Source organism: Eschrichtius robustus, chromosome 10 (assembly GCF_028021215.1).
Source record: "Eschrichtius robustus isolate mEscRob2 chromosome 10, mEscRob2.pri, whole genome shotgun sequence".
Taxonomy (NCBI): domain Eukaryota; kingdom Metazoa; phylum Chordata; class Mammalia; order Artiodactyla; family Eschrichtiidae; genus Eschrichtius; species Eschrichtius robustus.
This window is the reverse complement of record NC_090833.1, coordinates 89,449,050-89,593,228: the sequence shown is the minus strand read 5'-3', so window position 1 is coordinate 89,593,228 and position 144,179 is coordinate 89,449,050. Positions and strand designations below refer to the sequence as shown.

The following is a 144,179-nucleotide window of genomic DNA, read 5'->3' as shown; positions in this document are numbered from 1 at the left end:
GTTGGAATGCAAGCCGTCTTTCTCCTTGAGATACGGTGACTCCCGGTATGAGGTCCTCGAAGGACTTCAAAGCAGAGAGTTTTACTCAGTATAGCTCAGAATCGGGTCATGAGGCAGACTTCCATGGTTTGCTGGCCTTGCTAGAACCGTGTTCCTGAGGCTGATGGTGAGGTGAGGAAATCTAGCTTTCCCAAGAAAGAGTGCAGTTTGTTATCTTTCACTCGGCCTAAAAAGGGGCACACTGACGGGCCTACGGGTCTGAGTGTGGCCCAGCAAGCCCAGGGGAGTCCTGGGGTACTCAGAGTTCTTGTACGCAAATGGGTACTGATATGAGCGGGCCTGGAGTCCTGAGAAGATTAGTACCTTTAAACTAATGCAGAACTGCGACTAAGGCCTCAAGGAAAATGCTGCACAACTACCCTTCTGGAGGGCATATCAGAGCCCTAGGTCGAGGGTAGGGCGCACATTGCGATTCCCATTAGCTCTAGTGCAGGGCAGGATATGCTCCCCACCAGGGCCTGGAAGCACCCTCTTTCTTTCGAGAAAACTCATTTTCTTCCAGAGGCATGCCTGGAGTGAGGACAATTCCGACAACCACAGTGTTTTTCAGGTAGCTTCAAGGCCGCATGAATGGAGCTTTCAAGACGGGAAAACAAGGCTTGTCTCCTAAGGCCGCCTTTTCCAGGCTGACAGGCAGAAGAAGCATCTGTGGTTTCTAACAAGTCAAAAGAGACCTAGCTCCTCACTGGGTCCTTGGAGAATCCACTTTTCTATGCAGGGTGTTCTGCGTGTAGCGAACTGCCTCAATGAAAGAATTCCCTAGGGGTCCTGGGCTCCTGGGCATCTTCCAAAAGCCTGCGGCGTTACACCAGAAAGTGTGCTCTAGTTGCACTTGGACCACAAGCCGACTTTCTCCTAGAGGTTGGTTGACTTCAGCTAGGAGCTGGTAGAAGGAATTGTAAGCAAAGTGTTTTCCTCAGTACAGCTGTGACTACTGTAAGCAGGCAGACTTGCATGGCATGCTGCACCTACTACAACCGTGTTCCTGAGGCTGTTGGTGAGCTGAGGAAATCGAGCTCCCCCGAGGGCGCGTGCATCATGCTGCCCTTCACTCGGCACACACACGGGTATTCCGTAGGGTCTACGTGTCTGAATGTTGATCTTCAACTCAGGGGAGCCTGGGGGTACTCAGTGTCCTTGTACGGAAACGGGTGCAGATGCAAGGAAGCAGGAGTCCTGAGAAGATTAGTACCGTTAAACTAATGCAGAATTGCAACTAAGGCCTCATGGAAGCTGCGCACTCCTACCCTGCTGCATGGCATATCAGGGCCCTCCTTCGAAGCTAGGCCTCACTTTGAGATTCCCTTTAGCTATACTACAGGACAGGATGAACTCTGACTAAGAAACTGGGATACCCTGTTTCTTCGTAAAACCATTTTTTCCCTCTCACAGCCATGCCTGCCGTGAGTATATGTCTGACAACCACAGTGTTTTTAAGGGAGCTTCAAGGCGCATAAGAGGAGCTTTCAAGGTGGGAAAACAAGGCCAGTCCCATCAGGCAACATCTCCAGGGTGACACGCAGTGTAAGTGTCTGTGGATTCTGGCAGGTCAACAGAGACCTAGCTACCTCCCTGGCTGTTCCCTGATTCAACATATCTACACAGGGTGCTCTGGTTTAACGAACTGCCTAGACGAAAGAGTGCCCTTGGTTTCCTGGAGCCCTTTGCCTCTACCAAAAGCCTGAAGTGTTCCACAGAAAACTGTTGTGAAGTGGAAGTTGCAATGCAAGCTGCCTTTCTCCTTGAGATACGGTGACTTCAGGTATGAGGTCCTAGAAGGACTTGTAAGCAGAGAGTTTTTCTCAGTACCGCTCAGACTAGGGCAACGAGGACGAATTCCATGGTATGCTGGACTTTCTCCTACCGTGTTCATGAAACCTTTCGATAGTTGGGGATATCTAGCTCCCCCAAGGAAGAGTGCAGCGTGTTACCCTTCACTAGGTCTAGCCAGTGGCACCCTGACGGGCCTACCGGCCTGACTGTGGCCCAGCAAGCCCAGGGAAACCTTGGAGTACTCAGTGTCCTTATATGGAAACGAGTGCTCCGTGAAGGGGCTATTAGTCCTGAAAAGCTTACTAGCGTGCAACTAAAGCAGAAGAGTGACTAAGGCCTCATGGAAGCTGTTGCACGCCTAGCCCGCTGCATGGCATATCAGGGTCCTCCTTCGAAGCGAGGGCTCACTTTGAGTTTCCCTTTAGCTATAAAACAGGACAGGATGAGCTCTGACTCAGAAACTGAAATACCCTGTCTCGTCCTCAAACCTCTTTTTCCCTCACGGAAATGCCTGCAATGAGTATAAGCCTGACAACAACAGTGTTTTAAAGGGGGCTTCAAGGCATATAAGAGGAGCTTTCAAGGTGGGACAACAAGGCTAGCCCCATCAGGTCCTGTTTCCACATTGACACGCAGCATAAGTATCTGTGGTTTCTAAGAGGTCAAAAGAGACCTAGCTACCTACTTGGCTCTTCCCAGAATCCATTTTTCTGCACAGAGTGTTGTACGTGTAGTGAAGTGCCTAGACATTAGACTGCCCTAGGTCTCTAAGAGCCCTGTGCATGTCCCAAAGCCTGAAGTGTTACACAGACCACTGTGCTTTAGTGGAAGTTGGAATGCAAGCCGTCTTTCTCCTTGAGATACGGTGACTTCAGTTATGAGGTCCTCGAAGGACTTCAAAGCAGAGAGTTTTACTCAGTACAGCTCAGAATCGGGTGAGGAGGCAGACTTCCATGGTTTGCTGGCCTCGCTAGAGCCGTCTTCCTGAGGCTGATGGTGAGCTGAGGAAATCTAGCTTTCCCAAGAAAGAGTGCAGTTTGTTATCTTTCACTCGGCCTAAAAAGGGGCACACTGACGGGCCTACGGGTCTGAGTGTGGCCCAGCAAGCCCAGGGGAGTCCTGGGGTACTCAGAGTTCTTGTACGCAAATGGGTACTGCCATGAGTGGGCCTGGAGTCCTGAGAAGATTTGTACCTTTAAACTAATGCAGAACTGCGACTAAGGCCTCAAGGAAAATGCTGCACAACTACCCTTCTGGAGGGCAAATCAGAGCCTTAATTCGAGGGTAGGGCGCACGTTGAGATTCCTCTTAGCTCTAGTGCAGGGCAGGATATGCTCCCCACCAGGGCCTGGAAGCACCCTCTTTCTTTCGAGAAAACTCATTTTCTTCCAGAGCCATGCCTGGAGTGAGGACAAGTCCGACAACCACAGTGTTTTTCAGGTAGCTTGAAGGCCGCATGAATGGATCTTTCAAGACGGGAAAGCAAGGCTTGTCTCCTAAGGCCGCCATTTCCAGGCTGACAGGCAGAAGAAGCATCTGTGGTTTCTAACAGGTCAAAAGAGAACTAACTCCTCACTGGGTCCTTGGAGAATCAACTTTTCTATGCAGGGTGTTCTGCGTGTAGCAAACTGCCTCAATGAAAGAATTCCCTAGGTGTCCTGGGCTCCTGGGCATCTTCCAAAAGACTGCGGTGTTACACCAGAAAGTGTGCTCTAATTGCAGTTGGACCACAAGCCAACTTTCTCCTAGAGGTTGGTTGACTTCAGCTAGGAGCTGGTAGAAGGAATTGTAAGCAAAGTGTTTTTCTCAGTACAGCTGGGACTACTGTAAGCAGGCAGACTTGCATGGCATGCTGCACCTACTACAACCGTGTTCCTGAGGCTGTTGGTGAGCTGAGGAAATCTACCTCCCCCGAGGAAGCGTGCAACATGCTTCCCTTCATTCAGGAAACAAACGGGTAGTCTGAAAGGTCTACGTGCCTGAATGATTCTCAGCAAGTCAGGGCATCCTGGGGTTACTCATTGTCCTTGTATGGAAATGGATGCTGCCGTGAGAATTCTAGGCATCCTGAAAAGCTTACTACAGTTCAACTAAAGCAGAAGAGCAATTAAGGCCTCATGGAAGCTGCTGCACACCTACCCTGCTCCCTGGCATACCAGAGCCCTCCTTCGAAGCTAGGGCTCACTTTGAGTTTTCCTTTAGCTAAAGGACAGGACAGGATGAGCTCCAGTCCAGAAACTGGAATACCCTGTTTCTTCGTGAAAGCTTTTTTTTCCTCTCACAGCCATGCCTGCAGTGAGTATAAGCCCGACAACCACAGCGTTTTTCAGGTAGCTTCAAGGTCCATAAAAGGAGCTTTCCAAATGGGAAAACAAGGTTAGTCCCATTAGGCCCCATGTCCAGGTTTACACGCAGCAGAAGTATCTGTGGTTTCCAACAGGTCAAAAGAGATCTCGCTACCTACTTGGCTCTTCCCTGAATCAACTTTTCTGCATAGGGTGTTGTATTTGTAGCGAACTGCCTAGATGAAACACTGCCCTAGGTCTCCTAGGGCCCTGTGCATGTACCAAAAGCCTGAAGTGTTACACAGAACACTGAGTTTTAGTGGAAGTTGGAATGCAAGCCGTCTCTCTCCTTTAGATACGGTGACTTAAGGTATGAGGTCCTCGAAGGATTTCTGCACAGAAAGGTTTTCTCAGTACAGCTCAGACTAGATCAATGAGGCACACTTCCATGGTATGCTCTACTTGCTAGGACCGTGTTCCTGAAGCTCTTGGTGAGCTGAGGAAATCTAGCTTTCCCAAGGAATAGTGCAGTGTGTTGTCTTTCCCTCAGACTACACAGGGCTACTCCGAAGGCCCTACAGGACTGAGTGTGGCCCAGCAAGTCCAGGGGACCCTGGGTACTCAGAGTTGTTGTACGGAAACGGGTGCTGCCACAAGGGGCCTAGGATCCTCAGAAGCTTACTACCGTTTAATGGAGAACTGTGACTAAGGCCTCATGGAACGTGCTGCATGCCTACCTTTCTGGATCGCAAATCAGGGCCTTACGTCGAGGCTAGAGCTCACGTTGAGTTTCCCCTTAGCTGTAGAGCAGGGCAGGATGATCTCCCACCCCAGAACTGGAAGCACCCTGTTTCTTTCGAGAAAACTCATTTTCTTCTCACAGCCATGCCTGCAGTGAGTAGAGGTCTGGCAACCACAGCGTTTTTCAGGTAGCTTCAAGGCCGCGTGAATAGAGATTTCAAAATGGTAAAAGAAGGCTTGCCGCTTTAGAACCCATATCCACGTTGATGCACAGCCTATGTACGTGTGGTTTCTAACAAGTGAAGGGCACACAAACTACCCACTGGGCCCTTCAGTGAATGATCTTTTCTATGAAGTGTGTTCTGCGTGTAGCAAACTGCCTCTATGAAGGAATGCCCTAGGTCAGCCTCGGGGACTGTGCATCTTCCAAAATCCGGCAGTTACACGAAAGACTGTGCTTTTGTTGAAGTTGGAACGCAAGCTGAATTTCTCCTTGAGGTAGGGTGACTTCAGGTATGAGGTCCAGGAGGAATGCTAAGCAGAGGGTTTTTCTCAGTACAGCTCAGACTAGGGCATTAGGCAGAAGTCCATGGCATGCTGGATTGGCTAGAACCATGTTCCGGAAGCTGCTGGAGAGCTGAGGAAATCTCGCTCTCTGAAGGAAGTGTACAAGGTGCTGCCCTTCCTTCGGCATACACAGGGGTACTCCGAAGGACCCACGGGGCTGTATGTTGCTCAGGAAGCTCAGGGGGGCCTGGGACTACTCAGTGTTCTTGTACGGAAATGTGTGCTGACACGAGGAGCCTAGGAGTCTTGAAGAGCTTAGTAGTGTTAAACTAAAGCAGAACAGTGACTACTGTCTCATGGAAACTGCTGCACACCTATCATTCTGCATGCAGTTCAGGGCCTTATTTCGAGGCTGCTCCTCAGTTGAGTTTCCCTTTTGCTATAGGGCAGGGAGGATGAGCTCCCAACCAGGAACTGGAAGCACTGTGTTTCTTTCTTGAAAACTCTTTTTCTTCTCAGAGCCATGCCTGCAGGGACTAGAAGCACAGCAACAACAGTGTTTTTTAAGTTCTTTCCGGCCGCAAGAATGGAGCTTTCAAAATGGGAAAACCAGGCTTTTCGCTATAGACCCCATGTCTAGATTGACACTCAGCCTAAATATGTGTGGTTTCTAACAAGTAAAAGAGACACAAGCTACCCACTGTGCCCTAAACTGAATCAACTTTTTTAAGCAGGGAGTTCTGCGAGTAGCGAACTGCCTCAATGAAGGAATGCCCTCGGTTGGCCGAGGGGCCTGTGCATCTTCCAAAATCTGGCAGTGTTACATGAAGAACTGTTCTTTAGCTGAAGTTGCAATGCAAGCTGAATTTCCCCTTGAGGTATGGTGACTTCATGTATGAGGTCCGAGGAAGAATGCGAAGCAGAGATATTTTCTCAGTACACCTCAGACTAGAGCAATGAGGCAGAAGTCCATGGCATGCTGGATTGGCTAAAACCGTGTTCCAGAAGCTTTTGGAGAGCTGAGGATATCTAGCTCTCTGAAGGAAGAGTGCAGTGTGCTGCCCATCACTCAGCATTCACAGTGGTACTCGAGGGACCTACAGGGCTAGATGTTGCTCAAGAGGCTCAGCGGAACCTGGGGGTACTTAGTGTTGTTTTAGGGAAACGGGTGCAGATGCGAGGAGCCTAGGAGTCCTGAAAAGCTTACTACTGTTAAACTACAGCAGAAGAGGGACTACAGCCTCATGGAAGCTGCTGCACGCCTACCCTGCTGCATGCAATTCAGGGCCTTACATCGAGGCTAGGGTTCACGTGGAGTTTCGCTTTAGCTATTGAGCAGGGCAGGATCAGCTCCCTACTCAGGAACTGGAAGTACCCTGTTTCTTTTGAGAAAATTCTTTTTCTTCTCAGAGCCATGCCTGCAGTGACTGGAAGCCCAGCAACAACAGTGTTTTTCAGGGAGTTTCAAGGCCGCATGAATGGAGCTTTCAACTTGGGAAAACAAGGCGTGTCTCATCAGGCCCCCATTTCCAGGTTGACACGCAGCATAAGTACCTGTGGTTTCTAACAAGTCAATAGAGAAAGACCTATTCACTGGGCCCTCCAGGAAGCATCCTTTCTAAGCAGGGTGTTCTCTGTATAGTCAACTGCCAAAATGATAGAATTCCCTAGGTCGGCCTAGGGGCCTCTGCATCTTCCAGAAAACTGCAGTTTTACACGAAGAAGTGTGCTTTAGTTGCAGTTCGAAAGCAAGCCGACTTTCTCCTTCAGGTAGTGTAAGTTCAGCTACGAGGTCGTAAAAGTAATGTATTCAGAGCGTTTTTCTCAATGTAGCTCAGACTTGGCCAATGTGGCAGACTTCCATGACATGCTGGATTGGCTAGAAGCATGTTCCAGAAGCTGTTGGAAAGCTGACGAAGTGTAGCTCTCCCAAGGAAGTGTGCAAGGTGCTGCCCATCTATCGGCATACACAGGGGTACTCCGAAGGGCCTATAGGGCTGGATGTTGCTCAGGAGGCCCAGGTTGGGCCTGGGACTACTCAGTGTTCTTGTACGGAAACGCGTGCTGACGCGAGGGGCTTAGGAGTCCTTAAAAGCTTACTACTGTTAAAGTAAAGCAAAAAACGACTACTGCCTCATGGAAACGCTGCACGCCTACCATTCTGGTTGCAATCCAGGGCCTTACTTCGAGCCTACGGCTCAGTTGAGTGTCCCCTTAGCTATACAGCATCAAGGAGGAGCTCCCAACCAGGAACGGGAAGCACCCTGTTTCATTCGGGAAAACTATTTTTCTTCCCAGAGCCATGTCAGCAGGGAGTAGAAGCCTGGCAACAACAGTGTTTTTCAGGTAGCTTCGAGGCCGCATGAATGGAGCTTTCAAGATGGGAAAACAAGGCTTGTCTCATCGGGCCCTCATTTCCAGGTTGACATGCAGAAGAAGTATCTGTGGTTTCTAACAAGTCAAAAGAGACCTAGCTACTCATTGGGTCCTTCCTGAATGAAATTTCCTATGCAGGGTGTTCTGCGTGTAGCGAACTGCCTAAACGAACAAATGCACCTGGTGTCGTAGGTTTATGTGCATCTTCCAAAAGCCTGCAGCATTACACCAAAAACTGTGCTTTAGTTGCACTTGGATTGCAAGCCGAGTTTCTCCTTGAGCTAGGGTGACTTCAGGTATGAGGTGCTAGAATGAATTATAAGCAAAGAGTTTTTCTCAGTACAGCTCAGACTAGGGCAATGAGGCAGACTCCCATGGCATGCTGCACCTGCTACAACCGTGTTCCTGAGGCTGTCGGTGAGCTGAGAAAATCTAGCTCTCCTGAGGAAGTGTGCAACATTCTGCCCTTCACTCAGCACACACACGGGTTCTCCGAAGTGTCTAGGTGTCTGAATGCAGCTCAGCAACTCAGGGGAGCCTGGGGGTACTCAGTGTTCTTGTATGGAAACGGATCCTGATGCAAGGGGTCTAGTAGTCCTGAAAAGCCTACTACCATTCAACTAAACAGAACAGCGACTAAGGCCTCATGGAAGCTGCTGCACGTCTACCCTGCTACTTGGCATACCAGGGCCCTACTTCGAAGCTAGGGCTCACTTTGAGTTTCCCTTTAGCTATAGAACAGGACAGGATGAGCTCCCACCCAGAAAGTGGAATACCCTGTTTCTTCGTGAAAAGTTATTTCCTCTCACAGCCATGCCTGCAGTGAGTATAAGCCTGTCAACAACAGTGTTTTCAGGTAGCTTCAAGGCATATAAAAGGAGCTTTCAAGACGGGAAACCAAGGCTTGTCTCATCAGGCCCCCATTTCCAGGTAGACACGCAGCAGAAGTGTCTGTGGTTTCTAACAAGACAAAAGAGGCCTAGCTACCTACTTGGCTCTTCCCTGAATCAACTTTTCTACACAGGGTGTTCTGCATGTAGCGAACTCCCTAGACGAAAGAATGCCCTAGATGGCCTCGGTTCCTGTGCATCTTCCAAAAGTCTGAAGTGTTACACAGAAAACTATGCTTTAGTGGAAGTTGGAACGCAAGCCAACTTTCTCCTTGAGGTACGGTGACTTCAGGTATGAGGTCCTAGAAGGAATTGTAAGCAGAGAGTTTTTCTCAGTACAGCTCTGACTAGGGCAATGAGGCAGACTTCAATGGCATTCTGGACTGGCTAGAACCGTGTTCCAGAAGCTGTTTGAGAGCTCAGGAAATCTAGCTCTCCCAAGGAAGAGTGCAGTGTGTTGCCCTTTACTCGGCATACACAAGGGTACCCTGAAGGGCCTACAACGCTAAATGTTGCTCAGCAGGCCCAAGGGAGCCTGGGGGTACTCAGTGTTCTTGTACAGAAACAGGTGTTGACGAGAGGGCCCTGGAATCCTGAAGACCTTACTTCCGTTAAACTAATGCAGAACTGAGACTAAGGCCTCATGGAAACTGGTGCACGCCTACTCTTCTGGATGGCAAATCAGGGCATTACGTCTAGGCTATGGCTCATGTTGAGTTTCTCCTTAGCTATAGAGAAGGGCAGGATGCGCTCCCACCCAGGAACTGGAAGCACCCTGTTTCATTCTAGAGAACTCATTTTCTTCTCAGAGCCATGCCTGCCGTGAGTATATGTCCTGCAACAACAGGGTTTTCCAGGTAGCTTAATGCCCGCATGAATGGAGTTTTCAGAATGGGAAAACAAGGTTTGTCCCATCAGGCCCCCATTTCCAGGTTGACATGAAGGATAAGTATCTGTGGTTTCTAACAACTCGAAAGAGACCTAGTTATCCACTGGGCCCTTCCCAGAATTAACTTTTCTATGCAGGGTGTTCTGTGTGTAGCGAACTGCCTAAACGAAGAATTCCATAGGTCAGCCTAGGGCCTGTGCATCTTCCAAAAGCCTGCAAAGTCACAGGAAGAACTGTGATTTAGTTGAAGTTGGATGCAAGCTGACTTTCTCCTTAGGATGGGTGATTTCAGGTATGAGGTCGTAGAAAGAATTCTAAGCAGAGTGTTTTTCTCAGTACAGCTCAAACGAGGGCCATGAGGCAGAGTCCAATGGCATGCTGGACTGGTTAAAACCATGTTCCAGAAGCTGTTGGAGAGCTGAGGAAATCTAGATCTGCCAAGGAAGAGAGCAGTGTGTTGCCCATCTCTCAGCATACACAGGGGTATTCGAAGGACCTATGGGGCTAGATGTTGCTCAGCAGGCCCAGGGGAACCTGGGGGTACTCAGTGTTCTTGTTCAGAAACGGGTGCTGATGGGAGTGGCCTAGGAGTTCTGAAAAGCTTACTACCTTAAACCTAAAGCAGAACAGCGACTAAGGCCTCATGGAAGCTGCTTCATACCTACCTTTCTGCATGGCAAATCCGGGCCTTACTTCGAGGCTAGTGTTCACGTTGAGCTTCCCTTTAGCTATAGAGCAGGGCAGGATGAGCTCCCACCCAGGAACTGGAAGCACCCTGTTTCATTCGAGAAAACTCATTTTCTTCTCAGAGCCATGTCTGCAGTGACCGGACACCCGGCAAAAACTGTTTTTCAGGTGGCTTCAAGGCTGCATGAATGGAGCTTTCAAAATGGGAAAACAAGGCTTGTCCAATGAGGCCCCCATTTCCAGGTTGACACGCAGTATAGGTACCTGTGGTTTCTAACAAGTCAAAAGCGACACAAGCTCCCCACTCGGCCCTTCTCTGAATCAACTTTTCTACGCAGGGTGTTCTGCGTGTAGACAACTCCCTAAACGAAGCAATGCCCTAGGTCACCCTAGGGGCCTGTGGGTCTTCCAAATGCCTGCAGTGTTACACGAAGAACTGTGCTTTAGTTGAAGTTGGAACGGAAGCCGAACTTCCCTTGAAGTAGGGTGACTTCAGGTATGAGGTCCTAGAAGGAATGCTAACCAGAGTGTTTTTCTCACTACAGCTCAGACAAGGGCAATGGAGCAGACTTCCATGGCATGCTGGAGAGGTTAGAACCATGATCCAGAAGCTTTTGGAGAGCTGAGGAGATCTAGCTCTCCCAATGAAAAGTGCAGTGTGTTGCCCTACACTCGGCATACACAGCGGAACTCCAAAGGGCCTACGGGGTTGGATGTTGCTCAGCAGGCCCAGAGGAGCCTGGGGGTACTCAGTGTTCTTGTACGGAAACGGGTGCTGATGCGAGGGGCCTAGGAGTCCTGAAAAGTTTACTACCGTTAAACTAAAGCAGAACTGCGACTAAGGCCTATGGAATCTGCTGCATGCCTACCCGTCTGCATGAAATTCAGGGCCTTACATCGAGGCTAGTGCTCATGTTAAGTTTCCCTTTAGCTATAGAGCAGGGCAGGATGAGCTCACCCCCAGGAACTGGAAGCACCCTGTTTCTTTCAAGAAAACTCATTTTCTTTTCAGAGCCATGCCTGCAGTGAGTAGAAGCCTGGCAACAACAGTGTTTTTCAGGTAGCTTTAAGGCCACATGAATGGAACTTTCAAAATGGGAAAACAAGGCTTGTCCCATCAGGCCCGCAATTCCAGGTTGACATGCAGCACAAATAACTGTGGCTTCTAACAAGTCAAAAGAGACACAATCTACCCATTGGGTCCTTCCCTGAATCAACTTTTCTACACAGGGTGTTCTGCGTGTAGCGAACTGCCTAAACGAAGGAATGCCCTAGGTCAACCTAGGGGCCTATGCATCTTCCAAAAGCCTGCAGTGTTGTATGAAGAACTGTGCTTTAGTTGTATTTGGAATGCAAGCCATCTTTCTCCTTGAGGTAGGGTGACTTCAGGTATGAGGTCTTAAAAGGAATTCTAAGCAGAGTGTTTTTCTCACTACAGCTCAGACTAGGGCAATGAGGCAGATTTCCATGGCATTCTGGACTGGCTAGAACCGTATTCCGGAAGCTGTTGGAGACCTGAGGATAGACAGAGGAAATCTATCTCTCCCAAGGAATAGCGCAGTGTGTTGCCCTTCACTCGGCATACAGAGTGGTACTCTGAAGGGCCTACGGGGCTGGATCTTGCTCAGCAGGCCCAGAGGAGCCGGGGACTCAGTGTTCTTGTATGGAAACGGGTGCTGATCCATGGGGCCTAGGAGTCCTGAAAGGCTTACTACCTTTAAACTAAAGCAGAACAGCGACTAAGGCCTCATGGAAACTGCTGACTGCCTACCCTTCTGGATGGCAAATGAGGGCCTTACTTCGAGGCCAGTGCCCACATTGAGTTTCCCTTTAGCTATAGAGCAGGGCAGGAGAGCTCCCACCCAGAACAGGAAGCACCATGTTTCTTTCGAGAAAACTAATTTTTTCTACTCAGGAAATTGCTGCACACCAAACTAGGCAGATGGGAAATACTGAATCTTAACACTGAGGCTCGAGTTCACAATCGTTTGCCCATTAGCTGAAGGGTACTGTGGGATGAGCTCCTAGCAAGGAATTGAGATCATGCTCTTTATTCGCAGAAAAGTCACTTTTCTTCGCAGAGGCATTCCGGCAGTGAATAGAGGTTGGGCAAGATCAACGTTTTTCAGGCAGCTTTCAGTCCACAACTGCCTAGCTTTCCAAACCGGAAAATACCAGTTTTCCTGGCTGTACTCTAGTTCAGCTTGGATTACACAGCGTTATCTAGACGTCATTTCCGACTAGCTAAAAGAGACCCATGGGACACAATACGCCCTTCAATGAAGAAATATCTGGACGCAGGGAGTTCTACCTGTCCTACTTGGATACCTGTCTTAATGCCCTAGGTTGGCCTAGGTGACTTTGAACCTTCCCAATGCCTCGCAGTGTTACTGATCAATCTGTACTTTTTTCAGGCTGGACCTAAAGTCTAGTTTGCACCTGAGTGAGATGTACGGCAGGTAAGAGTTCGCGGAATGAAACGTAGGCACAGTGTGTTTTTCAGCGACGCTCCGATGTACTCACTGTGGCAGACGTGAATGGAACGAAAGACTGGCTAGAACTGTGTTCCAGAGGCTCTTGTAATGCTCTGGAACTCTAGCTCTCCCACAAAGAAAGCACATCACGACCCATTCATCTGCATATCAGGAGTTGTTCCCAAAGGTCTGTTTCGCTTGATGTTGCTCAGAAGCCACAGAAGTGACTTAACTGTACTCAGGGTTCTTCCCCAGAAATTCGGGAATACGCGAGTGTCCTGAGTCTTTAGAGGCATGCTGGAGTTCAAGCTGTCCTTTGCCTAAGGTGTCACGGAAACTGCCACACGCCTCTCTTTGTTGATGGGGAAAAAAAGCACCTGACCTGGAGGCTAGAGGTCACGGTTAGTTAGCCCATTTGCTAAAAAGTGTGTGGCATGAGCTCTTACCAAGGAATTGCAAGCACCGGGTTTCTTTGGAGCACACTCACTTTTCCTCCCAGAGGCTTCATGCAGTGAATACCAGATGGGCACCATGAGGGTTTATGAGGCAGCTTTGAGGCCACAGCTAATATCAAATCATTATGTTGTACACTTGAATCTAATATAATGGTACATGTCAATTACATTTTGATTTAAAAAAAGGCATGGCATTGTAACTTAAAAACGTCTCACGAAGACACTCTTTCAGAAAACAGAAAAAAAGGGAACATTCTCTATTTTTTTTCATTAGGGAAGCAAAGTTTTTTTCCAAAACCTAACAAGTACATCCAAAAAAAGAAAAACTAAAGGTATTCTTTATGAAGGTAATAAAGATTATAGAAGATATAATAGGAAAATATTTTCATGACCTTGGAGTATAGAAAGATATTTATTTATGACAGAAAAATGTAGATGTCCACTATCAACACTTTTATTAGACATTGTACTGGAGATGTAGCTTATTCAAGGTGAGAAAATGAAGCTATCATTATTAAGAAACAGCATTATCTTGTATGCAGGAAATCCAAAAGATGTATAGATAAATAATTTGAAAGAGTTTCAAAATGTTTGGTAAGGGGCTACACATGTCAATATACAAAAATTAATCTAGGGGGCGCTGGGCAAGATGGCGGAAGAGTAAGAGGCGGAGATCACCTTCCTTCCCACAGATACATTAGAAATACATCTATACGTGGAACTGCTCCTACAGAACACCCACTGAACGCTGGCAGAAGACGTCAGACCTCCCAAAAAGCAAGAAACTCCCCACGTACTTGGGTAGGGCAAAAGAAAAAAAATAACAGAGACAAAAGAAGAGGGACTGGACCTGCACCAGTGGGAGGGAGCTGTGAAGGAGGAAAGGTATCCACACACTAGGAAGCCCCTTCACAGGCGGAGACTGTGGGGGGCAGAGGGGGTAAGCTTCGGAGCCACAGAGGAGAGCGCAGCCACAGGGGTGCGGAGGGCAAAGCGGAGAGATTCCCGCAAAGAGGCTCAGCGCTGAGCAGCACTCACCAGCCCGAGAGGCTTGTCTGCTCACCCGCCGGGGAGGGTGGGGGCTGGGAGCTGAGGCTCGGGCTTCGGTCGCGTCGGATCGCAGGGAGAGGACTGGGGTTAGCTGCGTGAACACAGCCTGAAGGGGGCTAGTGCGCCACAGCTAGCCAGAAGGGAGTCCGGGAAAAAGTCTGCAGCTGCTGAAGAGGCAAGAGACTTTTTCTTGCCTCTTTGTTTCGCGGTGCGCAAGGAGAGGGGATTCAGAGCACCGCCTAAACGAGCCCCAGATACGGGCACGAGCCGCAGCTATCAGTGCGGACCCCAGAGACGGGCATGAGACGCTAAGGCTGCTGCTGCCGCCACCAAGAAGCCTGTGTGCGAGCACAGGTCACTATCCACACCGCCCCTACCGGGAGCCTGTGCAGCCTGCCACGGCCAGGCTCCCGTGATCCAGGGACAACTTCCCTGGGAGAACGCATGGCACGCCTCAGGCTGCTGCAATGTCACGCCGGCCTCTGCCGCTGCAGGATCGCCCTGCATCCATACCCTTCCCTCCCCCCGGCCTGAGTGAGCCAGAGCCCCCGAAGCAGCTGCTCCTTTAACCCCATCCTGTCTGAGCGAAGAACAGACGCCCTCAGGCGACCAACACGCAGAGGCGGGTCCAAATCCAAAGCTGAACCCGGGAGCTGTACAAACAAAGAAGAGAAAGGGAAATTTCTCCCAGCAGCCTCAGAAGCAGCAGATTAAAGCTCCACAAACAACTTGATGTACCTGCATCTGTTGAATACCTGAATAGACAACGAATCATCCCAAATTCAGGAGGTGGACTTTGGGAGCAGGATATATTAATTTTTCCACTTTTCATTTTTTTTGTGAGTGTATATGTGTATGCTTCTGGGTGAGATTTTGTCTGTATAGCTTTGCTTTCACCATTTGTCCTAGTGTTCGGTTGGTCCGTTTTGTTTGTTTGTTTGTTTTTTTACTTAAAAAATTTTTTTCTTAATAAATTTTTTCTTAATAATTTTTTCCTTATTTTTTATTTTAAAAAATTAAAATTTTTTTCTTAATGTTTTCCTTAATAATTTTTTCTTATTTTTATTATAAAAAATTAATAAATTTATTTCAAAAAAATTAAAAAAAATTTTTTTTCTTAATTTTTTTCCTAATAATTTTTTCCCTTATTTTTTATTATAATAGCTTTATTTTATTTTATTTTATCCTCTTTCTTTCTTTCTTTCTTTCTTTCTTTCTTTCTTTCTTTTCTTTCTTTCTTTCTTTCTTTCTTTCTTTCTATTTTTTCTCCCTTTTATTCTGAGCCGTGTGGATGAAAGGCTCTTGGTGCTCCAGCCAGGCATCAGGGCTGTGCCTCTGAGGTGGGAGAGTCAACTTCAGGACACTGGTCCACAAGAGACCTCCCAGCTCCACGTAATACCAAATGGTGAAAATCTCTCAGAGATCTCCATCTCAACATCAAGATCCAGCTTCACTCAACGACCAGCAAGCTACAGTGCTGGACACCCTATGCCTAACAACTAGCAAGACAGGAACACAGCCCCATCCATTAGCAGAGAGACTGCCTAAAATCATAATAAGGCCACAGACACCCCAAAACACACCACCAGATGTGGACGTGTCCACCAGAAAGACAAGATCCAACCTCGTCCACCAGAACACAGGCACTAGTCCCCTCCACCAGGAAGCCTACACAACCCACTGAACCAACCTTAGCCACTGGGGACAGATACCAAAACCAACAGGAACTACGAACCTGCAGCCTGCGAAAAGGAGACCCCAAACACAGTAAGATAAGCAAAATGAGAACACAGAAAAACACACAGCAGATGAAGGAGCAGGGTCAAAACACACCAGACCTAACAAATGAAGAGGCTATCTAAAAAAGAATTCAGAATAATGATAGTAAAGATGATACAAAATCTTGGAAATAGAATAGACAAAATGCAAGAAACATTTAACAAGGAACTAGAAGAACTAAAGAGGAATGAAGCAACGATGAAAAACACAATAAATGAAATTAAAAATACTCTAGAAGGGATCAATAGCAGAATAACTGAGGCAGAAGAACGGGTAAGTGACCTGGAAGATAAAATAGTGGAAATAACTACTGCAGAGCAGAATAAAGAAAAAAGAATGAAAAGAACTGAGGACAGTCTCAGAGCTCTGGGACAACATTAAATGCACCAACATTCGATTTATAGGGATCCCAGAAGAAGAAGAGAAAAAGAAAGGGATTGAGAAAATATTTGAAGAGATTATAGTTGAAAAATTCCCTAATATGGGAAAGGAAATAGTTAATCAAGTCCTGGAAGCACAGAGTGTCCCATATTGGATAAATCCAAGGAGAAAAACGCCAAGACACATATTAATCAAACTATCAAAAATTAAATATAAAGAAAACATATTAAAAGAAGCAAGAGAAAAACAACAAATAACACACAAGGGAATCCCCATAAGGTTAACAGCTGATCTTTCAGCTGAAACTCTGCAGGCCAAAAGGGAGTGGCAGGATATACTTAAAGTGATGAAGGAGAAAAACCTACAACCAAGATTACTCTACCCAGCAAGGATCTCCTTCAGATTTGATGGAGAAATTAAAACCTTTACAGACAAGCAAAACCTGAGAGAGTTCAGCACCACCAAACCAGCTTTGCAACAAATGCTAAAGGAACTTCTTTAGGCAAGAAACACAAGAGAAGGAAAACACCTATGATAACAAACCCAAAACATTTAAGAAAATGGGAATAGGAACACACATATCGATAATTACCTTAAATGTAAATGGATTAAATGCTCCCACCAAAAGGCACAGACTGGCTGAATGGATACAAAAACAAGACCCATATATATGCTGTCTACAAGAGACCCACTTCAGACCTAGGGACACATACAAACTGAAAGTGAGGGTATGGAAAAAGATATTCCATGCAGATGGAAATCAAAAGAAAGCTGGAGTAGCAATTCTCATATCAGACAAAATAGACTTTAAAATAAAGACTATTACAAGAGACAAAGAAGGACACTATAGAATGATCAAGGGATCGATCCAAGAAGAAGGTATAACAATTGTAAATATTTATGCACCCAACATAGGAGCACCTCAATACATAAGGCAAATACTAACAGCCATAAAAGGGAAAATAGACAGTAACACAATCATATTAGGGGACTTTAACACCTCACTTTCACCAAAGGACAGATCATCCAAAATGAAAATAAATAAGGAAACACAAGCTTTAAATGATACATTAAACAAGATGGACGTAATTGATATTTATAGGACATTCCAGCCAAAAACAACAGAATACACATTTTTCTCAAGTGCTCATGGAACATTCTCCAGGATAGATCATATCTTGGGTCACAAATCAAGCCTTGGTAAATTAAAGAAAATTGAAATCGTATCAAGTATCTTTTCCAACCACAACGTTATGAGACTAGATATCAATTACAGGAAAAGATCTGTAAAAAATACAAACACCTGGAGGCTACAAAATACACTACTTAATAATGAAGTGATCACTGAAGAAATCAAAGGGGAAATCAAAAAATACCTAGAAACAAATGACAATGGAGACACGACGACCCAAAACCTATGGGATTCAGCAAAAGCAGTTCTAAGAGGGAAGTTTATAGCAATACAAGCCTACATCAAGAAACAGGAAACATCTCGAATAAACAACGTAACCTTGCACCTAAAGCAATTAGAGAAAGAAGAACAAAAAACCCCAAAGCTAGCAGAAGGAAAGAAATCATAAAGATCAGATCAGAAATAAATGAAAAATAAATGAAGGAGACGATAGCAAAGATCAATAAAACTAAAAGCTGGTTCTTTGAGAAGATAAACAAAATTGATAAACCATTAGCCAGACTCATCAAGAGAAAAAGGGAGAAGACTCAAATCAATAGAATTAGAAATGAAAAGGGAGAAGTAACCACTGACACTGCAGAAATACAAACGATCATGAGAGATTACTACAATCAACTCTATGCCAATAAAATGGACAACCTGGAAGAAATGGACAAATTCTTAGAAATGCACAACCTGCCGAGACTGAACCAGGAAGAAATAGAAAATATGAACAGACCAATCACAAGCACTGAAATTGAAACTGTGATTAAAAATCTTCCAACAAACAAAAGCCCAGGACCAGACGGCTTCACAGGCGAATTCTATCAAACATTTAGAGAAGAGCTAACACCTATCCTTCTCAAACTCTTCCAAAATATTGCAGAGGGAGGAACACTCCCCAACTCATTCTACGAGGCCCCCATCACCCTGATACCAAAACCAGAGAAAGATGTCACAAAGAAAGAAAACTACAGGCCAATATCACTGATGAACATAGATGCAAAAATCCTCAACAAAATACTAGCAAACAGAATCCAACAGCACATTAAAAGGATCATACACCATGATCAAGTGGGGTTTATCCCAGGAATGCAAGGATTCTTCAATATATGCAAATCAATCAATGTGATACACCATATTAACAAATTGAAGGAGAAAAACCATATGATCATCTCAATAGATGCAGAGAAAGCTTTCGACAAAATTCAACACCCATTTATGATAAAAGCCCTGCAGAAAGTAGGCATAGAGGGAACTTTCCTCAATATAATAAAGGCCATATATGACAAACCCACAGCCAACATTGTCCTCAATGGTGAAAAACTGAAACCATTTCCACTAAGATCAGGAACAAGACAAGGTTGCCCACTCTCACCACTATTATTCAACATAGTTTTGGAAGTGTTAGCCACAGCAATCAGAGAAGAAAAAGAAATCAAAGGAATCCAAATCGGAAAAGAAGAAGTAAAGCTGTCACTGTTTGCAGATGACATGATACTATACATAGAGAATCCTAAAGATGCTACCAGAAAACTACTAGACCTAATCAATGAATTTGGTAAAGTAGCAGGATACAAAATTAATGCACAGAAATCTCTTGCATTCCTATACACTAATGATGAAAAATCTGAAAGTGAAATTAAGAAAACACTCCTGTTTACCATTGCAACAAAAAAAATAAAATATCTAGGAATAAACCTACCTAAGGAGACAAAAGACCTGTGTGCAGAAAATTATAAGACACTGATGAAAGAAATTAAAGATGATACCAACAGATGGAGAGATATACCATGTTCTTGGATTGGAAGAATAAACATTGTGAAAATGACTATACTACCCAAAGCAATCTACAGATTCAGTGCAATCCCTATCAAACTACCAATGGCATTTTTCACAGAACTAGAACAAAAAATTTCACAATTTCTATGGAAACACAAAAGACCCCGAATAGCCAAAGCAATCTTGAGAACGAAAAATGGAGCTGGAGGAATCAGGCTCCCTGACTTCAGACTATATTACAAAGCTACAGTAATCAAGACAGTTTGGTACTGGCACAAAAACAGAAACATAGATCAATGGAACAGGATAGAAAGCCCAGAGATAAACCCACGCACATATGGTCACCTTATCTTTGATAAAGGAGGCAAGCATATACAGTGGAGAAAAGACAGCCTCTTCAATAAGTGGTGCTGGGAAAACTGGACAGGTACATGTAAAAGTATGAAATTAGAACACTCCCTAACACCATACACAAAAATAAACTCAAAATGGATTAAAGACCTAAATGTAAGGCCAGACACTATCAAACTCTTAGAGGAAAACCTAGGCAGAACACTCTATGACATAAATCACAGCAAGATCCTTTTTGACCCAACTCCTAGAGAAATGGAAATAAAAACACAAATAAACAAATGGGACCTAATGAAACTTAAAAGCTTTTGCACAGCAAAGGAAACCATTAACAAGACCAAAAGACAACCCTCAGAATGGGAGAAAATATTTGCAAATGAAGCAACTGACAAAGGATTAATCTCCAAGATTTACAAGCAGCTCATGCAGCTCAGTAACAAAAAAACAAACAACCCAATCCAAAAATGGGCAGAGGACCTGAATGGACGTTTCTCCAAGGGAGACATGCGGATTGCCGGCGGACACATGGAGGAATGCTCGGCATCATTGATCATTGGAGAGATGCCGATCGAAGCTACGGTGGGATGTCATCTCGCACCGGTCAGAGTGGCCATCATCGAAAAATCTAGAAACAATAAATGCTGGAGAGGGTGTGGAGAGGGGGGAACGCTCTTGCACTGTTGGTGGGAATGTGGATTGGTGCAGCCACTGTGGGGAACAGTGTGGAGGTTCCTTAGAGAAGTGAAAGTGGGGCTGCCATGCGACCCAGCAATCCCACTACTGGGCATATACCCTGAGAAAACCATAATTCAAAAAGAGTCATGTACCAAAATGTTCATTGCAGCTCTATTTACAGTGGCCAGGATGTGGAAGTGACCTAGGTGTCCATCATTGGATGAATGGATAAAGAAGATGTGGCACATATATAAATGGAATATTACTCAGCCATAAAAATAAACGAAATTGAGTTATTTGTAGTGAGGTGGATGGAGTTAGAGTCTGTCATACAGAGTGAAGTAAGTCAGGAAGAGAAGAACAAATGCAGTATGCTAACACATATATATGGAATCTAAGGGAAAAAAAAAAAGGTCATGGAAAACCTAGTGGCAAGACGGGAATAAAGACACAGACCTACTAGAGAATGGACTTGAGGATATGGGGAGGGGGAGGGGTAAGATGTGACAGGGTGAGAGAGTGGCATAGACATATATACACTACCAAATGTAAAATAGATAGCTAGTGGGAAGCAACCGCATAGCACAGGGAGATCAGCTTGGTGCTTTGTGACCAAGACAGGTGGGATAGGGAGGGTGGGAGGGAGGGAGATGTAAGAGGGAAGAGATATGGGAACATATGTTTATGTATAACTGATTCACTTTGTTATAAAGCAGAAACTAACACACCATTGTAAAGCAATTATACTCCAATAAAGATGTTAAAAAAAAATCTTATTTCTATACATTGGAAAAATAATTTAAAACATTCACATTATGATAGTAAAAAAAATCATCAAATACTTACAAATAAATCCTGCAAGACCTCTCCATATAAAACCATCAAGAATTATTGTAAAAAGTGAAAAATATAAATGGTAGAATATTCATGGATTGGACATACCAATATGAAAGGATGCTAATTGTTCCCAGATTTATTCACGTCTCCAATAAAATCCCTATAGAAATACCAAAACTTTCTTTAGGATAACTAATAAACTGATTCTTAATCTGTGGAACTGCAACAGGCTTAAGTTAAGCCAAGATTGTTTTAATGAAGATCAAAGTAGAATAACAAAACAATATGCAGCAACAATAATGTAAGGAGTTTAGTACTGGCTCAACCAATGGAAAAAACACAGACTACAGAAATAGGAGTATTCATGTTTAGATGATTTATGATAAGAGTGACCCTGCAGAGCAGTGGGTAAGTATGGACTTTTTAATAAATGGTCTATGTAAATTGTATATCTGAAAGGGAAAAAAAGAATTTTAACCCTACCTCATACCATATACTAACATCAATCTCAGATGTACTGAAAATCTAAATGTGAAAGACAATAAAAATAATGTTTCTATAACAAAGAAGACTATCTTCATAACTTGGAATATACAGACTTTTATTCCAAATAAAAATAAATCTATATAACAGATTTGTTATATACTTGTGGTTCAAATATAAATCCTCTATAAAAATCATCAAAGGTACAATCATTAAAATCCAGTTTGTCAAAATACTTAACATTTTGATATGTTATTTTCTGAGGAAAGTGCTAAAAATACATTCAATTTTTAATCTAAAGAAGTCACCAAACTTTTAAAACTCATCTTCTATATTCAAAGTATTACATATTTTAAAATTATTAATACATTATTTTAAAATTATTACGTTCAAAATAATAGCCTAGCACACTGAAAAGTTCTCAAAACCAAAAAATTTAGTGATGTTCTGTATACTCTAGGTACTTGATAGCAAACTGCAGTCATATTTTTATAACAAGTTTTTAAGCATATTTTAAACAAGCTTTATAACAAAAGACACTCATTAATAATGGCAATGCCAGTTGTCTACAACATAATATTTTTGTGAACCATAAACATATTTAAATACATATTTACTCTAATAAGCTATGGAATCAATATAATTCCATGTGCTATTTTACTACAATATACTATAAAATAGTATCTCTGTGTTTACAAAGATATTACTATAACTACATGCTAGTTAAATAACTACATCTTTGTTGAAATATGTTTCCTAGACAAAGCTATGGATGCTCCCAACCCTGGTAAAAAATAAAAAAAAAGGTTTTGAATAAAAAATTTAAACTTCAAGAGACTGATTCTAGCAGGAAGTTCATCAAATAAGTATGTTCTGCTCTACTGAGCATTATCCAAGTCAGAAACAAGGCTTTTATGCTAACTCTGCTAGAAAAATAAGCCAAAACCTTTTTCTCACCTTTTTTATGTTGAAAATTTTTAAACCTGTAGACAAAAAATTATAGTATTACGAAAACCATTTTTCTAAAGCCAGCAATCAACACTTTGTCACTTTCTCAAGCCCCCTACTCTCACTCCACTTCCTTGGCTCATTTCCCACTTCTTTTTGGCTGAAACATTTGCATGATTTGCAAACATGATGACACTTCACACTTAAGTAATTCAGTATATATCTCGTAAGAAATAGGAGACATTTTTCTACATTTATTACAGTTATAATAAAACTATCACACTAAAAAATTCATAGTGGATATAATATTATGTACAATATGGCCATATTCAAAGTTCCTCAATCGTCACCCAAATAGCCTTTTTAGCAGTTTTAGAATCAGCTTGTCAGTAGCTACAAACATGTATTTGGGGAGATGATTTGGATTGTATTTAATCTTTAGCTAATTGGGGGAGAATAGGAATCTTGATCTTAGTAAGCCTTCTAATACATGTACACAGTATCTTTCCCAATTTATTTAGATGATATAGAGGGTTTTGAGGTGAGAAAGGACACACTCTACTGTATCATGATAGACTCCAGTGTGGTAGTGATAGAAGCAGGGACAATACAGGAGGCTATTCCAGCAACCCTAGTGTGAAATGATGGTATTAAAGTTTTAGCAGTGGTGGCAATTTAAAGAGGTCTGATATTGGATGTATTCTGAAGGTGGAACCAATGGCGTGAGTATGAGAGTGCTTGCTTCCATACAACCTTGCAAATAGGGTTCTGTCAAACTTTTTGGATGTTTGCCAATGTAATTATTTTAAAAGTGTTGTGTCTCATGTAGCTTTTCTCAGAATTCTCTTGTCATGAGTGACATAGAGCATCACTCTGTGGTCCATTTGTATTTCTTTCTTGGTGTACTGTATTCTGTAACACATTTTCTACTATTTTGTTGATCTTTCACTTGTCAATGCCTACTAACCCTTCATATGTTATGGAGATTAGCCCTTTACCTGTGATGAGTAACCTCAATTTATAATTTATATTTTAACCTTGCTATGATTGTTTTCTTTGCCATAAAGAAAGCTTTCATTTTCATAATGAAGTATTTAAGTCTTTTCTTTTTTTTTTTTTTTTTTTTTATTTTTTTTTTTATTTTTTTTTTTATTTTTTTTTATTTTATTTTTCACACACACACACTGTATTTTATTTTTACAAGAGATAAATAGACTGACACCAAGCATTGTACATGGATGACCACAACAAAAGCAACAATGATTGCAATTACCAAACATGAAACACACTCATACTATGTCATAATATTGACATTCAGTCCAGTAATCCTCCACTGTAACAGCTCCTTTACTTTGCAGTGAAAATTGATTTGTATATTCTTTGCCTCTGAGTCCTTGTGGGATTTTTTTTTTTTTTTAAATTCAGACAGAAAGTCACAAAAATTATACTCATCCTCTTCAGTTCACTCAGTCCCATGTAATTAATTTTCTTTTTCATCTTGATCTTTTGTTAGCACTTTTATGAGTTCATCAGTTTTTCATTAGAGTTCTGAAAATGCTTATTCATTCAGTTCAGCAGTACAGTCAGTTACCAGAAACCTGTACTTGTCAGAGTCTTTTCCATGAATTTCTTGAAGATGAAACCCTTTTATAGGAACATATTTGCAAAATCATCAGAGTACACCCAGAACTGTCTGTAAATGACAAAAGACTTAAAAATGACCACGGTTAAAGATTTGATGAAAGTTCATAATAATGCAGTTGACAAGAAAATTAGTTATTTCTGAGATATACATTTTAAAGTAATAACTAGGATTATGACTTATAACATTATACCAGAACATATAAGATTTTTAGAAATTTCATGTAATGTCTGAAACATTTATATTAACATATTTCCATACATATTTCCATACAAATACAAATATAAGATTTTTAGAAATTTCATGTAATGTCTGAAACATTTATATTAACATATTTCCATACAAATAACCCAATGAAAGTTTAGTATTAGTTGTTTTGTTTGTTTTTTTTTTTATACTGCAGGTTCTTATTAGGCATCAATTTTATACACATCAGTGTATACATGTCAATCCCAATCGCCCAATTCAGCACACCACCATCCCCACCTCACCGCAGTTTTCCCCCTTGGTGTCCATATGTCCATTCTCTACATCTGTGTCTCAACTTCTGCCCTGCAAACTGGCTCATCTGTACCATTTTTCTAGGTTCCACATACATGCATTAATATACGATATTTGTTTTTCTCTTTCTGACTTACTTCACTCTGTATGACAGTCTCTAAATCCATCCACGTCTCAACAAATGACTCAATTTCGTTCCTTTTTATGGCTGAGTAATATTCCATTGTATATATGTACCACATCTTCTTTATCCATTCGTCTGCTGATGGGCATTTAGGTTGCTTCCATGACCTGGCTATTGTAAATAGTGCTGCAATGAACATTCGGGTGCATGTGTCTTTTTGAATTATGGTTTTCTCTGGGTATATGCCCAGTAGTGGGATTGCTGGGTCATATGGTAATTCTATTTTTAGTTTTTTAAGGAACCTCCATATTGTTCTCCATAGTGGCTGTATCAATTTACATTCCCACCAACAGTGCAGGAGGGTTCCCTTTTCTCCACACCCTCTCCAGCATTTGTTGTTTGTAGATTTTCTGATGATGCCCATTCTAACAGGAGTGAGGTGATACCTCATTGTAGTTTTGATTTGCATTTCTCTAATAATTAGTGATGTTGAGCATCTTTTCATGTGCTTCGTGGCCGTCTGTATGTCTTCTTTGGAGAAATGTCTATTTAGGTCTTCTGCCCATTTTTGGATTGGGGTGTTTGTTTCTTTGATATTGAGCTGAATGAGCTGTTTATATATTTTGGAGATTAATCCTTTGTCCGTTGATTCATTTGCAAATATTTTCTCCCATTCTGAGGGTTGTCTTTTTGTCTTGTTTATGGTTTCCTTTGCTGTGCAAAAGCTTTGAAGTTTCATTAGGTCCCACTTGTTTATTTTTGTTTTTATTTCCATTACTCTAGGAGGTGGATCAAAAAAGATCTTGCTGTGATTTATGTCAAAGAGTGTTCTTCCTATGTTTTCCTCTAAGAGTTTTATAGTGTCCAGTCTTATATTTAGGTCTCTAATCCATTTTGAGTTTATTTTTGTGTATGGTGTTAGGGAGTATTCTAATTTCATTCTTTTACATGTAGCTGTCCAGTTTTCCCAGCACCACTTATTGAAGAGACTGTCTTTTCTCCATTGTATATCTTTGCCTCCTTTGTCATAGATTAGTTGACCATAGGTGCGTGGGTTAATCTCTGGGCTTTCTATCTTGTTCCATTGATCTATGTTTCTGTTTTTGTGCCAGTACCATATTGTCTTGATTACTGTAGCTTTGTAGTAGAGTCTGAAGTCAGGGAGTCTGATTCCTCCAGCTCCATTTTTTTCCCTCAAGACTGCTTTGGCTCTTCGGGGTCTTTTGTGTCTCCATACAAATTTTAAGATGATTTGTTCTAGCTCCGTAAAAAATGCCATTGGTAACTTGATAGGGATTGCATTGAATCTGTAGATTGCTTTGGGTAGTATACTCATTTTCACAATGTTGATTCTTCCAATCCAAGAACATGGTATATCTCTCCATCTGTTGGTATCATCTTTAATTTCTTTCATCAGTGTCTTATAGTTTTCTGCATACAGGTCTTTTGTCTCCCTAGGTAGGTTTATTCCTAAGTATTTTATTCTTTTTGTTGCAATGGTAAATGGGAGTGTTTCCATAATTTCTCTTTCAGATTTTTCATCATTAGTGTATAGGAATGCAAGAGATTTCTGTGCATTAATTTTGTATCCTGCAACTTTACCATATTCATTAATTAGCTCTAGCAGTTTTCTGGTGGCAGTTTTAGGATTCTCTATGTATAGTATCATGTCATCCGCAAACAGTGACAGTTTTACTTCTTCTTTTCCAATTTGTATTCCTTTTATTTCTTTTTCTTCTCTGATTGCCGTGGCTAGGACTTCCAGAACTATGTTGAATAATAGTGGTGAGAGTGGACATCCTTGTCTCGTTCCTGATCTTAGAGGAAATGCTTTCAGTTTTTCACCATTGAGAATGATGTTTGCTGTGGGTTTGTCATATATGGCCTTTATTATGTTGAGGTAGGTTCCCTCTATGCCCACTTTCTGGAGAGTTTTTATCATAAATGGGTGTTGAATTTTGTCAAAAGCTTTTTCTGCATCTATTGAGATGATCATATGGTTTTTATTCTTCAATTTGTTAATATGGTGTATCACATTGATTGATTTGCGTATATTGAAGAATCCTTGCATCCCTGGGATAAATCCCACTTGATCGTGGTGTATGATCCTTTTAATGTGTTGTTGGATTCTGTTTGCTAGTATTTTGTTGAGGATTTTTGCATCTATATTCATCAGTGATATTGGTCTGTAATTTTCTTTTTTTGTAGTGTCTTTGTCTGGTTTTGGTATCAGGGTGATGGTGGCCTCATAGAATGAGTTTGGGAGTGTTCCTTCCTCTGCAATTTTTTGGAAGAGTTTGAGAAGGATGGGTGTTAGCTCTTCTCTAAATGTTTGATAGAATTCACCTGTGAAGCCATCTGGTCCTGGACTTTTGTTTGTTGGAAGATTTTTAATCACAGTTTCAATTTCATTACTTGTGATTGGTCTGTTCATATTTTCTATTTCTTCCTGATTCAGTCTTGGAAGGTTATACCTTTCGAAGAATTTGTCCATTTCTTCCAGGTTGTCCATTTTATTGGCATAAAGTTGCTTGTAGTAGTCTCTTAGGATGCTTTGTATTTCTGCGGTGTCTGTTGTAATTTCTCCTTTTTCATTTCTGATTTTATTGATTTGAGTCCTCTCCCTCTTTTTCTTGATGAGTCTGGCTAATGGCTTATCAATTTTGTTTATCTTCTCAAAGAACCAACTTTTAGTTTTATTGATCTTTGCTATTGTTTTCTTTGTTTCTATTTCATTTATTTCTGCTCTGATCTTTATGATTTCTTTCCTTCTGCTAACTTTGGGTTTTGTTTGTTCTTCTTTCTCTAGTTTCTTTAGGTGTAAGGTTAGATTGTTTACTTGAGATTTTTCTTGTTTCTTTAGGTAGGCTTGTATAGCTATAAACTTCCCTCTTAGAACCGCTTTTGCTGCATCCCATAGGTTTTGGGTCGTCGTGTTTTCATTGTCATTTGTCTCTAGGTATTTTTTGATTTCCTCTTTGATTTCTTCAGTGATCTCTTGGTTATTTAGTAACGTATTGTTTAGCCTCCATGTGTTTGTCTTTTTTACGTTTTTTTCCCTGTAATTCATTTCTAATCTCATAGCGTTGTGGTCAGAAAAGATGCTTGATATGATTTCAATTTTCTTAAATTTACTGAGGTTTGATTTGTGACCCAAGATGTGATCTATCCTGGAGAATGTTCCGTGCGCACTTGAGAAGAACGTGTAATCTGCTGTTTTTGGATGGAATGTCCTATATATATCAATTAAATCTATCTGGTCTATTGTGTCATTTAAAGCTTCTGTTTCCTTATTTATTTTCATTTTGGATGATCTGTCCATTGGTGTAAGTGAAGTGTTAAAGTCCCCCACTATTATTGTGTTACTGTCAATTTCCTCTTTTATAGCTGTTAGCAGTTGCCTTATGTATTGAGGTGCTCCTATGTTGGGTGCATATATATTTATAATTGTTATATCTTCTTCTTGGATTGATCCCTGGATCATTATGTAGTGTCCTTCCTTGTCTCTTGTAACATTCTTTATTTTAAAGTCTATTTTATCGGATATGAGTATAGCTACTCCAGCTTTCTTTTGATTTCCATTTGCATGGAATATCTTTTTCCATCCCCTCACTTTCAGTCTGTATGTGTCCCTAGGTCTAAAGTGGGTCTCTTGTAGACAGCATATATATGGGTCTTGTTTTTGTATCCATTCAGCCAGTCTATGTCTTTTGGTTGGGGCATTTAATCCATTCACGTTTAAGGTAATTATCGATATGTATGTTCCTATGACCATTTTCTTAGTTGTTTTGGGTTTGTTTTTGTAGGTCCTTTTCTTCTCTTGTGTTTCCCACTTAGAGAAGTTCCTTTAGCATTTGTTGTAGAGCTGGTTTGGTGGTGCTGAATTCTCTTAGCTTTTGCTTGTCTGTAAAGCTTTTGATTTCTCCATCAAATCTAAATGAGATCCTTGCCGGGTAGAGTAATCTTGGTTGTAGGTTCTTCCCTTTCATCACTTTAAGTATATCATGCCACTCCCTTCTGGCTTGCAGAGTTTCTGCTGAGAAATCAGCTGTTAACCTTATGGGAGTTCCCTTGTATGTTATTTGTCGTTTTTCCCTTGCTGCTTTCAATAATTTTTCTTTGTCTTTAATTTTTGCCACTTTGATTACTATGTGTCTCGGCGTGTTTCTCCTTGGGTTTATTCTGTATGGGACTCTCTGCGCTTCCTGGACTTGGGTGGCTATTTCCTTTCCCATGTTAGGGAAGTTTTCGACTATAATCTCTTCAAATATTTTCTCTGGTCCTTTCTCTCTCTCTTCTCCTTCTGGGACCCCTATAATGCGAATGTTGTTGCGTTTAATGTTGTCCCAGATGTCTCTTAGGCTGTCTTCATTTCTTTTCATTCTTTTTTCTTTAGTCTGTTCCGCAGCAGTGAATTCCACCATTCTGTCTTCCAGGTCACTTATCCGTTCTTCTGCCTCAGTTATTCTGCTATTGATTCCTTCTAGTGTAGTTTTCATTTCAGTTATTGTATTGGCCATCTCTGTTTGTTTGTTCTTTAATTCTTCTAGGTCTTTGTTAATCATTTCTTGCATCTTCTCAATCTTTGCCTCCATTCTTATTCCGAGGTCCTGGATCATCTTCACTATCATTATTCTGAATTCTTTTTCTGGAAGGTTGCCTATCTCCACTTCATTTAGTTGTTTTTCTGGGGTTTTTTCTTGTTCCTTCATCTGGTACATAGCCCTCTGCCTTTTCATCTTCTCTATCTTTCTGTAACTGTGGTTTTTGGTCCACAGGCTGCAGGATTGTAGTTTTTCTTGCTTCTGTTGTCTGCCCTCTGGTGGTTGAGGCTATCTAAGAGGCTTGATGGGAGGCTCTGGTGGTGGGTAGAGCTGACTGTTGCTGTGGCGGTCAGAGCTCAGTAAAACCTTAATCCACTTGACTGTTGATGGGTGGGGCTGGGTTCCCTCGTTGCTGTGGCGGTCAGAGCTCAGTAAAACCTTAATCCACTTGACTGTTGATGGGTGGGGCTGGGTTCCCTCCCTGTTGGTTGTTTTGCCTGAGGCAACCCAACACTGGAGCCTACCCGTGCTCTTTGGTGGGGTTAATGGCAGACTCTGGGAGGGCTCACGCCAAGGAGAACTTCCCAGAACCTCTGCTGCCAGTGTCCTTATCCCCACGGTGAAACAGAGCCACCACTCGCCTCTGCAGGAGACCCCCCAACACCAGCAGGTAGGTCTGGTTCAGTCTCCCCCAGGGTCACTGCTCCTTCCCCTGGGTCCCGATGCACACATTACTTTGTGTGTGCCCTGCAAGAGTGGGGTCTCTGTTTCCCCCAGTCCTGTCAAAGTCCTGCAATCAATTCCCACTAGGCTTCAAAGTCTGATTCTCTAGGAATTCCTCCTCCCGTAGCCGGACCCCCTGGTTGGGAAGCCTGACGTGGGGCTCAGAACCTTCACTCCAGTGGGTGGACTTCTGTGGTATAAGTGTTCGCCAGTCTGTGAGCCACCCACCCAGCAGTTATGGGATTTGATTTTACTCTGATTGCGCCCCTCCTACCGTCTCACTGTGGCTTCTCCTCTGTCCTTGGACGTGGGGTATCCTCCTTGGTGAAGTCCAGGGTCTTCCTGTCAATGATTGTCCAGCAGCCAGTTGTGATTCTGGTGCTCTCGCAAGAGGGAGTGAGAGCACGTCCTTCTACTCCGCCATCTTGGTTAATCCCCCAGTCTTTTCTTATATAGTCAGTTTCGGCACAAATTGTTAAAGAATCTTCCATGTTATCTTCTAATACTTGATTCACTTTATTTTACATTTACACACTAATCCATTTGAAGCTTATTCTGCTGAATAGCATAAAGATCTAACTTTCTTATCCCAGATGGCTACCAAATTATCCCTATGACATTTATGGAAAAATCCAGCTTTTCCACATACTTTTGAGGTATCATCTTTATTACATTTAAGAAATGGTACATATTTGCATCTATTTCTAATTGTCTCTTTTGTTGTTTAGGTCAGTATGCTCCATCATGTAGCAAGACCACTGTTTTAATTATTGAGGCTTTAAAAAGCGTTTGAATATTTGGTAGGGCAGCTCCATCAAAACTGCTTAAACAGTTTCTGGCTATACATGCTTATTTAGTTGTCCATATTAACTTCTGAATCAAGATAACCAAGCTGAATCAATAAATATATAAAAAAGCTAACACGTGATGACCAAATTACATTTATTTCAAGAAGGCAGTCTGAGCTAAGAATCAAAATCAGTGCAGTTCACCATACTAACAGAGTAAAGGAGAGAAATCATGTGATCATATCATTACCTGCAAAAAAATTTTAATAAAATTTAATAGTTAGAGATAATAAAAACAGAAAAATATATTAGGACATGTAAATAATATTGTTCTAGTTATGTGAGTGACCCCAAAGCCTAAGACAAAATTGGGACCATGATAGATATGCTTTGTAACTTTTGTTTTAAACTTTCAAGTGTAAACATAATAAAAATTAGTTCCCAACAGCACATTTATGATGCCTATCAGTGTCATTTAAGGACATGACTATGGGGTACACCTAGGAGGAGTGGCAGCAAATGGATCCTGCTCAGAGGACGCTGTACAGAGATGTAAGTAATACTAGAGAACTACAGCCACCTCATTTCAGTGAGTAAATATAACTAAGCCACATAATTCCCTACATAATTCAATGTAGTTTACTTAAAAATATTTTTGTCACCTAGACTGAGGTCTAGTTTATACAAAATAAAATTCAGTATTTTTGAGTGTATAATTCAATGAGTTTTGACAAGTGTATCATTTTTTTATCTATCACCATGACATAGAATATTTTCTTCACCCTAAAAAGTTTTATTGTATGCCTCCCACCATTACGTCTTTTGCCCTGGCAGCCACTAGTCTGCTTTCTATCACAATAGTTTTGCCTTACGAGAAGTCTATATAAACGGAATCACAAAAAAAAGTATTTACTCTTTTGTGTCTGACTTCTTTTACTTGCCATAGTGCTTTTGAGGCTCATCCAATTTGCTGTATATATCAGTAAGTATTTTTTGTTTTGTTTTATTTTTTTTAATCTAAGCAATACTCTGTTGTATGGCCATTCCACATTTGCTTATTTATTCAGCACTTGCTAGACTGGGTTATTTCAAGTTTTTAGCTTTTGTGAATAAAACTATTGTAACATTCAATTCTAAGCTTTAGTGTGGAAATGTTTTAATTTCTCTTGCATAAATACAGAGGACTTAGTTTGCTGTATCTTGTATTAAGGGTATATTTAACTTTATATGAAACTGCCATATATTTCCAAAGAGGCTATGTCACTTTGCATTCCCATCAGGGATGTATTAGAATTTTAGTGGCTGCACATTCCTCACAATGAATGGAATTACCAATTTTATTTTTAACAAATATAGAGTTCTTATTGGATTTTATCTTTCATATCCCTGACAGGTACTGATGTTGAACATTTTCCACATGCTTCATGGTCTTTAATAAGTCTATTTTATGCCAAGTGCTGATTGATATATTGGCCTATTTTTGGTTTTAAGTTAAAGAATGTTATATATTCTCTCTCTCTCTCTCTATATATATATATATCTTTTATCAAGATAAATATATTGTAAATATTTCTCCATACCTATAACCCTCCTCATCCACTGCCCCAAGGCTGAGGATTCCCTTCTTGATTCTTTAACAGCGTTGTTTTAAAAAACATTATTTATTTATTTATTTATTTTTGGCTGTGTTGGGTCTTCGTTTCTGTGTGAGGGCTTTCTCTAGTTGCGGCAAGCAGGGGCCACTCTTCATCGCCGTGCGTGGGCCTCTCACTATCGCGGCCTCTCTTGTTGCGGAGCATGGGCTCCAGACACGCAGGCTCAGTAGTTGTGGCTCACGGACCTAGTTGCTCTGCGGCATGTGGGATCTTCCCAGACCAGGGCTCGAACCCGTGTCCCCTGCATTGGCAGGCAGATTTTCAACCACTGCGCTACCAGGGAAGCCCTTTAACAGTGTTTTTAAGGAGAAGTCTTAAATTTTGATGAAGTCCAATTTTTAATCATCGTTTTCTTTATACTTCATACTTTTTGTGCTCTTTTTAAGAAATTTTTGCCTTACTGAAGATTAAGATTTTCTCCTAAATTGCCTTCTAGAAGTTTTATAGTTTTAAAGTGTTACATTTAGTTCTATAATCTATTTCCATTTAATTGCTTTATATGGTATGAAGCAAGAGTTTAAGGTCATTTTAAAATATATATTCAATTATACCTTTGCAATTTCCTCAAAAGATTATCCTTTCCCACAATGACTTGCCTTGCATCTTTTCAGAGAATTGGTTATATGTGGGCCTGCTTCTGGACTTCATATTTGTTCCATTGATCTATGTATTTATCTTCACACAAATGCCACACTCTTGATCAATATACATTTGTATTAAGTTTTGAAATTAAGCAGGTAAAGTTCTTCTTGTTTGTTTTGTTGTTTTGCTATTATGATTTTTTTTACTTTTTTCATGTAAATTTTAGAATCATTTGTCATTTTCTCTAAAATCCCTGTTGAGATTCCAATTAGGAGTATTACCTTGACACTATAGATCAATTTGAGGAGAAATTATACCATCACAATATTGAGTTTTCTGATCCAGGGAGATTTATTTAGATCAACTTTAACTTTCTCTTGCGATTGTTTGTTGGTAGAATATAGAGTTATAGATGTTTTGGAGACTATTATATATCTTACGTATAATATATGGCAATGTCATTGGAGATTATAAACTTCTTACTTTGTTTTTATTGTTTAATAATAATAACATTATTAACTTTATTGAACTAAGATGGCCAGTATAATATTGAATGCAAGTGGTAAGAGAGAACATCTACAGTATCTGTACCATTTTGCATTTCCATTAACAGTGTGAGAGTTCCATTGTCCTACATCCTCATAAGCAAGTTTGTCAAGGATTTTTTGTATCTAGGTTTTAAAGGGATATTTATATATTCCTCTTTTTGTAATATCTTATGATTCTTATTTCATGGTAACACTCACCACAGAAAATGCATTGGGAAGTGTCACCACATTTTCTATTTTCTAAGTGTTAGTGTATAATTGACATTGTTTCTTGTTAACAGTTGTGTAGAATTCACCATTAAAGCCATCATGGCCTGAAGTTTTCTTTGTGGAAACATGAAACAGTGGTCTTGGTACATGATTTCCATTATGAATTAAATTTCTTTGATATAGTGCTATTCATCTTATCTATTTCTTGAGTGAATTTTGTACATTATGCTCTTTAAGAAACTTGTCCATTTCATCTTCGTAACTAAAATTTTAGCATAATTGTCTATAATATACCTATTCTCCATTTATTATCTGTAGGATCTGTAGTGATACCCCATATTTCATTCCTACTTTGAGTAATTTGGGTCTTCCTTCATGTTTTCCTATCAGTCTGGCTAGATGTTTATTAAGTGTATCAATATTTTTGAAGAACCAGGTTTTGGTTTTATTGATTTTTCTCTATTTTTCTGTCTTTTTAGTTTATAAGTTTTAGTGCTTGTCTTTTCCATTTCTCATCTTCTATTAATTTGAGTTTAATATATTCTTTAGCTTTTTAAGATAGAGGCTAGATCAGTTATTTACATATTTCTTCTTTGTTAATATAAGCAACGGAATATTATACACTTTCTTCAGGCATTCCTTTAGCTGAATCCCAAATATTTTGGTATGTTCTTTTCATTTTTATTTAGGTCAAGATATTTATTTTTTCTTTCTGGTGTCTTCTCTAATTCATTGTTTATACAGATGTGTGCTGTTTATTTTACAAATATTTGAGCATTCCCCAAGTTACTTCTGTTACTAATTTCTAAAGAAAAACTATCAATCTCCTCTTTTGGAACACTTTGGCTTAATAGCCAGGTCCACATGATCCTTTTCTTCATTTTCTTTCTTGCCTCCCTTAGCCTGAATAATACTTACCTTGACCTGTGTTAAAGCTTCTATTCTGGGGAACTTGTTGTCCAGTGGCTGAATCAGTTTTTTGGAGGCTTTCTCTGAGGCACAAAAGAAAAATTTCTCAGATTGTCTGGCAGCATCAATTGAACAAACCAGTCAGTCTGACCCTGGGTGACTATCTTATTACCTGGATGCTCATGTTTTTCATTGTAAGCCCAGATCAGTGTTATGGTGATCCTAAGGAAGTTTTAGCTTCCCCTATTGCCACCCACAATGCTTATCAGATAATAGAATCATGTCAGGTACCCTACTGTTTAATAATGGATGCCAAGACCCACTTCAGAAAGAGCTGATCAGTCTTTACATGTTCTTCTTCCTACTCATGTTGTGGTGGGGATAGTGGCTTGGGGCATGGTGGCTTGGAGCATAGTCTTGATCACTTAGCGACTGAGTGATGCCCATTCCTTGTCATCCAGCAAAACCTGCAAGGCTACTTTATGTGCTAGCCAGATAAGCCAAATTTCAATAGTCTCAATGGAGTTTTGCCAGAACCTCTCTCTCATTTCTCTTTTCCCATTCATTTTAAGAATGAACCTCACTTCATCTCTGAGTAACTAAACTTCCCTTGATCACCAGAGAGTATTTTCTATAGTTACCACCATGGATCAGAGGAAAAGTGGGTTCTCTTTCTGGTAATGTAGAAGGGTGAACAACAACCATGGATTCTTTTTTAACTTTGTGGGATCCTCCCTCCTTATTCTCTAAGTATTGATACAACTCACCAGGTGTCTCCTGGATGACAGTCAAAATCTATTTGTCTCCTTGTCACTAAACAGTTCAGCAACAAGATGCAGGTCCGCTTGTCAGACTCCTATTCCATACCTAGGTAGTTGGCCTGCCAAAAAGGCATTGCAATCTTATCATCTTTTGGGACAAAGGGGTTAAAAGTCTGACCTAGTCAATCTATCCGGAGGAGGTGGGGCCAAGTCCCATTAAGTGTGACCTCTTTTACCTCAAGAAAAATGGACCAAGTTTTGAAGAAGTTACAATTTTTGTATCAGGAGAATTCTTTACTTTGTAAAAGACAGCATTTTTTCCTTTGTCAGAGGGATTCAATATTATGAGTCCATCTACATTGTTTCAAGAAATTTTGCAAGTAAAATCCAAGCAGGCCCTTGAATTTTGTTGGGGCTTATCAACCTTGGCTTACTCCAGCAGCTAAGGTCACTGAGATGATTTTTAAATTGCTTACCAACATGATAACACTTTATAAGCATTTTCAGTTCAAACATGTTAACATATGAATTCTAATTACACATTTTTTCAACAATACATACAATTAGTTAGCTCAGAGACTCACTCACAACATAATTTAACTTATTTTTTTTCTCTTCACTATAAATTTTGCCCAAACGCTATTAGACATTTTTCAACAGAAACATAGACCAATGAGTTTTCTGAGGCACTTCAGGAGTTACTCAGCAGCTGCCAGAAGAACATCTTATCTTCACAACTAGAGCCCACAGGGTGGGGTGGGGGGTGAACAGAGGGAACAGCTCCCACCAGGAAGCATAGCTTTGTATTTATTTTGGTTTTAAGTAGAAATTTCCTAAGCCTCAATAAATGCACTATTTTAGGACAATGTTTTGAACTTAAAATGTGCAATATTTCATTTGGACCTTAAGGATTTTATGAAAACCCAAGCATAAAACAGATCTCATGGTAAGGGTGGTTGATTTTTTTTTTTTTTTAAGGCTATAGCAAGTTAGGATCACACAGTGACACATATATGTATTTATTCAGATTAATACAAAAATTTTATTGCTAAGTTTCTAACATCTGAGGCCTTTTTCTTGGTGCTAAGGGTAAACAAATAACCAGTAGTTTTCATCTTATTTTTGTTTTGACATATGTGTACTTTAAATAATTAGAGCTCTGAAGATCAAAACTTATAAAGGGAAACTTGGCTCACCTGTTAAGGAAGTCTCCAGAAATTGAAATGAATTCTATCCTGCAATCCCTTGGAAGGAAAATAATTAGAAAATGGTGAAAAGAGAGCATGAAAATTCTGGCAAGTCTGCATAGACCCTATGGGAAAAAAAGACATGCTCCCTCCAGGACATATGCCATGTTTCATTTCTTTGTTTTTACTGTATGTAACATAAAATTGACCATTTTAACCATTTTTAAGTGTACAGTTCAGTGACATTAAGTACACTCACAATGTTATACAACCATCACTACTACCCATTTTTGGAAATTGCTCATCTCAAACAGAAAGTCTGTATCCATTAAGTAACTATTCCCAATTCATTCCTTCTCTAGCTTAGAAGTTAAACTTCTCATATTAAAAAAATTCAAAATAGTACTTTTAGAGGCCTTCAGAGGCAGGTAAAAGACTTTACATTCATACTTTTACTATTTTCATCATCCAGGTGAAAAAAGTTTAGATATCTCAGGTGATGTGTGGTGTGCACACCCGTATGTATCAGTAACCTGTATTCTACTTTCTGCTTTTATGAGTTCTAGGTACTTAATATAAGTGGAACCATATGTTATCTGTCATTTTGTATCTGGCTTATTTCACTTAGCATGATGTTTCAAGGTTCATCCATGTTCTAGCAAGTAGCAGAATTTCATTCTTTTTTAAGGCTGAGTAACATTCTGTGGTATATGTATATCACATTTTGTTTATCCATTCACCCATTGCCAGACACTTGGGTTGCTTTCAACTTTGGTCTATTGTGAATAATGCTGCCATTGGCATTGGTGTACAGGTATCTGTGTGAATCTCTGCTTTTAATTATTTTGGGTATATACCTAGAAATGGAATCATATGATAATTCTATGTTTAACTTGTTGACGAACTACCAAACTGTCTTCCAACACAGGCTGTACCATTTCACATTCCCACCAGCATTGCACAAGGGTTCCAATTTCCCCCCACCAACACTTGCTATTTTACATTTTTTCAATAATAGCCATCCTAAATGGGTGTGAATTGGTTTTTAATTGTGACATATATTTGCATCTCCCTAATGACTAGTGATGTCGAGCATATTTTCTTGTGCTTATAGGCCATTTGTGTATCTTCTTTGGCAAAAACGTCTAATTCAAATTCTTTGCCCAGGGCTTCCCTGGTGGCAGAGTGGTTAAGAATCCACCTGCCATGCAGGGGACACTGGTTTGAGTCCTGGTCCAGGAGGATCCCACATGCCGCGGAGCAACTAAGCCAGTGCGTCACAACTACTGAGCCTGCACTCTACAGCCTGCGAGCCACAACTACTGAAGCCCGCACACCTAGAGCCTGTGCTCCGCAACAAGAGAAGCCACCACAATGAGAAGCCTGCGCACCACAATGAAGAGTAGCCCCCACTCGCTGCAACTAGAGAAAGCCCGTGTGCAGCAATGAAATAAATAAAAATAAATTTTTAAAAATCCTTTGCCCATTTCTTAATTAGGTTGATTGTCTTGTCGTTTTTTATTGTAGTTCTTTATATATTCTGGATACTAAACTTCTATCAGATATATGATTTGCCAATATTTTCTCTCATTCTGTGGGTTGTCTTTTCACTCTCTTGATAGTATCTTTGATTCACAAAATTTTAAAATTTTGATTAAATCCAATTTATCTACTCTTTACTTTTGTTGCCTTGTCTCTTTGTACAATATCCAAAACATTTCCCCAACCAATGTCATGAAGATTTTTCCCTTCTAAGAGACGTATAGTTTTAGCTCTTGCATTTAGGTTTTTGATTCATTTTGAGTTAATTTTTGTATATGGTGTAACATAAGGATCCAATTTATTCATTTACATGTGGATATGCAGGTTTTCTAGCATTTTTTGTTGAAAAGACTCTCCTTGCCCCATTGAATAGTCTTGGTAACACTTTTGAAAATAAATTAGCCATATAAATGAGGATTTAATTCTGAGCTCTATATTCTATTCCACTGGTCCATATGTCTATATTATGCCAGTATTCTTTTGATTTCTGTAGCTTTGAAGTAAGTTTTGAAATCAACAAGTGTGAGATCTCCAACTTTGTTACTTTGAAGATTGCTTTGACTATTCATGGTCCTTTGAGATTCCATATGAATTTTAGGATGGGTTTTTCTATTTCTGCAAAAACGTCACTGGGATTTTGCTAGAGATTGTATTGAAACTGTAGTCAGCTTTGGGAGTATTTCCAACCTCATGATATTAAATATTCTAACCTGTGGATATAGGATGTCTTTGCATTTATTTATATCTTCTTTAATTTCTTTCAGCAACATTTTGTAGTTTTCAGTGTACAAGTCTTTCACCTTCTTCATTAAATTTATTGCTAAGTATTTTATTCTTTTAGATGCTATTGTAAATTGAATTGGTTCCTTATTCCTTTTCAGCTTGTTCATTTTTAGTGTATAGAAATGCATCTGATTTTTGTGTGTTTATTTTGTATCCTGAAACTTGTCGAATTTATTAGGTCTAATAGGTTTTTGTAATGGAATATTTATGGTCTTATACATAAAGATCATGTTTTCTGTGAACAGAGGTAATTTTACTTTTTCCTTTCCAATTTGGACTTTTTGTTATTTCTTTTCTTATCCAGTTGCTACAGCCAGAACATCAAATACTATGCTGAGTAGAAGTGCCAAAAGCAGGCATCCTTGTCCTATTTCTGATCTCATGGAAAAGTCTTTCACCATCAAATATGACATTGGCTGTGAATTTTTCATATATGGTCTTTATGATGTTGAGGAAGTTTCCTTTTATTCCTCATTTATTAAGATTTTTAATCATGAGAGGGTGTTGACTTTTGTCAAATGTCTTTATACATCAATTGTATTTATTTTTTCCCTTCCTTCAGGGAATATGGTGTATTAAATTGATTGAATTTCATATGGAACCATCCATGCATTCTGGGAGTAGATCTTTCTTGGTCATGATACTTTTAATAGTTTGCTGAATTCAGTTGGCCAGTATTTTCTTGAGGATTTTTGCATCAGTATTCATAAGCGATATTGGTCTGTAATTTTTTATGCTGTCTTTTTAAAAACATTTAAACAACAGCAAAAAAACAAACAGTTCACCCACTTCTCCTAACACCCATCCCAACCTCTGGAAACCACCAATCTGTTCTCTTTATATATGAGCTTGTTTTTTTCCTTTTCTTTTGTTTAGATTCCACATATAAGAGAGATCATACAGTATCTTCCTCTGATTTATTTCACTTAGTATGTCCTCTAGGTCTATCCATGTCATTGCAGATGGCAAGGTTTTATTCTTTTTTATGGATGAGTAATATTCCATATATATCTAGATGTGAGATCTATCTATCTATATAGATAGATCTCACATCTTCTTTATAACTTCACTAATCATTTATTCTGCAGTGTCTGATCTGTTAATCCAATCCAGTGTTGGATTTTTAAAAAATTATTTTTAATTTCTTAAAGTTCAATTTGGGTCTTTTTTATACCTTCCATATCTTTTCTCATGTTCATAATTTCCTTTATCTTATTAAACATATGGAGTATATTTATGAGTTATTTTAACATCTATGTCTTTTAATTTGTGTGTGTGTGTGTGTGTTTCGTCTAGTTTCACTTCCTTGTAGGGGGCCGTGGGCAGAGGCCTTGCCCCAACCCCTCAAACCAGAGTTCCTAGTGCAAAACCATTGTGCCCAACACTGAAGCTCCTGTCTTTTTATTTTTATCACATGGTTTATTTCTTGTTCTTTTTCTACTTTTTTTTCCCTCCTGGTTTTAGGTTGTATTTTTCTGCTTCTTTGCATAACTGGTAGTTTTTTTATTAGATGGTAGATAATGTGAATTTACATTGTTGAGTGCTATATTCTGAGTTAATTTTTAAAGTATTTTGGAACTTTATTTTCTCATGCAGTTAAGTCACTTGGAATCAGTTTGATCCTTTCAAGAATGGCTTTTAGGGTTCATTATGAAGGGTCTGGACCATCCTTTACTCTAGGATTACTTTGGCCCCTTTACTAAGGCAACAAAGTTATGAGAACTCTACACAGTCACCCATATATAAGAGGTCTTTCTATACTGGCTGGTGGAAACACAAACTATTTTCAGCTGTATGTGGTTTTTGGTATGTTTTCAGCCTATTCCTTTCTGGTAGTTCTTTCCTTGACCTTGGATAGTTTCCTTACATGTATACACAGGCCAACATTCTGCCAAATACTCAAAGAGAACTTTCTGCCAATTCTCATAGCTTTTCCTTTGGTCATCTCTTTTTTCTCTGTGATTTTTTTTCATATAAATTCTAGTCCATTCACCTATATCAACTCTGAATTCTGTCTCCTTAAGTCAGTGAAATTACCAGGGAGGTTATTAGTTTCCTTTTTCTGTCCTATTGCCTGGAAAAGCTCCAGGTAGTAGGTTGTGACAACCATATATTTCCACTTCATTTGTTTTCCTTGTCAAAGAGATCACCATCCTGCACTGCCTGTTGTCTGATGTCTAACACCTTTATTTCATAGTTTTCCAGTTGTTTAAAATGATAAAATAAAGGTCTTTCCTATAATTCCATTATGGCCAGAAGTGAAGTCATTTTCCAATCCTTTTTTTTAAAAACACATGGACTTTTATTAAAGTTTAATGTCATTTAGGCTTGTGATTCAGGGGTCTAAGATGATTGATCCCATTTGGACAACGCAAAAATGCTTTTGTTGTCACCTCCTTCCAAAAAGTTAATATGAAAACTTCATTTGACCAGTACTGAAGTTGTATCTTTCTCTACCTTCAGAAGCATCAAAATCCATGTGGCTGGACAATAACCTAAATTATTTTTCATTTAAACTGCACTGTGGAGAAACTGGAACCCTTGTACACTGTTGCTGGAAATGTAAAATGGGGCAGCCAGTATGGAAAATGGTATGGAGGTTTCTCAGAAAAATTAAAAATAGAACTACCATATGATCTAGTTATCCTACTTCTGGGTATGTATTCAAAATTTAAATTGGGATCTCAAAGAGAAACCTGCACTTACATGTTCATTGCAGTGCTATTCAAAACAGCCAAGATATGAAAACCTAAATGTCCATTTATAGATGAACAAAGAATATGTGTTATATACATACAATGGAATATTATCATTAAAAAGGAAAGGAATCTTGCCAAATGTGACAACATGGATGAACCTAGAGAACCTTATAGTAAGTGAACTAAGACAGTCACAAAAGGACAAATACTGCATAATTTCATGTATATTAAAAAATATAAAATAAATTCATAGAAACAGGGAGTAATATAGTGGTTGCCAAAGGCTTGGGAAGGGAGGAAATGGGGAACTGCTGTTCAACATACATAATGCTTCAGTTATACAAGATGATAGAGATTTACTGTACAACATTGTACCTACAGTTAACAATACTGTATTATACACTTTAAAATGTGTTAGAGTAGATCTCATGTTGTAGTCTTCCCAGAATAAAAAATAAATAAAATAAAATAAAATAACAAATCTGTTTTACAAAACCTTAAGTGATATTCAAGTTGGATCAAGGAGAACCTCCATTGTTATTAGAGGAAGAATTTCTGAAGAGAAGGGCCCAGATGAGTTATTGAATACTGGCAGAAAGTATCTGTTGTGTCAGTCTCAGCCTATTAATAGTGATGCTCAGGACTTCCCTGACAGTCCAGTGGTTAAGATTTTGCACTTCTACTGCAGGGGGCATGGGTTCAATCCCTGGTCAGGGAACTAAGTCCCACATGCCTTGTGGCCAAAAAACCAAAACATAAAATAGAAGCAATATTGTAACAAATTCAATAAAGACTTTAAAAAATGGTCCACATTAAAAAAAAAAAAAGTCTTAAAAAAAATAGTGATGCTCTTGTTTATGCTCTTGGGCATGCACCTGGCCCAATATTACTCACATCAAGCTCCCACAGATATTTCCTCCACTGGGCTCAAAGTTGTGGCTGAACCTACCCTTGTGGTTCTTATAATTGCAAGACATACTTTAGCACAAACCATCAGGGACCTTTGAGGAAAAAGATTTATTATTCATAGGTACTAGAGGGTACATGGCATGCCTAAGGGCCATAAAGTGAGATTTCAGGTAGCAGAGAGAGAGCGAGGGAGAGAGAAAGCATAAGCAGACCTGGGATTTGCCTTTATTAGGGTCCAAGGGTGGGGTGTCTAGAGTTTTGCAGGTTCACTCTTTATTGGCTAATTGAAAGCACAAGAGTGGGAATTAGGGTATAAGAAAGGAGAAGAGGGGGTCAATCAAGCCATCAGTTACCTAGGTTACCCAGGGTCTGAAAGTGGGTGGGGGAAGCTTAAGTTCTTATCTGGCTTTTTCACTAGTAACTGTGTCATACAAATGGCAGTATGTTTATTCAAGAAGGATATATTTTAAAATAGATGCCTTGGCAATCAAAAGCTTAATGTCAGGCACTTACATTACAGTATTTGGGGTAAATTAAATCCTAAAATAGTAAGAAGTGGATACTTAACATTTTTAAAGATGCTCCTTTTATAATCCTTACTGTTGGAAGTTTAGAAAAACATATTTAAAGTGAAAGAGTAAGGTATATGGTAGGGTATGGAACATAAAATTTCTTATTTTCTCATTTTTTCAAAGGTAGGCACCAAGAATATGACTTAAATCTGATAAATTAAATAATATAACTATACATAACATTAAAAGATAAAAACTAAGGAACAATATGAAGGCAACTAAATTTGGAGATTAAAGTATGGATAGGAAAAGAGAGTAAATGTACTAATTTTTTCATTGGTTAGATAATGTCTAAATAAGCTGTCTAATAAACTTGCTCCAATGATGGTAATGTTCTATATCTGCACTGTCCAATATGGTAGCTACTTGCTACCTGTAGCTACTGAGCATTTTAAACGTGGCTAGTGTGACTGAGGAAATGAATTTTTAATTGCATTTAATAATTTAAATGTAAAGATGTTCAATGTAGCTAGTGGCTACATCAGCAGATAGCAAAAATCTACACAAATAGATACTCTTTGGAATTATATAAGATTCTAGTTTACAACTTTTAAGAACTGTAAAAGGTATGAAATTTTACCCTATACACAAACTAGTTTAATGGATGCTGGCAGAAGATAAAAGACTCCAGGTCAAAGACAAAAGACTTCATTGCAATGAAGCAATAAAAATATCCAGAGTACCATCAAGTTTTTGTTATTTGGATGGAATGCAGAGCTTGTTAGATATTCTGAGTACAAGATTATGTTTGGAAATGAAAAATTTAAGAGGGACAACTAGCTTGTCTAGACTAGAACAGATAACAAAGTGGACTTTGGAGTGGTGGCATGACAGCTAATGTGCATGCAGTTGGTATAAAACTTTTTCTAGAATGCTGTCTCTTAATTCTTCCATTTGTTGGTACTTAAAGCAGTGAGCTCAGGGCCATATTAGGTCTTTATCATAGGCCTGACATTGTTCTGTGGGATGTGGGTAGTAGCAGGATAATAAAAATCAAGTATACACAAAAACTTTTATGATAAACATAAAGAATATGTATAAGATTCTCAGAGTCAATAAAAACTAGATAGCTTGATTGTAAAACATGATTTTCAAAGATGTACAACGTACAATGATTTTTCAAAGATTTAATATACATATACTTTGTGAAATAATTACCACAATCAAGTTAATTAACATATCCATCACTTCTAATGTATACAATTTTTATTCGTCAGCAATAACTCAATAACCTTCAAAAAATAAAGAAGCTCAGAGCTGAAGTTATATCCCCTGAAAAAATAAAGTGTGTATGTATATATGTGTGTGATATGCTATATGTGGTTACGTAATAGAAAGTTCCATTTACTAAGTACCTATTTTGTGTCAGGTTCTTATACTCACATCTAATACTACCTGACAAAAGTGCAGGATATGTATCCTCATCCGCAGTTTAATAGACACTGAAGTTCAGAGACATTCAATACTTCTAAGTTACGTGACTAGTAAGTGGCAAACTGGAAATTTATATTTTTCTATATAATATGAAAACATTCAATAACTTACCTCAAGTCATCAAGTAAGTGGTTGATAGGGAGGATTATAATTCCTGGTTATGACTGTGGGTTCAATGTACAGAGTCAAGAATTTGTAATCTGAGAATGTGTGTGAAATAAAAATTCATTTTCCACAGTGGGACAGGTATAATCAGGTGGGCATATCTTTTGAAAGACTGTCGCCACATGTAACTTGAAACATCAGTATCAAAATAAATTTTTGAAAGTCTGGGAAACATAACAAAACTAGATATCTTGTGAAGTAGATGGATAAAAGAGTTAAAGACCAGTCAGGAGAATGACTGGAATGGCAAAAATGAGTGAACAAATTAAAAAGAGGGAAATTAAAATTTGATGATGAGGAAGATCACTGTTGAACAACACTGATATAATAAATAAAGATATCAGAGCCAAGATAGAGCAAAAAACCCAGTCCAGGTGGAAAGATGACTTTTACTTCCACCAGTTTTATACTTCCTCTTCTGCATTTGTGTATCTGTGAATAAAAACCAAGAAAATTAGAGCTTGTGCTGTAAGTCTAGTCTCTTAAATATAGGTAATTTTTCCCATTTTAACTTTATTTTGAGGATGTATAGAATGGAAAAGAGAGAAATGAAACTTGTAAGCATATAGACTAATAAGTATCCTATCACTATAATCTGTATGTGACAATTTGAGAATATAGACCCTATTATTCCTTCCCAATAATACCCTTACCCTGATCATGCATTGATTTTCCTTTTTATTCTCCTTACTGTTCATAATCTTTGTTTAATTCATCCTATTGTCTGATTTGCCAGTTCCCACAATTAACGAATCCTAAAACCCATTGTTCTCTACTCATTGACCCCCCCCCTCCCTTATTTTCCTTCACTACTAGGCTTCAAAACTTATTATTTCTAAAATGCTAAATACCTATGGTTATTCAGTGCCAGTTTCTTCTCCACTTTTCAAACACAGAAAATTTTTCCAGACAGATTTTTTCCAAACAAAGAGAGTATAGAAAATATACACTTATAATTATGTTGTTATCCGGATGCTAGACCAGAAATCAAAGTGTCTATTTAACAATAGGGCCTAGATATATAAGCCCAACTCCATAAGAAAGATGTTAAGATTCCTAAGAAATTTTAATATTTTCCTCATTTTTAAAAGACTATCAACCTGATAATCTCTTACAAAAGAGCAAAGAATAAAGAAAATACTTGTGACAAGTTTTATTCACCACCAAAAAAACTTTCTACAGAGCAAGAGAAAGTTTCTAAGGAAACATGAAATCTGGGCATAAATATATTTTCTTCAAGAAAAATGGCCCATAAATATGATACTACACCATCAATATTTGAAAAAGTGAAATGGCTCCTCAATATTAGAGATCAGAGGACTCATATTGGAAACATATCCTATAAGGATAGTCAAAATGTTAAAGCCTTTAGAACCGTTGAATGATGCCAGTGAAAATGGGGGAGTGGAGGGCCTCAAGGGCCAATCCCTTCATAGAAACACCAAAAAATTTAAATAAATTAATTAATAGCAAAAACTCAGAATCAACTTTATCAAAACTCTGGAAGATAGTCAACAATGCAACCACACAAATGCTAAGCCAAAAAAGAGACAACTTAAACATGGTGTTTAAGTAATCTCTGTCAAACCACTAGATGAATACAAGCTAAGAAACACATTTTGGAGGCTATGCAAGACACAGAATATAGTCTTAAAAATTAATTTATAAAAGCCATTAAACAACAACAACAAAACAATTACAACCTACAGGAAGCAACAGTAACAAACCCTGAGGATAGGAAATAATTTTATTCCAGAGTGTCCACATTATAGTATTTTAAATGTCCTATTTGCAACAAAAATGATGAGGCATGCAAAGAAACAAGAAAGGATGGCCCGTTTACAAGAAAAGAGAAATTAAGAGAAAGTGTCCCTGTGGAAGAACAGATGTTGGACTTACTAGACTTTAAACCAAATGTCTTAATAGGGTAAAAGCGCTAAAGGAAGCCATGGACAAAAGAATAAATAAAACTGGGAACAAACTGTATGAAGAAATTACAGAATATAAATATGGAGATAGAAACTATAAAAGGAACCAAATAGAAATTCTGGACATGAAAAGTACAATAATCAAAAATGAACAAGCCACTAGAGGCTTTCAAACAACAGATGTGAGCAGGCAGAATCAAGAATAAACACACTTGAAGACAGGACATTTTAAATTCTACAGTCTGAGGACCAGAAAGAAAAAAGAACGAACAAAAGTGAGTAGTACCTAAGAAACCTGTGGAACACCATCACACATATAAACATACACATAATGGGAGTGCCAGAAAGAGAAGAGAAAAAGAAAGAGGGATAAAGAATATTTGAATAATGGCTGAGACATTCCAAATTTGGTAAAAGACATGAAACTACACATACAAGATGCTCAATCAAGTCCCAAGTAAGATAAACACAAAGAGATACACACCAAGACACATTATACTCAAACTGTCAAAAGCCAAAGCCATAGCCAAAGAGAGAATCTAGAAAGCAGCAAGAGAGAAGTAACTTGTCAAGTACAGGGGATCCTCAATAAAATTAGCAACAAATTTCCCATCAGAAACCATGGAAGCCAGAGAGCAGTGCGAAGACATATGTAAAGTGCTCAAAGAAGTAAACCATCAATCAAGAATTCTATATCCAATAAAATTGTTCTTCAGAAATGAGGGAGAAATAAGATATTCCAGGATAAACAGAAGAATAGGGAGTTTGTTTTCACTACACCAGTCCTAAAAAATGTTAAAAGGAGTCCTTCAGGTTGAAATAAAAGGACACTAGACATTAACTCAAAGCCAAATGATGAAATAAAGAATACTGATAAAGATAATTAAATAAGTAAATATAAAAGCCAGTGTTGTTGTATTTTGGGTTGTAACTTTTTTTTGTATATGATTTAAAAGACAAATGCATAAAACAGTAACTACAAATCTACGTCAATGGGCACAATGTATAAAGATGTATGTTGCAACAATAAAAACATAAAGTGGAAGGGACTGAGCTGTAAAGGAGTTCAATTGTATACTACTGAGACTAATTTCTATATTATTGAACTAAGTTGGTATTAATTCAAAATATATTGTTAAAATTTAAGATATTAACTGTAATCACCAGAATAACCACTAAGAATATAAGTGTAAAATACACAGAAAAAGGCAATGAGAACAGAATCAAAACAGTATACTAAATAAGACTGATTAAGCTCAAAAGAAGATCTAATGGAGGAAGTGAGGAACAAAAAAGATATAGAAAACAAATAAAATGGCAGACTGATTTGCTTATCAGTAATTACATTAAATGTAAATGAATCAAAATCTCTAGTTCTTTATCTGGTAGAAAAGATAAAGAAAACAAGATCCAACTATATGTTGTATATACTCTTCTAGTTACTCATTTTAGATCTAAGGACATATATAACTTGAAAATGAAAGGATAGAAAAAAAAAACTCCATGCAAATATTAATCAAAAGAGATCAAATGTGGCTATACAAACAGAAAAGATAGACTTTAGGTCAAAAAGTGTTACAAGAGACAAAGAAGAACATTATATAATGGTAAAAGAGTCAATTCACCAAGAATATGTCACAATTATAAATACATATGCATCAAATATTATGAAGCAAACACTGACAGAATTGATTGGGAAAATGACAGCTCTACACTAATATTAGGAGACTTAAACACTGTATTAAACAACCAGACAAAAGATCAACAAGGAAATAGAGGATTTGAACAACATTATAGACCAATTGGATCCAACAAACATATACAGAATATACCACCCAACAACAGCAGAATACACATTTTTGCAAGTGTACATGGAACATTTTCCATGATATACCATGATAGGACACAAAACAAGTCTTAATAAATTTTGAAAGACAAATCATACAAAGTATCTTTTCTGATCACAAAGGAAAGAAACAAGAAATCAATATCAAAAGGAAAATTGGAAAATTCTCAAATATGTAGGAATTAAACACACTCTTTAACAACAAATTGGTCAAAGAAGATATCACAAGAGAAATTGTAAAATATCTTGAGACATATGAAAATGAAAACAACATACTAAAACTTATGAAATGCTGCAAAAGCAGTACTAAGAGAGAAATTTATAGTTGAAAAGCCTTACATAAAGAAAAGTCTCAAATTAACAACCAAACTTCACACCTGAAGTAACCAGAAAAAGAAGCAAAAGTCAAAGCGAATGCTAGCAGAAGGAAGGAAATAATAAAGATTAGAGCAGGGATAAACAACAGAGAATAGAAAACAATAGAAAAAATGAGTAAAAACTAGAGTTGGTTCTTCTTAAAGTTCAACAAAATCAACAAAATTTTAACTATATTGATTAAGAGAAAAAGACTCAGATAACTAAAATCAGAAGATACTAAATTTACAGAAATTAAAAGAATTGTGAGAGTACTATGAACAATTGTATGCTAACAAATTGAAAAACCTAGATGAAATGGACAAATTCCTAGAAACAGACATCTACCAAGATAGAATCATGAAGAAACAGAAAATCTGAAGAGACCTATAAGTATTATAAAAATATTGAATCAGTAATCAGACTAAATCAAATTAAATCAAGTTGAATTAGTAATCAAGTCAAAAACTTCCAAACAAAGAAAAGCCCAGGACCAGATGGCTACACTAGTGATTTTTACTAAACATTTAAAGAAAAAGTTACACTAATCCTTCTCAAACTCTTCCTAAAAAATTAAAGAGGAGGGAACATTTCCTAACTCATTTTAAGAGGTCAGCATTGCCCTCATATCAAAGCCAGACAAAGACAGTATAAGGAAAGTACAGACCAACATTCCATATGCATGTTGATGCACAAATTCGTAAGAAAATACTATCAAACCAAATTGAGCAACTTATTAAAAGTATTATGCACCATGACCAAATGGGATTTAATTCTATAATGCAAGGATGGTTCAAGATATAAAAATCAATGTAATACACCACATTAACAGAAGGACAAGGAAAAAAAATCACATGATCATCTCAATTGCTATAGAAAAAGCATTTGATAATATTTAACATCCTTTAATAATATAAAAACTCAACAAACTAGAACTAGAAGGGAACTACATCAAGAAAACAAAAGCCATATATGAAAACCCACAGCCAATATCATACTCAATGGTGAAAGACTGAAAGCTTTTCCTCTACAATAAGAAACATGACAAGGATATCCTTGCCACTTCCATTAAATTGGCAATACTTCTATTAAACAGTACTGTGAGTCCTAGCCAGAGTAATCAGGCAACAAAAATAAATAAAAATCATCCAAAGTGGAAAGGAAGTAGTTAAGTTATCACTGTTCACAGGCAACATGAACTTATAAGTGGAAAATCCTAAAAATTCCACATTAAACTAGTTAGGACTAATAAACAAATTCAGCAAATTCAGTATGAAGAATACAAAATTAACATGCAGAAATCAGTTGTGTTTCAATACACTGGCAATGAACAATTAAAATGGAAATTTAAAAAATTAAATTTAAAAAGTAATTCCACTTACAGTAGCATCAAAAAAATAAAATAAAAATATGTAGGAATAAACAACCAAGGAGGTGAAAACTTGTAGACTGAAAACTACAAGGTGGCTGAAAGATGTTAAAGACACAAATAAATAGAAAGATATCCCATGTTCATAGACTTGAAGACTTATTACAGGCATACCTCAGAAACATTGCAGGTTTAGTTCCTGACCACCATAATAAAGTGAACACTGCAATAAAGTGAGGCATATGGATTTTTTTGGTTTCCCAGTGCATAAAAAACTATGTTTATACTGTACAGTAAGTGTGAAATAGCATTATGTCTAAAAAATGTACATACTTTAATTTAAAAAATTTTATTGCTAAAAACTGCTAACCATCATCTGAGCCTTCAGCAAGTGGTAGAAGTAACATCAAAGATCACTGATCACAGATGACCACAACAAATACAATAATAATGAAAAAGTTTGAAATATTGTGAGAATAACCAAAATGTGACAGAGACATGAAGTGAGCAAATGCTGTTTAAAAATGGTGCTAATAGACTTGTTAATAGACTTGCTCAATGCAGGATTGCCAAAGTGCAATAAAACAAGACATGTCTATATTGTTAAGATGACAATACTACTCTAAGCTATCTACAGATTCAATACAATCCCTATCAAATTCCCAATTGAGGCAGGAGATAGATGGGCCACCAGGCTGAGCAGCTGGAACCTGTCCCCTGTGGACAGATACTCCAAGATAAAGATAATGGCAGGAGCAAGGAAGAGCTGAGTCCCGCTTGGATAAAAGATAAAGAAACCACATATTTCTCATATTTCTCATTCTTGAGGTCAAGGAAACCTCCCCGACTACATATGTGCAGAAAGACCCCCTTGGGGGGTCAAGAAGGGTGGGAGTGCCACCCCATAATAGGTGGTGTCAACCTCCCCATAGGCCTCTGTGCTGGAATCCATTTTGGCAAAAAGATGCGCATGCATGTTGGATAGGGCCCTAGGAAAAGAAATGAGATAAATGGCCAAAGGTAAACAAAGACCCAGAAGAACTGCCCCACATAAATGATTTGAATCACTTTTCTGGTGCGCTCCTCCTCATTAGGGAGGACGCCCACACCATTTCTCTCCAGGTATGTATCTCTGCCTTGCTTCTGTTTTAAATAAACAAACTGTTTCTCTGTGTGTTCTCCCACATGTTGTGCTGTGTCTCTAACAATAAACTTTTTTTCTGTTTTTACAGTTTTGCCTCCTTGAGAAATTCATTTTTCAATGGGGGCAAGAATCAGGGCAACTTTGCTTCTAGCCTCTAGCCCCTGGTGGACTGGTGGCTAGGATTCCTGGTTTTCACCCAGGCTACTCCAGGTTCAATTCTTGGGCAGGGAACTAAGATTTCGCTTTAAGCCGCCACTCACTGCTGTCTCCTCAAGATCACAATGACTTTTTTTTTGCAGAAGTAGAAAAATTAATCCTAAAATTCATATGAAATCTCTTAGGTTCATCTCCTAGAATTCATATGAACCCTGAATAGCCAAAATGATCTTGAAAAACAACAAGTTGGAGATCTCACACTTGCTGATTTCTAAACTTAATACAAAGCTATTGTAATCAAAATAGTGTGGTTCTGTCATAAAGTCAGACAAATAGACCAATGGAATGGAATGGATATCCCAGAAATAAACCCTTGCACACATGGTCAAATATTTTTGACAAGGAAGCCAAGGGCATTTAATGGGGCAAGAACAGTCTTTTCAACGGATGGTGTTGTGAAAACTGGATATTCACATGCAAAAATAAAAATGAAATTGGTCCCTTATCTTATATACAAACATTAACTCAAAATGAATCAGAGATTTAAATTTAAGTTCAAAAGCTATACAACTCTTAGAACAAAACAGGGGGAAATCTTCATGACATTGGCATTGGCAACGATTTTTGAATATGATACCAAATGCACAGGCAGCAAAAGAAAAAATAGATAATTGGAATTCATAAAAATCAAAAAGTTTTGTACATAAAGCATTATCAACAGTAAAAAGGCAACCCATGGAATCGGAGAATATATTTGCAAATCATGTATTTGATAACGGATTGATAGCCAGACATATAAGGAATTCTCAAAACTCATTAACAGAAAACAATCTGATTCAAAATGGGCAAAAGACTTGAATAGCCGTTTCTCCAATGATGATATACAAATGGTCAATAAGCAAGTGAAAAGATTTTCCATATCATTAGTCTTAAGGAATACAAATTAAAACCAAGAGATAACACTTCATACTCATTAGTATGGTAATTATTCAAAAACAAAACAAAACCAAAAAAAAACACTGGAAAATAACAAGTGTTGATGAGGATGTGGAGAAATTGGAATGTTTGTACATTGCTGCAAAGGTGTAGCTACTGTAGGAAAAAATATAGTCGGTCCTCAAAAAATTAAACAGCATTACCACATGATCCAGAAATTCCACTTCTGGGCATATACCTAAAAGAACTGAAAGCAAGAACTCGAATATTTATATACTCATGTTCACAGCAGCATTATTCACAACAGCCAAAATGTGGAAGCAAACCAAGTGTCCATTAACTGAAAAATGGCTAAACAAAATATGATATACACATACAATGGAGTATATTCAGAATGAAATTCCGATACCTGCTACCACATGGATGAATCTTAAAGACACTATGCTAGGTGAAATAACCAATCATAAAAGGACAAATATTGTATGATTTCACTTATACAAGGTACCTAGAGTCATCAAATTCATAGAATAAAAAGTAGAATGGTGATGTCCTGGGCCTGGGTTGCTCTTCTCCACCTGAAGCTCTATACTCATTAAATAATAACTCCCCATTTTTTCACTCACCTTCCATTGAAGCCACAGTCACTTGACCGAAAGCAAGAGAGCAACATCTAAATGCAGAGGCACAGGGCCAGATCTGGGGCTCCCCACCTGGTTTCTGCTTCTAAGGACAAGTTCTGGGGACGGGAGGTAAGTGGGGAGAGCCCAGAGAACCAGGTATGATCTGATGGGCTTGTAGTCCTTGGCCTTTTCCAGTCCCACTTTTCTCCTTCACCCTCTATAGTCCCATTCTCACCAATTTCCCTCTACCCACACTGATTCCTCCAACACACACGCATGCACGTACACATGCATATAAACACCCTCCTCTTCCCCACTTTCCCAGTGGGATCTCAGGGCTCTGGGCAGTAGCAGGAGGGGTTGGAGGTAGAGGGAGTCTAGAGGTCTCTCATTTTTCCCCCCACAGTTCCCTTCCATGATGGTGGGGTTTTAAAAGAAGCCTCACTTAGAGGGGGAGGCAGAGAAAGGGATGTGTTGGGAGGGGGGAAATGCATGAAGAGCTCTGGGATAAGGGCAGGGAGTAGACTCTCCTCTTTTCGCCCATGTCAGGCAATTTAGAGAAAGTGCCAAACAACTAAGTGATGCACCTTTTCAGGTCTCTGCCTGACAAACCCCTTCACATGCCCCAGTTATCCTGGAGATCTGATCCCTGCAGGATTTTTTTCCTACGTCCTCCTGGGTTGGTTGGAAGACAGGGTGTAGGGTACATATCTCTTCCATTATATAAATGCTAAATAACTCAGAATGATTCTTCAAAGAGCTAAGGCCAACTTATATCCCACCAGACTTCTAAATAGCCCCCTTTCTGGTGGTACACAATAGGATTTTGGTATTCTTTCTCACTAGTTCTTGCTCTTGCTCTCCATTTCTTTGATTATCCTTGTCTTGGTCTAGTTAAACTGGGAGAGATGAACATTTTCATATATTGAACTTTTTAAAAAATAAGAAATAGTGACTTTATAAAGGAAAGAAGTGCACATTGCTTTGCATTCTTTATTACTGAAATTTGCTTAACAATCTAGCTGAGACAAAAGAGGAAGTAGTTCAATTGTCTGACTTGTTCTCTCTGAGCAAATCAAAGGAAAATTGTTAAAGGCCTCAAGTGTCTAAGCTTGACGTTTATATAACTGTAACAGAATCTCCCATATAGGGCTCTTGCTTTTCCTGCTTGGGGGCTTACTCCTCCATTCTTCACATGGTTTTCTTCTTCACATGGTTTCCTCCATGTCATCCTTCAAATCTCAGTTTAAGTGCCACCTCTTCAGAGAAACCTTCTCCGACTACCTTGAGAATTCCTGTCCTTGCCTTCTGCTCCCAACATAGTCCTTATCTCCACCTCTAGACTCTAAGCTCCAGGAAGGCAAGCTATGTCCTGTTTATCACCAGGAATCAACTTTTTAGTAGTATCTGGCAGATGTAGATAGTTTTTCTTTACTGAGGAAATATTTGTAAATACACATCATCAGTGAAACAGATACAAGATCCCTGTCCTCAGGAAGCTGACTTTCTGTTGCAATAGACACACTTAGGAAACTTTATGAAGTGAAAGAACTAAGGGAAAAAGAAAGATAAGAGTAACTGAGGAGTGTAATGCTACTATGAACGCTCGCCAACTCAATTAGCTTTACTTCTATGAAAATATATTTCCTGAAATAACTAGAAGTCTGGAGGTAAGTCACTCAGGATTTGGTCATTCAATGAACTAATGACAACAAGACTCTTATATCTACTCATCATGTTGGCTTAACCTTTGAGCTCTTCTTATGGTTATAAGAGACTACACTACAGTCTATAATAATGACTAAAGGGAGCAAAGGACAGTTTATTTCTTTTGAGTATTTTTCTGTAATAAAGAGTCTGACACCATTTTTTAATGTTTGCTGACAGCTTTTAAGCTTCACCTCTCCCTCTACCCTTTGTGCCCACATCTAGGTAAGCTGATAAGAAAGCCTGAGTGATCCTTCTTTTGGTACTGGCAGCAAAATGTCCCCTACTGAGGCTTGGAAACTTTCACCCCAACCCACTCTCTAACCGCCAATAATAACCCAGGCTGGTCTCCTTTCCTTGCTCTCTCAAGCCATTTTAGATCTTGAGAGGCCTGTTCTTTTCTCCCCAAGGACCTCAATTATGTAAGTAATAAAACTTTTCATACAGTCTTGGTGTGTCTGTGGCATCATTGATCTTTACATCCAAATCAGTATTTGGATGGGGGACCATCTGTCTCTGCAGACCATACCACTGTCTGTGAGGAAAAGATTTCTGAGAACTCTCTAGAGCCTGTTGCTCATAGTTGATTGCTCGAATCAAGTCACATTTTTACATGTAAGCAAATATTTGTTAAGGGAAAGGAGGTCAACATGATTGGCTTTAGACCAATGACTATTAAAACCTTAGGCCAGGTCTTGATCCCCAAACCTTGTGCAAAATGAAGCAATAGCTTCCTCCAGTGGAACAGTCATTCCCAGATAGTTCCAGGTTCAAAATTAGACTGGCCCCTTTGGATTGAGTAAGCTATGAGCATTCTTGGACAATTAAGGCAGAAGGAGATTGTTTTGGGAAGAGATATCCTGGGCTCTCTTTCCTCAGATAATTGTAGCTTAAGTGATGGAGAATAAATATGCTGCTATTCATTCCCAAGCTGTGGAATGGTCACATGGGTCTATTGAGAAATATTTATGTATATAGATACAAATGTGTGGTGTTAATAAAACAAAAACTTAACTTTTGACAGATGGCTTTATGATTATTTTATCAATCTGTCTAAAAGTCCTTCACACTGTATACAGGCATTGAAACACATGTTTAACTGACTCTAAATTCAGGGTTTATTTCCAAATCTTACCTAGACAAGGAAGGCATCTAACTCAGATAGTTCTAGTGGCAGAATTCCCCATCTTATAAAGAGCTATCAGATTTCTAGAAAAATATCCATAAGTGAGAGACCAAGATTAACGAATGTACTAAGAAAATATGAATGTATATGTTGTATTTATGTATTTATAAATGTATAGGGAAGGCATAATGTTAAGTCTGTACTTGAACAAAACAACTATTTGGGATGCACAGAAACAATAACATCACAATTTTAAAATGGGAAAAAAAGAAAAGATAACATTTCCCCGTGGTCATATAATTTTAATCAGAAACTATACAATTCAAATGCGCAAGGACTTGCAAAAAAATTCAGATCTAAAAATACTATGAATAAATAAATAACTGCCCAGTTTTACCTCCTGAATAGGAGGTCCTAGTCTATGAAAACAGGGACAACTAGTAACCCACCCCAGAACAAAAAGAAATAATATTTGAGGTAGATAACTAATCATCCACCATTGACTAGGCAAGTACAAGTTTTAGAATTCAACTTAATTCACTAAAGTTTTAAAAGTATGTATTTTAACTTAAAATTTCAATAAAAGTTGAAATAAGTAAATAATAATTTCAATAAAAGTTATCTAATATACACTAAAGTAGAAATATCTGTATTTATGAGTCAGGAATTTTTCATTGACTTTCCTTTACATTTAACATGTATATTGATGATATAAATTGTGACACAGTGTGGATTCAGATCTTTTGGGGGGGGGGTGTATGTGTGTGTGTGTGTCCAAAAATCGTTAAAATAAAAGTGTAAATGAAAAGGTATGAAAAAGGAGTCCAACTGCAAGTTGATCCTATAGAAAGAATATACAAAATGTGATTCTGAGACAAGTTGGGGCCAATTCTTGGCACTTTACTCTGTTGTGGTTACCTTTTTTAAAACTTTTAAAAATTTATTTAAAGGAGAACTAGTAGACAATCATTCTGCTTCAATTCACATTTTAGCTTATGTTTGAAAACAATTTTTGCCATTTTGCTGCAAGAGTATTTTTCTATTTGCTAGTTCTAGGGTATCGTTCCAATTCTAAAGCACTAACGTTAGCATAAAACAATGACAAAATATTCAATCATTTTTTTTCCCTCCTGAAAACTGCTATGCTATCTACACTGAAAATAGAACATCCAACTAGGCTTTTTCTGTAAAAAGGATAAAAACACATCACAAGGGATCATAACGTACACATCCTAAAGCACACAACCTACCTGAGGTAACTATTAGTGTACATATTTAAAATAATTTGCCTTATTAAAATTTCCATGGTCAGAGAATGTGTTTCAGACAAACCATTATTTTCTTCTTGCATTTCACTATTTTACAAATTATGCCAAAAAAATTGTTAATATCACAAATGCCTATTTTCAAAAGCCAACTTCTCAGCATTTTTATTGATCACATTTGGAAAGCCTTATGCTACTATTTAAAAGTCATCATAAGCTAATTCATTTGGTCAAATAATTCTACATCATTAGTTTGAAATAACAATTAAATGGCTACAGCATCAAGAGACTGAATTTTAATTGTAAACTACAGAAATGACAAAGCACTTCATACTACTTTTTAAAAAATACTGAAAACTAACAAAAGAGATCCTGAGAATTACATCAGCACCCCCAAGGTAAGCATAGAGCATCATGTATGGAGTTTGACTAAATTTCAAAAGATCTGTTCATACAGCTTAAAAACAATGCAATTCAAAATACAATAAACAAAAATAAACTTCTGGTTTCCATCTGATATGAAAAAACGTGAAAGTCATCACTCCCATCCTCACAACAAGAATAAAGCTGAACAAACTGAAACCCAACAACTCTTCTTAGATTCACCAGAAAATTGAGATCATAAGACAAACTATTGTCCTGGAAACTGAAGAAACAGGCAGTTATAGAAAATTATAGCTTATCAAGAGCAGAAGACCACAGCTGAAGTTGGTATATTTAAACTGTAATTGATGAATTGCTGAAGGCTCAGTGTGAACTAGATTTAGAGTTTAAAACTCTGAAGGACCCTAGTGTTAGGGAGGCTCCCAAACTTTCCATAGTTTCTCTTGAAAGAACCCTACCAATTTCTCACTATGAAGATCAGAGAAAGATTCTCTAATGTTTCCCACAGAGAGAGAGGGAAAGTAACCATTTTTTGAAATATGTCTCTTCTCCTTAAACAAGACCTGCCCTCAAAGGAAACTATTTACCAGAGTCTAACCTAATGGGGTTTCACCAAAGCCTAACGAACCTGGGGAAGGGAAACACCCAACTCCAATCCTCTTTAGACTTCAACAAAGAGGAAGGGAAATACATAACTCAGGCTCGCTAAGAGTCTGAGACCTAATCATAAAACTATAGAAGGCTTGCCCTCCTCCCACCATCATATCAATAGGGTTCCTGCACAACAGCAGGAGATTATAGATCATATGCCCACAAATTTGATAACCTAGATGAAATGGACCAATTTCTTAAAAGACACAATCTACCAAAATACACACAAAGAGAAATATATAATTTGAATAGCTCTGTATCTATTAAAGAAATTGAATCAATAAATAATAACCTTTCTAAAAAATGCTCCAGGCCCAGATGGTTTTACTGGTAAATTTTACCAAACACTTACATGAAATGATACCAATTCTCTACAATCTTTTCCATAAAATAGCAGAAGACACAACTCCTAACTCATTCTATGAGGCCAGCATTACCCTAATACTAAAACCAGTCAAAGACATTAGAAGACAGGAAAAGTGCAGGATACAGGAGTATAGATGCATAACCCCTCAACAATTTATTAGCAAATTGAATTACATAAGCAATTATGTACCATAATCAAGAGGTATTTATCCGAGGTGTGCAAGGCTGCCTCAACATTGAAAATCAATTAATCAATGATATCAACAGGCTAAAGAAGAAAAGCATATGATCATATCAATACATAAAATACACTTGCATAAAATACACCTGACAAAATCCAACACTCATTCATAACAAAAACTCGAAGGGAATGAGTTATGGAGAGGACTTATTCAACTTGATAAAGAACATCTACAGAAAACTGACAGCTAACATCATACTTCATGTTGAGAAAATAAATGAGCTCCCCCAAGATAGAAAAAAAGGGGAAAATGTCCTCTGTCATCACTCCTATTCAACATGATACTGGAAGTCCTAACTAATGCAGCAGCAGAAGAAAATGAAATAAAAGACATAGAGATTGGGAAAAAAGAAACAAACTACTTTTGTTCAGATATGACATTACTGTCTATGTCAAACAATTGAGCAAAAAATGTCCTGAACTAAAAAGTGATTGCAGCAAGGGTGCAGGATTTAAGGTTATTTTAGAAAAGTCAATTGTCTTCCTATAAACCAGCAATAAGTAACTGGAATTTGTAATAAAAAACACAATACCGTTTGCATTCACCAAAACAATAAAATATTTAAGCATAAATCTAACAAAACATGTACAAGTTCTATATAAAGAAAACTAAAAAATCAGATAAAATAAGATTAAGAAGAACTAAATAAATGGAGAGATGTTCCATGTTAATGGATAGTAAGTTTCTTTCTTCAGAAAAGCCATTCCTTCATTGTCTGTTAATCTTGTTTACAATAATCTAGACAGAAATTTTCTCAAAATGATGATGACTGCCAGATAATCTCTAGGCTAAGAAGGAAACGGAACACTGTCTAGGAAGGTAGCAAAAGATTCACTTTGGTCTTTCACCATTCCTTCAAATGGCCAGTCCTTATGCCAGTTTTTACCTTGTTCATTTTATTTTTTAACATATTTATTGGAGTATAATTGCTTTACAATGGTGTGTCAGTTTCTGCTGTAAAAAAAAAAGTGAATCAGCTATATGTATACATATATCCCATCCCTCTTGCATCTCCCTCCCACTCTCCCTATCCCTCCCCTATAAGTGGTCACAAAGCACCGAGTTGATTTCCCTGTGAGACACAGCTGCTTCCCACTAGCTATCTATTTTACATTTGGTAGTGTATATATGTAATTGCTACTCTCTCATTTCGTCCCAGCTTACCCTTCCCCCTCCCCTTGTCCTCAAGTCCATTCTCTATGTCTGCATCTTTATTTCTGTCCTGTCCCTAGTTTTGTCAGAACCTTCCTTTTTTTTTTAGATTCCATATATATGTGTTAGCATACGGTATTGTTTTTCTCTTTCTGACTTACTTCACTCAGTATGACAATCTCTAAGTCCATCCACCTAACTAGAAATAAGTCAATTTTGTTTCTTTTTATGGCTGAGTAGTATTCCATTGCATATATGTGCCACATCTTCTTTATCCATTCATCTGTCGATGGACACGTAGGTTGCTTCCATGTTCTGGCTATTGTAAATAGTGCTGCAATGAATATTGGGGTACATGACTCTTTTTGAATTATGGTTTTCTAAGGGTATATGCCCAATAGTGGGATTGCTGGGTTGTATGGTAGTTATATTTTTAGTTTTTTAAGGAACCTCCATACTGTTCTCCATAGTGACTGTATCAATTTACATTCCCACCAACAGTGCAAGAGGGTTCCCTTTTCTCCATACCCTCTCCAGCATTTATTGTTTGTAGATTTTTTTTTTTTTTTGTAGATTTTTTGATGATGGCCATTCTGACTGGTGTGAGGTGATACCTCATTGTAGTTTTGATTTGCATTTCTCTGATGATTAGTGATGTTGAGCATCCTTTCATGTGTTTGTTCGTAATCTGTATATCTTCTTTGGAGAAATGTCTGTTTAGGGCTTCTGCCCATTTTTGGATTTGCTTGTTTTTTTGATATTGAGCTGCATGAGCAGCTTGTATATTTTGGAGATTAATCCTTTATCAGTTCCTTCACTTGCAAATATTTTCTCCCATTCTGAAGGTTGTCTCTTCGTCTTGTTTATGGTTTCCTTTGCTGTGCAAAAGTTTTTAAGTTTCATTAGGTCCCATTTGTTTGTTTTTGTTTTTATTTCCATTTCTCTAGGAGGCGGGTCAAAAAGGATCTTTCTGTGATTGATGTCAGAGTGTTCGGCCTATGATTTCTTCTAAGAGTCTTATAGTGTCTGGTGTTACATTTAGGTCTTTAATCCATTTAGAGTTTATTTTTGTGTATGGTGTTAGGGAGTGTTCTAATTTCATTCTTTTACATGTAGCTGTCCAGTTTACCCAGCACCACTTATTGAAGAGGCTGTCTTTTCTCCATTGTATATTCTTGCCTCCTTTACCAAAAATAAGGTGACCATATGTGCGTGGGTTTATCTCTGGGTTTTCAATCCTGTTCCATTTATCTATATTTCTGTTTTTGTGCCAGTACCATACTGTCTTAATTATTGTAGCTTTGTAGTAGAGCCTGAAGTCAGGGAGCCTGATTCTTTCAGCTCCATTTTTCTTTCTCAAGATTGCTCTGGCTATTTGGGGTCTTTTGTGTATCCATACAAAATTGTGAAATTTTTTGTTCTAGTTCTGTGAAAAATGCCATTGGTAGTTTGAAAAGGATTGCATTGAATCTGTAAATTGCTTTGGGTAGTATAGTCATTTTCACTACGCTGATTCTTCCAATCCAAGGACATGGTATATCTCTCCCTCTGTTGGTATCATCTTTAATTTCTTTTTTTTTTTTTTTTGACTTTTGGAGGCCTATTTATTTATTTATTTATTTTTAATGTCTGAAACATTTATATTAACATATTTCCATACATATTTCCATACAAATACAAATATAAGATTTTTAGAAATTTCATGTAATGTCTGAAACATTTATATTAACATATTTCCATACAACTAACCCAATGAAAGTTTAGTATTAGTTGTTTTGTTTGTTTTTTTTTACTGCAGGTTCTTATTAGGCATCAATTTTATACACATCAGTGTATACATGTCAATCCCAATCGCCCAATTCAGCACACCACCATCCCCACCTCACCGCAGTTTTCCCCCCTTGGTGTCCATATGTCCATTCTCTACATCTGTGTCTCAACTTCTGCCCTGCAAACTGGCTCATCTGTACCATTTTTCTAGGTTCCACATACATGCATTAATATACGATATTTGTTTTTCTCTTTCTGACTTACTTCACTCTGTATGACTGTCTCTAGATCCATCCACGTCTCAACAAATGACTCAGTTTCATTCCTTTTTATGGCTGAGTAATATTCCATTGTATATATGTACCACATCTTCTTTATCCATTCGTCTGTTGATGGCCATTTAGGTTGCTTCCATGACCTGGCTATTGTAAATAGTGCTGCAATGAACATTCGGGTGCATGTGTCTTTTTGAATTACGGTTTTCTCTGGGTATATGCCCAGTAGTGGGATTGCTGGGTCATATGGTAATTCTATTTTTAGTTTTTTAAGGAACCTCCATATTGTTCTCCATAGTGGCTGTATCAATTTACATTCCCACCAACAGTGCAAGAGGGTTCCCTTTTCTCCACACCCTCTCCAGCATTTGTTGTTTGTAGATTTTCTGATGATGCCCATTCTAACAGGAGTGAGGTGATACCTCATTGTAGTTTTGATTTGCATTTCTCTAATAATTAGAGATGTTGAACATCTTTTCATGTGCTTCGTGGCCGTCTGTATGTCTTCTTTGGAGAAATGTTTATTTAGGTCTTCTGCCCATTTTTGGATTGGGGTGTTTGTTTCTTTGATATTGAGCTGAATGAGCTGTTTATATATTTTGGAGATTAATCCTTTGTCCGTTGATTCCTTTGCAAATATTTTCTCCCATTCTGAGGGTTGTCTTTTCGTCTTGTTTATGGTTTCCTTTGCTGTGCAAAAGCTTTGAAGATTCATTAGGTCCCACTTGTTTATTTTTCTTTTTATTTCCATTACTCTAGGAGGTGGATCAAAAAAGATCTTGCTGTGACTTATGTCAAAGAGTGTTCTTCCTATGTTTTCCTCTAAGAGTTTTATAGTGTGCAGTCTTATATTTAGGTCTCTAATCCATTTTGAGTTTATTTTTGTGTATGGTGTTAGGGAGTATTCTAATTTCATTCTTTTACATGTAGCTGTCCAGTTTTCCCAGCACCACTTATTGAAGAGACTGTCTTTTCTCCATTGTATATCTTTGCCTCCTTTGTCATAGATTAGTTGACCATAGGTGCGTGGGTTAATTTCTGGGCTTTCTATCTTGTTCCATTGATCTATGTTTCTGTTTTTGTGCCAGTACCATATTGTCTTGATTACTGTAGCTTTGTAGTAGAGTCTGAAGTCAGGGAGTCTGATTCCTCCAGCTCCATTTTTTTCCCTCAAGACTGCTTTGGCTCTTCGGGGTCTTTTGTGTCTCCATACAAATTTTAAGATGATTTGTTCTAGCTCCGTAAAAAATGCCATTGGTAACTTGATAGGGATTGCATTGAATCTGTAGATTGCTTTGGGTAGTATACTCATTTTCACAATGTTGATTCTTCCAATCCAAGAACATGGTATATCTCTCCATCTGTTGGTATCATCTTTAATTTCTTTCATCAGTGTCTTATAGTTTTCTGCATACAGGTCTTTTGTCTCCCTAGGTAGGTTTATTCCTAAGTATTTTATTCTTTTTGTTGCAATGGTAAATGGGAGTGTTTCCATAATTTCTCTTTCAGATTTTTCATCATTAGTGTATAGGAATGCAAGAGATTTCTGTGCGTTAATTTTGTATCCTGCAACTTTACCATATTCATTAATTAGCTCTAGCAGTTTTCTGGTGGCAGTTTTAGGATTCTCTATGTATAGTATCATGTCATCCGCAAACAGTGACAGTTTTACTTCTTCTTTTCCAATTTGTATTCCTTTTATTTCTTTTTCTTCTCTGATTGCCGTGGCTAGGACTTCCAGAACTATGTTGAATAATAGTGGTGAGAGTGGACATCCTTGTCTCGTTCCTGATCTTAGAGGAAATGCTTTCAGTTTTTCACCATTGAGAATGATGTTTGCTGTGGGTTTGTCATATATGGCCTTTATTATGTTGAGGTAGGTTCCCTCTATGCCCACTTTCTGGAGAGTTTTTATCAGAAATGGGTGTTGAATTTTGTCAAAAGCTTTTTCTGCATCTATTGAGATGATCATATGGTTTTTATTCTTCAATTTGTTAATATGGTGTACCACATTGATTGATTTGCGTATATTGAAGAATCCTTGCATCCCTGGGATAAATCCCACTTGATCGTGGTGCATGATCCTTTTAATGTGTTGTTGGATTCTGTTTGCTAGTATTTTGTTGAGGATTTTTGCATCTATATTCATCAGTGATATTGGTCTGTAATTTTCTTTTTTTGTAGTGTCTTTGTCTGGTTTTGGTATCAGGGTGATGGTGGCCTCATAGAATGAGTTTGGGAGTGTTCCTTCCTCTGCAATTTTTTGGAAGAGTTTGAGAAGGATGGGTGTTAGCTCTTCTCTAAATGTTTGATAGAATTCACCTGTGAAGCCATCTGGTCCTGGACTTTTGTTTGTTGGAAGATTTTTAATCACAGTTTCAATTTCATTACTTGTGATTGGTCTGTTCATATTTTCTATTTCTTCCTGATTCAGTCTTGGAAGGTTATACCTTTCTAAGAATTTGTCCATTTCTTCCAGGTTGTCCATTTTATTGGCATAAAGTTGCTTGTAGTAGTCTTTTAGGATGCTTTGTATTTCTGCGGTGTCTGTTTTAACTTCTCCTTTTTCATTTCTGATTTTATTGATTTGAGTCCTCTCCCTCTTTTTCTTGATGAGTCTGGCTAATGGCTTATCAATTTTGTTTATCTTCTCAAAGAACCAACTTTTAGTTTTATTGATCTTTGCTATTGTTTTCTTTGTTTCTATTTCATTTATTTCTGCTCTGATCTTTATGATTTCTTTCCTTCTGCTAACTTTGGGTTTTGTTTGTTCTTCTTTCTCTAGTTTCTTTAGGTGTAAGGTTAGATTGTTTAGTTGAGATTTTTCTTGTTTCTTTAGGTAGGCTTGTATAGCTATAAACTTCCCTCTTAGAACCGCTTTTGCTGCATCCCATAGGTTTTGGGTCGTCGTGTTTTCATTGTCATTTTTCTCTAGGTATTTTTTTATTTCCTCTTTGATTTCTTCAGTGATCTCTTGGTTATTTAGTAACGTATTGTTTAGCCTCCATGTGTTTGTCTTTTTTACGTTTTTTTCCCTGTAGTTCATTTCTAATCTCATAGCGTTGTGGTCAGAAAAGATGCTTGATATGATTTCAATTTTCTTAAATTTACTGAGGCTTGATTTGTGACCCAAGATGTGATCTATCCTGGAGAATGTTCCATGCGCACTTGAGAAGAATGTGTAATCTGCTGTTTTTGGATGGAATGTCCTATATATATCAATTAAATCTATCTGGTCTATTGTGTCATTTAAAGCTTCTGTTTCCTTATTTATTTTCATTTTGGATGATCTGTCCATTGGTGTAAGTGAGGTGTTAAAGTTCCCCACTATTATTGTGTTACTGTCGATTTCCTCTTTTATAGCTGTTAGCAGTTGCCTTATGTATTGGGGTGCTCCTATGTTGGGTGCATATATATTTATAATTGTTATATCTTCTTCTTGGATTGATCCCTGGATCATTATGTAGTGTCCTTCCTTGTCTCTTGTAACATTCTTTATTTTAAAGTCTATTTTATCTGATATGAGTATAGCTACTCCAGCTTTCTTTTGATTTCCATTTGCATGGAATATCTTTTTCCATCCCCTCACTTTCAGTCTGTACGTGTCCCTAGATCTAAAGTGGGTCTCTTGTAGACAGCATATATATGGGTCTTGTTTTTGTATCCATTCAGCCAGTCTATGTCTTTTGGTTGGGGCATTTAATCCATTCACGTTTAAGGTAATTATCGATATGTATGTTCCTATGACCATTTTCTTAATTGTTTTGGGTTTGTTTTTGTAGGTCCTTTTCTTCTCTTGTGTTTCCCACTTAGAGAAGTTCCTTTAGCATTTGTTGTAGAGCTGGTTTGGTGGTGCTGAATTCTCTTAGCTTTTGCTTGTCTGTAAAGCTTTTGATTTCTCCATCAAATCTAAATGAGATCCTTGCTGGGTAGAGTAATCTTGGTTGTAGATTCTTCCCTTTCATCACTTTAAGTATATCATGCCACTCCCTTCTGGCTTGCAGAGTTTCTGCTGAGAAATTAGCTGTTAACCTTATGGGAGTTCCCTTGTATGTTATTTGTCGTTTTTCCCTTGCTGCTTTCAATAATTTTTCTTTGTCTTTAATTTTTGCCACTTTGATTACTATGTGTCTCGGAGTGTTTCTCCTTGGGTTTATTCTGTATGGGACTCTCTGCGCTTCCTGGACTTGGGTGGCTATTTCCTTTCCCATGTTAGGGAAGTTTTCGACTATAATCTCTTCAAATATTTTCTCTGGTCCTTTCTCTCTCTCTTCTCCTTCTGGGACCCCTATAATGCGAATGTTGTTGCATTTAATGTTGTCCCAGAGGTCTCTTAGGCTGTCTTCATTTCTTTTCATTCTTTTTTCTTTAGTCTGTTCCGCAGCAGTGAATTCCACCATTCTGTCTTCCAGGTCACTTATCCGTTCTTCCGCCTCAGTTATTCTGCTATTGATTCCTTCTAGTGTAGTTTTCATTTTAGTTATTGTATTGGTCATCTCTGTTTGTTTGTTCTTTAATTCTTCTAGGTCTTTGTTAATCATTTCTTGCATCTTCTCAATCTTTGCCTCCATTCTTATTCCGAGGTCCTGGATCATCTTCACTATCATTATTCTGAATTCTTTTTCTGGAAGGTTGCCTATCTCCACTTCATTTAGTTGTTTTTCTGGGGTTTTTTTCTTGTTCCTTCATCTGGTACATAGCCCTCTGCCTTTTCATCTTCTCTATCTTTCTGTACCTGTGGTTTTTGGTCCACAGGCTGCAGGATTGTAGTTTTTCTTGCTTCTGTTCTCATCTTTAATTTCTTTCATCAGTATATTATAGTTTTCTGCATACAGGTCTTTTGTCTCCTTAGGTAGGTTTATTCCTAGGTATTTTATTCTTTTTGTTGCAATGGTAAATGCGAGTGTTTCCTTTATTTCACTCTCAGATTTTCCATCGTCAGTGTATAAGAATGCAAGAGATTTCTGTGCATTAATTTTGTATCCTGCTACTTTACCAAATTCATTGATTAGCTCTGGTAGTTTTCTGGTAGCATCTTTAGGACTCTCTATGTACAGTAGTATCATGTCATCTGCAAACAGTGACAGTGTTACATCTTCTTTTCCGATTTGGATTCCTTTTATTTCTTTTTCCTCTCTGATTGTTGTGGCTAAAAACTTCCAAAACTATATTGAATAACAGTGGTGAGAGAGGGCAACCTTGTCTTGTTCCTGATCTTAGAGGAAATGCTTTCAGTTTTTCACCATTGAGAATGATGTTAGCTGTGGGTTTGTCATATATGGCCTTTATTATGTTGAAATAGGTTCCCTCTATGACCACTTTCTGGAGAGTTTTTATCATGAATCAGTGTTGAATTCTGTCGAAAGCTTTTTCTCCATCTGTTGAGATTACCATATGGTTTTTATCCTTCAGTTTATTGATATGGTGTATCACATTGATTGATTCATGTATATGGAAGAATCCTTCCATTCCTGGGATAAACCCCACTTGATCATGGTGTATGATCCTTTTAATGTGCTGCTGGATTCTGTTTGCTAGTATTTTGTTGAGGATTTTTGCATCTATGTTCATCAGTGATATTGGCCTGTAGTTCTCTTTTTTTGTGACATGTTTGTCTGGTGTTGGTTTCAGGGTGATGGTGGCCTCTTAGAATGAGTTGGGGAGTGTTCCTCCCTCTGCTATATTTTGGAAGCGTTTGAGAAGGATAGGTGTTAGCTCTACTCTAAATGTTTGATAGAATTTGCCTAAGAAGCCATGTGGTCCTGGGTTTTTGTTTGTTTGAAGATTTTTAATCACAGTCTCAATTTCAGTGCTTGTGATTGGTCTGTTTACATTTTCTATTTCTTCCTGGTTCTGTCTCAGAAGGTTTTGTTTTTCAAAGAATTTGTCCATTTCTTCCAGGTTGTCCATTTTATTGGTATATAGTTACCTGTAGTAATCTCTCATGATCCTTTGTACTTCTGCAGTGTCAGTTGTTACTTCTCCTTTTTCATTTCTAATTCTGTTGATTTGAGTCTTCTCCCTTTTTTTCTTGATGAGTCTGGCTAATGGTTTATTAATTTTGTTTATCTTCTCAAAGAACCATCTTGTAGTTTTATTGATCTTTGCTATTGTTTCCTTCATGTCTTTTTCATTTATTTCTGATCTGATCTTTATGATTTTTTTCCTTCTGCTACCTTTGGGGTTTTTTGTTCTTCTTTCTCTAATTGCTTTAGGTGTAAGGTTAGGTTGTTTATTTGAGATGTTTCTTGTTTCTTGAGGTAGGATTGTATTGCTATAAACTTTCCTCTTAGAACTGCTTTTGCTGCATTCCATAGGTTTTGGATCATTGTGTTTTCATTGTCATTTGTTTCTAGGTATATTTTGATTTCCTCTTAGATTTCTTCAGTGATCTCTTGGTTATTTAGTAGCGTATTGTTTAGTCTCCATGTGTTTGTATTTTTTACAGTTTTTTTCCCATAATTGATATCTAGTCTCATAGATTTGTGGTCAGAAAAGATAGTTGATACGATTTCCATTTCCTTAAATTTGTCAAGGCTTGATTTGTGGCCCAAGATATGATCTATCTGGGAGAAAGTTCCATGAGTACTTGAGAAGAAAGTGTATTCTGTTGTTTTTGGATGGAATGTCCTATATATATCAATTAAGTCCATCTTGTTTAATGTGTCATTTAAAGCTTGTGTTTCCTTATCTATTTTCATTTTGGATGATCTGTCCATTGGTGAAAGTGGGGTGTTAAAGTCCCCTACTATGATTGTGTTACTGTCGATTTCCCCTTTTATGGCTGTTAGCATTTGCCTTATGTATTAAGCTGCTCTTATATTGGGTACATAAATATTTACAGTTGTTGTATCTTCTTCTTGGATAGATCCCTTGATCATTATGTATTGTCCTTCTTTGTCTCTTGTAATAATCTTTATTTTACAGTCTATTTTGTTTGATATGAGAATTGCTACTCCAGCTTTCTTTTGATTTCCATTTGCATGGAATATCTTTTTCCATCCCCTCTGTTTCAGTCTGTATGTGTCCATAGGTCTGAAGTGGGTCTCTTGTAGACAGCATATATACAGGTGTTGCTTTTGTATCCTTTCAGTTAGCCTGTGTCTTTTGGTTGGAGCACTTAATCCTTTTACATTTAAGGTAATTATTGATATGTATGTTCCTATTACCATTTTCTTAATTGTTTTGGGTTTGTTTTCGTAGGTCATTTTCTTCTCTTGTGTTTCCTGCCTAGAGAAGTTCCTTTAGCATTTGTTGTAAGGCTGGTTCAGTGGTGCTGATTTCTCTTAGCTTTTGCTTGTCTGTAAAGGTTTTAATTTCTCCATCGAATCTGAATGTGATCCTTACTGGGTAATCTTTGTTGTAGGCTTTTCTCTTTCATCACTTTAAATATGTCCTGCCACTCCCTCTGGCTTGCAGAGTTTCTGTTGAAGATCAGCTGTTAACCTTATGGGGATTCCCTTGTATGTTATTTGTTGTTGTACCCTTGCTGCTTTTAATATTTTTTCTTTGTATTTAATTTTTGATAGTTTGATTAATATGTGTCTTGGCATGTTTCTCCTTGATTTTATCCTGTATGGGACTCTCCACGCTTCCTGGACTTGATTGACTATTTCCTTTCCCATATTAGGGAAGTTTTCAAGTATAATCTCTTCAAACATTTTCTCAGTTTCTTTCTTTTTCTCTTCTTCTTCTGGGACCCCTATAATTTGAATGTTGTTGCATTTAATGTTGTCCCAAAGGTCTCTGAGACTGTCCTCAATTCTTTTCATTCTTTTTTCTTTATTCTGCTCTGCGGCAGTTATTTCCACTATTTTATCTTCCAGGTCACTTATCCGTTCTTCTGCTTCAGTTATTCTGCTATTGATTCCTTCTAGAGATTTTTAAATTTAATTTATTGTGTTGTTCATCATTGTTTGTTTGCTCTTTAGTTCTTCTGGGTCCTTGTTAAATTTTTCTTGTATTTTCTCCATTCTATTTCTAAGATTTTGGATCATCTTTAATATAATCATTCTGAATTCTTTCTCAGGTAAACTGCCTATTTCCTCTTCATTTGTTTGGTCTGGTGGGTTTTTACCTTGCTCCTTCATCTGCTGCACATTTCTCTGTCTTTTCATTTTGTTTAACTTACTGTGTTTGGGATCTACTTTTTGCAGGCTGCAGGTTCGTATTTCCCGTTATTTTTCGTGTCTGCCCCCAGTGGGTGAGGTTGGTTCAGTGGCTTGTGTAGGCTTCCTGGTGGAGGGGAGTGGTGCCTGTGTTCTAGTGGGTGGGGCTGGATCTTTTCTTTCTCGTGCACAGGGCCACGTCTAGTGGTGTGTTTTGGGGTGTCTGTGAACTTAGTACAATTTTAGGCAGCCTCTCTGCTAATGGGTGGGATTGTGTTCCTGTCTTTCTAGTTGTTTGGCATGGGGCGTCCAGCACTGGAGCTTGCTGGTCGTTGGGTGGAGCTGGGTCTTAGCATTGAGATGGAGATCTCTGGGAGAGCTCTCACTGATTGATATTACATGGGGCTGGGAGGTCTCTGGTGGTCCAATGTCCTGAACTCAGCTCTCTCACCTCAGAGTATCAGGCCTGACACCAGGCCAGAGCCCCAAGACCCTGTCAGCCACACAGCTCAGAAAAAAAGGGAGAAAAAAAGTAATAATAATAATAAAAATTTTTAAATTATTAAAACAAAAAAATAATTTAAAAAGGGAAAAAAGGAAAGAAAAAGAGAAGGAAGAGAGCAACCAAACTAATAAACAAATCCACCAATGATAACAAGTGCTAAAATCTATACTAAGATAAACCTAAAAGTCAGAAAGAAATCAGTCACAGAAAGCAAACCCTAAGTCTGCAGTTGCTCCTAAAGTCCACTGCCTAAATTTTGGGATGATTCATTGTCTATTCAGTTATTCCACAGATTCAGGGTACATCAAGTTGCTTGTGGGGATTTAATTTGCTGCTCCTGAGGCTGCATGGAGGAATTTCCTTTTCTCTTGTTTGCACAGCTCCTGGGGCTTAGCTTTGGTTTTGGTCCCACTTCTGCATGTAGGTCACCCTCAGGCATTTGTTCCCGCCCAGACAGGATGGGGTTAAAGCAGCAGCTGATTAGGGGGCTCTGGGTCACTCATGCTGGGGTGGGGGTAGGAGGGGTACAGTAGTTATAATTGGAATGTGGGGTGAGCCTGCGGCGGCAGAGGCCAACATGATGTAACAGCCTGAGGCACACCATGTGTTCTCCTGGGGAACTTGTCCCTGGATCACGGGGGCCTGGCAGTGGTGTGCTGCACAGCCTCCCAGGGGGGTGTGGATAGTGACCTGTGCTTGCACACAGGATTCTTGGTGGCTGCAGCAGCAGTGTTAGCATTTCATGCCAGTGTCTGGGGTCCAAGCTGATAGCCACAGCTTGTGCCCATCTCTGGAGCTCATTTAGGCAGTGCTCTGCCTTCTGTGGGCACACAGGGAAGTCATCCCCTTTCCTCATGCACCCTGAAACAATGGTCTCTTGCCCCTTAGGCAGGTCCAGACTTTTTTCCTGTACTCCCTCCTGGCTAGCTGTGGTGCACTAGCCCCCTTCAGGCTGTGTTCATGCAGCCAAGCCCAGTCCTCTCTCTCGGGTCTGACCTCCAAAGCCCAAGCCTCAGCTCCCAGACCACCCCACCCCCCAGTGGGTGAGCAGACTAGCCTCTCAGGCTGGTGAATGCTGGTTGGCACAGATCCTCTGTGCAGGAATATCTCCACTTTACCCTCTGTACCCCTATTGCTGTGCTCTCCTCCATGGCTCTGAAGCTTTCCCCCTGCCCCCCATCCCTGTCCCCACCAATGAAGGGGCTTCCTAGTGTGTGGAAACTTTTCCTCCTTCACAGTTCCCTCCCAGAGGTGCAGGTCCTGTCCCTATTCTTTTCTCTCTGTTTTTTTCTTTTTTCTTTTGCCCTACCTAGGTACATGGGGATTTTCGTGCTTTTTGGGAAGTCTGAGGTCTTCTGCCAGGGTGCAGTAGGTGTTCTGTAGGAGTTGTTCCAAATGTAGATGTATTTTGGATGTATTTGTGGGGAGGAAGGTGATCTTCACGTCTTACTCCTCTGCCACCTTGAAGGTCCCCTCATAAGTTTCAATATTGTTAAGAAGTCAGTTCCAACTAACTTGATCAACAATTTCAACTCAATTTCAGTCAGAATCACAGCAACTTATGTTGTAGACACCAACAAATTGATTCTAAAGTTTACATGGAAATGGAAAAGATCCAGAATAGCCAACTCAATATTTAAGAACAAAGTCAGAGAACTGACAGTACCTGACTTCAAAAATTATTATAAAGCTACAGTGTCAAACCAGTGAGATACAGGAGAAAGAATCAACAAAAAGATTATTGAAGCTGAATAGAGAGCCCAGAAATATACTCACACAAATATTATCAACCAATCTTCGACAAAGAAGCAAAGACAATTCAATGAAGAAAAGATAGTCTTTTCAACAAATGTGCTAGAACAATTAGACATTCATGTGCAAAAATAAATAAATGGAGACACAGACCTTACACTTTTCACAAATATTAGCTTAAAATGGATGATAAATTTAAAACTAAAATGGAAAACTATAAAACTTCTAGAAGATAACACAGAAGAAAATGTCTAGGTAACCCTGAGCTTGGCAATGAAATTTTAGATAACATCAGAAGCACAATCCATGAATGAATCATTTGAATTCATCAAAGTTAAAAACTTCTGCTCTGTGAATGAATGAAAAGACAAGTCACAGACTGAGAGAAAATATTTGCAAAAGACAGATCTACTAAATAAATTTTATCTAAAATATACAAATAACTATTCAGACGTAATATCTTCACAAAGGAAGATATACTTATGGCAAATAGGCATATAAAAAGAATCCCAGCATCAGATGTTATTACAGAATTGCAAATTATGATATACCACTACACTCTTATTAGAATGTACAACAGCCAAAACACTGACAACACCTACTGCTGGTGAGGATATGGAGCAAGAGAACTTTCATTCATTGCTGGTGAGAATGCAAAATGATACACCCACTTTTGGAAGACAGTTTGGCAGTTTTATAAAGCTGAACATAATTTCCACTATACAAGCCAGGTTAGTAATTGATCACAATTATTAACTGATAATGATCTCCTCATTTTGGGTTGTACATACTTTCAAGTATTACTTGTATAATTTTGAACAACTAGCTTACTCCCTCCTCCTCCCCCCTGCTGATCACAGAAGTTACTCTTTTATGTTAATACTGGCTCCATTTTCTAATATTTGTTCTATTTCACAGTCGTATTCATAACAGATAGTTGTGTGTAACTTCAATGCTCTTGGCAGCTTGATTTTAAAAGGTACACTTCTGGAGGGGCAGTAAACTCTCCCTAACCCTCCTCCACAACGTTCCCATCCCTAGCCACACGTCTTTTACAGTATGTTAAAAAGAAATTCAAACATTCAGAATAATAGAAATAGTAAAATGGGGCTTCCCTGGTGGCGCAGTGGTTGAGAATCTGCCCGCCAATGCAGGGGACACGGGTTCGCGCCCTGGTCTGGGAGGATCCCACATGCCGCGGAGCGACTGGGCCCGTGAGCCACAATTGCTGAGCCTGCGCGTCTGGAGCCTGTGCTCCGCAACAGGAGAGGCCGCGATAGTGAGAGGCCCGCGCACCGCGATGAAGAATGGCCCCCACTTGCCGCAACTGGAGAAAGGCCTCACACAGAAATGAAGACCCAACACAGCCATAAATAAATAAAATAAAAAAATAAATAAAATATTAAAAAAAAAAGACTTTATAAAAAAAAAAAGAAATAGTAAAATGAGCATCATGTACACAGATTTAACGATTCTTAACCTTCTGCCATATTTGTTTCCTCAAACTGTTTTGATGAATTTTTCAAAAGTAAATTACAAATACATGATTTCAGAATTGTAAATATTTCAGTATGTATCTTTAAAAAATAAGAGCAATTTCCTACATCGTCCAAATATTATCACACTAACCAAAGTAATGTTAATTTTCCTTAATATTTCTTATACCTAGTCCATATTTATATTTCCAAAATTGTTGTCTATTGCACTGTTATTTTTTTCCAACCAAGATCCGATGGAAAACCACACTGCAATATGTTGTTATGTCATAAAGTTAAAGTCTAACCCATACCTCTGGGAATTGAGGCAAAGTCGCCAGGAATCGGCTCCAAACGTTAAGACTTTCAGTTTACGAACCAAGCGGAAATGCTTCAAAACTTACTTCCTACGCTCTCAAAGACTTATGGGAAATGTAGTCTTGACTGTTATGGGCTCACATCTCAGGCCTCTGGGAATCGGTTTTCAGAGTTCACTCTGCGCATGTGCACGTCCAGCCCGTCTGCTGCCGTCCGACCTCTCCAGCCTGAAAGGAACAAGATCTCCCGGTGTTTGGGTCCGTGCTGAAGCCAAGGCTGCCCACTGGAGGTGAGAGCACGGGGTCCGGTTCCGCGTGGCTTGGGGTCCTGCTGGGTCCGGTAGGCTTGTGTGCGGGGGACGGGAGCGGGAAGTCCCAGGAACCTCTAGGCGGGCCCGCCCCTCCCCCAGCCCGCTAGTCCGGGCAGGTCCGGCCCTGCCTGCTCCAGGGGTGCAGGTGAGGCTGAATCCTTGTCTGGAGGAGGTGTTTGGTGCCGGCCAGGTGCGGGCGGAGAATGCACCTTGATAACGTTCACGATAAACCGGAGGCTACTAATAGTAGCTTGTGCAGTTATTCTGAGAATTAAATAAGGTGTCATCTGCAAAACATTTTGTCAAGTGATTGTAATAATCACTGTGTAAGCTGCTAGCATAAGACACTTTGTTCCCTTTGTTTGGTATTTCGTTTAACCCTCACAACAAGTCTACTTGTCTTTATAAACACGCCGTTTTTTTTTTTAAATGAAAGGAATTTCGTGTGTGCGGAATGATATAGCCCGGGATACAAGCTGGGAGGTGAGAGTTAGGATGCAAATACAAATAGATTTTACTCCCTATCTCTTGCTCTTTCTGATATCCTCCCTGCCTCAGACCCAGAGTTGCAACCTGCGGAGCAGCTCATGGCAGCCTGTCCTCAAATTCCCAGGGACATGATTGTGAAGTGAATGCAGACAGAATGTCGCCATGTGGGAAATATATACTGGGATTTGTGGATTCTCAGAGTGAGGCCCTTGAACCTTACTGAACTGTCCAGGCTGTCTCCATTCTCAAAAGAATAGTCTGATAAACTAATGCAGTGCTGGCCAGTAGAAAGATAATGCAAACCAAATGTAATTAAATTTTTTTCAGTAGCAGCAGTAAAAATTAAAAAGGTGAAGTTAATTTTACTGGTGTATTTAATTAAGTACATCCAAAATATTATTTAGACTTGTGTCACTAGCCACACTTCGGGTGTAGTAGTTGAACGCAGCTAATGGCTTCATACTAGATAGTACATTTCTAGTGAATGCCCAAAGAGATTTTGAGCGTTAGGTGAAGGTTTCAAATAAAGTGGATTTGTTTCTCTGGTCCCTCTGGAGCAAAGTAGCTCTTTTAAAGCAGGGAAGAGGGAGTCCCAAGAACAAATGCCACTTGGAAGAACAGCTCTTCTGACAGAGCTTCAGAGCAGAGGCAAAAAGTTCTAGAAAGGAGCGGGTTCTGAGTTGCTCCACCAGAAGCAGTTCTTGATCCCTGTATAGCATGAGTCAGATTTGGTCAGTCAGACTTGGTGATGTTATTGCATCTAGAAGCCATCACAGACTGTGACATTGGACACTTGTGGACCAACTTGCAGAAGGTGGTAACCTGGGGTTGAGAGGTATGGGTGACTGTCAAGCTACACAGGAAAAGGCACTTTACTGGATGGCCGGTAAGCACATGATGTCCAGGGAAGGTATAAGCAGCCAGAGTTGATGAAATCCTAAACAGCACCCCATTTCCTTCATTTTCCTGTCACTCTTTTCAGATTCTGAGCTGCTCTTACACCATGAGCATTAGATGCCACATTTGGTGATGGACGTGAACATAGAGAATTTTTTCTATGTATTTGAACATAGAGAATAATAAAATGGTAGTAGAAGAAGGGTTTTCTACATTGGACACTTTTGGAAGCCCCAAAATACTGAAATGAACGTTTTTGTAGAGTCACCAGGGCAGAACCAAGCACAATGATATTTACTTACACAGGTAAGTACTATAAGCATCTTATCAAAATATCTTTTTTTTTAGAAATAGCAACTATTTTAGAACAAAGGATTAAAAAACATATTTCTTGCATAGAGCATTCCATCTTTATTTCAGCTCTAACTCAAGGTGTAAACTGAACAAGAACTTGATTAACAATCCAGCCTGAGTAGTTTTTTGACAACATTATTTTTAATGAAGGTAGAGGATGTCACCCCTGGTGTACCTGAATTTGTTTAACCAATTCTCTGTTTTACTTTTGTTGTTGTTGTTTTTATTGTTTATTATTAGAAGGGAACATAAATTGTTAATTCATTGATAAAAAGAAGTTTACCTTACTCAGTGAAAATGCAAGGTTAAGACCAACATAATCATATCAGAGATGCACATGTTCAGGTGGTGCTACCTTTGTATGGTCTTTCATGTCCCTTCTCAAGAATGTCGAAAGGAACATTCTCCCATGGGGAAGTCTTTTCTCCAGCTGGTGTTATGAGATTGTTAGACAGATGAATATAGGAGTTGTAAGGCAGAGTAGGTTTTTCATGACCCCATTTCTTTTTCCTCCTCCCCAGCTGAACCTTCACAGTTCTTTACATTTTTCCAGAAGCAGTAGAAAATGAACATAGCTCAGGTGAGTTCAGTTTTTAATAACCTATTTGTTTTGCAATGGATTTTATAAGGGTTTAAGTGTCTATACATTAACATGGAAAAGTAGAAATAGAAATGGATCAGATGCATTCAGGGAACATGTAGAAATACAGTTGACCCATGAACAACACGGGTTTGAACTGCACAGGTCCAGTTATACGTGGATTTTTTTCTTTTTTTAACGGTAAACTACAGTACTACATGATCTGTAGTTGGTTGAATCCAAGGAGGTGGAACCGCAGATACGGAGAAACCGTGTATACAGAGGACTGATTATAAGTTATATGCAGATTTTCAACTCTGCAGAGGGCAGGTGCCCCTAACCCCCGAGTTGTTCAAGGGTCAACTGTACAGATGCATAGCAGAGCAAAGGTGGTATGTGGATATAAGCAGATCCTCTGATATTACAAATTTATCAAATTGGAGCTCCAAATTTATTTCTGAGGTTTTTGGTAGCCATGTCAGAGTGTCAGACAGATGACACTTCTTTGAAGGTTCACATTGGTGGGAAGATAAAGCCAACTGATTCCTCATAGAAAGTAAAGACAATCGAAGATAAAAACATATCTTTGTTATTCTTCAAATAGGTGATTAGGTTAACAACTTCCAGGTGATAACCCTAGGATTGGTAGAATGTTGCCTCCACATGTTCTTCAATAAAAGTAGAAGGCATAAAGCTAAATGAGAACTCGGTCAGTACTGTTTTTCAGAAACTCAGACATGGGTTGAATTAGGCATTTTTCTGATGAATCAACTGAATATCCTTAAATTTACTCTCCATAAATATCTCAAGTACCCATGATATTCAGATTTTTCAGCAGACAGTTTAAAATTCTGTTCTCTTTCAAATGTTTCGGCGCTTTCCATTCACACTTCAATTCTCTGCATGATGCCTTGGTTCCTCTCACCACTTGCCTGTGATCTCCAGTGCCCAGAGACTTGATTATAATCAAATCCATTGAGTTTTGTCTAATCATTTCCCTTGGACTTCTCTGTAGTGCTTGCTTCTACTTCTCACATTATCATTCTGGAAAGTTTCTCTGTTAGTGTCTGACACCCTCCACTGGCTCTTTCCTTCCCCTGCTAATGTCTTCATGTAGTCATCTTGCTTTCCATGTCCTTTTACATGGCTTATCCCATTTCCATGCTTGGCCCTTTAATCTTCTCTTTTGTCTCAGAATGATTTCATCCTATCTCATTTTTTTAAAAAAACAGCTTAATTGAGATTCAAATCATATACCATACAATTCACCCTTATTTAAAGTGTAAGAAAACTCATTTTTTTAGTATGCTCACAGATGTGTGCACACATCATCACAATCAGTTTTAGAACATTTCCATTACCTTAAAAAGCAACTGTATACACTATAGTGTATACACTATATACAACTATCCCCCTCCTGTAATCCCATTACACCCCTTACCCCCAGGCCACAAGCAACCACTAACCTACTTTCTGTCTCTACAGATTTGCTTAACGACTTCCTGTATTATTTCTTATAGGGCAGTTTTGCCTGTGACAAATTCTGGTTTTTCTTATCCAGGAAAGTTTTAATTTTTCCATTTTTGCTGGGTGTAGAATTCTTGGTTGACAGCCTTTTTCTTTCAGCACTTTGAATATGTCATACCACTGCCTCTGTCATCCATGGTTTCTGATTAGTAATCAGCTTTTACTACTCTTGTACATGATGAGTTGCTTCCTTCTTAATGCTTTTCAATATTGAGTTCTTGTCTTTTTGACAGTTTGATTATCATGTGTCCAGGTGTGGATCTCTTACTCGAGGTTTATGCTACTTGGAGTTTGTTGAGTGTCTTGAATGTGTAGATTATTGTTTTTCATCAGATTTGGAGACTTCTTGGCCAATATTTTTTTCAAGTGTTCTTTCAGACTTTTTCTCTCCTCTCTGTCTGGGAGTCTCATTATGCATATGTTTGTAAACTTGTTGCTACCCCATAGTTTATTTTTTGTCATTATTTTACCTTTGTTTCTCATATTGTAGAATTTCAATAGGCATATTGTCCAGTTTGTTCATACTTACTTTCACCTGCTCAGATCTGCTGTTGAACCCTTCTAGTGAAAGTTTTGTTTCAGTTTTTATACTTTTCAACTCTTCAGCTTCTATTTAGCCTTTTTTTTTTATCATTTCTGTTTCTTTACTGATATTCTTTAAGTAGTGAAATATAGTTCACATACTTTTCCTTTGGTCCTTAGACATTATTTCCTCTACTAGGTCTTTGGCCGTATTTAAAATAGCTAATTTAAAGTCATTGCCTAGTAAGTCTAACATCTTCCTCAGGAGCAGTTTCTATTGATTACACTTTTTCCTGCATATGTGTCTTACTTTCTTGTTGTATTGATAATTGGACATTTTAAATAAAATAGCAACCCCAGGAATCTGAGTTTCTCCCCTCCATAGTGGTCATTGTTGAAATGTATTTGCTTAGTGACTTTTGTGAGCTAATTATGTACAGCCTGTATTTCTTGTCATCTGTGGCTGTTGAAGTCTCTATAGAAATTTCCTTAAATGCCTGGAACCAAGAAGTCTCCCAGTTTTTGCTAAGGGGCTCTGTGCATGTCAGGGCATTCTTTCAACAGTCAGGCAGGCAGTTTACAACTCTGTATCAGCCTTCACTTCCTTCTTACACCAAACCTCAATATTACCTAGAGGTGAGAGTTTAGGGCCTTCTCACATCTTTCTGGAGCATGCTCATAGCCCTGGGCATATGCACAGCTCTGTGCATGTATGTGCCCTTTTAGATTCTCAGGAATATATGGGAATTTTTCAGAACCTTTATAGACATCTCATTCCTCAGCTTTTCCTTTTAAGCTTTTTGATTAGGCCATTGGTTGCCCCAACTGTTATCCACCGCCTCAGGTAGCCACTAAGTTAAACAAATGCCTTTAAATGTTTTTGACAGATGCCTCTGAGATAAGACTTCATACTATGTGAGCTCTGAGTTAGCTCAAATAAAGACATACTTGCAAGTGAGGTCTTTCAGGGAATCTCCAAACAGAGCAAGTAATGAGGTTTCTTGGAGTGAGGCTTTGACAGAACTCCAACCCAGTTCTGCTGCTCCAGTGGTTGCCAGGCTGCTAATTTTAACTGTGATTGCAGACTGTTGGTTCTTAAGCTACTTCAGAGATGGTGAGAGAGGAATGGAAACAGGGTACGTTAGAAGGACACAATATCACTTTCTTAGTGTGCTTCAGCCTTTTTTTTCCCTTGTATAAATGTTCCATAGATTGCCTTTATTAACTTCTACAATTTTTGCCATTTTTTTCATTGCTTTTATGGAGGAGAAAATTTTGTTGGATCCCACTTCATCATTTTCACTTATGTCACTTGTTAACTTATTTTTTTTTTAAATTCAGCTGAGTTTTATTAAGCCAGATATTAAAGAGATTGGCAAAAATGAAGACAGTGACACTTTTCTCATTAATTTTTTTCATTTTGGGAAATACAGTTAACTTGTCTTTATTTTTCTTTTAGATTAAAAAAAATTTTATGAGAAGTGTTCCTGTTCTTTTATTCATTTATTTTATTGATAGTTACCAACTGCTAACATTGAGCTTCACACAGGAGGTATCTACTCAGTAACACTGAAGACATGAATGAACAAATAATTGGATAAATAACACTGGGGAAAGGCTATTTCTGTCCTTTTACTTCTTAATCTAGTTCTGTTCCTTCCTATTTTTAATTGTGATAAGAACACTTAACATGAGATAACCCTTTTAATACATTTTTTTTTAAACCCCACATTTGTTTATTTATTTATTTTTTGGCTGTGTTGGGTCTTCATTTCTGTGCGAGGGCTTTCTCTAGTTGTGGCAAGCGGGGGCCACTCTTCATCGCGGTGCGCGGGCCTCTCACTATCGCGGCCTCTCTTGTTGCGGAGCACAGGCTCCAGACGCGCAGGCTCAGTAGTTGTGGCTCACAGGCCTAGTTGCTCCACGGCATGTGGGATCTTCCCAGGCCAGGGCTCGAACCCGTGTCCCCTGCATTAGCAGGCAGATCCTCAACCACTGCGACACCAGGGAAGCCCCCTTTTAATACACTTTTACATGTACAATACAGTATTGTTATCTATAGGCACAACGTTGTACAGCAGATCTCTAGAACTTAATGATTTTGTATAACTGAAACTTCATACCCATTGAATTAGCTACTCACTATTTCTCCCTCCTGCCAGCCTCTTTGAAGTCTTTTGCTATGGAAACTTTCCCTTTTCTCAGTTTCTAAGATTCTGTTCTCTCATAATTACTCTCCAGAAAACTTCTCCTCTGGCTTTGTGACCTCTACTTTTTCTGCCAGCCTCTTTAATATTCATGGTTTCTCAAATGCTGTTTTTTGATACTTTTCTTTCCTCAATCTGTATGTGCTCAAGTTGTTGTCTGATTGCCTCGGATCACTTCAGTTACCACTTAAATTGCTAGTAATTCCTTAAAGCTTGTCTTCATCCTCGACCTCCCTTCTGTGTTCTAAAACTATGTGTATACTTGCTTAAGGAACTGTTCCAGCTTTATGTTTCACAGACCCTTTAGTAGCAACATGAACAGATCTGTCTCACTAAAACTTCTAACACATTTCTTTCCCTTTATTTCCCAAATATCAGTGTTTGGAACCAGCATTAAAGAAGCTGCTCATACTGCTAGATGGGTAGCTACACAAGAAAGTAGTTATCAGATTGGTTGCTGTTTCTGCTGTCTGATTATATCCCTATTCCTATATCTGTTACTTCAGTGTTGATAGTGTTCTTTCACACCCATCCTTGGTAAGTTGTTCTTGACTCTTCATGAGTTCTATACATTTATTTATACATAAATTCCATCATGTCTAATATCTCTACAACTTATGTATATCTGTAACGTGTCTCCCATTATTTACGGTGATGATGTCCAAGTAGAGATGGAACATTCTAGAATTCTCTAGAATACCCAGGATAATCCCTTAGGATATAGAAGAAGAGTTGTAAGAAGCCTCTTTATATTGAATTTTTTTAATCTTAAAAAAAATCTATAATTCGTAAACATATATAAATGAATTAAGTTAAAAATGAATTGCTAAAATCTTTTTAACTAATTGGGTAACTCCAAAGTTAGAGACAAACTAGGTCAAAAATAAGCATTCTTTATAATGATTTGGTTTAAAGGCTTAAAAGTAAACAGGAGAAATAATAGTTTTCAACTAATTCTGAACTTTTGAACAAAATTTGTTGTTACAGGGATCAGTGTCATTCGAAGACGTGACTGTGGAGTTCACCCAGGATGAATGGCAGTATGTAGGCCCTGCTCAGAGGACCCTGTACAAAGATGTGATGCTGGAGAACTACAGCCACCTCATCTCATTGGGTGAGCAGACCTTACCATATGACTCCCTCTGGAATATTTTCTTTTTTTTTAATTATCAAAACACATGAACCATTTATAGACATTGTTGTTCAGACTTTTAATTGAGAAGTTTAAGGTAACTGAGACCTTTACAGAAACAGAAACAATGTGTCATTACTTTCCCATTGAAAACTTCAAATGAGCACATTCATTTTGCTCCACCTTCAGAAATGCCCATGGTTCTGGTCTATATATAGCTTTAGTTGTTACATTTGCAGGGTACTGCATTATCAAACCCCAGGTGATCTTCAAGTTGGAGCACGGTGAAGAGCCCTGGTCCTCAGAGGAAGAATTCCTAAACCAGAAGTACCCAGGTGAGTGAGCATTGACACAAGGAAGTACCTGGGGTAGTTAGACTTTAGAAGGGATGACTTTTGAAAGTTTATTTACTTTTCTTTTAAACAGCTTTACTAAGATACAATTCAGTATACAATTGTATATATCATACAATCCACCCATTTAAAATGTACAATTCACTGGCTCTTAATAGACTCACAGATATGTATAAACATCACCACAGTCAGTTTTCTTCACCTCAAAAGGAAACCCTATACCCTTCAGCTATGACCTCCCTCTCTCCCTGTCCCCTTCAGCCCTAGCAACCACTAATCTACTTTCTGTCTGTAGATTTGTTTATTCTGGACATTTCATATAAATGGAATCACACATTATGTGGTCTTTTGTGATTGGTTTCTTTCACTTATCATTACAAGGTTCATGTTGTAGCATGTATCAGTACTTCATCCTTTTTATGGCAAAATAATATAACATTGTCAGGATATACCACATCTGTTTGTCCATTCATCAGTCAGTGGACATTTGGGATCCTGCCTTTTTGCTATTATTGAGTAATGCTGATATAAACATTTATTAACAAGTGTTTTCATGGGCATATGCTTTTATTTCTCTTGAGTTTATACCTAGGAGTAGAATTGCTGGGTTATATGGTAACTGAGGAAATACCAGACTTTTCTAAAGTGGCTGCACCATTTTACATTCCTGATGATAGCATGTGAGGGTTCTGATTTCTCCACATCTCCACCAACACTTATTTTTGTTCTAGCCATCCCAATGGATGTAAAGTGGTATGTTATTAAGGTTTTGATTTGCAATTCTGTATTAGTCAGCTGGGCTGGCATGACAAAATACCATAGCTTAAACAAAAGAAATTTATTTCTCACTGTTCTGGAGACTGGAAGTACAAGATCAACGTGGCAACAGGATTGATTTTTTTTGTGAGGTCTCTCTTCCTGGCTTGCAGATGACCTTCTCACTGTGTCCTCACATGGCCTTTCCTCTGTGCATGCATGGAGAGAGAGCTCTGATGTCTCTTCCTCTTCTTATAAGAATACCAGTCCTATAGAATTAGGACCCCACCCTATGAACTCATTTAACCTTAATTACCTCCCTAAAGGCCTTATCTCCAAATAGTTACATTGGGGTTAGGGCTTCAACATATTGAACAAATTGTCCATAACAATTTCTGTGATCACTAATGCTGTCAAGCATCTTTTCATGTGCTTAATGACCTTTGTCTAAACTAATAAACAATTCCAGGAATTTCAGACGTTATAATTTTAAAATAATTCCTGGAGTAAAAAAATAAAATCACCTTAAGTGTGTTTATTAAAAGTTTATGTTGTGAAGCCATTTTTTTTTTAACATCTTTACTGGAGTATATTTTCTTTACAATGTTGTGTTAGTTTCTGCTGTACAACAAAGTGAATCAGCTATATATGTACATATATCCTCATATCCCCTCCGTCTTGTGTCTCCCTCCCACCCTCCCTATCCCACCCCTCTAGGTGGTCACAAAGCACTGAGTTGATCTCCCTGTGCGATGCAACTGCTTCCCACTAGCTATCTATTTTACATTTGGTAGTGCATATATGTCAAGGCTACTCTCTCACTTCGTCCCAGCTTACCCTTCCCCCTCCCTGTGTCCTCAAGTCCATTCTCTATGTCTGCGTCTTTATTCCTGTCCTGCCCCTAGGTTCATCAGAACCATTTTTTTTTTTTAAGATTCCATATATATGTGTTAGCATACGGTATTTGTTTTTCTCTTTCTGACTTACTTCACTCTGTATGACAGACTCTAGGTCCATCTACCTCACTACAGGTAACTCAATTTCATTTCTTTTTATGGCTGAGTAATATTCCATTGTATATATGTGCCACATCTTCTTTATTCATTGTGAAGCCATTTAAATAGCCATAACATAAAGATTGACATAATTTAGATGAAGAATATCTCCCAGTCACTAAATGTAAATGATTGGATCATACTGAATGGCTAAAAAAGTTGTCCCTAAATAAGTATCTTAGAAAGATTGTAATAAGAGAATGATAAAGTTATTCAGTCAATAAAAATAATTCAGAGTTTCATATTCTATTATTCAAGTTTGAATTTAGGCAATAAATACATTAACTTAAAAGGAAGTCCTCTTGCTCAGGAGCACAGGTTAAAATAAACCTTTAAGCATTGGAGTGACTGCACCAAAGAATACTATATCAATGATCATAAAACACAAAATAATGGAGTTCTAACAACTTAAAATTCACTAGGAGTAGGATATTATATCTCATCTGATTAAATAATAGATACTGTGGACATTAAAATGTATGCCTATAGAGGATATAAATGATAATTTTATTAAAGTGAAACATATTTGTGTATGTGTATGCTGAAATCAAATAACAAGCCTTTCAAGTTCCCATAGAATATAATCATAAGATAGTAAAAATATAGTTAGTCTAAAAAGAAAATACCAATAAATCCAACAAGTTAAAATCACCACAGATAATATTTTCTCTGTATAGTTTGATAAATCTAAAAATTGATAAAATGAGTAAAAAAAAATTCTTTGGACATGAAAATTTTAAAAATTATCTGTTTAAATAATAATACATAAAAGAAAACCAAATCCAAAATTACATGACATTTATAAAATAATAATAAATGTTACATGTTAGAAACCTTACGAGATAGCTAAATAGTTAACAGGTAAATTTTTAGTCTCATATTTATGTTAATAAATTAAGCAAAAACAATAGCAAAAATATACTAATGAAAACAGAACTTAAAAGTGAAGTTAAAAGTTAATAAACTGGGGACTTCCCTGGTGGTCCAGTGGTAAAGAATCTGCTTTACAATGCAGGGGACGCAGGTTCGATCCCTGGTCGGGGAACTAAGATCCCACATGCCGTGGGGCAACTAAGCCCATGCGCTACAACTACTGAGGCCACGCACCTCAACTAGAGAGCCTGAGTGCCACAAACTACAGAGCCCATGTGCTCTGGAGCCCACGTGCCACAACTAGAGAGAGAACTCGCATGCCACAATGAAAGATCCCGCATGCCACAACGAAAGATCCCGCATGATGCTGCAACGAAAGATCCCACATGCCTCAATGAAGATCCCGCGTACAACTAAGCAAAAAAAAAAAAAAAACAACGCAGCCAAAAAAAATTAATAAACTGGAAAACTGAAATTGTAGAATGGTTCTTAGAATAAAAATCAAATAGATAAAACTTCAGCTAACCCTAACAAAGACAAAGGAAAAATAGAACTTAATAAGTTCAAGTGGGGGTATATTAGTAAAGATTTAATGCAATATCAAACTAAATCCCATTCATAATGAAGAGTGATGTGGGAAGGACTTGCTCTTCCAGATATCAAGGCTTTATGTAAATCTCAGAGTAGTTAAGTATTATGGAGCCGAGAGTGGGCTAGTTTAATAAATTAGTGAAACAGAAGAGAAAGCTCAAGAAAAAAAATGTGCTTTATAGACAACTGGTCTTTGACAGGTGGCACTATCCCCACAGAAAAGTGGAGAAAGAATTCCAAGGTAACCTTATGGATCAAATCAAAAAACTGCATTAAGGTGGCTTAAAAACCTGATTATCAAAGCAAAACTAGAAATATTCTATATGATAAGGAAAACATGTTTATGACTCTGTTTAATGAAGGCATTAATAAGATATGAAAAGCATTAACCAGGGAAAAGATGGAGTAAATGTATTCTTTCCTACTCCATCCACTAAGTACAGTTAAATATGTGCATATATATAGTACATATATATAAAACAGATATAAGATACTTAAAGTTTTAAAGAAGAATGAAGATGGCACCTTAACAATATAGTCTTCCAATTGATAGACAACATATTTATTTAGGATTTCTTTAGGATTTCTTTGAATTCTTTTATCAGTGTTTTTTCAGCATACAGATACCAAGTTTTTTTGGGTTTTGTTTTTTTAGTGCTATGGTAAATCGTGTTATTTACCTGGTTTCACATTCTAATTGACCATTGTTTGTATGTGATTGTATTTTGTATATTGGCTTTATATTTTGCCTTTGCAAAACTTATTAGTTCAAGGAGCTTTTTTGAAGATCTTCATGTGATTTTTCTGTGTAGACTTACTCTGTATCTTCATTTTTATTCTTGCCTTGTTGCATTGTTTGAGTAGAAGTGCTAAGAGTAAACACCCTTGTCTTTTTCCCAATCTTAGGGTTAAAGTGTTCACTCTCTCACTCTTAAGTATGATGTTAGCTGCAGGCTTTTTATAGATTCCCTTTATTAGGTTAATGAATGGATTTTGAATATTGTGAAATTTTTTTGCCTTAATTCGTATGATTTTGTGGTTTTAATTCCATAGATGATTAATATAATGGATTATGTTGATTGTTTTTTTTAAAAACATGCCGACAGTTTGCATTCTTGGGATGAATCCCACTTGATCCTGATTTATTATTTTTATATATTGCTCTGTTCTTTTGGCTACTTTTTTTTTTCAGGACTTTTGCACTGATGTCATGAGGGATATTGGTCACCAGGTTTCTTTTCTCGAATTATTTTATTTGGTTTTGCTGTGAGGATAGTACAGGCCTCATAAAATATTTAGGAAACATTCCCTCATCTTGTATTTTCTAGAAGAGATTATATAAAATTGGTATTATTTAAATGTTTGGTGGAACTCACTAGTTAAAACAGTCTGATCCTAGAGCTGTTTCTTGGAAGTGTATGTTTTTTTGACCACATTTTCAGTTTCTTAAATACTGATCTATTTGGGTTATTTCATTTTTCTTGAGTGAGTTTAGTTGTTTTGTTTTATTTTTCAAGACATTTGTCCATTTCATGTAAATTGTCAAATTTATAGGCATAGAGTTTCTCTTAATCTTTTATTATCTCTTTAATGTCTGTTGTGTCAGTAGTTATATACCCTTTTGCGTTTCTTTCTGATATTGATAATGTGTGTCTTTTTTCTTCTTTTGGTTTTTATCATTTAAAAAAATATGTTTAAATAAATAAGCTTTGGTTTGATTGATTTTTCTCTGTTTTCCATTTTATTGTCTAATCTTTATTATTTTTTCTTTTGCTTTCTTTAGATTGACCTTCTCTTTGTCTAGTTTCTTAAAGTAGAAGCTTAGGTAATTGTTGCAGGGCTTTCTTTTCTCATATAAAAATTTTAAGCTATAAATTTATTTCTGAGTACTACTTTAGCTGCATCCCACAAATTTCTATATGTTTTTGACAGTTTTGTTTTCATATATGTAAAATACTTTAATTTTCTGTGAGACTTCCTCTTTGACCTATGGGTTAATTAGAAGCTTGTTAATTTACAAATATTTTGTATTTCTCCAGACAATTTTGTGTTACTGATTTCTAGTATGATGGTTTCTCTATGGCTTGAGATTATACTTTATGTGACTTCTTTTATATTTGTGAATATTTGTCTTACAGTTCAGAATATTGTCTATCTTCATGAATGGTTCATACGCATTTGAGAATAATGTGAATTCAGCTGTTTTTGACTATGCTGTGTTCTTGAGTTTGAGGGTGTAATTTTTACAAGTCCTACTTCGTCTTTTCTAGCTGTAATATTGGGCCTACCATATATTCCTGCCTCTTTTCTTGTTTCTGTGCTTTTTTTTCCTTCTCTCCTTCCTGTACCTGCTATGAGTTGCTACCAGTGCCCTAAAACAACAGATTTGTTACTCTTGCCTTTGCAGAGTCCGTAGAGTCAGTAGGAATATGGTTCCAGGCAGAATTTTGGTGGTGGTTGCTGTTACCATCTCATAGAGTGTCCCACGAATTGAACTTTCTCAGAATTCATGATCTTTCTTGTGAACTGTTGGTTTGGCTCATAGAGGAAATTTTGGAAGAGTGTGCAAATCCTTTATATCTAGCAGAACCATAGGGAAGAGTGTTCCTTTTTCTTTTTGGCTTGAGTAGGGTGAATATTGTCGAAAAGTTTTTTGTTCTGTGGGACCACCTTTTTCTCAGATGTTTGACTAAGAAGGAACAGATTTTTCTTGAAGCTCTTATTATCTCCACCTATTGTTGACTTTGTTTTATAGGCTCCTCCAGCACAACAGTACCCCATATAAGATATATGGGAAGCAGAAAGAAAAGCCTTGGAATTCTTTGCCATGTCATTTCTAAACTTCACCTCTATTCCATTTTGTAGCATCTTCATTTGTTTGTTTGTATGCTTTTTTTGTCCAGGAAATTTTAATTGTAAGAGGGTGGGCCTTGGAAAAATGAGGCTTCTCCATCTCGGCCAGCACTGGAAATAATACCTGTTTTTCGTTTTTGTTTTTTTTTTAAATAACATGGATGGGGAGAGAGAGAGTGTATGTGTCTGTCTTTCTCTGTGTGTGAATTATTAATCTTTGGAAATATGACTAGAAACAATAGATACAATAAATAACAAAACATATGACCTTAAGCTTCTCTCCATAAGAAATGTGGGATTCATAAGATGTTTTCAATTTTTCTCATTTTAGGATATTGCAGAGTTGATGTCCATATTGAGGAGAACCGGGAAAAACAAGAGAAACCTCTGTGGCAAGTAGTATTCATTGATAACAAAATATTGAGTAAAGAAGAGCAGAAAGTTTTAGAGAAACCATTTAATCTCAGTATAACTCCAGATTTTTCAGGAAAAATGCCCTCTAAACATGACTCATGTAGAATGAATTTGCCAGTTGTTTCTGAATTAATTCTTAGTGATAGGAATTATTCACAAGAAACAAGACTGACTACATAAATATATGTGAAAAGTTGCAGCTGGATATTCAGCATGAGAAAACTCATACTGGAGAGCAGTGTTACAAATATAATGAAAATCTGGAAACTCTCAGTTATGTGAAAGATCATCATAAATTTCAAACTCTGGAGCAATCTTTTGAATGTAATGAATATGGAAAAGTTTTACATGATAAGACCGTCTGTGTTACAGCTAAGAGTTCAGTAACAGGAGAGGATTCCTGTAAGGATAATGAATTTAGGGGAAATTGTGATAAAGCAGCTCTTTTTAACCACATGAGAACTGGCACAAGGAAGAAATGCTTTGATCTTAATGAATGTGGTAAATCCTGTGAATACAATGAGGTTCACATGGCTTTGGCACACAATGAATGTAATGAAAGTGGGAATAACTTCAGTAGGAATTCACCCCTCACTCAGCCTCAGAGAACTGTTACAGGACAAGGTGCCTTTGAAAGCAGTAAGTGTGAAGAAAACTTGAGCCAGAGCTCAGGCCATATAGTACATCAGAAGATACAAACTAGAGATACATTCTGTGTTTATAATGGATTTACAAACACCTTCTACCAGAAGTTAGACTTTACAGTACATCAGAGAACTCACAAAGAAGAGAAATTCTATCAATGTGATAAATATGAGAAATCCTTCCATCAGAACTCAGCCCTCAGTGTTCATCAGCAGTGTGACACAGGAGAGAAGTCATTTGAACTTACTGAATGCAGGAAATCATTTTACCAGAAAGCACACCTTATTCAGCATCAGAGGACCCACCCAGGGGAGAAACCTTATGAATGTGAGGAATGTGGGAAATCCTTTTGTTCAAATTCACATCCTGTTCATTATCCTGGAACTCATATGGGAGTCAATCTGTATGAATGTAATGAATGTGGGAAAACTTTTGCTGATAATTCAACCCTCAGAGCACATCAGAGAATTCACACAAAGGAGAAACCCTTCAAATGTAATGACTGTGAGAGGTCTTCTGCCCATAATTCAGCCCTCAGAGCACATCAGAGAATTCACACAGGTGAGAAACCATATGAGTGTAATGACTGTGAGAAGACTTTTGCCCATAATTCCACCCTCAGAGCACATCAGAAAATTCACACTGGGGTGAAACTCTACAAATGTAATGAATGTGGGAAAACTTTTTCCCAGAAGACACATCTTAGTACACATCAGAGGATTCACACAGGTGTGAAACCCTATGGATGTAGTGAATATGGGAAAACCTTCTCCCAGAAATCATACCTCAGTGGACATGAGAGAATTCACAGAGGGTAAAAACCTTATGAATGTAATGAATGTGGGAAAACTTTTGTCTATAAGGCAGCCCTCATTGTCCATCAAAGAATTCACACAGGAGAAAAACCCTATGAAATGAATGTGGGAAAACTTTCTCCCAGAGGACACACCTCTATGCACATCAGAGAACTCACACAGGGGAGAAACCTTATGAATGTAAGGAATGTGGGAAAACTTTTGCAGATAATTCAGCCCTCAGGGCACATCAGAGACTTCACAAAGGGGAGAAACCCTATGAATGTAGTGAATGTGGGAAAACTTTCTCCAAGACATCACACCTCAGAGCACATCTGAGGACTCGCACAGGGGAGAAACCCTATGAATGTAATGAATGTGGGAAAACTTTCTCCCAGAAGTCATATGTTGGTGCACATCAGAGAATTCACACAGGGGAGAAACCTTACGAATGTAACATATGTGGGAAACCTTTTGCCCATAATTCAACCCTCAGAGTACATCAGAGAATTCACACAGGTGTAAAATCCTACAAATGTAATGAATGTGGGAAAACTTTCTCCCAGAAGTCACACCTTAGTGCACATCAGAGAATTCACACAGGAGAGAAACCCTATGAGTGTAATGAATGTGGGAAAGCTTTTGCCCAAAATTCAACTCTTGGAGTACACCTGAGAATTCACACAGGTGAGAGACCCTACAAATGTTATGAATGTGGAAAAACCTTTGTCCGTAAGGCAGCTCTTAGAGTACATCACACCAGAATGCACACCAGAGAGAAAACCCTTGCATGTAATGAATTTGGGATGTGCTAAAGGAAGTTACACCTTATTAGATAACACACAGTAGAAAAGCTCATGTCACATAGACTGGCAAATTATTTTCCTTAACTGTTTCCTTTTCCCTGGGCACATAGCTTGTCTTAGTTTCCCAATCTTTCCTTCGTCTGGGTGGGGCTGGTCATGGAGTATGATGCTATTACATTTAAGTAATAAATGACCTCAATAAGTCACCTTACATTCTTCCTGTCCTGTGTTATACTGGAATTGAGAGATTTCTATGGCAGATTTGGGTGCTGTGTATTAAATATGGCAGAGCACAAGGCGAAAGAAGCTAGAGTCAATAACTGAGTGAAACAATTCTCCACTGACAGATCTTCACCAATTGTTTCTTTGTTTTTTTTTTTAAGCCAGAATTAAGTTTTTATTCTGTTGAGCTCTTACAGATTTTGGCCTGTTGGTTAAATGCATATAGCTTAGCCAACTGTCTGTTGAGTTGGATGAAACCAATGAATATAATAAATGTCAGAAGACCTTTAAGAATTTAACCTATCGGTTTGTATCAGAGATTTTTCATGGGGAAGAAAACTTCTGTCAATATCCTGAATGATCAGATGGCTTCAATAAAAATCAGAAATCTCAGGGAAAAACACAAAAGTCTTTTCTGCAGAGTAAACTTCTTTAAGCATCAAATAGTTAAGATTAGACTAAAATCTTATATTTTGATAAATGACATTTTTTAACAATTACTGAGTTTGCTTCAGAGAAATTTTTTCTGAGGGAATGTGTGAGTTTCAGAATTGAAAATAAAATTCTCAGCTAGAATCGATGTACCAAAACTTGTGTTTTATATGTAATATCAAGTTTTATAGAAACTATGTAAGAATATATTTACCTGTACACAAACTCATTGTGGAATGTGAAGTTTTTGAGATGGAGGGATAACTTGAATTCTGTGGACAACACCAATAAATATTTGACTAGTCTCCGAGCTATGTGGTACATCTGTATGAGTCTGTGTAACAGAGGATTCATTATTGCTGGTGAGTTCTAGTAGAAGGCAGTAGCCAAACCTGCTCTGGACCTGTCCCTTTCCTTTTTTTGAGTGACAGTCTATGTCCTTCTGTTGGCTTTGCTCTGACCGCTTGATGCCATATATATGTATCTAATATAGCCTGCCTGCTATGTCTGAATATTAGTCTGGCCTTGTTTTTCTGGGAGATCCATTAGATTTCTCAAGCATTCTTGTGTGTTTAGGGGGAGGGGTGGGTGTTGATTCTTACAAGGTTTGGGGGCCTACATTTTATGCCACTCCTGTGGTTTATTTTGTAATTATAAAGCAAGTCCTCTTATATGCATGTAGCCTGAGCATCCTGTCTAGGGTCTTTTTCCAACCTCAAGATGCTTGCTCACACTGCAGCATTGCAAACCATTGTTATTTTTGGAATTGGAATGAAAATAGGGACTACTTCCATGTCAGATGCACTGCACTGGTATTGAAAAGCAGACTCACTTTTGAGGAAACAATATATGTACTATAGTCTTGGCCAAGAAAATATTTGATCAATCTGCCATCATTTCGGGCTGCATGGTTTGGTCAGCACAGAAAAGAAAGTAAATTAAATCCTCGTTTTAAAACCTGAACCACTAAGAATTTCTACCATGGGCATGTTGCTTTCTGCAAATATGATCTGGTAGATTGAGCATGAGGACAATAAGTTGATTCCCTGAATTTTCTATTTCATATATGTTAATACTTTGTGAGGGAAAATGATGGTATATCTTTAGCATTAATTGGATAACAGACATTTCTTTGACACTGCATTGTTATCACTTAACTTAGTGGCATCATTGTCAAAGAAAAGATCCAGGATCAAGAGTTCACCATTGGATGAGTGCTGTATCATACCACCAGGGCTGGGCTAGCACACAAGAGATTGGATCAGCACTCGTGGTGGCAGGAGAGGTCTAGCAACTAAGAGAATATGTTTGCCCCTCCTCAGTCTCTGACACCTTGATGCAACTTTAGCTTATTTCACAATGCCAAAAAAGGAAATAATAGTCAAAAAGCATCTCTTTCTACATGCTTGATTTTTCAGAAAATTATAGACAAAAAAAATTAATCTGGAGTATTTTTTAAGAAATTTAAAATTAACTTCAAATAGTTATAGATATAAAGAAGAGTTACAGGGATAGTTCTTATATACTGCTCACCCAATTCCCATTATTAACATTTTATATTACCCTGGTACATTTGTCATAACCCAGTAACATTGATACATTATTAACTAAACACTAATTTTTCAGATTTCACTGGTTTTTCCCTAATGTTTTTGTATTCCAAGATCCCATTCAAGATACTACATTACATTTAATTGTCATGTCTCTTTAGCTTCCACCGGTTTATGACAGTTTCTCAGACCTTCCATGTTTTTGTTACCTTGACAGTTTTGAGGAGTACTTGTCAAGTATTTTGTAGGATATCCCTCAGTTTTGGCTTTCTGATAGCTCTATGTTTGCATTGCTGTTACAGGTTTTTTGTTGGAAGACCATAGAGATAAAATGTCATTCTCATCATATTAAAAGTATATGCTATCAACATGAATGATCACTGAAAAGGCTAATCCTTATCACCTGGTTGAGGTAGTGTCCCTAAACTTAAAAGCATCTGTAGCAAGCATCATACATGCTACTTGGTAAAAATGTCTTTTATGAATTATTAGTCTGTCAAATTGTATATAAAATAAGATCAGAATCCTTTTTAATATGTTTTTGCTTTTCATGTTAGGAACACTATAAATGCAGATTGATTAAAAGTGATAACACCCAGAATAACACCCAAAAAGAGCCTCAAGCTGATTCAGTTCACAGTCCACATTTTTGGTTTTTAGTGTTTTTGAAGTATGAATGAATCATTGCCCTTTTCTTTGCTCCTCAGGACTTCGGAATTTTATTTGTCTTAACATCTCATCGTGAGAGTGATGCCACACTCTTCTTACCTCTTAATTACTGGAGTTAAGACTGAGTAACGAAAGGACTGAAGGAAAGTTTTTCTGCATTTCATGAACCAGTTAACCCAGAGGTTATTTATATTAAGCCAGATAATGTCGGGAGATACAAAGAATGACCAGCCATGGTAACTAAGAAATCTACGATGATAGAAGAAATAAGTCAGGCTTGAGAGCAAGATGGGATATCAAAAACCAACTGCTGGTATACAGTTTCTGAAAAGCACTGATAAATTTTGTGGTACTAGTAAGATTTAAAAGGAATGGGCATGTTATAATTAGAAAGTTAAGTTTAGACATGTAGGCTATAGGCGGATGACATAATGAGATAGATGTAGGAGCAGATGGTGACTCCCAGATAGTTGCTTAATAGTAAACTATGGAAAGATTATAGAGAAGCAGGAGTTAACTAACGAAGCAAGAACATGTGGCCATATGTTATTGCACACATACAATGGGTGTTGTGTTGGGAGGTGGAGATATTGAATAATATCCTCTGAGCTGAGAAGGAACTTGAGACCAAAAAGCACAGTAGGCAGTTCCATACAGTGCAATTATGAAGTTTACTGTAGGTAACTTACAGGTAGAAAGGATGGGGTGGACGGAAAATCCAGAGGCATTTGCAGCTGCACTGTGTACCACCGAAAGGGATACAAGGAAATTTAATAGAATCTGACTCCCAAGTGAGAAACATGTCCACACAAACTGGAGCCAGCGGGTTTTCCTCCCCCTGGGGGGGTCTCATTACCATTAACCATCTGCATCAGTAAAAGGCATTCTTCTAGTTTTCATATCAGATGAAGGCATGGGTAAAAGTTGATAGGGAACTCATCTGACTTAGGCACGTTCCTTGTGAGTTAGGCTAAAGCTCAGCCACATGGAAAAGGAAGGAGGTGGGACTGCGGGCCTAAGATGGAGCTGACAAAATGGAGTCAGTGTGGCTCAGCCACATATTTCATACCTAACATCTATATGACCTGCACAATCTTATCCACCATTCTTCCGCAAATACCCTACGGCCAGATGTCAGGAGGTAGCCTGCATGCCTATACCTCAACAGCAATATACACAACACCAAGTACAAAGGATCCCTGCTAGATAAAGGAGAATGCCTAGCAGGGCAGTTCCCCATTTGCCAGGAAAGGAGGTCAACCAACAGGTGAAGGTGTATGCAAAAGAAATGTCCCTGCGTGGTTAGGGTTAGGTAGCAGTCCAGTCTCCCTGTGCCAGGATCACCCCAGGTTTTGACACTTTTCCTGGAGGAAAATACCATTTTGTCCCTTTATTTCAGAAGTGGGCTGGGAGATATACGTGGGAACTTAAGTAGGAGCCCATAAGGGGAGCCCTACTTTAGTCCCCCATCTGGTTTCTGTGGGAGAGATCACCTTGGTTATGGCTGGGCCTTCACTTAGAAAGGTTGAGGAAATATTGATAATATGCTGCAGGCTAGCACTTCCCTCCAAGGTATAAGGATGCTAAGACACTTGGAAGGAGGATATCATTTAAGTCTCCAACCTAAGATAGTCTCCCCAGGTGGGAGGTCCTGTGGCACTCTTTTAAGACCTGCATCCCGCTGGATGAGTCTCAGTCGTCCTAAGACTTCTGCCTTCAAGGCCGTAGCTTGCAGAGCAGGTGTAGTCGGTCTCTCACAAGCAGATGTGTGGCCTGTGGTGGGCTCAGTGTTTAACAGCCAGATGGCCTCTAATAGTCTTGGAGATCATCCTCTTAAAGACCCATCTGGAGAAAACTTCAATGTCTCTTTCAGTAACCCATTCATTCTTAATACCAACCCTACAGCTGTGGGGTTATACGACAGATGAAAGGTTCATAAAATCTCGCAGGCTTTAGCCCGTTCTTGTATGTCATGTCCAGTGAAATGGGTCCCTTGGTTGCTTTCTATGCAAGTGGGTGGTGCCCTGTAATACTTTCCAACTTGGTCAAACCCCTAATAGTGGTTACTTGATTTGCCCTTTTACTGGCAAAAGTCTGTGTCAGCCCAGTTGCTGGGTCCACACAGGTCAATGCATACTTGTGTCCTTCTGTTAAGGGCAGGGGCCAATATCGTCCACTTGCCATCTGGTCACTGGCCTAGTAGCTCATCCAGTATGACCAAAGGTGTGTCTCAGGGGTTGTCACTGCAGGTACAATGATGGAAGTTCCTATCTACTGCCTGTAGGTCACTGTATTTTAAAGGCAGGTGTAACCTTTTGGCTTCCCAAGTGGTACTGGGGCCTCGATGTCCTGACTTTCCATGAAGCCACTGCCACATCTGAGAGTCTATGACCCTTCCAGAACAGCTGTCACCATGGCTAAGGCATCTGATTCGTGATTCTCAGGCAGTGTAGTTAGAGAATGTGCCGAGACATACCATATCATGATGGTGGCACCAGGTTGTGTGCACACGTCCCAGTTTGTCTGTATCAGTTCACCACAGGGACCATCTCAAGGTAGTCAATCTTTCTTGATGCCATTGGGGCATCCATGGTCAGTCCCTCCTGTACAGCCCAGCTGTCTGTGGCTGTGTAGAGGGGCATAGACTTGTGAGTGATCACAATCCATACCACCCTCAGTTCATCCATGATTGCTGTGCTTAGTACCTTCTTCAAACCAAGTGATGTCAGAATCCAGGCAAACTGTTGAAGCATGTCAAGTGAGGGTATTGCCTCAACTGCTGCCATTGGTGAACCATGTCTCCAGAGGGAGGCATGGGGTCCTGGTTCCCTCTCTGACTTGGCTGAGAGGGGGAGCAATGGGTGATGTCTAAGGAGCCATGTCCGGAGCTACATAAGACACTGGCCCATGGAGAGCATGTAATTCTTCAGACAGCAGGCTTGAATTGTACACACTACGTTGTTGCAGGTATGTGTGCCACTTTTACAGTGCAATTACTTGGGCACAAGCACTTTTTGGTTTGGGGAATGTGTCCTTAATCCATCCACTTGACGGGAGGGAAGTTCCAACAGACTCTGGTAAGTCCATGATGAAGTCTTCTGTTTGCTGCAGGGCAGGTAGATTGTTTTTCAGTAGGACTATACCTCACTTGGGCTTTTGTAGATTCTGATGGAATCTACAAAAAAGAAACTAAAAACTAATAAGCTACAGGTTATTCTTAACTAATAAGTGAATAAAGTCTCTAGTATTAGCAAGTTAATCAAGGTTGAAGGGTAATAGCAAATGTATCCCTATATACTAGTAGTTGTAATTTAAAATTATAATTTAAAAATTACAATTTACAACAGCACTAAAAACTATCAGATAGTTATGTAAGTATATTATGTAAATATGTACGATATTTCTACTGAAAACTACAGAAAAAATTGCTAAGAGTAATTAAAGAAGACATAAATATTGAGATATACCATGTTTTTTGGTCAGAAGACTCAATATTAAGATTTCAAATCTCCCAAATTATATATTATATGTATATAATACATACATTCAATCCCATCCAATGACTGTATTATATACTTTCAACTCCATCCAATCAAAAGCTCAGGTGGCCCTTTCATAAAAATTGACAAGTTCATAGTAAAATTTGTATAGAAATACAAAGGACCTAGATTGGTCAAAACTGCTTTGAAATGAAAAATGAAATGAAAAGTAAAGTTAGAGAATTAACATGACCTGATTTTGAGGCTGCTTGTAAAGCTATAGTAATCAGGACAGTGTGGTATTTGTGTAAGATAAACAAGTAGAACATGAAATAGAATTGAGTCCAGAAATAAGCCTGCACATATGTGGACAACTATTTTTTAAACTTTGGTTCCTACCTTGCACTATATTTAAAAATGAATTCAAAATAGGTCATAGATCTCAATGTAAAAACTAAAACTAAAAAATTTCCAGCAGAAAACAGAATATTTTTTTTCCTAATGTAAGGCAAACATGTCTTAGATATAATACCTAAAGAATAATACATAAAATAATTGAGAAACTGGACTTTGTCAAAATTATAAAGCCTCTGCTCTTCAAAAGACACTATTACATGAATGAAAAGCCACAGCCTAATAAAAATATTTTCAAAATTTATATCTGGTAAAGGACTTGTATTCTTATAATATTAAGAAAATAACTCAATTTTTAAAAATATGGACAAAAGATTAGAAAAGATAATTCATTAAAGCAGATATACAGATAGGAAATAAGACTGTGAAAAGATGCATGTAAACATTAATTTTTAGGGAAATGCAACCCAAAAGCTCAGTGACATATTACCACATACCTGTTTGAATGGCAGGGATTAAAAAGAATGACTATATTGACTGCTGAAAAAGTTGCACAGAAGCTGGAATTCTCATATATTGCTGATGTTAATTTTTAAATTGGTATAGTTTTAAATTGGTAAATTTAAAAATGGTACAGTAGGGCCACTTTGAATGTTATCTTGGTAGTTTCCTAAGAAGATTAATACATGCCCACAATTTGTTCCAGACTTTCCATTCCTAGGTACTTACCCAAGAGAAAAAAAAAAAAAAAGCATATATCTATACAGAGACTTGTACATGAATATTCATAGCAATTTTATTTTTACTAGGAAAAACTGGAATGAACCCAAATGTCCATCAACTGGTGAATGTGATAATTATGGTATATCCATAATATGTAATATGTCCATAATATGTAATAATGCAATGTACTACTGACCAGTAAATATGAATGGACTGATGATACAGCCTGCAACAGGATGAATCTCAAAATAATGACAGTGAGTGAAAGAAGCCAGATAAGCAAGAGTATGTAATCATGATTTTACTTATATAGAATGCCAGAAAATGCAAACAAATCTATAATGTTAGAAAATTACTCAATGATTGCCTGGTTTGGCAGGGAGGAATAGAAGAGAAGCATTGCCAAGGAAGGATTGCCTGGAAGATTTTGGGGGTGATGTATAGTTTTACAATCTCTATTTTTGGTGATAGTTTTTTGTGTTTATGCATATGTCAAATATCATCCGTACTGAACTGTTCATATGCAGTTTGGTGTACATCTTTATACCTCAATTCTCTTTAGGAGTGAGAGACTGATTGAAATTACTCATTGAACTCAACCTATGTTATTTTCTTTTCAAGGGCTTCAGACAAGATGGGTGGGGTAAGGGGCAGTGGCAATCATAACTGTGATGGCTAAGTTGGCCCAAAGATCTATTTGAATTCAGTCAAAATGAAGATATGAAAAATCACTTTATTTAAGAGTAATTTCTCTTTTTAACTTCTAATGTAAACAATTATGGATATGCCCTTTCCCTCTCTTTTGCCTTTTGATCTTAGAAATTAGGCAGTCTCTGAATATTAACCTTCATTAGAGTGGCAGGACAATGTCCTGTGAGGTCTGAACAAACTGTGGAACTTACCACCTAGGTCTAATAACTTTCCCAGCTTCTTTCTCCTGGACACTATCTGTGCTACCACACAGAGTCATTGCAGACATAGGGAAAATGAGACTTCTTCTTAAAGCTGTCAAGGGACTTAAGAATGAGTGAAATTGTCTTTTTTTTATAGATTGAGGTATAATTGACATATAACATTTTCAGATGTACAACATGATTCGGTATTTGTATATATTGTGAAGTGATCACCACAATAAGTCTAGTTAACATCCATCACTGTTCAGTTGTAAATTTTTTCCTTGTGATGAAGACTTCTAAGATCCACTTGCTTAGCAACTTTCAAATATGCAATATGTTTCATCAACTATAGTCACCATGCTATAAATTATATCTTTATTAATTTCTCCCACCCTCCACACACTGCCTCTGGCAACTACCAATCTGTAGTCTGTATCTATATGCTTAGTTTTTGTTTTGGTTGTTTAAATTTTTTTTTTTATTTTGAATTCTACATATAAGTGAGATCATAGGGTATTTGTCTTTCTCTGTCTCATTTATTTCACTTAGCCTAATGCTCTCAAGGTCCATCCATGTTGTTGCAAATGGCAAGATTTCATTATTTTATGACTGATAATATTCTATTGTGTGTATATATATTCTTTATCCATTCATCTATTGATGGACCTAGGCTACCTCCATATCTTGACTTTCTAAAATAATGCTGCAGTGAACATGTTGGTGCATATAACTTTTCAAGTTAGCTTTTTTGTTTTCTTCAGATATATACCCAGAAGTGAAATTGCCTGATTTTATGGTAGTTTAACTTTTAATTTTTTGAGGAACCTCTATACTGTTTTCCATAGTGGCTTCACTAATTTACATTCTCACCAAGAGTGCACAAGTGTTCCCTTTTCCCCATAACCTCATCCATACTTATTATTATACTTCTTGTCTTTTGGATAATAGCCATTTTAACAGGTTTGAGATGGTATTTCAGTATAGTTTTGATTTGCAGTTCCCTGATGATTAGTTATATGGAGCATCTATTTATGCTATGAACATTGGCGTGCAAGTATCTTTTTGAATTCGTGTTTTCATTTTTTCCAGATATATACCCTGGAGTGAAACGGCTGGATAATATGGTAGTTCTATTTTAGTTTTTTGAGAAAACTTCATAATGTTTTCCATAGAGCTAAACTGATTTACATTCCCAAAAAAGTGCACACGGCTCCCTTTTCTCCACGTCCTCTCCAACATTTGTTATTTGTAGACTTTTATTTTTTAAACATCTTTATTGCAGTATAATTGCTTTACAATGTTGTGTTAGTTTCTGCTGTATAACAAAGTGAATCAGCTATACGTATACATATATCCGCATATCCTCTCACTCTTGCGTCTCCCTCTCACCCTCCATATCCCACCCCTCTAAGTGGTCACAAAGCACCAAGATGATCTCCCTGTGCTATGTGGCTGCTTCCCACTAGCTATCTATTTTACATTTGGTAGTGTATATATGTCAATGCCACTCTCTCACTTCATCCCAGCTTACCCTTCAACTCCCCGTCTCCTCAAGTCCATTCTCTACATCTGTGTCTTTATTTCTGTCCTGCCCCTAGGTTCTTCAGAACCATTTTTTTTAAAGATATTTTTTAGATTCCATATATACGTTGTTAGCATACAGTATTTGTTTTTCTCTTCGCTCTGTATGACAGACTCTAGGTCCATTCATCTCACTACAAATAACTCAATTTCATTTCATTTTATAGCTGAGTAATAATCCATCATACATATTTGCGACATCTTCTTTATCCATTCATCTGTCGATGGACACTTAGGTTGCTTCCATGTTCTGGCTATTGTAAATAGTGCTGCAATGAACATTGGGTACATGACTCTTTTTGAGTAATGGTTTTCTCAGGGTATATGCCCAATAGTGGGATTTCTGGGTCATATGGTCGTTCTAATTTTAGTTTTTTAAGGAACCTCCATACTGTTCTCCATGTGGCTCTATCAATTTACATTCCTACCAGCAGTGCAGGAGGGTTCCCTTTTCTCCGCACCCTCTCCAGCATTTATTGTTTGTAGATATTTTGATGATGGCCATTCTGACCAGTGTGAGGTGATACCTCATTTTGGTTTTGATTGGCATTTCTCTAATGATTAGTGATGTTGAGCATCCTTTCATGTGTTTGTTGGCAAATCTATATATCTTCTTTGGAGAAATGTCTGTTTAGGGCTTATGCCCATTTTTGGATTAGGTTGTTTGTTTTTTTGATATTGAGCTGCATGAGCTGCTTGTATATTTTGAAGATTAATCCTTTGTCAGTTGCTTCGCTTGCAAATATTTTCTCCCATTCTGAGGGTTGTCTTTTCGTCTTGTTTATGGTTTCCTTTGCTGTGCAAAAGCTTTTAAGTTTCATTAGGTCCCATTTGTTTATTTGTGTTTTTATTTCCATTTCTCTAGGAGTTGGGTCAAAAAGGATTTGCTGTGATTTATGTCATAGAGTGTTCTGCCTATGTTTTCCTCTAAGAGTTTTATAGTGTCTGGCCTTACATTTAGGTGTTTAATCCATTTTGAGTTTATTTTTGTGTATGGTGTTAGGGAGTGTTCCAATTTCATTCTTTTACATATAGCTGTCCAGTTTTCCCAGCACCACTTATTGAAGTGGCTGTCTTTTTCCATTGTATATTCTTGCCTCCTTTATGAAAGATAAGGTGACCATATGTGTGTGGGTTTAGCTCTGGGCTTTCTATCCTGTTCCATTGATCTATATTTCTGTTTTTCTGCTGGTACCATGTCTTGATTACTGTAGCTTTGTAGTATAGTCTGAAGTCAGGGAGCCTGATTCCTCCAGCTCCGTTTTTCTTTCTCAAGATTGCTTTGGCTATTCAGGGTCTTTTGTGTATCCATACAAATTGTGAAATTTTTTGTTCTAGTTCTGTGACAAATGCCATTGGTATTTTGATAGGGATTGCATTGAATCTGTAGATTGCTTTGGGTATTATAGTCATTTTCACAATGTTGATTTTTCCAATCCAAGAACATGCTATATCTCTCCATCTCTTTGTATCATCTTTAATTACTTTCATCAGTGTCTTATAGTTCTCTGCATACAGGTCTTTTGTCTCCTTAGGTAGGTTTATTCCTAGGTATTTTATTCTTTTTGTTGCAGTGGTAAATGGGAGTGTTTCCTTAATATCTCTTTCAGATTTTTCATCATTAGTGTATAGGAATGCAAGAGATTTCTGTGCATTAATTTTGTATCCTGTTTACCAAATTCATTGATTAGCTCTAGTAGTTTTCTGGTAGCATCTTTAGGATTCTCTATGTATAGTATTATGTCATATGCAAACAGTGACAGTTTTACTTCTTGTTTTCCAGTTTGTATTCCTTTTATTTCTTTTTCTTCTCTGACTGCTGTGGCTAGAACTTCCAAAACTATATTGAATAATAGTGGTGAGAGTGGGAAACCTTGTCCTCTTCCTCATCTTAGTGGAAATGGTTTCAATTTTTCACCATTGAAAATGATGTTGGCTGTGGGTTTGTCATATATGGCCTTTATTATGTTGAGGTAAGTTCCCTCTCTGCCTACTTTCTGGAGGGTTTTTATCACAAATGGGTGTTGAATTTTGTTGAAAGCTTTTTCTGCATCTATTTAGATTACCATATGATTTTTATCCTTCCATTTGTTAATACTGTGTATCACATTGATTGATTTGCATATATTGAAGAATTCTTGCATTCCTGGGATAAACCCCACTTGATTGTTGTTTATGATCTTTTAAGGTGGTGTTGGATTCTGTTTGTTAGTATTTTATTGAGGATTTTTGCATCTATGTTCATCAGGGATATTCGCCTGTAGTTTTCTTTTTTGTGTGTGACATCTTTGTCTGGTTTTGGTATCAGGGTGATGGTGGCCTCATAGAATGATTTTGAGAGTGTTCCTCCCTCTGCAATGTTTTGGAAGATTTTGAGAAGGATAGGTTTTAGCTCTTCTCTAAATGTTTGATAGAATAGACCTGTGACACCATCTTGTCCTGGGGTTTTGTTTTTTGGAAGATTTTTAATCACAGTTTCAATTTCAGTGGTTGTGATTTCTCTGTTTATATTTTCTATTTCTTCCGGGTTCAGTCTCGGAAGGTTGTGCTTTTCTAAGAATTTGTCCATTTCTTCCAGGTTGTCAATTTTATTCGCATATAGTTGCTTGTTGTAATCTGTCATGATCCTTTGTATTTCTGCAGTGTCAGTTGTTACTTCTCCTTTTTCATTTCTAATTTTGTTGATTTGAGTCTTCTCCCTTTTTTTCTTGATGAGTCTGGCTAATGGTTTATCAATTTTGTTTATCTTCTCAAAGAACCAGCTTTTAGGTTTATTCATCTTTGCTATTGTTTCCTTCACTTCTTATTCATTTATTTCTTATCTTATCTTTGTGAATTCTTTTCTTCTTCCATTGGGTTTATTTTATTCTTTCTCTAATTGCTTTAGGTGTAATGTTAGGTTGTTTATTTGAGATTTTCCTTGTTTCTGAGGTAGGATTGTATTGCTATAAACTTCCCTCTTAGAACTGATTTTGTTGCATCCCATAAGTTTTGGGTCATTGTATTTTCATTGTCAGTTGTTCCCAAGTATTTTTTGATTTCCTCTTTGATTTCTTCAGTGATCTCTTGGTTATTTAGAAGTGTATTGTTTAGCCTCCGTGTGTTTGTGTTTTTTCCAGTTTTTTTCCCTGTAATTAATATCTAGTCTCATATCGTTGTGGTCAGAAAAGCTGCTTGATAAGATTTCAATTTTCTTAAATTTACCAAGGTTTGATTTGTGACCCAAGATATGATCTATCCTAGAGAATGTTCCATGAGCACTTGAGAAAAAAGTGTATTCTGTCGTTTCTGGATGGAATGTCCTATAAATATCAATTAAGTCCATCTTGTTTAATGTATCATTTAAAGCTTGTGTTTCCTTATTTATTTTCATTTTGAATGATCTGTCCATTGGTGAAAGTGAGGTGTTAACGTCCCCTACTATGATTGTGTTACTGTCGATTTCCCCTTTTTTGGCTGTTAGCATTTGCCTTATGTATTGAGGTGCTCCTATGTTGGGTGCATAAATATTTACAATTGTTATATCTTCTTCTTGGATTTATCCCTTGATCATTATGTAGTGTCCTTCTTTGTCTCTTGTAATAGTCTTTATTTTAAAGTCTATTTTGTCTGATATGAGAATTGCTACTCCAGCTTTCTTTTGATTTCCATTTGCATGGAATATCTTTTTCCATTCCCTCACTCTCAGTCTGTATGTCTCCCTAGGTCTGAAGTGGGTCTCTTGTAGACAGCCTATATACGGGTCTTGTTTTTTATCCATTCAGCCAGTCTATGTCTTTTGGTTGGAGCATTTAATCCATTTACATTTAAGGTAATTATCCATATTATGTTGTTATTACCATTTTCTTAAATGTTTTGGGTTTGTTATTGTAGGTCTTTTCATTCTCGTGTGTTTCCTGCCTAGAGAAGTTCCTTTAGCATTTGTTGTAAAGCTGGTTTGGTGGTGCTGAATTCTCTTAGCTTTTGCTTCTCTGTAAAGGTTGTAATTTCTCCATCGAATCTGATTGAGATCCTTGCTGGGTAGAATAATCTTGGTTGTAATTTTTTCCCTTTCATCACTTTAAATATATCCTGCCACTCCCTTCTGGCTTGCAGAATTACTGCTGAAAGATCAGCTGTTAACCTGATGGGGATCCCCTTGTATGTTATTTGTTGCTTTTCCCTTGCTGCTTTTAATATGTTTCCTTTGTATTTAATTTTTGATAGTTTGATTAATGTGTGTCTTGGCGTGTTTCTCCTTGGATTTATCCTATATGGAACTCTCTGCACTTCCTGGACTTGACTATTTCCTTTCCCATATTAGGGAAGTTTTCAGCTATAATCTCTTCAATATTTTCTCTCTCTCTTTCTTTTTTCTTTTCTTCTTCTGGGACCCCTATAATTCGAATATTGGTGTATTTAATGTCCCAGAGGTCTGTGAGACTGTCCTCAATTCTTTTCATTCTTTTTTCTTTATTCTGCTCTGCAGTTGTCATTTCCATTATTTTATGTTCCAGGTCACTTATCTGTTCCTCTGCCTCATTTATTCTGCTATTGATTCCTTCTAGAGAATTTTTAATGTCATTTATTGTGTTGTTCATCATTGTTTGCTCTTTAGTTCTTCTAGGTCCTTGTTAAACATTTCTTGTATTTTATCCATTCTATTTCTAATATTTTGTATCATCTTTACTATCATTACTCTGAATTCTTTTTCAGGTAGACTGCATATTTCTTCTTCATTTGTTTAATCTGATGGATTTTTACTTTGCTCCTTCATCTGCTGCCTATTTCTCTATCTTCTCATTTTGCTTTTCTTACTGTGTTTGTGGTCTCCTTTTCGCAGGCTGCAGGTTCATAGTTCCCATTGTTTTTGGTGTCTGCCCCCAGTGGGTAAGGTTAGTTCAATGGCTTGTGTAGGCTTCCTGATAGGGTGGGGACTGGTGCCTGTGTTCTGGTGGCTGCATCTTGTCTTTCTGGTGGGCAGGACCACATCCAGTGGTGTGTTTTGGGGTGTCTGTGAAGTTATTATGATTTTAGGCATCCTCTCTTCTAATGGGTGGGTTTGTGTTCCTGTGTTTCTAGTTGTTTGGCATGGGGTGTCAGGCTTTGGAGCTTGCTCATCGTTGAGTTGAGCTGGGTCTTAGTGTTGAGATGGAGATCTCTGGGGGAGCCCTCGCCAATTGATATGACTTGGGGCTGGGAGGTCTCTGGTGTCCAATGTCCTGAACTCAGCTCTCCCACCTCAGAGGCTCTGGCCTGACACCTGGCTGGAGCACCAAGACTCTGTCAGCCACACAGCCAGGTACGTGGGGAGTTTCTAGCCTTTTGGGAAGTCTGAGGTCTTCTGCCAGTGTTCAGCAGGTGTTCTGTAGGAGTTGTTTCACATGTAGATGTATTTTTGATATATTTGTGGGGAGGAAGATGATCTCCACGTTTTTCTCCTCTGCTGTCTTGAAGGTCCTTGCCTACTTGTAGACTTTTTGATGATAACCATTCTGACAAATGTGGGGTGAATCTCATTATAGTTTTGATTTGCATTTCTCTATTAATTAGTGATATTGAGCATCTTTTCATGTGTCTATTGCCATCTGTATGTCTTCTTTGGAGATGTCAATTCAGGCCTTCTACCCATTTTTTGATTTGGTTGTTTTTTTGATTTTGAGTTGTATGACCTGTTTATCTATTTTTCATTTTAACCTCTTTTCAGCTGCATTATTTGCAAATATTTCCTCCCATTCCATAAGTTGTCCTTTCATTTTATCAATGGTTTCCTTTGCTGTATAAAGTTTTTAAGTTTAATTAGGTCTGATTTGTTTATTTTTTGTTTTCTTTATTTTGCTTTAGGAGACAGATTCAAAAAAATATTGTCACAATTTATGTCAAAGAGTGTTCTGCCTATGTTCTCTTCTAGGAATTTTACAGTGTCAGGTCTTTATTCCAATTTGAGTTTATTTTTGTATATGGTGTTAGAGACTGTTCTAATTTCATTCTTTTACATGTAGTTGTCCAGTTTTCCCAGCACCACTTTTTGAAGAGACTCTCTTTTCTCCATTGCATATTCTTGCCTCCTTTGTCATAGATTAATTGACCATAGGTGTGTGTGTATTTCTAACTGTCTATTCCATTACATCGATCTATGTGTCTGTCTTTGTGCCAGTACCATTCTGTTTTGATTACTGTAGCTCTGCAGTATAGTCTGCAGTATAGTCTGTGAAGTCTGGGAGGGTTATACCTCCAGCTTTGATTTTTTTCCTGAGGATTGCTTTGGCAATGCAGAATCTTTTGTGTTTCCATATAAATTTTGAGATTTATTTGTCCTAGTTCTGTGAAAACTCTCCTGGGTGTTTTGGTAGGGATTGCATTAAATTGCTTTTGGTAGTATGGCCATTTTCATAACATTAATTCTTCCAGTCCAAGAACATAGGATATCTTTCCATTTATTTGAATCATCTTTAATTTCATTCATCAGTATTTTATATTCTTCAAAGTCTAGGTCTTTCACCTTCTTGGTTAAGTGTATTCCTGGATTTATTTATTTATTTTTTGGATGCAATTTTAAACAGGATTTTTTTAAACTTTCTCTTTCTGATACAGTAAGTCCCCTAGATATGAATCTTCAAGTTGCAACTTTCAAAGATGTGAACGTGCGTTCACATGTCCAATCATGTAAGTTAGTTCATGTGTCTGGTGTACATTGTCACGTGTATGCATCCTCTACAAGTAGTTGTGCTTTTGTGTACTGTATTGTAAGATTAAAAATGTTATGGGGTGGGATAGGAAAGTGGGAGAGAGACACAAGAGGGAGGGGATATGGGGATATATGTATGCATATGGCTGATTCACTTTGTTGTGCAGTGGAAACTAGCACAACATTGTGAAGCAATTATACTCCAATAAGTATGTTAAAAAATAAATAAAATAAAAGAATTGACACTAAAAAGAAAAAAGTTATCTTTATTTTTTGTGTTTGTTTTTTATGTATTATTTGTGTGAAAATTATTATAAACCTATTACAGTACAGTACTATATAGCCAATTGTGTTAGTGGGGTACATAGGCTAACACTGTTGGACTTATGAACAAATAGGACTTATGAATGTGCTCTCAGAATGAAACTCATTATTATGTAGGGGATTTGCTGTATTTCATTATTAGTGTATAGAAACACAATAGATTTCTGTGTATTAATCTTGTATCCTGCAACCTTGCTGAAGTCATTTATTAGTTCTGACAGTTTCAAGGTAGACAGATACTCTCTATATAGAGTATCATGTCATCTGCAAATAGTGACAGTTTTCCTTTCCCTTTCAATTTAGATACCTTTTTATTTCTTTTTCTTGCCTGATTGCTGTGGCTAGAACTTCCAATACTATGTTAAATAGAAGTGGTGAGAGGGGGCACCCTTGTCTTGTTCCTGAGTTTGCAGGCAGGCTTTCAGCTTTTCATAGTTGAGTGTTACATTGGCTGTGGGTTTGTCACAAATGGCCTTTATTATGTTGAGATATGTTCCCTCTATATCCACTTTGCTGAGAGTTTTTATTATGAATGGATGTTAAATTTTACCAAATGCTTTTTCTGTGTCTATTGAGATGATGATGTGGTGTTTATCTTTTCTTCTGTTAATGTGGTATATCACATTGATTGATTTACATATGTTGAACCATCCTTGTGACCCTGGAATGAAATTGATCATGGTATATGATCCTTTTTGTGTATTGTTGGATTTGGTTTGCTAATATTTTATTGAGGAATTTTGCATCTATATTCATCAGTGATTTTGGCCTGTAATTTTCTTTTTTTGTAGTACCTTTTTCTGGTTTTGGTATCAGGGTGATGGTGGCTTCATAGGATGAATTTGAGAGTGTTCCTTCCTCCTCAATCTTCTGGAATAGTTTGAGATGGATCAGTATAAGTTTTTCTTTATATGTTCAGTAGAATTCCCCTGTGAAGCCATCCGGTCCTGGACTTCTGTTTGCTGGGAGTCTTTCTTTTTAATTACAGATTTAATTTCACTTATAGTGATAGGTCTGTTTAAATTGTCTGTTTCTTCTTGACTCAGTGTTGGCAGGCTGTATGTTTCTAGAAATTTGTCTGTTTCTTCTAGGTTGTCCAATTTGTTGGCATATAACTGTTCATAGTATTCTCTTATGATTTTCTGTATCTCTGTGGTATCATTTGTTATTTCTGCTCTTTCATTTCTTATTTTGTTTATTTGTGTCCTTTGTCTTTTCTTGGTGAGCCTGGCCAAAGATTTTTTTCAATTTTATTTATCTTTTCAAAAAACCAGCTCTTGGTTTCATTGATCATTTCTAATTTTTTAAAATCTCTGTTTTACTTATTTCCTTTCTGATCTTTATTATTTCCTTCCTCTTGCTGACTTTGAGGTCTGTTTGCTCATTTTCTAATTCTTTTATGTGGTAAGTAAGATTGTTTATTTGAGATTTTTCTTGTTTCTTGTTGGAGGCCTGTATTACTATGAATTCCCCTCTTAGAACTGCTTTTGCTGCCTTCCACAGATTTTGGAGTGTTGTGCTTCCATTTTCACTTGCTTCAAGGTATTTTCTGATTTCCTCTTTGATTTCCTCATTGATCCACTGGTTTTTTTAGTAGCATGTCATTTAGTCTCCATGTGTTTGTTCTTTTCCTTTTTTTTTTTTTTCTGTAGTCAATTTCTGGTTTTATAAATTTGTTGAGGCTTGTTTTGTGACTTAGTTTGTGATCTATCCTGGAGAGTGTTCTATTCTTACTTGAAAAAAATGTGCATTCTCCCTTTTCTGGTTGTAGTGTCCTGTAGATATCTGTTAAGTTCAATTGGTCTATTGTGTCCTTTAGGACCTTGGTTGCTTTATTGATTTTTTGTCTGGTTGATGTTTCCAGTGATGTAAGTGGGGTGTTAAAGTCTCCTACTATTGTTGTATTACTGTCAATTTCTCCCTTCACTTCTGATCAACACCTTTCTTTAAGGGACTTTTCTTTTTCTAGTGTATATTCTTGGCTCCTTTCTTATAAGTTATTTGACCATAGATATGTGAATTTATTTCTGTGCTCTCTATTCTGTTCCACTGATATATGTGCCTGTTTTTATGGCAATACCATTTTGTTTTGATTACTATAGGTTGGTAATATAGTTTGAAGTTGGGAAGTTTAATGCCTCCAACTTTGTTTTTCTTTCTCAAGATTATTTTGGCTATCTTGGGTCATTTGTGGTTCCATACAAATTTTAGGATTGTTCGTCTATATCTGTAAAGAAGTCCACGGGAATTTTGATAGAGATTGCATTGAATCTGTGGATTGCTTTGGGTATTATAGACCTTTTAACAACATTAATTCTTCCAATCCATGAGCATGGGCTATCTTTCCATTTATTCATGTCTTTTTCAATTTCTTTCATCAATGTCATAATTTTCAGCATACGATCTTTCACCTCCTTGGTTAAATTTATTCTTACGTACTTTATTTATTTTGATGCAATTGTAAATGGGATTGTTTTGTTAATTTCTCTTTCGATAGTTTGTTTTTAGTGTACAGAAAAGCAACATATTTTTGTATATTGATCTTGTGTCTTGCAACTTTACTAAATTCATTTATTAGTTCTAACAATTATTTTGGTGGTGAAATTGTCTTAAGTACTGAAGAATTCACTAAAATGGACATACAGTCTCAAAGACAGGTATTGAATTATTGTTTACCTGTGTCTGGTGAATGTTTCTTCTAGAACCAGTCTTCTTTATTATTCCTAATCTAGAGATTTACTTTAAGAGCCACTTTATTTTTTATTACTAATGGTATTTATTTTTTATTGCTAATGGCCATAAACTATGGAACTATGCAAATAACTAAAGGGCCAATTGCAAAAATCTCCAGGTACCTCCTTATTTTAATCATATATTGGAAAGACACATAGGGGTGAGTTACAATTCTTCCTGAGGCAAAATTTTTCTCCAACTGTGAACCTGTGAAACCAAACAAGTTATGTGCTTTAAAAATATAATATTGAAACAGGCATAGGATGGGCATTCCCATTCCAAAAGGGAGAAACAGGAAAGAAGGATGGGGTGATGTGTCCCAAGCAAGTCTAAAATCTAGGAAGGCAAACTCTATGAGTGTTAAGGCTCTAGAAGAATCTTCTTTGGCTTAATGCTCTGCTTCCCAGACCCACTGAGGTAGCAATATTACCCTCACAGCTGGCTGGGCACTGCCCACATCAAAGCTCTCTGCAGTGGCTCCACCCATGCCATGGCTCTCTGCTGGGGCCTTGTCCATGCCATGGCTCTGCCAAGTGGTGATACTGCTAATAGCACTTCAGGGGGCCCCACTTTCATACCTTTGCTTGGAGGCCATCTGCTCTGTTGAAACCTAAGCAGTGGCCCCAATTTTCTCTGAAATAACTTTTTTGGTCCTTTTTCCCTTTTTATTAAGTGTAGCACACATTCACAACCTTCCTTCCTTCCATCCTGTTTTTTCTCTGTTTCCTTGAGTCCCAGCTTGCAGTGTTTCTGCTAGTATAATCCCATCTCTATTCCTGGATTCAGCTGAGTTGGCTGATTAACTCCATGGTTCACACCCACATTAATCTCCTTATCAATTATCTGCCAAAACCTTAATTTTCTCTTTAGAACATCTTTCTCATTTTTTGTAAATTAGATAGGATGAGAATTTTCCAGATTTTAAAATTTTGATTCCTTTTTGCTTAAAGTTTGTCTTCATTCATCTCTCTCCTCTCACATTTTACTATAAGCAGTCAGGGAAAACCAAACCACTCCTTTAATACTTTGCTTAGAAATCTCCTCAGCTAAATATTCAATTTCACCACAAGCAAGTTCTACCTTCCACAAAACCCTAGAACATAAACATAATTCAGCCAAGCTTCTTGCCACTTGTTAACAAGGATATTCTTTTCTCCATCATCCAATAACATGTTTTTCATTTACATCTAAGACCTAATCAGAATATCTTTTACTGTCCATTTCTACAAACATTCTGTACATATTTATTTATGTATTCACTAAAAAGATAAAAGTTTTCACTACAGCTCTCTTCTTTTTTTTTCTGAGCACTCAGCAGAATTGTCTTTAAAAGTCCCTTCATGGCAATATCAAAATTTTCTAGCACAGACTTCAAAACTCTTCCAGCCTCTGCCCATTAGCCTGTTTCAAAGGCACTTCCACATTTTTAGGTATTTGTTATAGTACCATCCCACTTCTTGGTACTGACTTCTGAGTTAGTTTGGGCTGCCTAAACAGAGTACCATAGACTAGTTTAAAAAACATAAATTTGTTTCTCACAGTTCTGAAGGCTAGAAGTCCAGTCAAGGTGTTAGCTGATCTGGCATCTGGTGACAACCCACCTCCTAGCTTGTAGATGTCAATCTTCTTGTTGTACACTCACATGGCAAAGAGCAGAGAGAGAGAAACCAAGCTCTGTCATGTCTCTTCTTATAAGGATATTAATCTCATTCATGAGGCTCCACATGTTTGACCTAATTATCTCCCAAACACCCTGACCACCTAATACCATCACTTTGTGGGTTAGGATTTCAACATATAAATTTGGGGGGATGAGTACACAAACATTCCGTCCATAGTACTTCCCAAAAGTCTAATTAAGCAACTTGGTTGTATTGTTGAAGATATCAGCCTTCTGCAAATTGCATTTAAGATGCCAAGAAGAGAAGGCTTTGGCCATAGGACCTGGCTGGAAAACATTGGCCCCACTGGACTGTACTCAAGTTTCTCTTCAATGTAACCAAAGAATTGTTTGGAATGGTTCTTACATAGGAAAATCTTGGGAATGTTTGATGCATATTGTTCCTCTGTTGGTAAAAAAAGGAAATTGTTGGAACAAGTAATTGGATTATTGAGATCTATGAACTAACATAGAATGAATGACTCTAGGTATGAGTAAGCTTAGTTTCTTTCCAAGTGAGAAAACAACCCCATTCCCCAAACTCCCTCACATGTCCTTAAAACATGCCAACAATCTGGATGTCTACTGTCCAAATGGGGATTCTTTCTCTTGAATTCTCTGTATCTAATTTGGAGCAACAAAATATAGGCCATTTTTATTATATTCTGCATTTACATCCTGATTTCTTAACTTCCTAGTCTCCTAATTCTATATTTTCTAAAAGAAGTAACCACATTCTCCTCTAAGCTATGGTAGTTAATCTAAGAAGCTACTTATCCTAGATGTGCTGATACCAATAGAGTTTTTTGTATCACTTTTTAATTTTTTGCTTGTGGGCACTGTTTTCAATGGCTTGACTTTTGAAACTTGTATTGATTTTATACCTTTAAGAGACTTTTTCTGTATTTGTATATATCATATATTATACTTTAATATGTCATATATTATGTTTTTGAAGTCATATGAACTTTAATAATTGAATCACCAGAATTGCAGTGGTGTCTAGTATGTTGTGTGTTAAAGCATGCTTAATGTCTTTCTAAGAGAGAGCCTCAGAGACCTGAGGACATTTATCCATGCAGAACCCCATGAAGTCTGAATATATGAATTTGTCATACTCTCAAAAATAACCCTGTACAGGGTACCCTGTTAAGGGGACAAGGGACCTCCATGTACATTTTTTGAAACTTCAAATAATGTGAATCTATAATTACTTCAAAAGAAAAAGTTTAAAGAAGAACTCTCAAAAGAAATATGCTGATAAGCGTGAGACTCAGTAAGTTTGGAACATTCATCAGAAATATGCTGATTAGGCTTTCTATGGTTGCCCTTGTTTGTTACTTAACTTGATTCAAAATCCACCTCATGCCAATTATGACAACTAACATATCAGTTACATAGTTTATTGGAACAGTAAAATTAACATTTGAGAGATATACAACATAAGATGAACAATAGCATTTTTATATTCTTAGCTTATCTGAAAAAATAATTTTTGAGGGCTAGTTGAAGATGTGGGAAGAGAGGTGTACTTGAAAGTAAATGGTCTCATCTGTCACCTCTGCTTCTGCTTCCTGTGGGCACAATGAAGAAGCAATCAATGAAGAATTTGAAAGAGCATGTATCCCAGTTCTATGTATCCATCTCCTCCCACTGATGTGCAGTTCCTCCTCTGTTATAAATCAAGTGTCAATGGACCCAATAGATGGACCAGTTACTAAGCTTCCGTTCTTCCCCAGTGATCTATTCTGTTTATCATGACATCTACATCATGCTGTCTTGATGACTAGTTTTATGAATCTTGATTGGTAGTATGGCAAGTATGGCAATTCCTCCCATCTTCTTATTTTTTTTTTTAATTCTACAGAGGATTTTTAAAAACTATTCTTGGACCTTTGCCTTCTATATAAAGGTAATAATTAGTTGTCAATGTACTCAGGAAACCCAGTGGAAATTTTGAGGAAAAATGCACTGAATACATATATTAATGTGAGAATCAAAATGCTTACCCATAGTAAATTATTGCTTTATGAACCTAGAATAAATTTTCATTTAGCTCTACAAATTGCCATGTTTCTTGCTCACATTGATGGGTCAAGGGAATCAACAAATTATATCTGTCTTTCTTACTGAAGTACTTGAGAAGTTTAAGAGAGAACAAGGGAGAAAAGGTGAAGGCCAAATCCTCATCTTCTAATTAAATGGCATGTGAAAGACAGGCTTTACATGATTGTCATGTCACAACAGACATTCCACTAACTACTCCTACAGGGTTTCTAAGGTTTTCCATGGACATCTGAGACCCACATAAGACTCCAGGGGAGAGAGTTCTAGGCATCCAGAGATGTGTGCTCTCTGGAGATTTCAGAGGCACTCTGAGACTGTGAGGCTAACTACGTAAATGGAATGGTGTTCAGGAAGGTGAATTTTCTCCTCTTCCCTTGGTTAATAACAACTGGGAACATTTATATAGGATGTGTATCAACAACCATCAGTATACTTTATACCTATTCTATCAATCAATCATTAATTGATTGTATTGATTGTATCATTAATACCCAGGATACACTTATGATATTAGAAATACTATTATTTATATTTTAGAAATGATGAAACACTTTAAAAATATCTTGGAGAACAATAATTAGTTTTTTGAGGTGCGGTTATCCAAACTCATAGCTCTGGCCCCAGAGCCTACATTTTTTCCCCAGTGACCCTCAGAGTCTGGGAAGAAAAATACAGCATCTAGTTTAGCAAGACTCTGTGTTTGGTGGAGACTAAAGGGGAAATAAGAGGATGAAGGGTCCTTAAGTTCCCTTTACTATGACTAGGCCAATAGGAGGTCCACTTTGTTCCTAGACATTCCTGCCAACTGTTAACCAGATTGCTCAAGGGAACAGGCACAGCCTTAGCATCAAGGACAATGCTCCCCTTTGCTGCATTTTTTGTATCATCTAAATTGCTCAGAGGAGCCCTCTTTCCCGTATACCTCCCGACATCTTGCAATGGGGAAAATATTTCTGACGTTGTTTCCTTCTCCCATATTTTCTTCTCTTCTGTACTAAAAATGCACATATCCTTAAATAATACTATTTTGTATTTTGGAAAGTACTGAAACTCTTTGGGAAAGGTGCTTGAGTATGCATTCTTCTGCCACTTGCCTCCTTTTTCTTCAGATTCCAGGTGTGATAATCCTATTCTGTATGTTATTCATTTCCTCTGCTGTATGGTATTCTAATGTAGGCATATCCATAGATTATCAACTGTCAGGTTATTTATTTACTTATATGTTTATTTTTTATCATATAAAGAGGGATGCCATAAGCTTTCTTGTATAAAATGGCCAAAAATATCCCTCTGCAATAAATGTGTCTATTGTCAGTTATTTTATTTTGTTTCAATTAAGCATAGAATTTGAGAGAGTATGGAGGGGCTGGGGAAAGTGTGTTAAGGCAATGGAGGGAGCATACAGGTGAATGCTAACTATTATAGCAGACAGAAGTCATGCCTGTTCTATACATGTCTCTATGGACACATCCCAGAAAGTTTCTCTGGGGTGTTTATTTAAGGATGAGCAGGATAAAAGGAATATTTATTATCTGTTGCTTGTAACACTACAGGGAAAGAAGAGTACAGCCATTTTAGAAAAGGACATAGGGAACAGCATAAGCAAGTGGGCTTGACAGGCCCAGTAAAATAAAGTGCCTAAAGGCTTGGGCTTCTGAGACAATAACAGAGACCCACAGGAGTAAAAGATTAGCTCTCACTCTGTTCCACGGATGTATGTACATAGTTTCCAAAGGACAAAAGTGGGAGTATAAATCCACCATACAGCAGAATTACTGAACTCCCAGTTCCCTGAAAGATATAGATGAAGTCCTGACACACATTCCTAAGGTGTTTTTGAAAGAAGCAGACCCCCACCAGATGAAAATTGCTGACTGCAAACATGTAGACCCCAGATCAGTTGAAACCAGAAGATTGATGATACTTGAAACTTCACCTTGATGCCAACCAATCCGAGAATTGAGCACAACTGATCAAGCACCATGTGGCCCCCTTCCTCACCCTTCCTTTAAACCACTTCCCTGAAAGTCCTCAGGGAGGTGGTACTCTTTTATGCCTTCTCCCTTGTGCACAAGCTATCCTTCTAATAAAAATTTTGCTTGCCTAAGAATCTTGTGGGGGCGATATTCTTTTCTATGGTATTGCAGTCCAAGAATCTGAAGAGGATCTGGAAACACTGTTCACTTAATGGCTTAAAACCACACAAATTTATTATGTCACAGTTTCTTTGGCTCATAAGTCTGGACACGGTTTAGCTGGGCCATCTGCAAGACTACAATTAAGGTGCTGGCCAGGGCAGATGTCTTGTCTGAAGGCTCAAGTTGGGAAAAGATTAAATTCCAAGCTCACATAGTTTTTGTTGCTAGAATTCACTTCCTTGTGGCTATTGGACTAAAGAATTCAATTTCTTCCTGGATGTTTGCCAAAGGCTGTCCTCAGCTGCTTGCCAATATTGGCCTATCAACAAGGTTGCTGAATTCATCAAAGTCTCTTCGTAAGACTGAGGTCACAATCCTATGTAATGGTCATGGTAGTAATATCACATCACACTTGCAATGTTATCTAGGTTAAAAACAAGTTGTAGGTTCCACTTCCACTCAAAGGGAGGGAGGGAACCACGCAAGTTTGTGAACAACATGAGGCAGGGATCATGGAGACTACCTAAGAATCTGTCTGCCACAAGGGTTTCTTTTTTGTTTTGTTTTTTTATCAGTTTCCAGCAATGTATAAAGTTTTGCTTTGTTCAACAGCTTCTCAAAATTTAGAATTGTCAGAATTTGCCAAATTGTTGGGTAGGCAATGCCACCTCATTTTAATTTTAAAAATTAGAAATGCAGTGAGGCTCGTTTATTTGCCTTTTTGATAAATTACCAACTTCTGTCTTCCACTTCATGTTATATTTGTATGAGTGTCCTTCTCATTGATATTAGAAATTCTTTATATTTTCTGAGTATTCTTTGTGGCATATGGAACATTACAAATACTTTCTGCCAGTCTGAAACTAGTATCATCATTTTGTTGTTTTCTTTAGGGAAGACATTTTCCCTTTCTCTGGAAAGATGTGGAAGAATTCAATTATTCCCTCCTATTGGGATTTATTTTCAGACAATATTCATGATGAAATTCTCATATATTTTACCAAATGACTGAAATATTTGTGGGTTTTTTTAAAGTCTTTAATTCCTCTGGGATGACTTTACTGTAAAGTGTAAAGTATAGATCATAGTGTTTCCATGTGGATATCTGTTTGGTCTACTTCTGTTAAAATATTCATCTTTCTAAATTGCTCTGCTATACAACCTCTCTCAGTTTTTTCTTTTCAATTTCATTAGGTTTTTTATCTCTACCTTGCCAATACAAAAATGTCTTAATTTATTTTTATCATAAATTTTAATATCCAGTAATGTTTCTTTACGTAATTACTGTATAAGTGTTTCTTGTGGGTTTTGGGGGGTGGGGGGAAGGGGAGATTTGTTCTATGATAAGTCTTCTGTCAAAGTATAAAAATCCTCAGGAAATCTCAGTGTATGAAGAGCCTCAGGAAATAGTCCAGGTTTTTGCTGGAATCACACTGATAATTTGGGTAGAATGGACTTTTTGAAAATGAATTTTGACTTTTCATATTGATACTTGTAGTATGAATCTCCATTTGTTTATTCTCTTTTTCTCTTTTATGAATAAATTCACCTTTAAAATGATGAGACGGTGGTATCCATCAGCCTGGGTAAATTAAATATTTTACAGTAGTAACTTGTGACTATAAAATATGTTCTATCTTTGGTCAGTTTGACCCCAAGTTCATAGTATTTCAAGTTGCTATTAAACAATTTATTATTATTGTTTAATAATTATGTATTAGTATTATTTTAAATTAATACTAATTTATTAGTAACATTTTAAATTAAACAGTACTTTATTTTTATCAGTTACCTAATTACCAAGTACCCTAATCCTATGATTTAAATTATGTCTTCTCTCCTCACTGACATGTGTTCCCTCTGTAAACAAACAAACATGTGACTGTAAATGCTAAGTATGTTTCTGAGGCCTCCATTTTTTTCCGTATGGGATATTTTGTCTCTTACTGCACCTATACCATGCTGTCTTAAATGATACTAACTTTCTGACCTTGATTGGTAGTAAGGTACATCCTCCTAGTGTATTTTTTTCCTCTTTGGTTATATTATGAGTTTTCTTGTACTCATATTCTTTCTTTCAAATAAACATGAAAATGTTTGTCAGTGTCCTCACTCAACTTGTTGGATATTTTAAGAGAAAAGGCATTGACTATATAGATTAAATTGAGATGTGAGATGCTTCATACATGGATTCATCTTACTCATGAACATGGACCTGATATCCATTTAGTTATGCACATTGACAGGTTGAAAGGACACTTTTAGGGCATCTATATTCATCTAAAGATATTTGCCTGTAATTTTATTTTTTGATAGTGTCTTAGTCTGGCTTTGGTATCAGGGTGATGACTTTAGGAATGTGCCCTCCTCTTCAACCTTTCAGAAGACTTTGAGAAAGATTGGTATAAGTTCTTCTTTGTGTGTTTGGTAGTATTCCCCAGTGAAGACATCAGGTCCTGGACTTTTGTTTTCTGGGAGTTTTCTTATTACAGATTCTATTTCACTTCTAGAGAACAGTCTGTTCAAATTATATATTTCTTCTTGATTCAGTTTTAGTGGGCTGTACGTTTCTAGAAACTTGTCCATTTCTTTTAGGTTGTCTAATTTGTTGGGTTATAATTGTTCATAGTATTTGCTTATAGTTTTGTTTTTTGTTTTTTGTTTCTGTAATTTCTGCAAGATCAGTTGTTATTTCTCCTCTTTCATTTCTTATGTTGATTATTTTGGTCCTCTTCTGAGTGAATCTGCCTAGAGGTTTGTTTATTTTTTTTAGCCTTTCTAAAAAACAGTTCTTAGTTTTATTGATTCTTCTATTTTTTTTTAATCTCTATTTTGTTTATTTCCTTTCTGATCGTTTTTATTTCCTTCCTTCTGCTGACTGTAGTTTTGTTTGTTCTTTTTTTTCTCATTCTTTCAAGTGGTAGGTTAGATTGTTTATTTGAGAGTTTTCCTGTTTTGTTTTGTTTTGTTTTGTTTTCCCCAGGAAGGCCTGTATTGCTCTGAACTTCCCTTGTAGGACTGCATCCCATAGATTTTGTATGGTTGTGTTTTCATTGTTATTTGTCTCAAGATATTTTAAAATTTCCTCTTTGATTTCATCGTTGACCCATTGGCTTTTTAGTAGCATGTTGTTTAGTCTCCACGTAATCATTTTGTTTTCTCATTTCTCTTTTTGTGGTTGATTTCTAGTTTCATGTTGTTGTGGTCAGAAAAGATGCTTGAAATAATTTCTAGCCTCTTAAATTTGTTGAGGCTTATTTTGTGTCCTAGTATGTGGTCTATCTTAGAGAATGTTCCATGTGCATTTGAAAAGGTGTATTCTGGTTTTGGGGGATGTAGAGTCCTGAAAATATCAGTAAAATCTAACTGTTCTATTGTGTCATTTGTGATCTCTGTTGCCTTTTTGATTTTCTGTCTGGAAGAGCCATCCATTGATGTCAGCGGGGTGTTAAAGGCTCCTACTATTATTGTATTCCCATCAGTTTCTCCCTTTATGTCTGTTAGTATTTGTTTTATGTATTTAGGTCCTCCTATATTGAATGCATATATGTTAACGAGTGTAATATCCTCTTCTTGTATTGATCCTTTTATCATCATATAGTGTCCTTCTTTATCTTTCTTTATGACCTTTGTTTTAAAGTCTATTTTGTCTGACATGAGTGCTGCTACCCCTTGCTTTCTTGTCATTTTCATATGCATAAAATATCTTTTTCTCTTTCCTCATTTTCAATCTCTGTGTGTCCTTCATCTTAAAGTGAGTCTCTTGTACCACATTGTAGGCTATTGTTTTATTATCTAATCTCCCACTCTATGTTTTTTTGATTGGCATTCTGTGACATTTAAGGTAATTATTGATAGTTGTGTATTTATTATTTAAACCTTGTTTTCCAGTTGATTTTGTATTTCTTCTTTGTTCCTTTATTTTTCTCTTTGTTTTTCCTTTTGTGGTTTGATGGTTTTCTTCTGTATAATGCCTGAGTTCTTTCTTTTTGTTTTTTGTGTATTTATTGTATGTTTTTGATTTGTGGTTACCCTGGTTTTCAAGTATTTAAACCCATTTCTCTAGCTACTTGTTTTAAACTGGTAGTCATATAAGTTCAAAAACATTCTAAAAACAATCTACGTTTTCTTACTCCCCTCTCCCACATTTTATGATTTTGATGTCCTCTTTTACATCTTCATGTTTATCCTTTCGCTATTCATTGAGGTTATAATCACTTTCACAATTTTTTTTTGATTTTTTAAAATTTATATACTGACTTATATAAGTGATTTACTTTCCTATTGTTATGTTTTCTTTCCTGTAGATTCTTGCTTCTCTTCTATTTAGATAAGACATTTCAATATTTCTTTTAGATAGGTTTAGTATTGCTGTATTCTTTTAGTTTTTTCTTGTCTGAGAGATTCTTTCTCTGCTTATATTCTGAATGATAATCTTGCTGAGTAAAGTATCCTAGGTTTCAAGATTTTCCCTTTCAGGACTTTGAATATATCTTTCCCCTTTCTTCTGGCCTGCAATGTTCCTATAGAGAAATCAGCTGATAGTCATATGGGGATTCCCTCATGACTAACTCTTCATTTTTCTCTTGCTGCTTTTAGAATTTTCTCTTTAACTTTTTCCGTTTTAATTATAATATGGCTTGGTTAAATATAATTTAACCCAATCTGTTTGGGTTCATCTTGTTGTACCCTCTGGGTTTCCTGTACCTCAATATCTGTTTCCTTCTTTAGGTTTGGGAAGTTTTCAGCCATAACTTCTTCAAATACATTTTCAATCGCCTTTTCTCTGTCTTCTCCTTCTGTGATCCCTATTATGTGTAGATAAGCATGCTTTATATTTATATTATCCCATAAATCTCATATGTTGCTTTCTTTTTTTATTTGTTTTTCTGTCTGCTGTTCTGATTGGGTAATTTCCATTTGTCTATCTTCCAGATCCCTTATTCATTCTTCTGCATTATTTAGTTTGCTATTTATTGCCTTTAACTCAGTTTCATCTCAGCAAATATTTTCTAATTTTGATTGGCTCCTCTTTATAATTTCTAGTTCCTTGTTACAGTGATTTGTACTTCTATTGATAACCTTTCTTAATTCCTCAGTATTTTTATTAGCTCCTTTTTGAACTTGGGGTCTAGTAGTATATAGAGGTCAGTTTTATTGTTTGTTCTTTCAGGGGAATTCTCTTCTTTTAATTGGGACTGTTTCCTCTGCTTCTTCATTTTACTTATATTTCTCCAACTCTATAAATTTAGGGGAAATAGTTATCTACTGTGATCTTCAAGGGCTGTTTTTACGTGGGAGCATACCTGTGTAGACTGTGTGAGTCTAATATTTTGGTGCAAGGGCTGTTCTTAGTATTGATGCCTGCCACGTCTTTCCTCAGTGTGTGCTGACCATTATCCCCTTGATAGGGAGTGTGACCAGTGTTGTGGTGACCACAGCCTGCACTGGATGTTGAGCAGGGCCTCCTCTTTGCTCTGTGACTGTCACAGCCCTGTCTGGGGCAGAGTCTGCTCCTCAGTTGTTGGAGTAGAAGCCCCCAGATCTGGTTTTAATCTGCAATGTGAGGTACGTGGGACTGGAACACTACCACTGGGAGAGGAGCCACTGAGTATTCCTCCACAGGGGCTCTCCACCACAAAGTGAACTCTGTGGTGTCACCTGTCACCCATTGCATGCACTCACAAAGTACATTGTGGTTGGCACTGCCCTCAGCCTTGCCTCAGCCTTGGGAATGCTTGCAATTGGCCCAGATGTCCCTTAGGCACTGAGTTCACAAAGCCACTGGCACAGATCCACTGAAGTTCAGCACCCACGCCTGCCATAGTCATGCACCTGGACCTGGGGTGGGAACTATGCGGGTCAGCTCAGACCCCAGCCCCACCTTTGCATGCACATACCCACAAAGTTCGCCACTGCTAACATTGGAGCTGACCCAGCCATTGAAGCACCAGTAATCTGCTTGAATGTCCCACAGGCGCTGCACTTACGAAACCACTAGCAGTATAAATCCACCAAAGTGTCACAGCCATCAGGAATTGGCTCAGATTTCAGCCCCCTTCTGCATGTGGGCAACCCGCCAGTGCTTGCTTGCTCTCAGAGCTTATAGAGGCAGAGCCTTGCCCACTGTGAGAATGAGGCTTCTATGGTGTGGCCCCACCCCTCCCCTCACTAATTAACAATGGGGCTTCTATTGTGGACACAGGCTCCATTGTTTGCACACACCTGGTTGCAGACAGGACCACACTCTTGTCCCTTCAGGCTGTTTCCATGCATCCAACCTCAGTCCTCTCCCCAAGTCTGTGGGCTGAAGCCTGAATTTCAGTACCCAGTCCCTGTGCACACCAGCAGACATGCATCTGATACTGGGACATGAAGTGAGGTGGCCAGGGCCTCTGCGCTGGTCTCTCTCTGTTCTGCTGCTGCACTCTCCTCTGAGCCTCTGAAGCTCCCTATCTGTTCTGGCTGATTTCTGAGAAAGTGAAGGGGGTTTCCAGGGTGAGGGAACCTTTCCTCTTTCACTGCTCCCTCCTAAGGGAGCAGATCTCATACCAATTCCTTTTCTTCCTTTCATTCTACAAAGTTATATGGTGATCTTTCTTGCAGCTTTAGTTGTATGAGATCTGCCAGTGTGCAGTAGATATTCTGTGAAGGTTATTCTATGTGTAGATGTAGTTTTGATGTATTTATGGGAGGAAATGAGCTCCACGTCCTTCTATTCTGCCATCTTGATCTCCACCCATGGCATTAACTTTTAAAGAAAGTTTGTCTCTAATTTATCCATTGGAATTCAATGCAGCTATCTTACATATAACATTTTTTTAAAATCACTATTTTCATTGAGTGTGTGGGAACTGATCTAATTGCTATGATACTCATCTTTTACACAGTATGAAAAGTTCTGATTATTATGTGGGGAAGAAGTGAGCCAGCACGATTTTTCAAAAATTAACTGGGCTATCCCCACTCTGTTGGTGGGTCCTGATTGATGTCTCTGCAATTGCTTAGAAAATATGAACACCTTAGAAAATTACTCTTTTTTGATCTACTACCAGGTCCCTTAAATATCTGTATCTCTGAGCAACAACTTTGATCATAAAAAGATGGACCATCTTTTATGATGTTCAGAAACAAAAAGGCTTTGGGGAGAAAGATACTGTTCTTAAGGCCTTGAGTGTCAAATCCATATCCAGAGGAGATCCCTAGTGACAGAGCCCCTGAGTAGTCCTGTAGAAGTCAATATTCACCAGTCTTTTTTATTTTTATCACAAGATATGAGCTGTCACAGGAAGCAAACAAAATAGAACCAAGACAGAGGAATACAGGGTGGAAAAGGTAATGCCCAATCCTACAGGTACTGTTTGTGCCATGGATACAGCTATAACTGAAACCTGTTCTTGATCATTACTATTAAGTGAGCTAAAGCCACGTTTGAATTGTGCCCTTGTCATTTACACCCTAAAGAGTCCTGACTATGTTCACTGAATGTGTTTATTCTCTGAAAATTCAAGGGCATTTATATGATGACCTGTTATTTACATTTTCAATAATATAAATTTCAGTTTCAAGAAAAGGAAACAAACTCTAAAAGTTTTCTTTCTCTTAAAAATTATTCCAAGATTAAAGAAATGAAAAAACTAAACAAAATAAGTACATTGGATTTATGTCTAGTCTAGTCTATATACCATCTAGTCCAGTATTAGACTAGCAAACATAGTCTCCAGAGTGGAAAAATAATTGCTTTTTGCCCACTGAATAAGTTATCAGCATTACTGATGGCTTACATGTTTTCATAATTTTCTCCAAATAGATTGGCTCAGTCTTCTGCTAGAGGTTACTATATGTTTATTTTTCAAATCACTGTCTTATTTTATCCATTCTGTTTCAGTTATAAAAAGGCAATTATTGTCTTACCATGAATTTTGCTACATTTAATCTATAAACCTATTATCTAACATCTTTCACAAAATAAATTGGCTTTTCTCCCACTCCCCTCCCCCCAATCTCAAAATAATCCTTTGGAGATCATAGGTCAGATAGTCTTAATGCTGAAAGGATTATAAGAACAATTGCTTTATTCTTCATTCATCTCTGTGAATACAAAAGCCTAAATCTCTAAAGCACTTTGTGTGTATGTTTAACACTATGTTCCTGGTTTATTATTATTATTTCATTGTTAGCTCTGAAATTCAAAACTTAACAAAATATCGAATTGAAGAATATTACACAGAAAACTACCATTAAAATAGTACTTATATTTTAAAAATAAAAAAGTACTTATTTTAATTGTATTTCATCACTTTATTTTGCAGATCAGTACACATTTTCTTATTTCTTTTGAAATGAATGTACTTATCAATTCAAGGGAAATAACTCTCAAATTAGTTACTATCCATGTATACATCTTTTGGTGAACTTAAGTTGAAAATTTTGTACTGAATTTCAAAGGATTGTGTTTTTATCTAGGGGTGCAGATATCTCTTTGAAACAGTGATTTCATTTTCTTTGGATAGATACCCCAGAAGTGGGATTGCTGTATATGGTAGTTCCATTTTTAATTTCTTGAGGAAACTCCATACTGTTTTCCATAGTGGCTGTACTAGTTTGCATTTCCACCAACAGTATACAGGAGTTCCCTTTTCTACACATCCTCACCAGCATTTGTTATCTCTTCTCTTTTTGATAATAAACATCCTAAAAGGTATGAGGTCATATCACACTGTGGTTTTGATTTACATTTCCCTGATGATTAGTGATGTTGAGCACCTTTTCATGTCGCTGTTGGCCATTTGTATATCTTCTTTGGAAATATATATATTCAGGTCCTTTGCCCATGTTTTAATTGTGTTGTTTGTTTTGTTGCTATTGAGTCATGTGCATTCCATGTATATTTTAGGTATTAACCTCTTATTGGATATGTGGTTTGCAAATATTTTCTCCCATTCCATAGGTTGCTTTTTCATCTTGTTAATGATTTTCTTTGCTGTGCAGAAGCATTTTTGTTTGATGCTTGTTTATTTTTCCTTTTTGTTGTCTTTCTTTTGTTGTCAAATCCAAATAATCGTTGCCAAGACAATTGTCATAAAATTTACCCCCTATGTTTTCTTCTAGGAGTTTTCCAGTTTAAGGTCATATATTCAGATCTTTAATCCATTTTGAGTTGATTTTTTTATGGTGGAAGATAGAGGTCCAGTTTCATTCTTTTGCAATTGCTGTCCAGTTTTCCCCACACCATATATTGAAGAGACTATCCTCTTTCCTTTGTATATTCTTGGCTACTTTATCAAAAATTAATTGACCATATAGTATATTTCTGGGCTATCTATTCTGTTACATTCATGTATATGTTTATTTTTATGCCAATGCAATACTCTTTTGACTACTATGGCTTTATAATATAGATTGAATCAGGAAGTATGATGCCTCCAGCTTCATTCTTTCTCAAGTTTGCTTTGGCTATTTGAGATCTTTTTTGGTTCCATACAAATTTTAGGATTATTTGTTATATTTCTATAAAAATGACATTGGAATTTTGGTAGTGATTGCATTGAATCTGTAGATCACTTTGGGTAATATGGACATTTTAACAATATTAATTCTTCCAATCTAAGAACAGGGATTAACTTTCCCATTTATTTATGTCTTCTTCAGTTTCCCTTCAGTGTCCTATAGTTTTCAGCATATATTTTGCCTCCTTGGTTAAACTTATTCCTAAGAATTTTACTATTTTTGATGTTATTGTAAATGAGATTGTTTTCTTAATTTCTCTTTCTGAGTGTTTGTTATTAATTTATTAATATGCAATTAATTTTTTGTATATTGATTTGTCATCCTGCAAATTTACTGAATTCATTTATTAGTCTTAACAGTGTTTTGGTGGAGTCTTTTGGGTTTTCTATATATAATATACTGTCTGCAAATAGGAACAATTTTACTTCTTTCTGATTTGGATAGCTTTTCTTTTCTTGTTTAATTACGTTAGCTAGGACTTTCAGTGCTATGCTGCATAAAAGTAGAGAGAGTGGGCATCCTTGCCTTGTTCTTGATATTAGATAAAAAGCTTTTAGCTTTTCACCATTGAGTATGATGTTAGCTGTGATTTTGTCATATATGACTTTATTATGTTGAGGTACATTCCTCTATACCCAGTTTTTTTTAGAGTTTATCATGAAAGAATGTTGAATTTTGTCAAATAATTTCTCTGCACCTATTGAGATGGTCACATGATTTTTATCCTTCATTTTGTTAATGTGTATATCTCATTGATTGATTTGCAGATATTGAACTATCCTTGAATTCCTGGACTAAATTTCACTTGATCATTGTTCATGATCATTTTAATGTACTGTTGAATACAATTTGCTAAGTTTTTGAGGTTTTTTTTATATCAAGTTTATCAGAGATATTAGCCTATAATTTTCTTCTCTTGTAATTCCTTGTCTGACTTTGGTGTTAGGGTAATGCTGCTCTCATAAAATGAATGTGTTAAAATGGAAGTGTTCCCTCCACTTTTGGTTTTTGGAAGTGTTTGAGAAGGATTGGTATTACTTCTTAAACGTTTGATAGAATTCATCAGTGAAGCCATCTAGTCCTGAACTTTTCTTATTGGGAGATTTTTGATTACCAGTTCAATCTCCTTACTAGTAATTCATGTGTTCAAATCTTTCTATTTCTTTATGATTCACTCTTGGAGAGTTGTATGTGTCTAGCAATTTATCCATTTCTTTTAGGTTGTCAAATTTGTTGGTGTATAATTGTTCATAGTAGTCTCTTATGATCCTTTGTATTTGAGTGATATCAGTTGTAATGTCTCCTCTCTCATTTATAGTGTTATTTATTCATGTCTTCTATCTCTCTTGCTCCCCCTCTCTTTTTTTCTTTTAGTTAGTCTAGCTAAAGTTTTGTCTCTCTGGTTTGTCTTTTCAGAAAATACCCAATTCTTACTTACAATGATCTTGTCTATTTTCTTCTTAGTCTTTGTTCCATTTATTTCTGATTTAATCTTTGTTATTCCTTTCTTCTACTAACTTTGGGCCTAGTTTGTTCTTTTTCTAGTTCCTTAATGTATAAAGTTAGGTCATTTAGCTGAGATTTTTCTTTCTTACTGTAGGTTTCTTAATGTACCAACTTCCCTCTTACAATTTCTTTCATTGCATCACATAAGTTTTGATATGTTGTGTTTCCATTCTCATTGCCTCAAGATATAGTTTGATTTTTCTTTTGTTTTTTTCTTTGACCCATTGTTTGTTCAAGAGCAAATTGTTTAATCTTCACATATTTATGAGTTTTCCAGTTTTCTTCTTGCAACTAACTTCTAATTTCATACCATCTTTTCACAGATGCCTTTGCTTGGTTCTTTTTAAGAACCCCAAAATCTTGAGATTCCCCAGTTAATATTTCTTTCATGATATTAATATAAAATAAATGCATTAAATAATTAGATTATTGCCAGAGACATTAGATTATCATTCATTAATATGCAGCAGATGAAGGACCAAGGTAAAAACCCACAAGACCAAACAAATGAAGAAGAAATAGGCAGTCTACCTGAAAAAGAATTCAGAATAATGATAGTAAAGATGATCCAAAATCTTGGAAATAGAATGGAGAAAATAAAAGAAACGTTTAACAAGGATCTAGAACAACTAAAGAGCAAACAAACAATGATGAACAACACAATAAATGAAATTAAATTCTCTAGAAGGAATCAATTGCAGAAAAACTGATGCAGAAGAAGAGATAAGTGACCTAGAAGATAAAAGAGTGGAAATAGCTGCAGCAGAGCAAAATAAAGAAAAAGAATGAGAAGAATTGAGGACAGTCTCAGAGACCTCTGGGACAACATTAAATGCACTAACATTCGAATTATAGGGGTCCCAAAAGAAGAAGAGAAAAAGAAAAACTGAGAAAATATTTGAAAAGATTATAGTTGAAAACTTCCCTAATATGGGAAAGGAAATACTCAAGTCCAGGAAGCACAGAGAGTCCCATACAGAATAAATCCAAGGAGAAACATGCCAAGACACATATTAATCAAACTATCAAAAATCAAATACAAAGAAAAAATATTAAAAGGAGCAAGGGAAAAGCAACAAATAACATACAAGGGAATCCCTATAAGGTTAACAGTTGATCTATCAGCAGAAACTTTACAAGCCAGAAGAGAGTGACAGGACATATTTAAGTGATGAAAAGGAAAAAGCTACAAGCAAGATTACTCTACCCAGCAAAGATCTCATTCAGATTTGACAGAGAAATTAAAGTCATTACAGACAAGAAAAAGTAAAGAGAATTCAGCACCACCAAACCAGCTTTACAACAAATGATAAAGGAACTTCTCTAGGCAGGAAACACAAGAGAAGGAAAAGACCTACAAAAACAAGCCCAAAACAATTAAGAAAATGGTAATAGGAACATACATATTGATAATTACCTTAATTGTAAATTAAAGGCTCCATCCAAAAGACTTAGATTGGCTGAATGGATACAAAAACAAGACCCGTATATATGCTGTCTACAAAAGACTTCAGACCTAGGGACACATACAGACTGAAAGTGAGGGGATAGAAAAAGATATTCCATGCAAATGGAAATCAAAAGAAAGCTTAAGTAGCAATTCTCAAGACTGAACCAGGAAGAAATAGAAAATATGAACAGACCAATCACAAGCACTGAAATTGAAACTGTGATTAAAAATCTTCCAACAAACAAAAGCCCAGCACCAGATGGCTTCAGTGATGAATTCTACCAAACATTTAGAGAAGAGCTAACACCTATCCTTCTCAAACTCTTCTAAAATGCAGTAGAAGGAGGAACACTCCCAACCTCATTCCATGAGGCCACCATCAACCTGATAACAAAACCAGACAAAGATGTCACAAAAAAAGAAAATTATAGGCCAATATCACTGATGAACACAGATGCAAAAATCCTCAACAAAATATTAGCAAACAGAATGCAACAGCACATTAAAAGGATCATACACCATGATCAAGTGGACTTTATCCCAGGAATGCAAGGATTCTTCAATATATGCAAATCAATCAATGTGATACATGATATTAACAAAATGAGGATAAAAACCATATGGTAATCTCAATAGATGGAGAAAAAACTTTCAACAAAATTCAACACCCATTTATGATAAAAACCCTCCACAAAATAGGCATGGAGGGAAACTACTTCAATATAATAAAGGCCATATATGAAAAACCCACAGCCAACATCATTCTCAATGGTGAAAAACTGAAACCATTTCCTCTAAGGTCAGGAACAAGACAAGGTTGCCCACTCTCACCACTATTATTCAACATAGTTTTGGAAGTTTTAGCCACTGTAATCAGACAAGAAAAAGAAATAAAAGGAATACAAATTGGAAAAGAAGAAGTAAAACTGTCACTGTCTGCAGATGATATCATACTACACATAGAGAATCCTAAAGATGCTACCAGAAACTACTAGACCTAATCAATGAATTTGGTAAGGTTGCAGGATACAAAACTAATGCACAGAAATCTCTGGCATACCTATACGCTAACAATGAAAAATCAGAAAGAGAAATTAAGGAAAGAATCCCATTTACCATCATGACAAAAAGAATAAAATACCTAGTAATATACCTACCTAAGGAGACAAAAGGCCTGAATGCAGTAAACTATGACACTAATGAAAGAAATTAAAGATGATACAAACAGATGGAGAGATATACCATGTTCTTGGATTGGAAGAATCAACATTGTGAAAATGACTGTACTACCCAAAGCAATCTACAGATTCAATGCAATCCCTATCAAACTACCAATGGCATTTTTCACAGAACTAGAACAAAAATTTTCACAATTTGTATGGATACACAAAAGACCCCGAATAGCCAAAGCAATCTTGAGAAAGAAAAACGGAGCTGGAGGAATCAGGCTCCCTGACTTCAGACTATACTAGAAATCTACAGTAATCAAGACAGTATGGTACTGGCACTAAAACAGAAATATAGATCAATGGAAGAGGATAGAAAGCCCAGAGGTAAACCCACACACATATTGTCACCTTATCTTTGATAAAGGAGGAGAGAATATACAATGGAGAAAAGAGAGCCTCTTCAATAAGTGGGGCTGGGAAAATTGGACAGCTACATATAAAAGAAGGAAATTAGAACACTCCTTAACACCATACACAAAAATAAACTCAAAATGGATTAAAGACCTAAATGTAAGGCCAGACACTATCAGACTCTTAGAGGAAAACAGGCAGAACACTCTATGACATAAATCACAGCAAGATCCTTTTTGACCCACCTCCTAGAGAAATGGAAATAAAGACAAAAATAAACAAATGGGACCTAATGAAACTTCAAAGCTTTTGCACAGCAAAGGAAACCATAAACAAGATGAAAAGACAACCCTCAGAATGGGAGAAAATATTTGCAAATGAAGCAACTGACAAAGGATTAATCTCCAAAATATACAAGCAGCTCATGCAGCTCAATATCAAGAAAACAAACAACCCAATCAAAAAATGGTCAGAAGACCTAAATAGACATTTCCCCAAAGAAGATATACAGATTGCCAACAAACACATGAAAGGATGCTCAATATCACTAATCATTAGAGAAATGCAAATCAAAACCACAATGAGGTATCACCTCACACTGGTCAGAATGGCCATTATCAAAAAATCTACAAACAATAAATGCTGGAGAGGGTGTGGAGAAAATGGAACCCTCTTGCACTGTTGGTGGGAATGTAAATTGATACAGCCACTATGGAGAACAGTATGGAGGTTCCTTAAAAAACTAAAAATAGAACTACCATATGACCCAGCAATCCCACTACTGGGCATATGCCCTGAGAAAGCCATAACTCAAAAAGAGACATGTACCCCAATGTTCATTGCAGCACTATTTACAATAGCCAGGACATGGAAGCAACATAAGTGTCCAATGACAGATGAATGGATAAAGAAGATGTTGGCACATATGTACAATGGAATATTACTCAGCCATACAATGAAATGAAATTGGTTTATTTGTAGTGAGATGAATGGACCTAGAGTCTGTTATACAGAGTGAAGTAAGTCAGAAAGAGAAAAATACCAGATGCTAATACATATATATGGAATCCAAAAAAAAAGGTTCTGAAGAACCTAGGGGCAGGACAGGAATAAAGATATAGATGTAGAGAATGGACTTGAGGGCACGGGGAGGGGCAAGTGTAAGCTAGGATGAGGTGAGAGAGTAACACTGACATATATACACTACCAAATATAAAATAGATAGCTAGTGGAAGCAGCTGCATAGCACAAGGAGATCAGCTTGGTGCTTTGTGACCACCTAGAGGGGTGGGATAGGGAGGGTGGGAGGGGCATGTAAGAGGGAGGGGATATGGGGATATATGTATACATATAGCTGATTCACTTTGTTATACAGCAGAAACTAACACAACATTGTAAAGAACTATACTCCAGTAAAGATGTTAAAAAATTTTTTTTCCACCCCCCAATGTCTCTGGCATGCAGATTATTTCTAGCTGAAAACAATCAAGCCCCAGAAGACTTGGGAAAAAACTCTGACCTTCCCCTTAACTGCCTAAAAGCAATTTAGAAAGAAGCCCTATTCCCAGAATAGAGATATCTATTCCCAGAATATCGCCAGAAATATCTGCAAAGAATATGGGCTATGTGTGGGGAGAAAACTCTGAAATTTTTAAATTAGCGTTCACACTGTGTCTCATTGTCTCTGCATGGCTCAGCAAACATTTGTTTACCAGACTTTGCTTTTAATGTCCCTGTGGATTGCCTTCCTCACCTTTGAAGTCCCAAACCACTACCCTCAACATCTTCTTTTGTCTTTAGCTGCAGATAGCATTTTAAGGTAAGGGTTTTAGTCATTTTGGTGAGTTACTCAGTTCTCCTGGGTCTTTCCTATGTAGGCATATTATTAAACTTTTGTTTGATTTTCTCCTGTTAATCTGTCTCATGTCAATTTATTTTTAGACCAGCCAGACAATCCTAGAAGTGTAGAGGAAACCTTCTTCCTCCCCAACACATGACTCCTATCTGTAGTATATGTCAACCACAACCTCAGTCAAATATCCCAGCAAGAGGTTAATTTTGGCATTATGAATTTACTCCGTTAGGATACAACTCTTTTTTAGAGAGTGGCAATTAAGCTGTCACTGGCTGTCTTCTTGCACAGTTTAAAAACAGACTATAGTGGTAGCTCTAACTTCTTTTCAATTCAAACCTCTGAACTTCCAATTCCCCTTTTTTCTCCACCCTTCTGGCACCTCAGTATTGTAAAGGAAAAAATGCTGCCTGCCATATCTGTAAACAAAGGATATTGCAGCCATCAAGACCCAACATTACAGGCTCACCCGAATGGTGCACCCTGAGGAGACTCAGGATGAGAAAGCACAGGATACTGGCCCCAGGTAGCTGAAGTGCATATCAAAGGAATAATTTCAGTGAGCCCAGACTCTTGCATCTTCCCATACATAGGAAGGTGCTAAATTCCTTAACTTGAGATGTCTGGCTTTCTTTAATTAACCGTAATCTTTTGATGTTCCAACTTCCTGGTCTTTGTTGCAAAAAACTCCTATGTATCCTGGCTCCTCCCTTACCTCTTCAGAGTGGTCCCTTAGAGTGGTCTGAGAGTCCTGTCTCCTGGGCTTGAAGTCCACAGAAAGTCTGTCGAATAAAATATAACTCTCAACTTTTAGGTTGTGTATTTTTTTTCAGACAACAGTTTTGATGTAGATACCAACTCCAAGTAAGGACAGAGTTATTGTTAATAATCCTTGAGAGCAGGCATTTGCATTCTTGTTTCTTGGTGCTCTTTGAATGGTATTTTACTGTGAAGTTGCTTAAGCCATTCCACTACTAATCCTGAGTCAACTTGGCGGTGTGTTCTGAGCCCTGATGTTACAGGTTACAGGTCCACTGGACCTGCTCTGGGATCCTTAGCCCGTGTGGAGACCACTTGTCTTGGCTACTGTGTTCTTTTTCTGCTCAGATTTGCACAACCAATAATGAAACTGGTGCTGAGTCTGGAACGGCACAAGTTTTATTCAACGACCAAAGAATGGAAAAGTTAGAATTTAGTTTGCAAATCAACTCTCAACTTAATTCGGGCAGAAACACCATATATATTGGAGGGTTGAGGTAAAAGGGAGGAAATTGAAAAGAGAGGGAGGAATATTGATGACTAATCCAAAAAAAGGGGTGTGGTTTGGACCCAGAACTGATGCAACACTCTTTCTCAGTCCTTGTATGGACATTTCCAGTTGTCGTCATGGCAACTGCATTGTTGGGTATGTCACTTAACATGCTAACGCATTATAATGAGTGTATAATGAGGCTCAAGGTCTACTGGAATTCAAATCTTCCACCATCTTGGTCCTAGTTCTAACCAGTTCTTGTTTTTCTCTTTGCAGCTTCCTCCTGAAACTTAGATAAGAGAAATTGGTTTCCATTCAAGGGAGGGATAGGGGAATGATTCTGGGGCAACAGCCTTGGTAACACTGAGTCATGTTGTTGTGGACACATTACTATATGCTTTTCTCAATAATAAAAGAGTACACCCAAAGAGTAAATTTTGTTGTATGTAAAAGAAAAAGGAGTTAAATTTGCCAATTTATTGACTTGTATTTCTTTTGTTCAAGAGGTAGATTGAGTTTGAGAAAAAAGATTTACCTGTGCTGACTCAGGCACTCCTCAGCCATGAGAGGATTACATACTCAGATTCATCAGTTCAGTCTGATAAATCGTACTTATATATTGTAATGATAAACTTAGCTGATGAAATCTTTTTCTCACACTTGTTGTCTTAAGCTTTTACACCGAATGGGATATTTTAAAACCTCAAATATTGCTTAAATAACACTATCCACAAATTACCATTAGTTAATTTATGGCAAAATTATACATCTTTAGACAAAAATAATCTTCAGTTTTGCTTTATTTTTTATCTCTAGGTGTAGTTTTTCCTAATTTTAGTATTCTTTTTCTTATTTTAATATTTCAAATTCTGTAGTTTTACTGGAACCATTTTTCAGCGATAAAAGCTTCTTTGATATTTACAGTAATTATGTTCAATTTAGGTTTATTAACTATTAATATACTGAGAAAAATGGCTTTTCCTCTATTGATAATAAAAATGAGAGCCTATTAACACTGGTATTTTTATTACTTCAGTTTATTACTTCTCTTGGATAATTGGATCAATATTCTACAAAAAAAATACTTTTGTGGGGGTAGTAATAATCCATTTGTCTTCCTAATAAATGTCTTGAAGCACTGCAGGCTGCACACCAAACTAGTTAACATATTTAAAACAATTCTTTCTGATGCAAATTTTGGACAAAAATACCTATAATTATGTAAGACCTTAAATATCATTTTGATAATAAAACAAAGCTCACCTTGTCACATAGCTAGATTACATTTTTCCTGGCACATTACAGTATGAAATATATACTATACTGTGCAAATTAAAAAATATCACTTGCCATCCAGTTTTACAAGAATGAAGTCACTAGCCACTGTACTTGCTGACCTTTAACACACCCTGAAAGTAGTTCGGGGTTGAGATCAGGAATTAGGCACTCTTTGCTTTGGAAAAAACCTGACAGAACAGGTCTTCAGATAGTTAGATATTTTCAGGGGAAAATGTTATGAGCCCAATTTCTTGCATCTTCTCATACCTAGAAAAAGCACTAAAATCATTAATGAAGACATTTGCTCCTAGTGACTAGCAGCAACCTCCTACTGAGTTGTGTGCTTGACTGCATGCACCCCTTCACCAAAACCATATATATACTGACCTTCCCCCACATCTTCAGAGCAGTTCTTCAGAGCTATCTAAGAGGCTGTCGTTCTTTTTTCAGTCAACAGCTGTAATATATATGATAGCCATAAAAATCCAAGGACACTTTAGTAAAATTAAATACAACTTGGCATGTCGAATAATTAAAAAGAGTAATATCCATGAAAAACATTATTTAAATATTTCTTATGATTTTAAAAATTATTTTAATAATAGATTGACATGTATCTTCAGTTTTGGGGGGAAAAGGACATATGTTAATTTGTCCTTCAGCATTCACAGGCAAATTCTATGTATATTATGTATCATAAACCCATAAGTTGATAAATAAATGATCCAATCAATATCTTCATGAAGCTTCATAATTAGAAACCTGAGTGGCAGAGGAGAGTTGGAGATGCTGACAGGAAATATGTAGTTATAGAGGAAATTCACCCAATCCAAGGGCATGCAGACCTGGCTGACATGGCTGTTTGGGCTTCAGTAAATTTCAGTTTTGATGGGATCTTTGAGGAGTCATGATATGTAGAAGATTGAAACTGGTCTACATTCAGCATCAATATATGTAGAATATACATTTATTGAAGAAAGTAATAGAAATATATTAAAACATATAGATTTATAATTTAAAGTAAAAATTATTAGGCAGTAAGCCTACAGGCATTTTTGTAACTTTTTTCTTTATATATTTTAATACAGAAAAAAAATAGAAGAAATTACATATAGAATTATTTGTCACAACACTATTACATATATTAGTAACATTTTATCATATTAAATTTTAAAGAGAAAAAAGGATTGTTACTCCATATATTTAGAATCCGCAATTTTTAAGGGATTACATTCTTTGGTACTACTTCTTCAGTACTTTGAATTTGTGGTGTTGGGACTTAGGACAGGTCACTCCAAAACATGCCAAAGTGGCATATTGATTATTTTGAAGTAAAGTTATTTAAGAAATGTCCAAGGCAAGAGAGCTCCTTGACCCTCCTCTTTGTCTCCCTGAAAGCAGGAAATAAATCTTCCATGAAGGACACCCTTATCACCAGAGATAGAGAATTCAGGGCTGAGAAGAATGTACAAATCAACCTTGTCACTTCTCTACTAATTTACTACCCTAAGCCCAACTCTGTTTAGATTCTTCACTAATTAAGCACCCACAGCCTAAATTTCTTTGTCCTGTCAATTCCTCACAAATGTATTGTTTCTTTGTCTAAAAAGTATAAAATCTGCCTGCTCTGGTCACTCCTTAGGCCCATCTTTATGAGAACTTTGTGCAAACAAATTAAATTGTTTTTTTCTCCTGTTAATCTGTTTTGTGTCAATTTAATTATTAGATCAGCCAAAATAACTAAAGAAGGTTAAGGGTGAAATTTTTCCCTCCTCGACAGTAGCACAATAGAACTAGTATTTTGAAACCAATTTGCTCTTTACTTCATATTTTATAAACAGCTGGTATTTGCAATTAAGACTATTCAAAAGCTGTAAGGATATTCATATTTTACCCATAAAAGCCTTGGATTTACTGATTTGGAAGTTTTTTTACTTCATTTAAATTTGATTATTTTTTCTATTTTACTTAAATTTTTTCCCACCACATTTTTTGTTTTTTTGTTTTTAAACATCTCTTTTGGGGTATAATTGCTTTACAATGGTGTGTTAGTTTCTGCTTTATAACAAAGTGAATGTTATACATATACTTATATCCCCATATCTCTTCCCTCTTGTGTCTCCCTCCCTCCCACCCTCTCTATCCCACACCTCTTGGTGGTCACAAAGCACCAAGCTGATCTCCCTGTGCTATGTGGCTGCTTCCCACTAGCTATCTATTTTACATTTGGTAGTGTATATATGTCCAAGCCACTCTCTCACTTTGTGCCAGCTTACCCTTCCCCCTCCCCATGTCCTCAAGTCCATTCTCTAGTAGGTCTGAGTCTTTATTCCCATCTTGCCCCTAGGTTCTTCATGACCAATTTTTTTTTTTTTTTTTTTTTTTAGATTCCATATATATGTGTTAGCATACAGTATTTGTTTTTCTCTTTCTGACTTAGTTCACTCTGTATGACAGACTCTAGGTCCATCCACCTCACTACAAATAACTCAATTTCGTTTCTTTTTATGGCTGAGTAATATTCCACTGTATATATGTGCCACATCTTCTTTATCCATTCATCTGTCGATGGACACTTAGGTTGCTTCCATATCCTGGCTATTGTAAATAGAGCTGCAATGAACATTGTCCCACCACATTGTTTGAAAGTGTTATTATAATAATGAGTATTTATTAAACATGTACATAACAGACATTATGCAAGTTTTTGGAAATATGCCCTTGTATATGTGTTGTTTATACTCTACCTGGAAAAATAGTATCAACATATGTGGTGGCTGTCACAGTGAAAGAGATACTATTCTCAAATTTAGTAGAATTTGTTCTATTTCAATATTATAAAATAACTAAAATGTGGTGCTAGAACCAGGGCAACTTCATACGTACTGTGATTTCATGTGCACAGTAGGACTTTGACTCTCTCACCCTCACCCAAACACTTTTCTTCTTTGTTTTAAGATTACAACTTCTATTTCTATTCAAGCTGGTTGACTAACTCCCCACTCCCACCACTTCACAGAATCCTATTGAAATAGCAGCAACTAAGAACAAAGGGGAACACAGTATTACCAACACTGCAGGGGTGGAGAGACATGACTAGCATACAGGACATTCACTTCACAAGCAGTTTTGGAAGAAAAGTCACAGATGATCTCATTTTGCTTTAAAAACCACAGGTAAGAGCCCCCTCAGGAAATGGTTGCAGTGTCTAGGTACCTATCTTTGACAGGGATGAAAGGGCTCTGAGCTCAGAGTGGGCAGGTATCTGAAAGAGCGACTTTTTTTCCCCAGCATGGCTTCACTTATTGGTACCTAAATGAGAATAGTAGCACAAGACAATTTTTAAAAAAAATTTCTGTTGGCATTGTCTCCGAGAACAAGTTGCAAGAGTTCCAAACCTTCACTGAGTCTCCTATTGACACTTAGCTTGATATTGACAAACATATCTGAGTACTATGATGTGTTAATATTGAAAGAGTGCACCAGATAATGACATGTCTACTGCAGGAAATTGTGGGGTAATGCAGACCGTCTGTGCTGGATCAACCATTATCTATGCCTAGTATTATGACAAAAAGTGACTGATTTAGGCATTATAAATTGAAGTACTCCTCTGGCTGAACTTGTTCTTTGTACATATTCCTTCACTGTGACAAGCACTGATAACCAAAGATGCTGTTTTCAATACAGACTGTTGGTTATTGACTTCAGATACACCAGTGCTTAAGATGGCTCCCTGAAGTTGTTCTGCCTGGCATCCAGGATCCCTTCTCAATATGCCAGTTTGTGAGCATGATCAGTGGTTCTGCACCCCAGGCATATTGATCTGATGTTTAATTTTATCAAATATTTTTTTGCAACCTCCTCTCTGATTTTTAGTCTAGTCACTACATCTAATCAAATTATGTGGTCAATGAGAGTCTATTTTTCTTATCTCTCCCAGAACTGTTTTACATTATCCCAAGTAAATTAAATCTTCCTGTGGGTTTTCTTATATGTGAAAATAAAGTTTATAAAATTGGCAAACTACCTTTAGAATTTTATTTCAAAAACAATTAAAATATTATGCATTTCTATAAAAATACACATCATTGCATTGATGTCTTCCATTCATTTTTGTAAGAGGCTATTAACCAAAATTTCAAAAATGAGGACATGTTTGAAATAAAAAAGGTATTTATTTTAGGGGTTGTTAGGACTGCAGCCTAAGAGACACAGAATCAAGAAGCACTTCAATTGTATTCTGCTGGACTACAGTATGTGGGAAGTTTATAAAGGCAAAAACCACAAGGTTACAGTTAGTTACATGAGTTGTTTTTCAAGAATTATAATTGGAGCTAGCAAGAAGTAAGGATGCTTGTTAATCAGAGTTGGTTGGGGTCCATTATGGTTGCATAGTTACAAGGAGAGACACAAATTTGCAGTTAGCAGACATTTTTTAAAAGGCTGGTGTTCTTGGGTTAGGAATAGTTCACAGAAGGTTTAACTTCTCAGTGGTGTAGGGACATGTCTGAAACCAGGTTCTCAATGGCTACTCGACTTCATTTTTGTGTGCCTGAATAATGATTACTCCATTAAAATTTCAATTTTGTCACAAAGGCTATTGTCAAAATCATATATAAGTACCATTTCTTTATTCCTAGAAAGTGTTTACATTTCAGAAGCACTTTCTTGTGTTTTTCTCAGATATTCCCATGAAGAAATTTGGAAAGAAATTGAAATCTGTCTGTGGTTGTGACCAATCCACCTATGAATAATATAAATTTCTCCCCATTAATTGGTCATTCCAGTAAGGCTAAGAAAAGCACAAAAAGTTAGTAGTGTTTCTTACCAATCACAGCTTCTGGAGTCAAGCTGTGATACTTACAACCTGAATGTGCCAGGTTGTATAAGTCTGTATTAATTTGTGTGAACCTCTTAGGTCACTGTGACCCTACTACTAAGCTTTATTGGCAGCTGTCACATGCACGATTGTTGGTTGGCTTTCCCTAAAAATTCTCCACACTATCCATCCTGTTCTGTCTTCATTGCAACTCTGTCATGTGTTTCAGGAGGCCCGGTGCATGCTAATGTTCAGCATTCTCCAGCAGGAGGCTGCCCTGCACGCCTGTTGGGGACCCTATACCCTTGCAACTCTGTGGCCATGACAGGCTTTGTGGTTGCTCCATTCTACCTCCATTCTATTTTAACCAAATCTGATCTTTCTGTTCCACCTGACACAACTCTTGCAATTGATTTAAGGTCCCTTTGAAAATCTGTGTGGTTTTCACAGCAAGGGTGGGCGGGAATGATTCACAAAATGAATGTAACGCAGAGCTGGGCAGATGGGGCCCACTGGGTTTCAGAGTTTGGTGAAATAGCTCCTTTAGGTTATATCTGTGGCCCTCATTCTGTCTCAATAAAAGTCCCCGGTGTTACTGGCCTGGTGAAGAAACCCAGGGCCTATGGTTATTGTGGATCCTGGGTTTGCTCCTTTGAAAAGACCCGGCATCTGGATCTGTCAGTGTACTTCAACATTTGTATTACTCACCCCATTAGAAAATGGTTTTTGAGGGTGCATCTCCAATGTATGTGTATTCATTTATTTGTAAATTGTATGCTTATAGTACTGGTCTATAATTTTATGTGATTATTAATATTATGCAAATATAAAGTAATTTTAAAATGATGGGATAAAAGAAGTATGAATTAAAGTTTTTATATTTTCTTCCTGTATTCCAGTGTTCTGTCTTGTTCAGCCACCCCTGGTCTAAACACTACCTTGGGAGCCACTACTGTCAGTGAAGCTTCCCTATGTATGAGGCAAGCTTGTGATGGAGGGGAACAAAGCATGGAAGGTATCTCTCAGAACTGGATTTGGTGTAATTTTGATGTTTAAAAATCCCTCTTCCCCTTAGAATCTGTTATGATTACTTAGAATTTCAGTAGCAACATTGAGAGAAATATACACTTTTCATAGTGAAGTTTATCCAAAGAGATGTGATGTAACTCTGAATTTTGAGGTGGGCCTGAAAATTCCAACGCACCGGGGTATGTACTTTATATTATTCCTTCCCCTAGGGTATGGGTAGGACTGTGAATATAATGGATTTCATGACTGTGATTAGGTTTCAAAGGTGAAGGGATATTAAAAATGTAATTAAAATCTGAAATGAGAGGACTTTGAGTTAATGAAAAGGGAGATTATCCTGGCTGGCCCTGATCTAATTAGGTGAGCTCTTAAAAGGAGTTGAGTCCTTCCTGAAGAGAGAGATTTGAAGCAGCAGAGATGATTTACTGTTGGCCTGTAAGAAACAAACTATAGAATTATGGAGAAGACCCTGTGGCAAGGAATAGCAGGCAGTCTTGTAACCTCAAGGAACTAAATTCTACCAACTGCCAGGGAGCTAGGAAGAAGACTTGAGACTCAGATAAGATAATAGCTCTGGCTGACACCCTGATTTTAGCCCAGTCAGATCCTGAAGTGAGGACCTAGTTAACTTGTGTCTAGACTCCTGACTCATGACAACTGAGATCATAAATTTTGTTATGTTTTTCTAAACTGTTAGATTATAGTAATTTGCTATGCAGGTATAGAAAATTAACACAAGAAGTAGAAAACATCATACAGCATTGCTATTACATGAAAGCTAATAAAGTCAAGTTTCTTTGATATTTCCTTTAAATGACAAATTACTTATCAAGAATATTTTCTGTACTTTGAAATCTTTGTGACTTAGCCTGCATAGGGTGCTGTTTTCTAGTTTTGTGCATTGAAATTATGATATAATATGTAACATGCTCTGATATTTTGAAAGGTTTTATTCTAAGGATATCTATCAACTGGATTATCAGTGAAGATATTCTTTCAAATAGATTGTTTGGAGTAACAAAAGGAGTATTTGGCTTGAGTTATGAGATGTGGATAATGGGTAAATGTGTGATTTGGAGAATATCTCTGTGCCTTTGTGTCTCCATTAGTTAAGTGACTGCACTAAGGAAGACATTTACAACCCCTCTATTTAAACAGCTTTATTGAAGTATAATTGACACACAACAAATTATACATCTATTAAGTGTAAGTTTGATAACTTTTTACATACAACCACACCCATACCAAGATGCTGAACAGGTCCATCACACTAAAAGTTTCCTAATGCTCTTTTGGAATCCCTCTTTGCTACCCCACTTCAGGATCCCCATCCTCTAAATCCTCAGGCAATGACTGATTTGCTTTTGTCACTATAGATTAATTAATAATTATTTTTATTGAGATAGAATTGTACAATATTATATGTTTCAGGTATATACTCCATTTATAAATATTATAAAATATTGGCTATATTCCCTGTGTTATACAATATATTGTTCTAGCTCATTTATTTTATCCATTGTAGTTTGTACCTCTTAATCCCCTACCCCTGTCTTGCCCAAATCCCCTTCCCTCTCCCCGCTGGTAACCACTAGTTTGTTCTCTATATCTGTGCATTTGTTTCTTTTTTGTTACATTTACTGGTTTGTTTTATTTTTTAGATTCCACATATAAGTGATATCATACAGTATTTGTCTTTCTCTGTCTGACTTATTTCACTTAGCATAATGTCCTCCAAGTCCATCCTTGCTGTTGCAAATTGCAAAGTTTTATTCTTGTTTATGGCTGAGTAGTATTTCATTGCATATATATATATATATATATATATATATATATATATATCTCATATCTTCTTTTTCCATTCATCTGTTGATGGACACTTAGGTTGCTTCCATATCTTGACAATCATTAGGGTGTATGTATCTTTTTCAAATTAGTGTTTTTATTTTTTTAGAATATACACCCAGGAATGGAATTGCTGGGGTATATGGTAGTTCTATTTTTAGTTTTTGGGGTTTTTTTTTGAGAAACCTCCATACTGTTTTCCACAGTGACTGCACCAATTTATACTCCCGCCAACAGTGTATGAGGGTTCCATTTCTCCACATCCTCAACAACATTTGTTGTTTGTGACCTTTATTCTGTCAGGTGTGAGGTGACATCTCATTACAATTTTAATTTGTATTTCTCTGATGATTAGTAATATTAAACATCTCTTTATTGAGATGCCTGTTGGCCATAGGTATGTCTTCTTTGGAAAAATGTCTTCTCAGGTCTTCTGCCCATTTTTACCATAACTGGGATTTTTTTTGATGTTGAGTTGTATGAGCTGTTTAGATATTTGGGATTATTTTTTATTTTATAGACTTTTATATAAATAGAATTAGGTAGGATTTACTTTTTTGTCAGCTTTTCTTCATTCAAACAAATTTTGTCAGGCTCATACATGTTATTGTATGTATCAAAATTTATTTCATGAATATACAGCATCCAGTCATTTGTTGACATTTGGGTTTTCTCTAGTTTTTGATTATTAAATGTAAAGATTCTATAAACATTCATGGACAAGTCTTTGTACAGACATCTAATTTTATTTCTCTAAGCTAAATATCAAAGGTTGGAATGGATAGGTCATATGCTATGTATATTTGCCTTCTTATAAAATTGAAAAATTGTTTTTACATTCCCTCAAGTAGTGTATGAGTGCTTCACTTGCTTCAAATCTTTGCCAGCACTTGGTGTGTTCAGTCTTCCCTCCCCCTCCCCCCACCAGTGGAAATTTTTACCTACAGTGTGCTTTAACTTTTTCCAGCTTTTTTGAGTTACAATTGACAAATAAATGCATTGTCAGACAATATTTAATGTGATGATTTGATATGTGTATACAATGTGAAAGGATTCCCCCATTCAGTTAATTAACACATCC

At 37.4% G+C, this 144,179-nt stretch overlaps 1 protein-coding gene across 1 annotated transcript; it reads left to right on the top strand.

Annotated features, from left to right (window-relative positions):
• The first annotated feature begins 74,517 nt into the window (after positions 1 to 74,517).
• LOC137770382 (zinc finger protein 658-like) lies at positions 74,518 to 92,448 on the top strand. The gene is given in 8 exon segments (XM_068553052.1): positions 74,518 to 74,610; positions 76,103 to 76,323; positions 76,893 to 76,951; positions 82,195 to 82,321; positions 82,579 to 82,674; positions 89,152 to 89,390; positions 89,393 to 90,791; positions 90,794 to 92,448. Coding segments are annotated over 6 exon segments (2,571 nt in total). The 5' UTR covers positions 74,518 to 74,610; positions 76,103 to 76,323; positions 76,893 to 76,936; the 3' UTR covers positions 91,489 to 92,448.
• Positions 92,449 to 144,179: the final 51,731 nt, after the last annotated feature.